Here is a 138,968-nt window from a genome sequence, read left to right on the forward strand (position 1 = left end):
GCTACGGCTCTCTATATTACAAAGCATTTGCAGAGGAACTAACTCCTTTTATGCTATCATACTTTAATTCTATTGGTTAATCAAGTTAAAGAGGCCCACATAACTGTGATCCATAAACAGGGTAAAGACCCACAGAATTGCGCAAGTTATAGACCCATTTCCCTAATTAACGTAGATATCAAAATTTTTGCGAAAATAATAGCCAACAGATTAAAAGAAGTCCTCCCCCAAATCATACATCCCGACCAGTCCGGGTTCGTCCCAAAAAGAGAGGGGAAAGATAACAAGTACAAAATTCTTTCACTAATTCAACATGCAAAAACAAAACAGATCCCATCAATGCTTCTCACAACAGATGCCGAAAAAGCGTTCGATAGAGTATCGTGGAAATTCCTTTATCATACACTAATAGGATTTGGCTTAGGTCAGCAGACCATAGATAGAATTTTTGCTCTTTATTGTAACCCCACGGCTAGGATTAGAATTAATGGAACGCTTTCCCCCCAGATCAAGATATACAATGGGACAAGACAAGGTTGCCCCCTTTCACCTATACTTTTTGTGCTGGTGATGGAAACCCTACTGTCACATATTAGAAATAATAAAGATATTTCCGGCCTGAAAATAGGAAACACCGATCACAAAATTGCCGCCTTTGCGGACGATCTTTTACTCCTTATCACTAGACCGGTAATATCCATCCCCAACCTAATGATTATCCTAACAAGATTTGGTAGACTTTCAAATTTCAAAATTAATACAAGTAAGTCCGAAGCCCTAAATATTAATTTATCTTCTCATACCAGGTCCATTATTGAACAAAACTTTCCATTCCATTGGGCGAAGGATAACATAAAATATCTTGGAATTAATTTGACTTCGGATCTCTCAACATTATATCACTCCAATTTCATCCCACTACTTATCAAACTGACCAAACAATTAAACTTGTGGAGGAAATTAGGACTTACTTGGTTCGGCAAAATTCATGCATTGAAAATGGTAATCATGCCTCAAATCCTCTATTACCTCCAAACTCTACCCATTACGATCCCGAGAACCTTTTTCCATAAAGTGAGAACTTTGTTTACTGAATTTATATGGGAAAATAAAACCCCTCGACTTAAGTATGAAACCCTTACTCTTAAAAAAGATAACGGAGGACTCGCCCTCCCTGATTCATACCTTTACTACGTTGCGGTACATCTGGTCAGAACTCTTCACTGGCAGCTGAAAGAAAAACAAAAAATATGGGTGGATATAGAACAGGCCTCTTGTGACATCCCACTTAGTAATTTTTTATGGTGTAAAAATGAGAAACTACCAGCAGTATTATCATCCCACCCTATGATTGCCGCAACACTGAGACTATGGTATAAACACAGATGTTCTTTTCATCTAATTTCTCCATTTCCTAGGCTCCAACCTCTTCAACTGAACCCAGACTTCCCTCCTAGCCTTGACGCCAAGGCATTTGGAAGATGGGGTACGATTAGAAACAGAGACACCAAGCTAATAGATTTTTTTAAAAATAACAAAATATGTACTTTGGCAAATATCCAAAGAACTTGGGGCAACCACCCCAGGGACCTTTGGTGCTATAACCAACTTCACCATTACCTAGAGGGTTTCCATAATATTCCCGATAAATCTTCCCTCACGCACTGGGAAAATATAATAGAATCAAAAAAATTTCCTGCCCGTCCATTATCCCTAACTTACCAAATTCTTTTAAGCAACAGGAAATTAAATCAGCCCAATTTTCTGGACGCTTGGGAATCTGAATGTGGGATTGTGTTGCCTTCACAGCTAAGAAAAAAGATCATGGAAAATATACATAAAGCCTCTAGAGCTTCCAGAACTAGGGAAATGCTTTATAAACTCATTACCAGATGGTACTACGTTCCCGAAAAACTACATAGATACTACCCTTCCACCTCTAAAACCTGTTGGAGATGTAATACAGAATGTGGTACATTTACACATGTATGGTTTACTTGCCCAATTATTATCCCTTTCTGGACTAGAATATGCAAAATCATTAGCGATATATCGGGCAAACAAATTTCCCATACAAACATTCCCTTATTGCTATTTAATATCGACAGCTCGGGAGGGTGGACAGTACTAGATAAGCTAACTAAACACTTCCTCCATGCAGCTCTCGCTTTGGTACCAAAGAGATGGAAATCTCCAATACCTCTGGTGGAACTGGAATGGTCTAACTTAGTAGAGGAGACCAGGAAATTAGAAGAAATTACAAGCCTTCTCCATAACAATATATCCTCCCATAATCTCATATGGAAACCTTGGCTCGATCATTTAAAGATTAGAGATTAATTGAAAAGGTCTTAACCCTTTTCACACTATTATACCAGGGTTATGAGATGTGCAATTGTGGGTGTATCCCATCATTAAATATGTTTGATAACTTCTGATTGTATTAGAAATGACTTGCTATGGACCATGTATAATTTCAAAATTTTTTGTATGACTTGTAGTTTTTGACCCCTCCTTTCCTTCCTTTCTGTAATCCTTTCCCATCCCCCAAAAAAAAACTTTCAATAAATAGAGATTTACAAAAAAAAAAGAATTTCCCTCCAGGATTATTGCCCATGCATTTCAAGAACTGGACGCAAACAGAAACTTTATGGGCTTTTCAATTGCTTAATGGTAGATCCATCAAACCATTGGAGGATATCTTGCCTCCGGAAAAGATTACACCGCTTGAGAGATTACGGCTACATCAAATACGACATTTTCTAGACACTAAACTGATATCTGACGCTACAGGATCCGAGGATACCTTGTTTGAACAATTGTTCACCAGAACCGACCATACCCCGCATGCAATTGCGATCATTTATAGATTGTTGCTCAGTCGCTCCTCTACACCAGCGAGTGCTTTCAAGCGAAAGTGGGAAAGAGAACTGCAATGCACCTTTACGGAATCGGAATGGAGGACTGTTGTCACAAACTCCTACAGATCTACTCTGTGTGCCAGGTTACAAGAGAACAATTATAAATTACTTTCGCAATGGTACAGGGTACCAAGTGTATTATCTAAAATATTCCCAAATGTTCCTGACATCTGCTGGAGATGTGGTCAATCAAGTGGAACTCTCAGCCACATTATGTGGCACTGCCCCAATTTACAACCGTATTGGACTCAAATAAAACAGTTCTTACCCAGATTCACGGATTTGGCAATACCGGACTCGGCGTCGTTTTTCTTATTGCATTGTAACGACATGTCCCCAGCACGATATCGCACAGCGCTCATTTCGACTTTAATTACAGTAGCCAAGTCCTTGATACCTTTGTTTTGGAAATCGAAAGTAATCCCTACACTTAAAGACTGGGCACTTAAAGTAAACGAAATTTGCCGGTTTGAGCACTACAAATCAGAGACGTGTAATCCGAAATGCCAAGAAAGCTTGACACAGAAATGGTTCTATTGGCTCCAGTTTACTGAATCGCAGGAATACCGGACTCTTACTTCTTGATACGGCCACTGTATGCTTATAGCTTCCTTGAGACCCCTGGCATCCAATTGATATGTCACTGATATAGGATCACGATACTCAGTTAATGTATAGTGCTTCCCACTCTATCCTTGCTGTGTTTACTTCTCCACCCACCGTTTTGCTACTATCTCCTGGATTGTAGATGTGCCCAACATAGTTTATTTTTGTGTTTTTTTTTTCTTTTTCTCTTTATTTAGTAATTTCTTATTCGCAAAGTACGCCGTGTTATGTAATCTGCTGATGTCTTTTGATAATTTTTGTCTTGAGATGCCCCATGTTCAAGCACTGTATCTTATCTTATTCTTGAATTTTGTGCTTGCAGGATTCTCATGCTATTGTACTTTTGATATTTTGCGAAACACGTAAATAAAGAATTTATAAAAAAGAAAGTATGCCCAGTATAAGTCTTGAGCACAGTGACATCTGCAGGCCAGTTGTATAAACACCACAGGGTCATAACAGAATAGTATATTAGAAGTGGTCAAGAGATTAGTATAATCCCATATAGGCCTCATGAATGTCTGATAGAGCTCTACACCTTGTGGTGTATAAAGATTAGAGTTTATAAGGTATTGCTGGCACAGAACTTCTAGTTCTTTGCATTATTTCATAGGAGGTGCTCATTTTACAGCTGCTATGTGCTATGCCTCTTCATAGTTGATGGATGGAATGACAATGAATAGTTGCTGAACTGTGCAACAGTAAGTTATTGCAGTGTAGTATCCAGGAGACTTGTCTGCTAGTGGGGAGCGTCTGGCTGCAGTTCCCGTCCTTACCGTGTGAGGGCGGAGCAGGAAGAGAAACACCAGTCCCTTTGTCCTTTGAGTTGCGAGAAGCCGCTTTTTATCTCCCAGGCCGCCAAAATGACACCGCGAATGCCTATGGCTACACCGTGTATATTTTATTGTCAGCGAGTAGAAATCGCACTGGTAAAATCATCCATGCATTGTAACGTTCTTGCGATTCTACACATCCCAGATCCACACTTCCCTTCCCCAAATGACCGTGTCCTGTAGCAGCAGCAGCAGCAGCAGCAGCAGCAGCAGCAGCAGCACAAAGAGCAGGTTTTTAGCCGCCGCCTGTATTGTAGCGATCACGTGTCAGTCCACTGTTTCTCTGGCTCCTGAGCTGCTACAAAACCGCCGCTAGAACATCAGCTATAGCATTTGATTGTAAGGAGGCTCGATTGGCCTCTCCTCCCTCATTATGAGCAAAGCAGCCTTATTTCCCCATCCACTCGGTACTATAGCAGCCACTGTGTAAGACATGCGGGCGGCACCGACTCTTGTACAAGCGGTTAATAAGAAAGATTTCGATATTACGGTATACAACTTCAAACAATAGATCTAAATAGACGGATGCAGCCTTTTGAAGGAATAGGTGGGTGGCCCTTAAAAGGGCCGTTATTTTGATGAGGGGAAAAATATAAAAAACCTTAGCGAGCCTTTAACCTCCGAATCCGTACAGAGTGCGTCCCTGGCGCTTCAGAGCATACACCACATCCATAGCGGTGACGGTCTTCCTCTTGGCGTGCTCGGTGTAGGTGACGGCGTCCCGGATAACGTTCTCCAGGAAAACTTTGAGCACCCCGCGAGTCTCCTCGTAGATGAGGCCGGAGATGCGCTTGACTCCCCCTCTGCGTGCCAGGCGGCGGATGGCGGGCTTGGTGATGCCCTGGATGTTATCCCGCAGCACCTTCCTGTGGCGCTTGGCGCCTCCTTTGCCCAGACCCTTTCCGCCCTTGCCTCTTCCAGACATGATTTCACTCACTAAAGTCCTTATCGAATGTGTGAGTCCAGGCGCTCAGACCCTAAATCATATACACACTGGGCTGACCTGATAGGGAACAGCAAGCACACCCCGCCCCTTTCCCATCGGCTTCTACGAGTTCGATGTGTTAACTCGTGATTGGATAAACGTCAACCTCCACTAGTCATTCCTAAAACGTGCTTTTCAGCGTCAAAACTTCCCATCATTGTAAAGTGCCCGCCAAATCTATCGTGGTAATTTGTAAATATGATACCACTCGACATTGTTACACTGGGACATTCGCTCTGTAAAGCGCACAAAGTGTGTTATGGGGGGGAAGGGGGAAGGGGGAAGGGGGGCACTAATATGGCGATTGAGTCTTTTACTATATAGTCCATTTAACTGGTGCCCAAGTGACAGTCACTATGTCACATTCGTCTGTGTGTAACTTGTCTTTGATCAGCTTCAGCCTATACGAGCACTTGGGCTTCCCCTGCCCAACATGTTCGTCCCCAAGTATTCTACTAGGTGTGGCTGGGGCTGGAACTCATCTGCTAACTGGCCATTTCTTTGTATTGTGAAGCGATTGAAAGATCTGAGCGTTCGCATTTGCAGCTCAGCGTTGCCACCGTGTGAAATCAGTAACACCTCCCAGCCCCCATACAGCGCCCGTTTCTATTCCGGAAAGTAAATAACGAGGAAACCCGGTAGATCTTCGGAATTTCAAGTCGACTTCAGGAAATGAGTATGCAGAGAAAGAAAAAAAAAAAAAAAAGGTTTTGTATGAGAAAAAGTACCTCGCTTAAAATCTGTAACTTTTAGCGGGCAGTTTGAAACGGCTAAGAACCAATCAGAGATGAAGAAGGAGGGGTGTGGTTAAAAAAAGAGCCAATGGTATTAAGGCGCTTCTAATAAAAGGGAGAAATCGGCCGTGGGTCTGGTATTGGAGTTAGTGAAAAGCTTTCTGTTGACATGGCTCGTACCAAGCAGACCGCCCGCAAATCCACCGGCGGGAAGGCTCCCCGCAAGCAGTTGGCCACCAAGGCAGCCCGCAAGAGTGCCCCGGCCACCGGCGGAGTCAAGAAACCCCATCGTTATCGCCCAGGGACCGTGGCTCTCCGGGAAATCCGCCGTTACCAGAAATCCACCGAGCTGCTCATCCGCAAACTGCCTTTCCAGCGTCTAGTCCGGGAGATCGCCCAGGACTTCAAGACCGATCTCCGCTTCCAGAGCTCAGCCGTCATGGCTCTGCAGGAGGCCAGCGAGGCTTATCTGGTGGGGCTCTTCGAGGACACCAACCTGTGCGCCATCCACGCCAAGAGAGTCACCATCATGCCCAAGGACATCCAGCTGGCCCGCAGGATCCGAGGAGAGAGGGCTTAGATCACTCCTCCCCGTCTCCATCGCTCACTCACACAAAAGGCTCTTTTCAGAGCCACCAACACTGTCTGACAATCAGCTGTGCTCCACTGTTATTAGGGCTTCACACATCTTCCCCCATGTACAAATATCAACACACAATTACCAGGCGGCAGCCAGTGAAATCCTTGTTCCCTTAATTTTGGAGGGGGGGGGGGGGTTTCCTATCACTTTATACCTAATCCTCGAAAAGAAACGAAGCTCTAGCAGCGCCGGGTGACCCGAAAGCCTTTCTTTTGTGCTGCTTCCATCGGGCACAAGTCACTTCGCGCAGCTTAGGCAAAACGTTGTAGTTGAATGGACTTGTAAGACAATGATGAGTGGCCTTCACTTCGCGGCGAGTTTTTTTTTTTTTTTTCCTGCGCATACACACACACACGCGTTCATTGCTCACACTGGGAAGATTGGAGTTTGAGTCCCTAGACCAACTCTCTTCTCTCAACACAAAAATCTCGTATTTAGGGGGGGGGGGGAAACTAATGCTCCGCAAAATAGCTGCCCTTCTCCCACCACATCATCATTTCCCTGGCAATCAAGTGAGGAAAAAAAGAAGTGTACAAGGGAAACGCTTATGTTTCACAATTTATTCTCACTATTTGGACACACACACGGGGCTATACAGCGCTGTTTAGATAAAGTGGGTGGCTCTGAAAAGAGCCTTTGGGTTAGTGGTCAGGGCAGTAGTATTTTTGGAGGGGAGAGCTCACTTGCTCTTGGCAGATTTGGCGCTCTCGGTTTTCTTGGGGAGCAGCACAGACTGGATGTTGGGCAGGACACCGCCCTGGGCGATGGTGACCCCTCCGAGCAGTTTGTTGAGCTCCTCGTCGTTGCGCACGGCGAGCTGCAGGTGCCTGGGGATGATCCGAGTCTTCTTGTTATCCCGGGCAGCGTTGCCGGCCAACTCCAGGATCTCGGCGGTCAAATACTCGAGCACCGCGGCAAGGTAGACTGGAGCTCCGGCTCCCACCCGCTCGGCATAATTGCCTTTTCTCAACAGCCGGTGAACACGGCCGACTGGGAACTGAAGGCCGGCACGAGATGAGCGAGTCTTGGCCTTGGCCCGGGTCTTTCCGCCTTGTTTGCCTCTTCCTGACATGCTTCAATTAACTTCGTTTGACAAAAAATGACTCAACGATACATTGTAGCGCGCACTTTGCTTTTTATAGTCAGCCGCGAGAGTCCTTCTCTCTGCCGATTGGTTAGGCTTCCTCGCAGCCAACGAAACACAAGCTTTACTTACCACCAATCTTCTGGAGAAAAGCTGCGCTTTGACGTCATGCCACAGAGCCAGCCAATGGGAATCAGTGTCACGGCGCAGCCTGCTTTACATGGGCAAGGGTATAAAAGCAGCTGCAGCCGGAGCAGCACTTCATCGTTTGCTTTATAGACTCATCCTGTCTAGTTGCTGAACATGCCTGAACCCGCCAAATCCGCTCCAGCCCCAAAGAAGGGCTCCAAGAAAGCCGTGACTAAAACCCAGAAGAAGGATGGCAAGAAGCGTAGGAAGAGCAGGAAAGAGAGCTACGCCATCTACGTGTACAAAGTGCTCAAGCAGGTGCACCCCGATACCGGCATCTCTTCCAAGGCCATGAGCATCATGAACTCCTTTGTTAACGATGTCTTCGAGCGCATCGCAGGGGAAGCCTCCCGCCTGGCTCACTACAACAAGCGCTCCACCATCACCTCCCGGGAGATCCAGACCGCCGTCCGCCTGCTTTTGCCTGGGGAGCTGGCCAAGCACGCCGTCTCCGAGGGCACCAAGGCCGTCACCAAGTACACCAGCGCCAAGTAATCTCTCTCTCCCCATTCCCTGCCCCACAAACCCAAAGGCTCTTTTCAGAGCCACCCACCTCCTCTGTACAAGGGCTGCACCTACTTCCACTTTCATCCAGAGTCGCTTAGTATTTACATTCAACTTTTATCTAGAAGATTTACAAACACCCTTCTGTGAAGAGGCTTTAGCGCCACGGCGTTATAGTTTAACGTCTGAAGCCTTCCTTACTCCGTGCAGTATTTGCCTAAAAACAGGATTTGGCTCTTTTCATATAGAACAAAAGACCACAACGCTTCTGAAGGTTTTCACTTGATGGCTTTAGCTCACCGTTGTTTCAGTCCACGCATTAGAACACAACAGATGAGGCACCGACAACTCCAAGCCTGCACTTGTGATCCTTACCAGCGCGGCCCATTCAGCTTCTTGGGGCAAAGAGAACACGCTGCTGATTCCACTGAGCCCGCCCAAAATGAAGAAGCTCCTTTATAAACCCGTACAGAATTGGCTAAATCCATTGGTAGCCTTTTAAACCATGACATGGCCACAGAGTAGTTCCAAGGAAACCATTTCAAAGCCGCCCCTGCTGCTGGCTGATGACGTTTTGGAAACTACGCTAGAAGTCAAGGGAGCCCTTCTTCAACCTGCTTGCTCCATTCCTCTGCCCTGTGTATGTTTTTCACGTACATATTTCTTTGTAACACACAAACACACCAACACACAAACATGAATTGGTTCCTCCTTTAGGTTAACCCTTATCACTGCCTATTTCTAGGCCCGGAGTTCTAGTTGGATCAGTTTTGCCATTAATCCGCTTTCTGGAGGGCTCCGGTGGATTTCCTTTGGCGTCAGATATGAAGTGGAGTATAAGCGGGTGGTCTCTACCTGCTCTCTAGTTGTGCTCCATGTAACACAATGGTTGTTCACCTTCCAAACACCTTTTCCAATTTAGTTGTTTTCACATTGCTCACCAGAAATAAAGACTTTCTTCAATTACCTTCTATTTTTTTTTATTGTTTTTCTAAAGTTGAAGTTTAAAAACTTGAATGTCCCTGGCCTTTCAGTCTGGCAGCTCAGTTATTCAGGCGCAGATTCTGAACTGTTACAACTCTGCAACATTTGGGTACAACAATTAGTTGATATAATTTTCAGCAACGTCTCCGGTGAATTAGCAACTATTGTATCAATTCTGACTGCTGCCTGTAATCAGGGAAACTCAGGGATTCTGTTCAGCGGGGACAAACATAAGAAATGTATCAATTTAGAAAGGAGTCTAAATTCGAGTCAGCGACCCCCTCCTTTCATAGCTACTTTAGAATGTAAAAAATGTAAACTTTACACTTCAATATTAGAAAAACATCACAAATAGAACTGGCTTGCAAAAAGTCTTCATTTCTAGTGAAGCATCTGAAAACAACTAAACTGGAAATGGTTTGGAAGGTGACCAACCCTTTTTAATGCTTTAGAGACGAGACTTAGGTTTATAGATATGTACGAAATACAAGAGATCATATAGGGGTACAGCCTTTTCAATAAATAGAAAAGGGCCGTTTTGATGAGAATACAGAAGCGAGGGTTTAACCTCTTCCTCGCTCTCATCCCTGTTCTTGACCTGAAAGGGAACTGCAAGGACTGACTCCACCACTTGCGTTTCAAAGGAATCACTTGGCGGCTTGCCATTGGCTGGCGTGTGATTTTGAACTGAACACGATTGCCCGCCAAAAGGATTGCGTTAACTGGCTACAGTACAGTAAAATACAGCTTTGTCCCCAGCATTCCGTCATGAAATTCGATCCTACTCAATCGCCTCCGCTGGGATAGACTTTGTGCAGGTTTCATGTATTTATCTATTTATCTGGTACATCCTTTGCAGCAAAATCGCTCCACTTCTCCTTTACTCCTTTCCCCACCGCCCCACTAATAGGCGGCAACCCAACGATCCTCTCAGCTGAGCTCGGTGTTCCTCTGGCCGTTTGTTACTTCTCTAAAGATTTCCAGTAATGAGCGGATAAAAGTAGCGCTTTGCCACCTTGTTCCACTGGGACATTTTCGCCGCGTTACTCGCAGCGCAGATACAACTCGCAACAAGGTTTCCCGCGCCCGCAATTCAGCGCTTCCCCCCCCCTCTCAAAGACGCCCAAAGCTTCCCGGCAACGTCCATTAACTCTCTCCGCCCCTCCTCCCTCCGAATAGAATGTTTAATGAACCCGAGTTGGTACTCGCGGCCCCCGGCCCCACTAAACGACTACATGTGGGAACTTGTACTCGTGTTAATGAGAAAATATTATGTAGGGAGACTTGTGGTAGAAGCAGGAGACGCGGGAAGTTGTAAGCTCTTTCAGGGGGATGTGGTGGCTCTTAAAAGAGCCTTTGGTTGAATTGGCCACTAGTGAGCGAGCGAGCGAGCTGCTCATTTCTTCTTGGGGGCGGCTTTCTTGGCTTTGGCCACTTTGGGTTTGGCTGCTTTGGCCTTTGCGGGGCTTTTGGCAGCAACTTTGGGCTTGACGGCGGTCTTTTTAGCGGGACTCTTGGTGGCCTTCTTGGGCTTGGCGGCTTTGGGCTTTTTAGCGGGACTCTTGGCGGCCTTTGCGGGTTTCTTGAGCTTCTTTGGGCTTTTTGCGGCTGCCGAGACCTTCTTGGGCTTCTTCGGGGACTTGGCTGGCTTCTTGGCTGCTGCCGCTGGCTTCTTGGCTTTGGCTGCTAGCGGCGCCTTCTTTTTGGCGGCGGCCTTGTCCTTGCTCTGCAGCTGCTTCTTGTTGAGCTTGAAGGAACCGGAGGCTCCGCTGCCTTTGACTTGGAGCAGGGTCTCCTTGGTGACCAGAGCCTTGAGAGCCAGCTTGAGGCGGCTGTTGTTCTTGTCCACATCGTAGCCTCCCGCAGCCAGAGTCTTCTTGAGCGCTGCCAGAGACACCCCGCTGCGTTCCTTGGAAGCGGACACGGCTGTGACGATCTGCTCGGACACACTGGGTCCAGACGAGGGCTTCTTGGATTTAGCGGCCCCCGCTGCTGCTGCTGCTTTCTTGGGCTGCTGCTTCTTTTTCTTGGCCGCGGGCTCAGCCGTGGGAGGAGCGGGCGCGGATTCGGCGGCTTCAGCCATGGCAGATTCTCTCTCTATCTTTTTCCGGAAAGGATAAAACACACCTCTCGCTCAACTCCACTTCTCCTTATATACAACCTTTTCTGTCTGTTGATTGGCTCAATTGCAATAAGCTATGGCCTTGTCATTGGACAAAACATAGGCACGCCCATCGGTTATCTTCTGGATTCGGCTTTTCGGGAGCTTTCCTTCTGTGCTTCCAGCGTCTCAAAAAGCAAAGGTAGTCCTAATATCTACTTTCCCAAATAGCCCAGCGATGATATAGTCAGCTGCCCGCTAAATGCCCGTGTCCCTGGCAGCCATTGTCTGCACGTTGATTGCACGGACTGTCCCAAAATAGCCCCTGGCAGCTCCGCTTCACTCTTGTCAGTCTGGGGCATCGTCACTGAAATCTTTCGTTTTACGCTCTCATTTTCGTCTGTTTCATCCAGCCCTTTTCCCGGACAGAGAAAAGGTTATGGGCTAAGACATCAGCGAGACAGTGAGGGGGTTTGGAAGCTACACAAGAAATCACTGGGCTTTGCACTGCTGTAAAAGTAGCACAGAAACCCAACGCTGCTATAATCCAGTGACTGCAGCCTTCATGCAAGTGGGAGCCAGCAATGTGCAGTGTATTTTGTCATGAGATCCACTATCAGCAGCAGCACCAATAGGTCCCTGTGCCACCCTAGTGCACTGCTATGAAGCAAAGTAACATTTGCATAAACAGAATCAAGGATGTTTGGCTGTGTAGACGTCATCACACCCTTGCAGCAATTACTGTGCTCTAACAGTCACTGGCTGTTCTACCTGGAAGTCATTATCCAACAGATGTGTTCTCATACAGATTGCTGCAAATAAACTGCTAGAAGAGTGTTCCTCTTAAGAACCAGATCTATGATCTGCCAACTCCATTTGTTCTGGGGCAGTGACCTCAAACCAGTGGCTCATGAGCAAAATGTTGCTCACCAACCCCTTTGATGTTGCCCCCAGTGCCTTCAAAGATGCTGCTTCTGTTTGAATCCCTGGCCTGGAGGAATGTTTTGGCAGGGCATCTCTTTTTTCTATGAAACCAAAATGAGCTTCCTGCAGGCTTATCGACCGACGAGCGTAGTAAGCGGTTGGGTGAGTATAAAGAGATGAGTTCAGAGATGTAGGGTGGGGCAGAGTTATGAAGTGCTTGGAATGTCCGGGTCATTCATTTGAATTGTATTCTGAAAGGTAGCGGAAGCCAGCGTAGGGACTGGCAGAGGAGGAGTGGTCGCAGAGGCTCGTGAGCCTCACGGCAGTGTTCGTTATGGACTGGAGAGGTGACAGTCTCTGGAGGGGGAGGCCAATTAAAAGAGAGTCACAGTAGTCTAAACGTGATATGACGAGAGAGTGCATAAGAATTTTGGCAGCATCTTGGGTGATCGATGATCATATTTTGGATATGCTCCGTAGGTGGAAGTGACATGATTTAATAAGTGACTGGATATGAGGAGTAAAGGACAGGGCAGAATCTAGGATAACCTCAAGGGACCGGGCCTGAGGTGATAGTGGAATTGTTAGCTGTGATGGGTACTTCCAGATGTTAATGATGTCAGTTGGAGCAAACAGAACCATTTTTCCATTTTAGAGAATTTTAATTTAAGGTGCCTTTAAAACACATCAACTCGATATCAAACGACATCACAATGCATAGTGCTCCTTCAGCAGAATCCTGCATTGCACTGATTTTTTTTTTTGGATTTAAAGGTACAGTAACACCAAAAACTGAAAGTGTCTTAAAGGAATGCCAATATAATGTACTGTTGTCCTGCACTGGTAAAACTGGTGCGTTTGCTTCAGAAACACAACTATAGTTCATATAAACAAACTTCTATGTAGCCATGGAGGCAGCCATTCAAGCACAGGGTACCCAATGGAAAACAGATCCGTTCTGAAGAATCCCGTTGTATACTACATAGCCCTTCTTTTACCTGCTGTGCATCCTGCGCCTTTTCGCCTTCTTCAGTTTTGAATGGCTGCCCCCTTGGCTACACAGCAGCTTGTTTATACCAACTTTTGTAGAGTTGCTGAAGCTACCATGTCAGTTTTAACAGTGCAGCACAACAGTACATTGTATTTTCATTACTTTAAAAGACATTCCATTTTCTGCTCCTACTGTTTCTTTCATTTTGAATACGGACATGGGGCTAGACATGTTGTTAGTTCCCTAGGTGCCCTCAGCCATGTGACTTGTGCTCTGATAAGATTCAGTCACTCTTTACTGCTGCACTGCAAGTTGGAGTGATATCAAACCCCATTAAGCCCTTCTGGACACACAACAAATACTGCCCTGTTATTCATTTACTGCACCCCCCCCCCGCCAGGTGGCTGCATCAGATGTTGTCCCCCTAAGCTGCTGGTTCCATGGTGTAATGGTTAGCACTCTGGACTTTGAATCCAGTGATCGGAGTTCAAATCTCGGTGGAACCTGCTGTTTTGTGATGTGCAGCACAAATGAAGTTTCAGAACCATGAGCCCAAAAGTCACTTTAGAAGAAACAGTTAGCACATTCCGCTGTTAACAGAGAATCCTGTGGTTCAAGCCCAAATGGAGTTCTTTGGGTGTATACATCCAGGCCTGTCACATCCAAGTCGTTGCGGCGCACTCCAAAGTCAAAGGATCGCTCATAGGTTGTTGGTTAAAAATTCATCCTTTATTGGTTACATCAGTTTAAAAAGAAGAAATGCTAACACATGGTCTATACATCCAGGCCTGGACTGGCAATCTGTGGGTTCTGGCAAATGCCAGAGGGGCTGCTATAAGGTCCCATAGAAAGTCAGTATTTAGTGGGCTGGTGGGGGCTGTTTGGGCCTCTGTGTACCTGAAATGCCAGGGCCTATTTTAATTCTCAGTCCGGACCTGTATACATCCATGACAGAATCAGATGTCTTGTTGCAGCTGAATCACATGACATGTACACCTATAGCACAGAGTCACACCCGAGCCCAGTTGCTCAATTTGGCTAGCTCCCACGGATTCATGCAAAGACATGACCCGCAGGCATGCTGTAGCAGTGGCCGAGTACTTAAGGCAATGGATTTAAAACCCACTGGGGTCTCCCTGAGCAGGTGAGAATCCTTGCTAACTACTGGTTTATTGCTACGAGAACCGGTGTTGAAGACATCTATTGGGGTTTTTATGGCCCACCAAGCAAAACACACAATACACATCTTTGGTGTATTCTGCTGGCAACCAAATAGCCCCAAAAGAGATGGGCCCTTTTGACAGTTATCAAACACCTTCAAAAGGAGAAGCAAGGAATCAGCTGTCTGAAATAAGGATGCCCCAAATATCTGCTTAGTAAAAGCTGACTGTGGGAATACAGGAGGGAGGTAGTTCATGGTACATTCCCTACTTGGATTAAGGTTTTTAGTGGGGTCCCTCAGGGCTCGGCATTGGATCCACTTTTGTTTAACTTGTTCATTAATGACTTAGGGCAGGGTATTGTAAGTAATGTACCTGTGTTTGCAGATGACACAAAACTATCCAGCCCAATTAATTCCATCCAGGATGTGGCACTTGCAACAGGTTCTTGACAAACTGGTAATCTGACAGCTAAGTGGCAAATGCAATTTAATGTTGATAAATGTAAAGTCATGCACCTGGGATGTAAAAATATCTAAGCCACTCATACCCTAAACGGGACTGCACTGGGCAAATCCATTATGGAAAAGGACCTTGGAGTCCTTGTAAATGATAAACTTGGCTGTAGCAAGCAATGCCAGTCAGCAGCATCAAGGGCAAATAAGGTCTTGAGTTGTATTAAATGGGGCATAGAGTCACGGGAGGAGGGGGTCATTGTTCCACTGTATGGAGCACTGGTAAGGCCCCCGTCTAGAATACGCCATTCAGTTTTGTTCTCCTGTGCTCCAACAGGACATTATTGTATTAGAGAGGGTAAAAAGAAGGGCAACTAAGCTGGTAAAAGTTATGGAAAATCTTAGCTATGAGGAAAGACTGGCCAAATTGGGGATGTTCACGCTGGAAAACAGGCGCTTAAAGGGCATGTAAAGGCAAAAAAATAAAATCCTATTTTTACTTTCTTTAATGAAAAAGAAACCTATCTTCAATATACTTTAATTAAAAAATGTGTACAATTTTTAAAAGAAACCTGACTGTGTGCAGTGAAATTCTCCCTTCATTTACTGCTGTGGATAGAAATTGTCAGACGGTCCCTAACTGCTGAGCAGGGAAACAATCATACTTATGAACAGCAGGGGGAGCCCCCGCCTTACTTCCCAGCCATGCAGAACTCAAGCAGCTTTGTTTATGATGATCCCTAAGCAGCCCAGACCACATTGAGCATGTGCACAGTCTTAGTCTTGCAAAGATGTTTAACAAAGTTAAAAGATGGTGACCCCCTGTAGCCAACTTTGAAAGCATAAATTATTTGTTTGATTGCTTGTGGTGCAGTAAGTTCATGTTTATATTTAGTATACAAAATATAGCATTATATATTAAATTATAGCCTTATTCTATTTTCGACTTTACATGCCCTTTAAGGGGAGATATGATAACTATGTATAAATATATAAGGGGATCATATAATAATCTCTCTAATGCTTTATTTACCAGTAGGTCTTTCCAGCTGACACGAGGTCACCCATTCCGATTAGAAGAAAAGAGGTTCCGCCTAAATATTCGGAAGGGGTTTTTTACAGTGAGAGCTGTGAAGATGTGGAATTCTCTCCCTGAATCAGGGGTACAGGCTGATACATTAGATAGGTATAAGAAGGGGTTGGATGGTGTTTAGCAAGTGAGGGAATACAGGGATATGGGAGATAGCTCATAGTACAAGATGATCCAGGGACTGGTCCCATTGCCATTTTGGAGTCAGGAAGGAATTTTTCCCCCTCTGAGGCAAATTGGAGAGGCTTCAGATGGGTTTTTTTTTGCCTTCCTCTGGATCAACTGGCAGATAGGTAGTTAATAAAAAAAAAAAAAAAAAAAAAAAAGATTGAACTCGATGCCACAATTTGATACTGTGATAATGTGTTTCTGAGAATAACCTATTGTGGATGTACTCACGTTTTCTATTTAAATGGCTGGACACATTTTGTATGATGATTGTACAGGATTCATTGTCTTGTTTTGGAATTTTTCTTTATTGTAAAATGCCTACTTCTTTAAATAAAGAATATACAAAAAAAAAAATATGCTGAAACAGGAAATCTATGTGCCGTTTATTGGGGTTTCCCCGCACAGATCATATTCCTGCCGACTATGGCTTTCCCTTTAGGTGTCAGCTTCTGCTACCAGAGACGGTAGTTTTCTGGAACACTTTTTTGCTGTGGCTCCACCTTTTCTTTTTAAGCTTTCTGGTGTCCTGTGTTACATGACAGTTTTTTCACCTTCAAAACACATTTCACAATTGTCACACATGTTTTCAGATCATTCTACAGAAACAAATGGGAAAATTGCTGATTTTTACCTTGATTTTCCTTTCCTGGTACCTCTCCCTATTGGCACTTTCCAACTACCCCTCGCCTACCCCCCTGGAGAAGAACCTCCTCTCACTGAGAACAGAAAGGTACAGTGCACAAGCCAACATAGGCACTGGCCAGGAAGAAAGGAATGCACCATTGACTAAATCTGATGGAAGTGGAAAACCTACAGACAACCCTGTCTTGCCAGGGAACATACTTCAGGGCAAGTCATTAACAAGTGCACTAACAACAACATAGGCCAGTTAACTGGGCCCTAGGCAGAGCTAAAGCAGCCACTGTATAAGATGGGCAGGTGGCCCTGGCTGTTGTGTTTATATAAAAATGGTGCTCAAAACTGTATATTTGGAGTTTATTTTTCATTTAACTACTAGTCATATGGTACTTGAAGTTGTTTGGCTAATATAACACAATTATGACCACTTCCATTTACACCTAAATATATGGTTCATAACGATATGGTTTATTGATCTTAATGTGGGATACAAAAAATTGAATCCGAGTCGATCTGTTTAAATCTGGCTCCATGACCTTTGTCCCTGCAGCTGGAGTTGGAAACAGTAAAGGGGATGTAAAGGCAAAAATAAAATCCAATACAAATCTCTACACAGTCGCCGACTGCTCTACAGGGAAACAAACAAAGCTGCTTGAGTTCTGCATGACTGGGAAGTAAGGCGGGGGCTCCCCCTGCTGTTCATAAGTATGATTGTTTCCCTGTCCAGCAGTTAAAACAGTGAAAGTAGAAAATGTCTAAAAACGGCTTGGCAGTAGATGGCATCAAGGACCAAACGGTTGGCATGTAAAGGGTTAACTGGCTTCTGTATAAGACCCTGGCTCTTCTAAGAAGAGTTGTAAAGAGGAGGGAAATGGTGTTCTTAAGAGAGAATAGAGTGGCTACAGTTTTTTCCAACGAAATAGGTGGGTGGCCCTTAAAAGGGCCGTTTTGAGGAGTAAAACCGAAGCGAGGCTTTAACCTCCGAATCCGTACAGAGTGCGTCCCTGGCGCTTCAGAGCATACACCACATCCATAGCGGTAACGGTCTTCCTCTTGGCGTGCTCGGTGTAGGTGACCGCGTCGCGGATAACGTTCTCCAGGAAAACTTTGAGCACCCCGCGAGTCTCCTCGTAGATGAGGCCGGAGATGCGCTTGACTCCCCCTCTGCGTGCCAGGCGGCGGATGGCGGGCTTGGTGATGCCCTGGATGTTATCCCGCAGCACCTTCCTGTGGCGCTTGGCGCCTCCTTTGCCCAGACCCTTTCCGCCCTTGCCTCTTCCAGACATGATTGTACGCTCAAAGATTTCTTTGAAGTATGCAGGGCCACGCTCTCGTCCTCCTTCATATACAGAATGGCACGACCTGATAGGGAACTGTAAACTCACCCCCCCCTCCCTTCTCTTCGCATTCTCCGGAAATCATGGGCTAACTGGTGATTGGTTAAACGTGAGCTGCCAGTAGCCATTCGTAAAATGCGGTTTGAGCGTCGAAATGGCTGTTCCTTTCAAAGTGCCCGCCAAATCTATCGTTCCAATTTCCATACCGATATTCAACGATTTCACTTTTTTGTTTTGCCTCTGGCATTCCGCCCTTCAATTCATTCTGCCGGCAGAGCGTTACAGCGGGCTATTTTAAACTCTTATGGGCAAAAGTGGGTATTCAAAGAGGACCTCTCTTTCTTTCTCTCCTTCACTCTCTCTCTGTGTCCTTCTTTCTTTCTCTATCTATCCTTTCTCTCTCTCCCCCACCTCTCACTCAGATGGGCTGTGCCCCCGAATCACAGGAAGGCATTTGGTGTATTAGCAGCCCACTGGCTCGCTGGGGCCTTATCACTTTCCTTGGTGCACAAAGTATATTCGTGTTGCTTTCCACGGCATCGTCAGATTTCTAATGACTCATGAATGGAGGGTTGTGGTAAGATAGCGCTAACTAGGAGTCGGCTTCACCTGCAGCTTTGGCCGGGATTACATTCCGCTGCAATTACTCCTCATGGAAAAGGGGAGACTGTGCAAAGCTGCGAAGACAAAGTAGTACACGAATATGGCCATTGAGTGGCTTATTGCACAGTTACATGTTCTAAGGGTGTCTCTGAATCCAAATCCATCTTTGGAATTCCAGCGCCAGTTGAAACATTTACCCGCCCGCACTTTGGCTTCCCCCTGCTCCACCTGTTAAAGCGCAAGTCTAGCAGCGGCTGTGGGTAGGGCTGTAACGAATGTTAGGGAAATGAGCTGTTCTCTATCACATAACCGCCAATTTCTTTGTACTGGAAAGCGATCGAAAGATGAGCCTGTTCCCATCTGCAGCAGCTCAGTGCCCCACCCCCACACGTGACATCAATACCGCACCCCCCACTCCAATGTTCGCTGGTATGCCTGAAAGAAACGGAATGGGCGAAACACAGTGGAACTTCTGTGGCTGCATTTCACGAAAAATGCAGGAAACAAAGAACCATGCAAAGAAAGAAAAACAAAAAACAAATGCAGTACCTCCATAGAAATGTGTCCCTTTTTTTTTTTTTGGGCGGGCATCAGAAATGAATAAAGAGGGCGTGTGTATATGAAAGAGCCAATGGCGTTGAGGCGCTTGGAATAAATAGGAGGAATCGGCCGCTGAAGCGCTATTCGCAGTAGTGAGAAGCAGCTTACTGTTACTGTTCTAATGGCTCGTACAAAGCAGACCGCCCGCAAATCCACCGGCGGGAAGGCTCCCCGCAAGCAGTTGGCCACCAAGGCAGCCCGCAAGAGCGCCCCGGCCACCGGCGGAGTCAAGAAACCCCATCGTTATCGCCCAGGGACCGTGGCTCTCCGGGAAATCCGCCGTTACCAGAAATCCACCGAGCTGCTCATCCGCAAACTGCCTTTCCAGCGGCTGGTCCGGGAGATCGCCCAGGACTTCAAGACCGATCTCCGCTTCCAGAGCTCAGCCGTCATGGCTCTGCAGGAGGCCAGCGAGGCTTATCTGGTGGGGCTCTTCGAGGACACCAACCTGTGCGCCATCCACGCCAAGAGGGTCACCATCATGCCCAAGGACATCCAGCTGGCCCGCAGGATCCGAGGAGAGAGGGCTTAGATCACTCCTCCCCGTCTCCATCGCTCGCTCACCCACACAAAGGCTCTTTTCAGAGCCACCAACACTGTCTGACAATCCGCTGTGCTGCTTTTTTTTCATCCCCCCCCCCCCCCCCCCAAATGGCTCCACTGTTATTAGGGCTTCATACATCTTCCCCATGTACAAATATCAACACACAATTACCAGGCGGCAGCGGGTGAAATCCTTGTTCCCTTAATCGAGATGGAGGGGGGTTCCTATCACTTTCTACCTAATCCTCGAAAAGAAGCGAAGCTCTAGCAGCGCCGGGTGACCCGACAGCCTGGCTTTTGTGCTGCTTCCATCGGGCACAAGCCACTTCGCGCAGCTCAGGCAAAACGTCCTAGTTGAATGGACTTGTACGACAATGATCATGAGTGGCCTTCACTTCGCAGCCCGAGAGTAATCACACACTTTTCAGACGGTTTTATTAATTTGTTTTTCTCCTGCGCATACACACACACACACACGCGTTCATTGCTCACACTGAGAAGATTGGAGTTTCGGAGTCCCTAGACCAACTCTTCCCTCATCACAAAAATCTCGTATTAGGGGGCAGTAATGCTCGGCAAAATAGCTGCCCGTCTCCCACCACATCATTTCCCTGGCAATCAAGTGAGGAAAAAGTGTACAAGGGAAACCCTCTTATGTGTCACAATTTATTCTCACTATTTAGACACACACACACACACACACACACACACACGGGGCTATACAGCGCTGTTTAGATGAAGTGGGTGGCTCTGAAAAGAGCCTTTGGGTGAGTGGTCAGGGCAGTAGTATTTTTGGAGGGGAGAGCTCACTTGCTCTTGGCAGATTTGGCGCTCTCGGTTTTCTTGGGGAGCAGCACAGACTGGATGTTGGGCAGGACACCGCCCTGGGCGATGGTGACCCCTCCGAGCAGTTTGTTGAGCTCCTCGTCGTTGCGCACGGCGAGCTGCAGGTGCCTGGGGATGATGCGAGTCTTCTTGTTATCCCGGGCAGCGTTGCCGGCCAACTCGAGGATCTCGGCGGTCAGATACTCGAGCACCGCGGCAAGGTAGACTGGAGCTCCGGCTCCCACCCGCTCGGCATAATTGCCTTTTCTCAAGAGCCGGTGAACACGGCCGACTGGGAACTGAAGGCCGGCCCGAGATGAGCGAGTCTTGGCCTTGGCCCGGGTCTTTCCGCCTTGTTTGCCTCTTCCTGACATGCTTCAATTAACTTCGTTTGACAAAAAATGACTCAACGATACATTGTAGCGCGCACTTTGCTTTTTATAGTCAGCCGCGAGAGTCCTTCTCTCTGCCGATTGGTTAGGCTTCCTCGCAGCCAACGAAACACAAGCTTTACTTACCACCAATCTTCTGGAGAAAAGCTGCGCTTTGACGTCATGCCACAGAGCCAGCCAATGGGAATCAGTGTCACGGCGCAGCCTGCTTTACATGGGCAAGGGTATAAAAGCAGCTGCAGCCGGAGCAGCACTTCATCGTTTGCTTTATAGACTCATCCTGTCTAGTTGCTGAACATGCCTGAACCCGCCAAATCCGCTCCAGCCCCAAAGAAGGGCTCCAAGAAAGCCGTGACTAAAACCCAGAAGAAGGATGGCAAGAAGCGTAGGAAGAGCAGGAAAGAGAGCTACGCCATCTACGTGTACAAAGTGCTCAAGCAGGTGCACCCCGATACCGGCATCTCTTCCAAGGCCATGAGCATCATGAACTCCTTTGTTAACGATGTCTTCGAGCGCATCGCAGGGGAAGCCTCCCGCCTGGCTCACTACAACAAGCGCTCCACCATCACCTCCCGGGAGATCCAGACCGCCGTCCGCCTGCTTTTGCCTGGGGAGCTGGCCAAGCACGCCGTGTCCGAGGGCACCAAGGCTGTCACCAAGTACACCAGCGCCAAGTAATCTCTCTCTCTCTCCATTCCCTGCCCCACAAACCCAAAGGCTCTTTTCAGAGCCACCCACTTTCTCTCTACAAGAGCCGCACGTGCTGCTGCTGCCGTCGTCCACTATCCATTGGTGCAACTTACAATCCCCTCCATATCCTTCACCTGTGTGTGTGTATACACACAAAAGCCTGGTTTGCTCCTGAAAAGATGTATCAAAACACTCGAGGTAGAGTAGGGAGTTGTACACTTCTAGTTTTTCACACGCTGCTTATATTGGACAGAGGCCGCCTAAAAATGAAGTTTATTCATAAAATAGGTACACAAAAAAGGGAAAAAGTCTCAAGTCAGCCATGAAATCCGTTAGGAAAGGCTGCCGTGTTAACAAATGGCCTCAGTTCGAAGGAAGGAAAGCCCTCCAAAGCTTTTTTCTTTTTTGCGAATAAAGTTTCTAGAGGGCTCCGCTCTCTAAAACTTAGATTGATGATTAGGGTAGATCGAGTCAGACTTAATATAAGTTTAATAGGAGAGACCGTCTGCTGCTGCTCCGTGTAAGGCAATACACGTGTTCCCTCTTGGAGCTTTGGGTGAAAGATTTAGGATTAGTAGAAGGGTGATGTAACCTATTGGAAGGAGTCAAGCGCTTTTGTGGAATAGGTGGGTGGCTCTTAAAAGGGCCGTTTTGATGAGGGGAAACAAAAAACCGAGGCGAGCCTTTAACCTCCGAATCCGTACAGAGTGCGTCCCTGGCGCTTCAGAGCATACACCACATCCATAGCGGTAACGGTCTTCCTCTTGGCGTGCTCGGTGTAGGTGACCGCGTCGCGGATAACGTTCTCCAGGAAAACTTTGAGCACCCCGCGAGTCTCCTCGTAGATGAGGCCGGAGATGCGCTTGACTCCCCCTCTGCGTGCCAGGCGGCGGATGGCGGGCTTGGTGATGCCCTGGATGTTATCCCGCAGCACCTTCCTGTGGCGCTTGGCGCCTCCTTTGCCCAGACCCTTTCCGCCCTTGCCTCTTCCAGACATGATTGTACGCTCAAAGATTGCTTTGAAGTATGCAGGGCCACGCTCTCGTCCTCCTTCATATACAGAATGACACGACCTGATAGGGAACTGCGAGGACTGACGACACCACCCCCCTTTCCCCTAGCGGCTGGCATGTGAATATGAACTCAACACGGCTGCTGTTAATGTCGAAGAGCCCGCCAAAAAATGTTTGCGTTCAACTGGTTACAGGCCAGTATCATATCGTTCTCTCTCCAGCATTCCGCCATGAAATTCTATGCTACCTAATCGCCTCCGCCGGTCCATTGACTCATCCAGGTTTTTTTTATTGATTTATGATCAACGTTTGTGGCAAAAGCAAACCGCTACGTCTACTCCTTTCTCGCCAACCGCTTGCAGCCCCTTCCCAGCGGCACCCCAATGAGCCTCTCAGCTGAGGTCTTTGTTATTCTGCCTCTTTCACCCGTTTGTTACTTCTCTAGAAAGATTTCACTGGCACTTTGCCACATTGTTACACTGGGGTATTTCCGCAACATTCCTCGCAGTACAGGATAGAAGTGGCAACAAGTGCACCAGCAGTGCGTGTAATTCATTGCAGGTTTGTCCTCAAAGACGCTTTTTCCCGACAACGAGAGCCGGTCAAGATTATTAACGGAGAAGAGACTCTCCCCGAACACAATAAGCTCCGCCCAGTGTCTGAGCTGGTTAAGAGCGACATGTGGCACCAGTAGACTACTACGACGACGACGACGACGACGACGAGCCGGATGGATACTCGTGTTAGTAAGAAAAAATAGTAGGTAGGCAGAAGCAGAGGAGAGTCGCTATAGGACAACAAGCTGCTCTTTTTAGGGGGATGTGGTGGCTCTTAAAAGAGCCTTTGGTTGAATGGGCCACTAGTGAGCGAGCGAGCGAGCTGCTCATTTCTTCTTGGGGGCGGCTTTCTTGGCTTTGGCCACTTTAGCCTTTGCGGGGCTTTTGGCAGCAGCAGTTTTGGGCTTGACGGCGGTCTTTTTTGCGGGGCTCTTGGTGGCCTTCTTGGGCTTGGCAGCTTTGTTTTTTTTCGGGCTCTTTGCTGCTAGCGCCGCTTTTGCGGGTTTCTTCACCTTCTTCGGGCTCTTGGCGGCTGCGGAGACTTTCTTGGGCTTTTTCGGAGACTTTGGCGCCTTCTTGGCTGCTGCCGCCGGTTTCTTGGTTTTGGCTGCTAGCGGCGCCTTCTTCTTGGCGGCCTTGTCCTTGCTCTGCAGCTGCTTCTTGTTGAGCTTGAGGGAACCGGAGGCTCCGCTGCCTTTGACTTGGAGCAGGGTCTCCTTCGTGACCAGAGCCTTGAGAGCCAGCTTGAGGCGGCTGTTTGTTTTTTTTTTTTGTTTTTTTTAAATTTGTATTACTTTTACAAGTTTTACATTTTACCATTAGACACTTTACAAATAATCAACCCGAGAAAATAAAGGGAAAAAAAAAAAAGAGAAAAAAGAAAACAATATTCAAAGAAGACACAATGTACAGCCATTGAGAGAGTGTAGATTGACTTATGCTAGTGTTGCTATTATAAGGACGGGTCCCCGTCCACTGGGGAAAAAAAAAAAAAAAATATTAAAAGTTACTACGTGACCACGTTGACATGTAGCTACTACCAATATTCCAAAGTGATACCCTTCCAGTGTTGAAAATAAATAACTAAATAATAAGAAACCCTGGTGCTTATGTAAGGAGGAATTTTCATATCATTGTAAGGGACTGATGTCCATGTAATATTAGAAAACCACTTCATGTGTTTTTTATATAGTGTAAGTGTCATTAGTAGTGTAGAAAACAACGCTATTGTCTTAGTGTGGGACATTGCCAGTGTTATTGTGAGAACCCCTTACCCATACTGATTAAGGGGGTTGGTGTGATTTTGTTTTGTTAACAATGAGTTATAGTGAATAAGTGTACATTATTTCCCCAGTGGGCTTCCACCTACCTTGCACTTTGCAGTACCACCATCTAACAATGTGAGGGTATTACTAGCTATGCTTCTTTATTATACTAATAATAATAATATAAATATGTATAAATATTTAAATAGAAGAAAATACAAGCATATATATACTGAAAAGAAAAGAAAAAAAATAATAAAAAATAAGATAAAAAAAAAAAAAAAGAGTTAGAAACGTTAAAAAGATAAAGTTAAGAAGAAAAAATAGATCTCCCATCTTTACACGCCAATCTTGGCCTCTATATATGCTCCTCCACATGTAGGTAGTATCTTTTCTTCCACTCCTCCCACAGATATTTGGAGTGTCCACACTCCTTCTTTACCCTACACTCACCAACCAACATTTGCTCGTACCCTAAATTTGAATTAATTAGTGAGATCAGTTCCTGTTTTTGTGGAACTTGAGCCGTCTTCCAATACTTTGGTATTAATAGTCTGACTGCTGTCAGAATATGAAATATAAAATGCTGTACTAATTTTGGGAAGGTATCCAGCCCATAGTTCAAAACTGCTAATGGTAGAGTCAATATTACCTGAATTTTGGTAGCCTGTTTCAAAATCGTCTCTGTGGTTTTCCATAATGCTGAAATTTTTGGGCAATGCCACCAGATGTGAGATAAGTTACCAATCTTTTTACAGTCTCTCCAACATTGGTCAGAGGTCCCTGGATAGTATTTATGTAGGAGACTCGGAGTTTTATACCATCTGTAAAAGATCTTCCTGGAATTTTCAATGTGATTTGTACATTTTGAATATCTATATGCCATATTGGCCATTTTTATTCACTGTTGAATGTCCAGTTCCATATTTAGCTCCTGTTCCCACTTCCGTAGTTGTGGAGGTTTTTCTATTGTAGATTCTTCCATCAATAGCTTATATATTAAAGTTATTCCTTTCTTGCTCCGTGGATTCTGGGTAACTAGTTTCTCGTATCTAGAAGTTTGAGCTTGTGAAAGATCTCTTGTTCTGCTCAAAAAGTGTTTTATTTGTAAATATTTATAGAAGTCATGCTTTGGAATATTAAATTCATTCCTCATCAAAAGGTTTCAAGAGTGAGTTTTCATACAGTTGACCTAGAGTTATCAATTGGTTTTTTCGCCAATTCAATAAGTTGAGATGGGGAATGGCCATTTCCAGCATCTCCAAGTTCGCACTTAATGCTGGAAATTCTATCAAGGAGGTCCTTCCATTAATTTTAGTCCATACATTTATTGCAGTATTTGTGGTGTGATTGGCTATAGAGCGGTGGGTTGTGAGAACCTGAGGATGCGCCCACCTTAGCCCTCTAAGTGTGGATGGTTTAATGAAATTTTGTTCCAGCTGAAGCCAATGCAGGTTTTCCTTAGGAAGGTTCCACGCTCTCATTTGATCCAGAATTGTAGCCTGATAGTATGTTTCTAAGTTGGGCACCCCGAAGCCACCTTTTCCCGTTGCTCTTTGCAAATACTTCTGCTGAATTCTTGGTTTATGATTCGCCCAAATATACTTTTGGATCATTTGTTGTGGTTTACAAAAGAAGGAACTTGGGACTGTTATTGGTAAAGATCGAAAGATATACAAAAATTTAGGTAAGATCATCATTTTAATGGTAGCCATTCTACCCAGCCTTGATGTATATAGCGGTGACCATTTTCTCAACAAATCCTGTGTGGTGGCAAGTAATTTGGGGTAGTTGGCTATATAGGTTTTAGAAACCGAGCTACTCAGTTCAACCCTCAAGTATGTAATTGTTTGTGTTTGCCATTGGAATCTGTACTCTGCCTTTAAACATTCTATAGCCTCTTGGGCCAGTCCCAATGGGAGGATCTGTGACTTCATCTCATTTAACTTATAGTATGATACTTCACTGAAACTTTTTATTATTTCTATTACCGCTGGTAGTGACCTCTCTGGTTTGGTTAATGTAAGAATGATGTCGTCTGCAAACAACGCTAATTTAAAGTCACTGTTGTTCACCCGGATACCCGAAACCTCATCCTCCTTCCGAATGGTTCTGGCAAGTGGTTCCAATGTTAGATTGAAAATAAGGGGGGACAGGGGGCATCCTTGTCTGGTACCATTCGAGATCTTAAAATTGTTGGAAAGGAAGCCCATATTGTTCACTTGTGCAGTGGTGTTAGAATAAAGAGATAATATAGCATGTTTGATAGGGCCGTTAAAACCAAAATGTTGTAAAGAGATAATATAGCATGTTTGATAGGGCCGTTAAAACCAAAATGTTGTAAAGTGAATTCCAAATTCTTCCAGTTTACCCTATTGAATGCCTTTTCGGCATCCAAACTGCACAATATTGTGGGATCCCTTCTTATATTAATGGTCTCTATTAGTGCTAAGATTTTCCTGGTGTTATCTGGCCCATGTCTACCTTTCATAAAACCTACTTGATCCATATGAAGCAGGGAGGGCAGGACTGCCGATAGTCTAGAGGCTATCACTTTAGCAAATAATTTCAGGTCTACGTTCAATAATGATATAGGTCTATAATTTGAACATTCTACCGGATCTTTCCCGGGTTTGGGAATCACTGATATCGTTGCTGCTAGCATTTCTGCCGGGAAAGCTTCTCCCTGTAGGATATGATTGAATAGGTCGACAAGATGAGGGAGTAAAATTTCCTGAAAACATTTATAGTACCCATTTGTAAGTCCATCCGGCCCCGGGGCTTTCCCAGCCGGGGCTGATTTTATAGCTGCCCTGACCTCCCCTGCTGTGATGTCTGCGTTAAGACGCTGCAGTTGAGAAGGTTGGAGTTGAGGAATGTTAGCTGCTTTCAGGAACTTCTGTATTTCCTCTTCAGTAGGTTGTGGAATGTTAATGTCCTGGTTTAAGTTATATAAAGAAGAATAATATTCTGCAAATCTATTTGCTATTTCCTTTGGATTGGTAATTGCCTGGCCCTTCTTTGAGGTTATTTGGGCTATAGAGTGGGCGATTTGTCTTTTTTTGAGAATACTAGCCAGGAGCTTTGTAGCTTTGTTACCTTTGGTATATCTATTGAAATTAAGACGCCGAAGTTGCCACTCAACTTTCTTATTTTCTATAAATTGTATTTGATGTCTCAATTCTTGTATCTGTTTAGTTCTTACTTGTGTAGGTTGGCCTTTATTCCTGGCCTCCAGCTCTTGTAGCTGTTGTGTGAGATCTTTCATAATAGTTTCGTTGTTTCTTTTGGTGGTGGCCGCTATTTTTATTAATTGACCTCTAATAACGGCTTTATGCGCACACCACAGAGTCGCTTGAGTAACAGTGGAAGTATCATTTATATGAAAATATTCCCTTAATGCTACTTTACACTGTTCCATGTTTACTTGATGGTTTAATAGGGATTCATTAAGACGCCAATACGATTGTGCTCTCAAATTGTTATTATGCTGGATATCTATGTCTATCGGGGCATGGTCTGCCCATGTACTAACCCCTATCCCAGATTTAATTATAGCTTGAAGGATGATTTTGTCCACTAAGAAATAACCTATTCGCGAATATTTAGCGCGTGCATGTGAAAAAAAAGTATAATCCCTTTCCATTGTGTGTTGTACTCTCCAGACATCGAAAAGAGCTCTCTGTGCCATATGTTTTTTCAAAATCTTTGCTTGATATAAACTGTCCCGGGGACTACTACCATACCGCGACAGGCTCGTATCGATATCATATTGCAAGGGGACATTGAAGTCACCTCCAATGATAAGATACCCCCTTCGTTCCTCATCTATTTTCCTAAATACCATATTGTAAAATTTCGCCTGTCGTTTGTTAGGACTATATATATTTGCAATGGTGTAGGTTAGATCTAATATTTTGATATTAATAATGAGGTACCTTCCCAAGGGGTCCATTAATTGGGATAATATTTGATGTGGGAGGCTCTTGTTTATCCAAATGGCAACCCCATTTTTTTTAACTGTGTTTGAGGCATATAATTGCGTGGGAAAGTAGTTGGCATTAAATTGTATCTGCTTTTGACTCGTAAAGTGGGTTTCTTGTAACAACAGTATATCAACCTTTTGCTTCCTACTCCAATTTGCCAACTTTGTACGTTTCTGTGGGCTATTAAGCCCGTTTACATTTTGTGAGACAATTCTAATTCCCATAATGATAACTCGGTAGATTTAAAAGTAAACTTACTCACTTTCAACGCGTTAACTCTAGATGTTGATACTTCCATCGACTTAGTAGGACCTGTTGGCATCCTTACCCAGTGGCTATCTGTTAATAGGAGGAATACCTCGTGCTGGTTGTAATTGGTTGATGGGAGAGAAAAAGAAGAAAAAAAGAAAGAGAAAAAACTAAAGAAGAATTTGAAAGAAAAAAAAAACATGCATATTTGTCAATACCATCATGTTTACATCCTATTTACAGCAATACTATACTAGTACTGATTGTTGGGGAAATTGCCCTAAGTTCCCTGAAATTGGAAACAGGCTTGAAGAAGTTCTAGGGGGGGTTGTAGGTAGATGTCTACTCTACCGGGTCAGATCCTGGCTCATGGGGGCATAGAAAAAATAGTCAAGTCATCTTGATATAATCTATGTAGAAAGTAATTTTTCTTTCCCTGTCTAGGATACCGGGCCACTTTTTTTTTTTCAATTTCCTGATTCTGCTTCCTCTATATCGATCCGGGCCTTGTGGTTTCTCCTGCTTTGTCTTGTCTGGGTCACCCATTCCGTCTGGACGTGTGCCTTCTTCTGGAGTTGTTCACTGGAGCGGCTTGCTACTGCCGGGGGGAGGCCCCATTGTTTCAAATAGCCCTCTGCCTGTTCCGCTGTGCTCAAAGTGACTAAATTATCATCTTTAGTAATCCTTAATTTCGCTGGGTATAGCCATCGATAAGGGAATGTTGTTGCGTCTCAGCACAGCTGTAGTGCTAATAAAATCTTTTCTTTTCCACTGGAGAAGTCCGAGAAGCATTGTAGCTTTGAATATTTCTCCAGCATGTCCTGTTTTAGTCTAAAGCTGTGTTGTAGCTTCTCTTTGACATGATAAAAATGAATTCTCATGATAGTGTCTCTGGGGGACCCTGGTGGTGCGTTTTGAGCTCGCGGTATTCTATGAATCCTGTCCAGCAAAAGCTGGTCCTGTGCAATGTCTGGCAGTAGTTCACCCATCATGGCCTTGGCATATTTATCTAGGTCCTGGGTAGGAACTGATTCCGGAATGCCCCTTAGCCTAAGGTTGTTACGCCTATTCCGGTCTTCTAGATCAGCCATCTTAGCTGTTAAAGCTTGTACTTCTTCTTCTAGGGCACAGTTTGCATCAATCAGTTCATTATGTGAGGTGACTAATTCTGCCATTTTCTGCTCTATATGATCAGTACGTTCCCCCACCTGTGTAAGTTCAGTACGTAGTGAAGAGAGAACTACTCTGAAATCCCCTTGTATCTCTGTCCGGAGTGCTGCCAGTAACTCCCTCAGCGAAGCCACGGTAAGTGGTGTTTCATCCACCACGTGCTCCACCCTTTCTGTCCGCTTTTGGGTCTGCCGTGTTTGGTTTACTGGGCTATTGCCAGTGGAATCGCCACCATCTTGAGACGGCGTTCGCGGACCTGGGAGAGCGGACGCCTTAGGGTAGTATGCGGTCATCTTGACCGGAGCAGGTTTCTTCCGCTGCTTTCCCATTTTTGGTTTAGTAATACAATCTAGTTTCTCGTTTCAATATATCTGTATTATATCACCATGCAAGGGTGGAGAGCCAACAATTAAGATTGTGGGGTGTTAGGGGTCACTTCTAGTTTCTTCCCTTTGTATCTTCCACTGATAGTGCAGCGCTATGTTTACAGGAGTAAAATTGTCCTGCTGCTGTGTCTTTAGGCTTACCCCTCTAGCCTTTTAGTCCCAGTATTTTTCCTTTATGGCGGGGGGTTTAATATGTATGGCTAGGGCTATGGGTCGTACACTATGCCACGGTATGAGTATCAATGTGACTATTAGGCTCTTCCCGAGAGTCCTTCCAGCCCTCCCAAATGCCGTGCCGCCCCTCCAAAACCCTGGCCCATCTCTTACTTTGTGCCCGCTAACTCTCTGCGCGTCCGTAGACCTCTCACGCTGCCGCTCCGACTCTCTAAAGCCCAGTAGTTTGGACGCTCTCTTCTTCCACCAGAGTTGTCGGAACCTTCTCGGCTAACCGACTGCAACTTCAGGCCCCTGACCTCTAGACAGCCGGCTCCTATGTCGGTCCCTCACCGGACACTGTAGACTGCTTTGCGCTGCTCGTCCCACTCTCCTCTGCGGCCGGGGCGCTCCGGAGCGCAATCACGTGACCGATCTCTATCTCCGCTTGTGGTGTCTCGTGGTGTCCCGTCCGACGCGGACTCACTCCTCCATGACTTGTTTCAGGGTAACGTGCCTATTACTTTTCCTCTCACTGGATTACATAGGTAGCCTACGTAGCCTACATAGTTATCTTAAGTATGAGCCCTCTATGCCCCCACTTGCTGCGAGCCTAGATTCGTGCCACCATCTTGCCCCGAGGCGGCTGTTGTTCTTGTCCACATCGTAGCCTCCCGCAGCCAGAGTCTTCTTGAGCGCTGCCAGAGACACCCCGCTGCGCTCTTTGGAAGCAGACACGGCCGCTCCTGCCTTCGATAGCTCAGCTGGCAGAGCGGAGGACTGTAGGCATGCCCAAGCAATCCTTAGGTCGCTGGTTCGATTCCGGCTCGAAGGATGAGTGTTTTTCCCAGGAGTTTGCGCCTGCCGTTCGGGAGCATACTTTGTTTGGTATTAACCCCTTTCCCCCCCCGCCCCCAATGCAAGCCACACCCGCTTATAACAATTTTGCTTATGACAATACAGGTCGCGGCAAAGACTCCGCGACCTGTCATGCAGACAAGCTCTGCATGGTTGTTGCCTAAAGGATCCCAACAACAGGGCCAAGGCGCTTTTGCCCTGTAACCTGCATTGGCAGGCATGGCTGCAAAGTGAGGACACCTACGGGTCACTGCGGCGACAACCCGTTTTCGAAAAAGGCTCTCAGCCCGTGCCAGAAGCACTCAGCTGTGCGTTGGCCGGGAATCGAACCCGGGTCAACTGCTTGGAAGGCAGCTATGCTCACCACTATACCACCAACGCCACACCGGCCTTGTGCGCCTGCCGCTCCTTGGCCACGGCATTGTCACCTCCGGATAAGAATTACAGTTTTGGTCTCCAACACTCAAACAGGACATTATTGTATTAGAGAGGGTACAGAGAAGGGCAACTAAGCTGGTAAAAGGTATTGAAAATCTTAGCTATGAGGAAAGACTGGCCAAATTGGGGATGTTCACGCTGGAGAAGAGGCGCTTAAGGGGTGATATGATAACTATGTATAAATATATAAGGGGGTCATATAATAATCTCTCTAATGCTTTATTTACCAGTAGGTCTTTCCAGCTGACACGAGGTCACCCATTCCGATTAGAAGAAAAGAGGTTCCGCCTAAATATTCAGAAGGGGTTTGTTACAGTGAGAGCTGTGAAGATGTGGAATTGTCTCCCTGAATCAGTGGTACAGGCTGATACATTAGATAGGTATAAGAAGGGGTTGGATGGTGTTTAGCAAGTGAGGGAATACAGGGATATGGGAGATAGCTCATAGTCCAAGTTGATCCAGGGACTGGTCCCATTTTGGAGTCAGGAAGGATTTTTTTCCTCCTCTGAGGCAAATTGGAGGGACTTCAGATGGGGTCTTTTGCCTTCCTCTGGATCAACTGGCAGTTAGGCAGGTTATTTATAGTCTTAAAGTTGAACTTGATGGGCGCGTGGTTTTTTTTTTTAACCTAACTTACTATGTTACTATGTTACTATGTATGACCAGATAAGCCTTGCAGACAGCAGTGTAACTAGATATTACTGGGCCCCACAGCAAATTATTTCTCAGGCCCCCAAATGTCTAGCGGTTGACTTGTTTTACCAATATTTATTGCTACTGTATATGAATTAGGGCCTCATGGGGCCCCTATTAGTGATGAGCGGATTTCTCCCATTTCGGTTCGCCGCAAAATTCGCAAATTCCCAGCAAAATGACGAAAAATGCGTGGAAAAATCATGCAATCGCAAAGTTTCACTAAAAAATATTGAACATCGTACATTTTCACGAGAAAAATGCGAAAATCAGAAATTGACGCCCGCATCCAAGCTGGTGTTAAAGTCAATGGGCATCCGAATAGTGTTGACGCGCAACGATTTTGACGCGAGTGACTTCTCAGATGCGTGCCAAAAAAAAAATTTGATGCTGGCGAAATTACGCCGGTGAATATGTGCATGAGATTCACAAATTTATTTGCCAGAGGCCAGCCGAATTTACACGGTCTGCTTCCTCTGTAGTTACAACCCTGCTTGCAGGCTATTAGACTATTTTATTTTGCTTCATTTAATGCTGTAGACGTGAGTGCTCTCAACCTAACATCATTTTATCTCCCTGCTGCAAACACCTCACTCATGCTGCGAGTCCCAGACTAACAGACAGAACCATTAATTGTACCAGGTGGACCTTGTGGCAATGGGGGTCAGTTGACAATGAGTTAACAAACTGATTCCTGCTCAAACCAGTCATATTAAAGTCCAACTGCCATACAGAGTGCAGCCGGCCTTTACTGACACAGGGGAAATTGCGACGCTACAATGTAACAAACTGTTTCATATTAATAGTCTCCTTGTGTTGATTGAATCCCCCTTTATTCTTACCCCTGCTGGGGGGGGGGGCATTTAGCTGTTCAACAGACAAAAATAATAAAATGTACCAAAAAACAAATACAGAAACAAACACAATATCCACATTAACGAGCGGCGCCCGTTTCCCATTCCAGCACCTCGTTCCATGTACATTTATTTGTACAAATTATGTTAATGACTCGTCTCGTCTCATTGTGATTCGCCGCTCGGCAGAAAGAAAAGACAGAGAAAGGGCATTTCGGAAAACATCCCCTGTGGGGGGAAAAGCAGAGAGAAAAAAATTGCGATTGGTCAATTAAGTGCTTACTCGGCTCTGTGTATACGGAGAGGCTGCAGGATGATAAGCAAATAGGCCTCGGCATAAACTATTGGACCTGGACACGAGGGACTGGATAATGAAGTCTTTCCCAGCTCTGAACATTTCATTTGTGTTTCCTTCTCATGCAACTTATTTGGATAAAACAATCCCAGAAGCACCAGGGAGAGCAGAACCTACAGCAGGATCAGACCACACAGATTTCCAGGATTTATCTATGAAGCCCAGACTCACAAGAAGGAAACTCTGTCACTGTTTCCTTACTATACACTCTAATCCAATGCCAAATGGGTTGCAGTTTTAGAGCAGACAGAATAATGAAAGCCAATTTCTGTGATGTGAGCTGAATAATGCACTGGTTTCAGAATAACCAGGCCCGGATTTGTGGAAAGGCCACCTAGGCCCAGGCCTAGGGTGGCAGGATTTTAGGGGGCGGCAAGCTGCCCAACCACACCCACATTGGTTCAAAAACACAGGTGATGCGCCAATCTCAATTGTTCCTGTCCAGATGATGAAAATATGCACAGACAAAGGGGAGGGGACAGGGGCGATGAACGGCAGTGGGCCTAGGGGCGCCCATTATGTAAATCCAGCCCTGAGAATAACCATCCAGCAGATATGTCAACTCACCTGTATTTTTCACCTTAATTTAATTCCCATCACTTGGTCACTCACAGTGACAGGTCCGCCACCCAATGTCATTTATTTGCACCCAAAACCTTACTTACCTGCTCCACTGAAACATGTAGAATGGTCACATTATGTCCTTTGATATCTGTCCAAAGCAGTGAAGCAGGAGGCTGGGCCCGGACATGAATGGCCAAGATGCACCCAAATCTGTGTTGGCATCTCTGGACCATGCTCAATATTATAAAATTAGTCCACATTAGTGGATGGCTAAATAGCATTGATCTAACCAATCAGTGGCCAGATGGGTATGCATTCCTCTTGCTTGGATGCAGACACCAACAGTTTTAGGTAAGTCAGTATTCACCTACATTCCTAGCTTTCTAGCCTATTCATTAGGCCATGCTATCCAGCACATTTCCAGCATCCCAATCAGCCTAGGTGTATGTAGTCAAGAGCATGGTGCAGGGCTAGGCGAAGTCACTGCTGCTCCCAAGGCAGAGCGCATTCATTACCCTGCACATGAATGCAGAGCACCCTCTCCGGCAGTGACCAGCAGCAGACAGGTGGAGGCAGAAGTACTGTACAGGTGAGCTAGCAGTGCAAACTCATCATCTTCGGGAGCTAAGAACTAAGAGCAGCCAGGGAGTAGAGGTATGTGCATGTGCCCCTTCATCTTTGTGCCATAGACAAGTCCCAGGGTTCTAGGTTTGATTCCAGCCAGTTTACATGTGCAGAACTTGTATATGTTCTCCCCATGTCAAGGACTACACTCCAAAAACACACAGGCAGCTTAATTGGTTCCTGATAAGAATTTGTGGCAAGGCCACGAAGGCCTGGACCTAAGGCACGGGGCGGCATGCTGCCCAGCTGCATTCTAAGGAGCCAGAATTAGTAAGTGTGAGTCTGTCTGGCTGCAAAAAAAGTCCCCAGTGCTCATAGGCTGCACCCCCTCGCCAGGCCAGATGACATTGAAGAAGCCTGTTTGCTAGTCACCATACAGTAAATAATCAGTTATCAGTAGTATTGGCAAAGTGGCTTCTAGGGTTAGTTCTGGCCCTTCAGAACAGCCCAAGGCCCAAAATGTGCTCTTAATCTGCCACCAGAAATATGAGATGACAGTTTAAAGCAAGTGCTGTAAATATTTATTTAATATGTACGCAGTGCCACCTAGTGTTGAAAATTGAAGTTTTCCCACTATATATTTATAGCAGCGCCCCCCTGTGACACACACTGTAAGGTGCAATGTGGCCACAGAAAGGAGGCTACAGGGAAACAGGGAAAGATGAAAAGATATATATTTTATTGAACACGTTTTCAATTTGTACACCTCAAATTCACCAACACAACGAAAAACAGATTTATATATAATAATCCTTTGGTGTGATATAGATCTCCAGTAAAACCAGCGAACAAATAAAGAGGCAGATAATGACCTGGCGATGTCACAGTGATGCAACATTACAATACATTAGCCTAGGGGTATAAAGTAGTCTTAGCTTTCCAGTTAGAGGGAAATATAAAAATGTAATTGCTTTAGCTAAAGGAGCCACCAGTGCTCTGCAATATCATAGTTAAATAGGTAATTGCAACCAGGCTTTATTGTGATATCAGTCATGTGCTGAGAAGAAAAGTTCCCCCCAGACCTGCAGAACTGCCCACCCAGGGGTACAATGTCAGTACCACAATCCCCATTAAAGGACTGTTTCACCTCTTTGTCAATGTATATTGCATCATTCTCATTATTATTTTAAACAGAATATTTACTTTAAGAAGAAATATGAATTTCTTTAATTGCTATTTTAATACAAATTCATCTAAAAAAGGGAAAGTATCACCACATATTGAGTTTTCTGAGCTACTGATTGCAGACATAGGGTGGGAGAGATGCGACTTCAAAATGATCGGGGGCAGAGTTGAAGAGGAATACCCATCTAGTCGACCCCCCATTTAGTTTGAGAAAGGTTTTTTCTGGGAGTGCAGAACAAACACGCCTTATTGTATTGCTCGGTAAACAACTGCATCTTTCTATGAGAAATATCATGAGGGTCCCTCCAGCCTGCACTGATGGGGGTCCCGCCCAGGGCTTTCAATGCAAGTGCAAATCATCATGCTCCCAATGCAAGGAGAACGGGGCAGGGGGATTAAAGGTGCCAAGGAAATATTAAAACAAAAAAGCCCACATTTGAAAGCAATTCTCAGTATTTGGGATACTTTCCCTTTAAGAAGTCAACAGGCGGTGGTTTGTTCAGTTGGTTCGCAGCTGATAATCTGGAAAGAAAAAGAAATACATTGTCAGGCTGCTGTCAGCTGTGTGTGTCATCACTGGCCATTTGATCCACATTTGGATGGGCACTGGCTTAGATTTCCCCAACATACGGGCACTACCCAGCACTTAAGTTTTAGTTCCCCTTTAAAGTTGTGTTAAGAGCTTTCTCCGCTTACCTCCACTCTGAGTGATATATCTGACCCATGGAAGGGCTTGGTATCCACTTTTCTCGATGATCTTCATGTATCGAACCTTCCAGAAAAAAAATAACCACATGCTGAAAGTTGCTTATTGGCATTCAAATGCGCATCTCACTTTCAATAAAGACCATTTGATGAAGTGTCCCTTTAAGTGATACACACCTCCCCACCTTTTTTATATGTTGCTTTTACTGTTTTTTGTTCTGCTGGTATTGAACTTCACCCCTTTGCCTTTTTAATGATTGACATTGTGGCACAAATGAAGATTCCCGGACACGAAGAACAGTGATCAAATCCTGTTTAGGTCTGATTGGGTCTGCTCGACCCCTCTGCAACCAGACGCAGTACTGCAAGGGGTTAACATTAGTGCAAACCTGAAACTGTGTAATGTTACTATGGGAGGCGGATGGAGTGTACTTGGATGGCAAATTCCCCCAGATTACAGACTACTCTATACCCACGTAGGCAGGTTGGGTACCCAATGGAATCAAGATTTACCTGATCAAAATCCCACTTCTCAGTGTATATTGTACATTGCCAGCTAAGAAGTATTTGCACCCTAGGCACGTATTACTTGCCCCAGCACCCTGCTTGCTCACCCGCTACCCCCTTCCTATTCACTGATTGGTCTGTGTGCCACAGCTTGTCCTTTTTCTTTCTGCTCAGTCTGCCCCATGCTGCTCACCCCTCAATGCTGCTCTAACATGTTCCTTCCATGTCCCCCTCTTATTGTGCCTTCCTTTAATTGCCCCCAAACAGATGCCTCATCTGCCTACCACTAGTTCTGGCCCTTGCATTCTGTGGGTACCTGACTTACAGACGCAGGACTCACTTACTGGGACTAGAGATGTCGCGAACTGTTCGCCGGCGAACTTGTTCGCGCGAACATCGGGTGTTCGCGCTCGCCGGAAGTTCGCGAACGTCGCGCGACGTTCGCCATTTTGGGTTCGCCATTGTTGGCGCTTTTTTTTGCCCTCTCACCCCAGACCAGCAGGTACATGGCAGCCAATCAGGAAGCTCTCCCCTGGACCACTCCCCTTCCCTATAAAAACCGAAGCCCTGCAGCGTTTTTTCACTCTGCCTGTGTGTGCTGAAGAGATAGTGTAGGGAGAGAGCTGCTGCCTGTTAGTGATTTCAGGGACAGTTGAAAGTTTGCTGGCTAGTAATCGTTTTGATACTGTTCCTTCCATGTCCCCCTCTTATTGTGCCTTCCTTTAATTGCCCCCAAACAGATGCCTCATCTGCCTACCACTAGTTCTGGCCCTTGCATTCTGTGGGTACCTGACTTACAGACGCAGGACTCACTTACTGGGACTAGAGATGTCGCGAATTGTTCGCGCGAACATCGGGTGTTCGCGCTCGCCGGAAGTTCGCGAACGTCGCGCGACGTTCGCCATTTTGGGTTCGCCATTGTTGGCGCTTTTTTTTGCCCTCTCACCCCAGACCAGCAGGTACATGGCATGGGTTCGCCATTGTTGGCGCTTTTTTTTGCCCTCTCACCCCAGACCAGCAGGTACATGGCAGCCAATCAGGAAGCTCTCCCCTGGACCACTCCCCTTCCCTATAAAAACCGAAGCCCTGCAGCGTTTTTTCACTCTGCCTGTGTGTGCTGAAGAGATAGTGTAGGGAGAGAGCTGCTGCCTGTTAGTGATTTCAGGGACAGTTGAAAGTTTGCTGGCTAGTAATCGTTTTGATACTGTTCCTTCCATGTCCCCCTCTTATTGTGCCTTCCTTTAATTGCCCCCAAACAGATGCCTCATCTGCCTACCACTAGTTCTGGCCCTTGCATTCTGTGGGTACCTGACTTACAGACGCAGGACTCACTTACTGGGACTAGAGATGTCGCGAACTGTTCGCCGGCGAACTTGTTCGCGCGAACATCGGGTGTTCGCGCTCGCCGGAAGTTCGCGAACGTCGCGCGACGTTCGCCATTTTGGGTTCGCCATTGTTGGCGCTTTTTTTTGCCCTCTCACCCCAGACCAGCAGGTACATGGCAGCCAATCAGGAAGCTCTCCCCTGGACCACTCCCCTTCCCTATAAAAACCGAAGCCCTGCAGCGTTTTTTCACTCTGCCTGTGTGTGCTGAAGAGATAGTGTAGGGAGAGAGCTGCTGCCTGTTAGTGATTTCAGGGACAGTTGAAAGTTTGCTGGCTAGTAATCGTTTTGATACTGCTCTGTTATTGGAGGGACAGAAGTCTGCAGGGGTTTGAGGGACATTTAAGCTTAGGTAGCTTTGCTGGCTAGTAATCTACCTTCTACTGCAGTGCTCTGTATGTAGCTGCAGTGGGCAGCTGTCCTGCTTCTGATCTCATCTGCTGACTGCTGCAATAACAGTAGTCCTTGTAAGGACTGCTTTTATTTATTTTTTTGTTGTTTTACTACTACTACTACTACTACTACTATAAGAGCCCAGTGCTATTAGTCTAGCAGTGTTGGGGAGTGGGACTGGTGTGCTAATCTGCTGCTCCTAGTAGTTCAGCAGCACCAACTTTAATTTTTTTTTTTAATATTCATTTTTTTTTTATTTTACTACCGCTGTAGTAGTGTATAAGTTGACCTTTTAGGCATTATTTGCCCTGTAGGCATTATTTGCACACTGTTTTCTTCAACCCGCCATCGAGCTGTGTGACCTTGTTCACATTCTGTCTAAATATCCATAATATTACCGTCTCCAGAAAAAACACCGGAGTCACTTTTTTCAAGCAGCCATAATATATTTTACGTAATCCGTATCCACCGCTGTAGTAGTGTATACGTTGGCCTTGTAGGCATTATTTGCACACTGTTTTCTTCAACCCGCCATCGAGCTGTGTGACCTTGTTCCCATTCTGTCTAAATATCCATAATATTACCGTCTCCAGAAAAAACACCGGAGTCACTTTTTTCAAGCAGCATTCATATATTTTACGTAATCCGTATCCACCGCTGTAGTAGTGTATACGTTGGCCTTGTAGGCATTATTTGCACAGTGTTTTCTTCAACCCGCCATCGAGCTGTGTGACCTTGTTCACATTTTGTCTAAATATTGATAATATTATCGTCTCTAGAAAAACCACTTGAGTTACTTTTTTTCAAGCAGCATTCATATATTTTACGTAATCCGTATCCACCGCTGTAGTAGTGTATACGTTGACCTTGTAGGCATTATTTGCACACTGTTTTCTTCAACCCGCCATCGAGCTGTGTGACCTTGTTCACATTTTGTCTAAATATTGATAATATTATCGTCTCTAGAAAAACCACTTGAGTTACTTTTTTTCAAGCAGCATTCATATATTTTACGTAATCCGTATCCACCGCTGTAGTAGTGTATACGTTGGCCTTGTAGGCATTATTTGCACAGTGTTTTCTTCAACCCGCCATCGAGCTGTGTGACCTTGTTCACATTTTGTCTAAATATTGATAATATTATCGTCTCTAGAAAAACCACTTGAGTTACTTTTTTTCAAGCAGCATTCATATATTTTACGTAATCCGTATCCACCGCTGTAGTAGTGTATACGTTGGCCTTGTAGGCATTATTTGCACAGTGTTTTCTTCAACCCGCCATCGAGCTGTGTGACCTTGTTCACATTTTGTCTAAATATTGATAATATTATCGTCTCTAGAAAAACCACTTGAGTTACTTTTTTTCAAGCAGCATTCATATATTTTACGTAATCCGTATCCACCGCTGTAGTAGTGTATACGTTGGCCTTGTAGGCATTATTTGCACACTGTTTTCTTCAACCCGCCATCGAGCTGTGTGACCTTGTTCACATTCTGTCTAAATATCCATAATATTACCGTCTCCAGAAAAAACACCGGAGTCACTTTTTTCAAGCAGCATTCATATATTTTACGTAATCCGTATCCACCGCTGTAGTAGTGTATACGTTGGCCTTGTAGGCATTATTTGCACAGTGTTTTCTTCAACCGCCATCGAGCTGTGTGACCTTGTTCACATTTTGTCTAAATATTGATAATATTATCGTCTCTAGAAAAACCACTTGAGTTACTTTTTTTCAAGCAGCATTCATATATTTTACGTAATCCGTATCCACCGCTGTAGTAGTGTATACGTTGGCCTTGTAGGCATTATTTGCACACTGTTTTCTTCAACCCGCCATCGAGCTGTGTGACCTTGTTCACATTTTGTCTAAATATTGATAATATTATCGTCTCTAGAAAAACCACTTGAGTTACTTTTTTTCAAGCAGCATTCATATATTTTACGTAATCCGTATCCACCGCTGTAGTAGTGTATACGTTGACTTTGTAGGCATTATTTGCACAGTGTTTTCTTCAACCCGCCATCTAGCTGTGTGTATTATCGTTTCCAGAAAAACCAACTGAGTTTTTGTTGTTGTTGTTGTTTTTTTAAAAATAATGCCAGGCAAAGGCAGGCCGCCACGCAGAGGCCGTGCTAGGGGCCGTGCTGCTATGCAATCCTGTGGCCCTAGCAAATTGCCCAGTTTTAAAAAGCCAATGACCCTGAACTCCCAAAATGCTGAAGAGGTAGTTGACTGGCTTACACAGCACACCCCATCCTCTACCGTTTCTAACTTTACCACAACATCCTCCTCATCCTCCACTGCTATGGCCACCCCACGTAACACTTCCTCCACCACCGGTGCCCCTTCTTCACTGGGGTCAGAGGAGTTATTTTCCAATGAGTTTCTTGAACTGAGTAATGCGCAACCATTATTGCCAGAAGAAGATGAAGGAGATGAGGACCTTACACCAGATTTAATTCTGGCAGAGAACACGATAGAGATGGACATAATGAGTGATGAGGAGGAGGTCCCCGCTGCTGCTTCCTTCTGTGATGTGTCAGAAGAAATTGATGCATCTGAGGAGAATGATGATGAGGAGATTGATGTTTTGTGGGTGCCTAGTAGAAGAGAGCAAGAGGAGGGTAGTTCAGATGGAGAGACGGAGAGTCAGAGAGGCAGTAGGAGAATAAGACTTAGAAGAAGCAGGGAGGACAGCCCGCAGGGATCAGCAGGGCAACAACATGTATCGGCACCTGTGTTCAGCCGGCCAACGCACCCGCCATTGCCGCCAATACCGCCAACTCCGCCAACTTCTACTGTTACCGCCAGATCGCACACTTCCAAAAAGTCAGCAGTGTGGGATTTTTTTAATGTGTGTGCCTCTGACAAAAGCATTGTAATTTGCAATGAGTGCAGTCAGAAACTGAGCCTTGGTAAGCCCAACAGCCACATAGGTACAACTTCTATGCGAAGGCACATGAGCGGCAAGCACAAAGCACTTTGGGAGCAACACCTCAAAGGCAACAGGCAAACTAAAAGCCACACTCCTTCTGGTCCAGCATCTTACTGCTCTACCTCTGCTCTCCTTGACCCGTCTGAACCACCCTCCACTCCGCCTTCCACCTTGACCACCTGTTCCCATTCCCAGTCATCTGCCACCAGCCAAGTTTCTGTGAAGGCCATGTTTGAGCGTAAGAAGCCAATGTCTGACTGTCACCCCCTTGCCCGGCGTCTGACAGCTGGCTTGTCTGCACTCTTAGCCCGCCAGCTTTTACCATACCAGCTGGTGGACTCTGAGGCCTTCCGCAAATTTGTAGCAATTGGGACACCGCAGTGGAAGGTACCCAGCCGCAATTTTTTTTTCTAAAAAGGGAATACCACACCTGTACCAACATGTGCAGAGCCAAGTTACCGCATCTCTGTCACTTAGTGTTGGGCCAAAGGTCCATATGACTACTGACGCATGGTCCTCCAAGCATGGTCAGGGCAGGTATGTCACCTACACTGCCCACTGGGTGAACTTGGTAATGGCTGGGAAGCAGGGAATGGGTAGCTCAACAACAACAGTGGAGTTGGTGTCACCGCCACGGATTGCACGCGGTTCTGCCACCACCTCTACTCCTCCATCGCTCTCTACCTCGTCTTCTTCTTCTTCTTACTCTGCTGCTGGGTCCTCCTTCTCCTCCTCCACACCTGTGCACCCCCAGCTCCCCCTAGGCTATTCGACGTGCCAGGTACGCCGTTGTCACGCTGTCTTGGGGATGACGTGCCTGGAAAGCAAAAACCATACCGGATCTGTACTCCTGTCATCTCTGCAGTCACAGGCCGATCGGTGGCTGACCCCACACCAACTGCAGATCGGAAAAGTGGTGTGTGACAATGGAAGCAATCTGTTGGCAGCGTTGAGACTAGGCAATTTAACACATGTGCCCTGCATGGCACATGTGTTAAATTTAATAGTCCAACGTTTTGTCTCCAAGTACCCAGGATTCCAGGACGTTCTCACCCAGTCCAGAAAGGTGTCGGCCCATTTCAGACGTTCCTACACAGCCATGGCACGCCTTGCTGACATTCAGCAGCGCTACAACATGCCAGTCAGGCGTTTGATTTCTGACAGCCAGACTCGCTGGAATTCAACGCTCCTTATGTTGGAACGTCTGCTGCAACAACAAAGGGCCGTCAACGAGTACCTTTTTGAACTGGGTGGTAGGACTGGATCTGCACAGCTGGGGATTTTTTCCCCCGTTACTGGGTGCTTATGCGCGATGCCTGCAGGCTCATGCGACCTTTTGAAGAGGTGACAAATATGGTCAGTCGCACCGAAGGCACCATCAGCGACCTAATACCCTTCGCTTTCTTCCTGGAGCGTGCCGTGCGACGAGTGACAGATGAGGCTGTAGACCAGCGTGACGAGGAGCTGGAAGCGCACGATTTCTGGTCGGAATCACCAGAACGAACCCAGGCACCTGCTGCAACGCAGGGAGAGGTGCCAGAAGTGGAGTCAGAGGAGGAAGGTGGCTTTGTGGAGGAGGAGGAGGAGGAGGACCAACAGGAGCAGGCTTCCCAGGGGGCTAGTGGTGACCTTTTGGGGACCCCTGGTCTTGTACGTGGCTGGGGGGAGGAGACCGTGGATGATGCAGTCCTTGATAATGAGGAAGCGGAGATGGATAGCTCTGCATCCAACCTTGTGAGAATGGGGTCTTTCATGCTGTCATGCCTGTTGAAGGACCCCCGTATCAAGAGGCTTAAGGAGAAGGACCTGTACTGGGTCGCAACGCTACTAGACCCTCGGTACAAGCATAAAGTGTCAGAAATGTTACCAACATACCACAAGTCCGAAAAGATGCGGCATTTACAAACCAGCCTGCAAAACATGTTGTACAATGCTTTTAAGGGTGATGTCACTTCAGGAACTCATCAACATTCCAGGGGCAGAGGTGCCAGTAATCCTGCCACGAGCACACCTGCAAGGACAAAGCCCTTTGGCCAGTCTGTAACGTCAGACATGCAAATGTTTTTCTGTCCAAGGCAGCGCCACAACCCTTCTGGATCCACCCTCAAAGAACGCCTCGACCGGCAGGTAGCGGACTACCTGGCATTAACTGCAGATATCGACACTCTGAGGAGCGATGAACCCCTGGACTACTGGGTGCGCAGGCTTGATCTGTGGCCAGAGCTGTCACAATTTGCCATGAACCTCTTGTCTTGCCCAGCCTCAAGTGTGCTCTCAGAAAGGACCTTCAGTGCAGCAGGAGGGATTGTAACTGAGAAGAGAACTCGCCTAGGTCACAAAAGTGTCGATTACCTGACCTTTATTAAAATGAATGAGGGGTGGATCTCGGAGGGTTACTGCACGCCGGAAGACTTGTTCTGACTTCTATGCAGCTGTCCTTCTCTTCAAGCCTCATGACTCCACACACAGCTGTCCTTTAGCGTCCTCCTCCTCCCTCCGCCACCGTTACAAACTAGGGTGCAAACCCTACTGGTTTAATTTTTTCTGGCCTCTGTGCTTCAGTGGCTGCAACCAAAAAAACTGGGCAAACAATGTCTACAAGGTCAACGTATGGCAAAAAATGACTATTTTCAGCATTTATATGGCATATTTTTTCTGGCAACTGTGCTTCAGTGGCTGCATCCAAAAAAATGCATATTTTCTGCATTTATATGGCATAATTTTTCTGGCCTCTGTGCTTCAGTGGCTGCAACCAAAAAAATGCATATTTTCTGCATTTATATGGCATAATTTTTCTGGCCTCTGTGCTTCAGTGGCTGCAACCAAAAAAATTTATATTTTCAGCATTTATATGGCATAATTTTTCTGGCAACTGTGCTTCAGTGGCTGCGACCAAAAAAATGACTATTTTCAGCATTTATATGGCATATTTTTTCTGGCCTCTGTGCTTCAGTGGCTGCGGCCAAAAAAACTGGGCAAACAATGCCTACAAGGTCAACGACGTTGACCTTGTAGGCATTGTTTGCCCAGTTTTTTTGGCCGCAGCCACTGAAGCACAGAGGCCAGAAAAAATATGCCATATAAATGCTGAAAATAGTCATTTTTTGCCATACGTTGACTCAACGTATATGGCAAAAAATGACTATTTTCAGCATTTATATGGCATATTTTTTCTGGCAACTGTGCTTCAGTGGCTGCGACCAAAAAAATGCATATTTTCTGCATTTATATGGCATAATTTTTCTGGCCTCTGTGCTTCAGTGGCTGCAACCAAAAAAATTTATATTTTCTGCATTTATATGGCATAATTTTTTCTGTCAACTGTGCTTCAGTGGCTGCGACCAAAAAAATGCATGTTTTCTGCATTTATATGGCATAATTTTTCTGGCCTCTGTGCTTCAGTGGCTGCAACCAAAAAAGTTTATATTTTCAGCATTTATATGGCATAATTTTTCTGTCAACTGTGCTTCAGTGGCTGCGACCAAATAAATGCATATTTTCTGCATTTATATGGCATAATTTTTCTGGCCTCTGTGCTTCAGTGGCTGCAACCAAAAAAATTTATATTTTCAGCATTTATATGGCATAATTTTTCTGGCAACTGTGCTTCAGTGGCTGCGTCCAAAAAAACTGGGCAAACAATGTCTACAAGGTCAACGTATGGCGAAAAATGACTATTTTCAGCATTTATATGGCATATTTTTTCTGGCAACTGTGCTTCAGTGGCTGCGTCCAAAAAAACTGGGCAAACAATGCCTACAAGGTCAACGTATGGCAGTTGTTTAAAGAGAACAGTAGATTACTAGCCAGCAAAGCTACCTAAGCTAAAATGTCCCTCAAATCCCTGCAGACTTCTGTCCCTCCAATACAGAGCAGTATCAAGCAGATTACTAGCCAGCAAACTTACTATCATCTGTCCCTGAAATCACTAACAGCTCTCCCCCTACACTATCTCTTCCAAGCACACACAGGCAGATTTTTCAGATACATTTTTGCCCTTGATCCCCCTCTGGCATGCCACTGTCCAGGTCGTTGCACCCTTTAAACAACTTTAAAATCATTTTTCTGGCCAGAAATGTCTTTTCTAGATGTTAAAGTTCGCCTTCCCATTGAAGTCTATGGGGTTCGCGAACCGTTCGCGAACCGCTCGCGTTTTTGCGCAAGTTCGCGAATATGTTCGCGAACTTTTTTTCCGACGTTCGCTACATCCCTAACTGGGACAGCACATTACCAAGGTAATCATAGGCAAAAGGAGACTTGTGTGTGCGAGGAGGCTAATCTGAGACATGTTCCTATAGAGATTCTTTGAAAGGAATCTAGGAACATGTATGATGCTCCAGAACACACGTCAGGATAAATACAGTGCCAGTTCAATGTATAATACCCCAGAACACACAGCAGATAAATACAGTGCCAATTCCATGTATAATACCCCAGAACACACAGCAGATAAATACAGGGCCAATTCCATGTATAATACCCCAGAACACATTGCACGATAAATACAGTGCCAATTCCATGTATAATACCCCAGAATACTTGGCAGGATAAATACAGTACCATTTCTATGTATAATACCCCAGAACACGTCAGTATATATGAAGTACCATTTCTATGTATAATACCCCAGAACACGTCAGTATATATGAAGTACCATTTCTATGTATAATACCCCAGAACACGTCAGTATATATGAAGTACCATTTCTATGTATAATACCCCAGAACCAGAGGTGTAACTACCAGCTCACGCGCCACTGACTCCGGCGGCAGAAAATGGAGTACTGAGGGGGGCGGGGGCACGGCTGCACATCCCGCACCAGCGCCCGCCCCCCTCTAGTTACGTTACTGCCCAGAACAGCAGGGTAAATGCAATAGCAGCATCACTTGCCTCCATGCTTTACGGTCAGTAAGTCATTGGTCTTAGTTTTGGGTGCCTTAGCTTCCCCAATGAAAATCTGTAAACTTAAGTCCCCACTCACCTGGATTCCTGAAACTGTGAAGTAGGGTATTTCAAACTTGACGCTTATTGGGGGTTTTCCTTCTACCTCTTCTCTCTCCACACTGGGCAGGCCGAAGTGCGCACGCATAAGATACTCCTTCCCCCCCTACACACACAAAGGATAATGGAATTGAATGTCAGATGAAATCAGATCATGTCTGAACATAAGTCTGGGGGGACAATCCCTTTATTGTTCTGTATCTTATATTGCTCTGGGTTATTGTTACTTATCTAGTAATGACCCTGTTTCACCCACATACTTCATATAAGGATTTCCAAGCTCAAAACTGGTTGGTATAATACCCCTGTAATGAATACTAATATTGTACAGATTGTATTAGTTCCTTATTGTATTAGTTCCTTAAAGCTGGACATACCCCAAAAAATACACTTGTTTTGCAGGGTCAGAAATTACGTTCATTAATTGCCCAATTAGGCCATCAACACAGTGGGCCAAATAGGTCTTATCCAATTTTTTGGGCCCAATGCCAACAGTCAGATTATAATAAAGACCTAAGCAGACCCAACTGGAGGAGACCACATCAGAGCAGACCAGATATTTGTAGCTGGAGTTGATACCTGTCCCAGTGATATTTATCTTGTAAAACTCACCGGAAATGATTTGATTGTCCAGACCACCACGTTTTTTTCAGGGACGTATTTCGCACTCCCCACGCTGGTTTTAAACTTAGGAGAATCCGCATCACTTGGTACTGGCACATAAATCTCCACATTATTTGCCACTGACTGTTTCTTAAATTGCCCCTTGGCCTGAAAAATGTAGGAGATTTTAATTAGCATTTCTGTCCATGTCACCCTGCAGTGGGAGGTACCCATAGTTCCCTCCTGTCTGTGTCACTGTATCACCCTGCAGTGGGAGGGACAGACTCATGTCCCATAGTTCCCTCCTGTCTGTCACTGTATCACCCTGCAGTGGGAGGGACAGACTCATGTCCCATAGTTCCCTCCTGTCTGTCACTGTATCACCCTGCAGTGGGAGGAACAGACTCATGTCCCATAGTTCCCTCCTGTCTGTGTCACTGTATCACCCTGCAGTGGGAGGGACAGACTCATGTCCCATAGTTCCCTCCTGTCTGTGTCACTGTATCACCCTGCAGTGGGAGGGACAGACTCATGTCCCATAGTTCCCTCCTGTCTGTGTCACTGTATCACCCTGCAGTGGGAGGGACAGACTCATGTCCCATAGTTCCCTCCTGTCTGTGTCACTGTATCACCCTGCAGTGGGAGGGACAGACTCATGTCCCATAGTTCCCTCCTGTCTGTGTCACTGTATCACCCTGCAGTGGGAGGGACAGACTCATGTCCCATAGTTCCCTCCTGTCTGTGTCACTGTATCACCCTGCAGTGGGAGGGACAGACTCATGTCCCATAGTTCCCTCCTGTCTGTGTCACTGTATCACCCTGCAGTGGGAGGGACAGACTCATGTCCCATAGTTCCCTCCTGTCTGTGTCACTGTATCACCCTGCAGTGGGAGGGACAGACTCATGTCCCATAGTTCCCTCCTGTCTGTGTCACTGTATCACCCTGCAGTGGGAGGGACAGACTCCATGTCCCATAGTGTCACCCTGTAGTTGGAGGGGCATCTCCATATATTGTTTGCTTCCTCATATTTATTCTTACCTTCACCATAATCTCCAGCCGGCTATGACTGAATTTCTCAATCACAGATTCTATCCAGATTAGTGGTTTAACCTAAAATACAAAAATAATTTTTGTAACATAGTGGTATAATGATAAGCTATTCTGCACAAATCACAGAATGAAAATACAGAATTAAGAATGGAAGAATGCAATACCTGTGTGTTCAGCCTGTAAGACATGAGCTCAAAATCCCCATCCGGAGGGATAAAAGAAATAGTGCGGTCATTCTCAAAGCGGGACAGGCGGACGCACTGGTGAAACTTTACATCTTCAAGCTCCACTGTTTTATTCTTGTTACCTGTGTTTAAAGGAAAGACAAATCCATGTGACTGGGCGGGCGGGGCTTTGTTTAGACAACGACTTAAATATGGCTGAACACAGCAGAGCAGCTAGTAAAGACACTGCAATTAAAATCAGGACTTAAGCTTCAATTCATCCTCAAAATATGTCTGAAGAAAGACCTGTAATTATGAATTCTGCAATTTATAGTACTTATATAGCCAATAATAGTTTCACCTTTAATGTAGAGAAGAACTAACTATTTACTTGAAATACTTCTCTACCAGTTCATGGCCCCCACAGCCCTTTGTGCCTCCAAAGGGGCCCCAATTAGCTAGCATTAGAGTTAATGGTAGAGGGGGTAGAAGATAAGGTTGGAAGGGGACAGTTTTGAGAGTATTTTGGAATAATTTCAAATTGATATGAAGTCAGTGAAGGGATTTGGCAGGTAGAAGAGCTGTGGAGGACAAGCCTTATATAATCCACCAGTAGAGTTATCTTAGTCCCCCCAAAACTCACGTCCACTTAATTCAAAGAGGACTCTGTCATTAAGCCCCAGCCGTAACTCTGGCATCCCGGTGAGAAAGACCTTCAGCTTCACACTGCCCACAATCTCACTCCGTAGAACGCTGCCGTTGCTATTCACCTGGATCACAAAGACGGACATAGTGAGTGTGGGTTGAGCCAGAGCTCAGAGAACAAATTGCATCACAGAAGTAATGGTCATACACTTACTAGAATATTGACAGACTCAATCACATCTATGAAGACTTCATTCTTTTTATGTTTGATCCCTTCAGACCTCCAGGACACTGCGTTGGTCACAGTGGTGGGGACACGAGATTTGCCCGTATCCAGTTTGTTTCCTTGCTGTGTGATATACCTATGAATAACATAAAAAGATGGTGGTCATGCCTGATCAGCTATAAACTGGCAACAATATTTAAAGGTGGGCAACAGAGATTTACAGGTCTAGTAACCTATAGTAATCAGTGAGCTGACCAGTCAATGCTGCCTGCAGATTGGAGTATGCCTATGTGTTAGTGGACCATGATGGAATGGTAGGGCAAGATAGTGAGAGCAGAGCAAGATTCTTCCTCCAACTGGTGCTCCACAGGGTCCTACTATGAGCAATAATCAGGGCAGACACCTCTATCTCCATCCACAGTAGGGCAAGATAGTTAAATCAGAGCAATGTGGCCTCTTCTCCTCCAACTGGTGCTCCACAGGGCCCTACTAAGAGCAATAATCAGGGCAGTCACCCTTTTTTACATCAACAGTAGGGTGAGATAGTGAAAGCAGAGCAAGGTGGTCTCTTCTACTCCAACTGGTGCTCCACAGGGCCCTACTAAGAGCAATAATCAGGGCAGTCACCCCTTTTTTACATCAACAGTAGGGTGAGATAGTGAAAGCAGAGCAAGGTGGCCTCTTCTTCTCCAACTGGTGCTCCACAGGGTCCTACTATGAGCAATAATCAGGGCAGTCACCCCTATTTACATGGTGCACTCCCCTAATAGAACTTACTCCTGTAGAATCTTGCTCTCTGTTGTCTGTGGAAACCCAAAGTCCATGATTTCATCCAGCAGCTCGTACACAATGACAAAGTTATCCCGGATACTCTCTTCCTCCAGCTCTTTAAAGTATTCTGAGAACACCTGCAGCAGGAAGAAATTAAATGTTTTCCCCAATTTTAAGCACTGCTAGAATTAATGGGCCCAACAGCAAAATTATTTTAGCCGCTGCCCCCCCCCCCCCAGCATACAGGAGGAAAGACTAGGTGTCCTACAGCAACTTGAACCCTTGAAATTTTCAATTAGTCTATATTGTTACTTACCTCTACCACCTTATATAGAAAGGAATACACAAGAGAGGCATTGGCATTCTTATTGGTCAGTGCAACCACTGATACAGCAAATAGTTAAGGTTGGAAACTGAAAATAGACAATATCATTACTAAGATAAAACCCCCCTCTTTTGTGATAGGGGCACAACTGTGATTGGTTGAGCTCAGTATAGTGTTAAGCTGGCCATAGATGTTGATATTTTTAAAAGATCAGATCCTGATCGTGAGACCACGATCTTCTCAGAACGATCGTACAAATTTACCATCAACTAAAAAGACCAATTTGCCTGCTTGGCCCTGCAAACATAGATAGATTGTACTGGGCCGATCAATTTCCTGACAGATGTCGGCTGAAAAATCGTAAGATGTACGATCGTTCGAATACCACTAAATGCACGATAATTTCGAAGGATCGGTCGGGCTTCCCTAAAATCGGTCGTTTGGCAAGAAGAATCGCTGCGTCTATGGGGAGCTTTAGTATGCAGCAGTTTATTCAGCTTTTGATTGGCTGTTGAGGATGTGTGAACTAAATCACAAGGAAGTAGCTACCAGGCAGAGGAGATGGTGGAAAGAGTTTGAGATGGGACAGACAGGGTGTAATTTTCTTTGGTCGTTGGTGAGATCAATCAACATCCCATCAAATGGCAATTTTACATGTTTTAAGCCTCCCAATTTACCAAATATAAGGCCAGTGGTAAGATTACTAGAGTTCCTGACAAGTTCCATCAACTGCCTCAAACTAACGTCAAGTTCCAGCAACCAAGAGCAAACAGTTATCAGTTGCAATTTAATTACCTGCATCTGATTGGTTGCTGCTGTGAGTCATACCTGGGCCATGTTTCTACACTCAGGGACACCTCACCTGGACTAAACCCAACAAGGAACACTGCAAGGTCCACTCATGGTCCATGGTAGAACTAGAGGTAATTGGACCCCACAGCTAAATCATTTTATAGCACTCTAAACTTTGGCAATAAGAAAGTTTTTATATATTGAAACTGCTTATCAGTCAGTGCTCCACTGGGACCCCTATACCCCCTGGGCCCCTCAACAGTTGCAGGGTCTGCTTTCTCTATAGTTAAAGCTCATGGTGCTGCTTATAAATCCAATCCAGCCAATCACATAAAAACCCTCCAGAAAACCCATGCGTGCAGGATACAATAGAGATTGCTGTGTTTGATCCACATGAAGTGCACTTTTCCGTGGGTCAGCAATGGAGTCAGGTTGCCCTCCTCTTCCTTCTGCACCAGCAAGGGCATGAAATGGTCGATCTCCAGCATGTTGATATCACCCTTGTAATTCCTGCTGATAAGGGGCTTTAAAGGGGGATGAGGGTTAGTCGTCACTTCTCTGACATCACATGGCTGACCCTTTTTTACGTTGTGTCATCACTGAAGCATCCCACCCCTTCAGTAATGGGATCATCTGTGACATACCTGATAGTACTAAGTATTGTTTTTTAATACCCCGGCAATGATGGCGCCCCTACAGTTGTACCACCTGTGCCATAATGATGGCTGCCTTGATCACAAAAGTTCAGTGCATTGTTATCACATTACAAAATAAAAAAAAACAGCAGCCTCCAGATATAGGTGACCCACAATGCAGTTTGTCTTTCAGGGGATGCTGGGAGTTGTAGTACAATCGCATGTCTGCACTGTGCTGCTTTACTGCCCTGCAGTGAATCACCCTTCCTATAGCCCAGCCCTGCACTCAGGCCTTCTCCTCCATGTATATGTATTTAATAGGAGCACCAGGGAACCGGCTACTTACCTTTCCCTTTAGATCAAGGATAAAGACGGCCGAGGCTGACATACTGTCTGCTGGGATTTTTCCTTTCTCCCTCCACTTGCAGCCAATGGGTTAATAATTATCCTGCTGGAACTGAAAAGGTTCTAATGCTTCTTCTGTTGAAATACTCCTGTCCCTGTGAGTGCTGGTCCTGGACACCTGTTGCACCGCTCTCAGTGAGCATAGGGGTTCTTATTCTTTTTAGAGGTTATATTCTCTTTTCTCTATCGAAATGCTCCCGACTCCTCTTCCTCCTTCCTGTCTCCACCAACCCCCTACGTCAGCAGCTCAGGTAGAGCAGGTTCCAGGTGTACTGCTGTCTTAAAGGCAAAGTACTCTCAGTTCCACTCCCTCTGCAGTTTGCCAGCAGCTCTCTCTCAAAAAGCCAATATTGTGGTGTAAACATTGCCTTTAATGGGCAGCGTGGGGTATAGAGTTACAGGCAGGAGAGGAGGGGACACAGTCATTGTGTGTGTGTGGCTTCTTTTTTCCCAACCAGTATAACTTGCCCTGCCATTCACACACAAGTGTAAATGCAGCGAATTTACCCCCAACGTTGGTGGGTGCAGGAAACCAAAGCAAATCTACATAGAATTGAAGTTATCGTCAATTTATTAGAATTAAGGATGCAACCAATTCTCATTTGCAGATGTTATCCAGAATGCTCAGGTCCTGGGGTTTTCTGGATAAGGGATCTTTCTGTAATCTGGATCTTCATACCTTAAGTCTACTAGAAAACCATATAAACATTAAATGAGACATATAGGATAAATGGAAAAAAACTAATTTTGTTGGCAATTATAAGTAATATATGGTGTTGCTTTTATTTGGTGATAAAAATTAATAACTTTAAAAATAGCCCCTTTATTGGAGCTCCCTATAGATGTTCTCTGGTCCCTGTCTGTGTTTCAAATGAGGGGTGGGTGTGTCCTAACAGTCCCTGCCAGAAGCACAGTAGGAGGGGGACAGCCAATCACAACCCTGCAGTCACACAAGCACAGGCTTCAGTTCCCTATCAGGTCCTGCTAGCTGCTGATTGGTTCCTGTCCTACAATGCAGTGAGCTGAGTGCCGCTGGCTCTCCTGTACAGCCTGGGAATTCAGGGAGCAGGAAGTGGAAGAGAAGGGAGGAATTATTAGGGTTTTTGCAGAAATATTCAATAAATCAGACTGAAACACTACTTTTTTAAGCACAATTCTTCTATATCTAAATGAGTATAATGCACTGGTACATTCTCATTTTTTACACAAAATGTCTCCTTTAAATAAACCCAATAGGCCGGTTCTGCTTCCAATAAGGATTAATTATATTTTAGTTGGGATCAAGTACAAGCTACTGTTTTATTATTACAGAGAAAAAGGAAATCATTTTTAAAACTTGGATTATTTGGATAAAATGGAGTCTATGGGAGACAGCCTTTCCGTAATTTGGATCTTTCTGCATAAGGGGTTTCCGAATAATGGATCCCATACCTGTACCAAGAATTGGTGTCCCCCCAAACAGTGGCAGATTAATGAGATGTGGGGTCCCTAGGCTACATCCACAGGCCCCCCATCTAGGCTACCACTGGATCTAGATGCGTGCAGATCCAGGCAAGCATGTACCTGAACTCTTCTATGCCTGGATCGGGTTTATATTGGACCTAGCAGTGCAAATAAAAATAAATATTAAAAGAAAATAGAAGTAACAGAAAAAAGCTAGATGGGCCCCTAATCACACTGGGCAGCCTAGGGCAGCTTGTGCATTAAACCGCCCCTCTCCCCAAAGGCTGTTTTATGTTATCAACAAATAACTAGGATGGGCCTGACTTGGTAAAAATCTCCCTGATATACAGTATATGCGGAGGAAGGTTAGAAAATCCCCATGGATGGGGACCACATTGGCCCATTGTCTTCTGATGAGTCTGTATAGTCTCCATTGTGTTCCCATTGTTGTCTCAAGACAAAGCACTATAACTAACTGTCAATATATATAAAGTGAATAAAGTACCATCTATAAATATAACAAAAAATTTATTTCATACTTACCGTAATTTTTGTTTCCTGGTTACTATGGGCAGCACTCACACCTCTGGGTTATTCCCCGCCCTCGCTCTCAATAGGACAGAAACAATTAAGTTAATTAAACCATGATTATATCTACACCCCCTTACCCTCAATCAGTGTCTTGTAAGTCCGAGCTCTTAACTTTTGGGAGGGTTTGGTGTGAGTGCTGCCCATAGTAACCAGGAAACAAAAATTACGGTAAGTATGAAATACATTTTTTGTTTTCCCTGGTCACTATGGCAGCACTCACACCTCTGGGTTTGTACCCTAGCAATAAGACAGGGTGGGAAATAAAGACAAACTACACAACCTCTAGAACGGCAGTATTTATTTTGCAGTCTTTACTGCTTCTAATACTCTCTTGCCAACTAAAGCCTCACTTGAGGAAAACAAATTAACATGATAATGTCTCAAAAAAGTCTTTGCTGAAGACCAAGATGCAGATTTGCAAATTTGCTCCAATGTTGCTTCTGCCTGCAACGCCCAAGAAGCACTCAGCGCTCTAGTGGAGTGTGCCTTTATCCCTTTTGGAATCTGACACCCCGTCGATTGGTAAGTAGGGATGTAGCGAACTGTTCGCCCGCGAACTAGTTCGCGCGAACTTCGACCGTTCGCGTCCGCCGAATGTTCGCGAACGTTTGGGAACGTTCGCATTTTGAGTTCGCGTTCGATCGTTCGACCATTCGACCATTCGAATTCCTTCGACCGCTAAAAATCGAACGATTTCCATTCGTTCGAACAATTGTAAGCATTCGATCGAATGAAAAGCATTCGATCGAATGGCTTCGATCGTTCGATTCGAATGAAAATCCTTCGATCGAACGATTAAAATCCTTCGATCGTTCGAATCGAACGATTTTAGCGGGTGTTCGAAGTTCGCGAACTGTTCGCGAACGTTCGCATTTTTTGCCGGTGTTCGCGAACGGCGTTCGCGAACACCAAATCGGCAGTTCACTACATCCCTATTGGTAAGCCATGTGAATGCATCTTACTATCCATCTGCTCAGTGTAACCACCGAAGCTGCCTGTCCCTTTCTGTTACCTTCAGGGACCACAAATAGTCTCTTAGTTTTTCTCCATCTCTTTGACCACTTCAGATACTCTGATATGCACCTTACCAGATCCAGAGTGTTCCATACTCTTTCCTGTTCCGAGGTAGGCTCTGGAAAAAATGCAGGTAATATTGATTCCTGATTTATATGAAAAGCAGATACTATCTTAGGTAAATATTCTGGCACCGGCCTCAAAATCACTTGATGTGGCTGAATGACTGTAAACGGAGGTTCAGTTGAAAATGCCTGCAAATCACTTACTCGTTTTGAGGACGTTATTGCTGTAAGAAAAAGAGTCTTTACCGTAAGTTTGATGTCCGATATCTCCTGTATGGGTTCAAAAGGCTTTCTCGTAAGAGCCTGCAATACTGACGGTAAATCCCATGTAGCAGAAAAAACCCTCTTTGGAGGCCTTAAATGCATAACTCCTGACATAAATTTTATTATGTTCTCCTCCTTAGCCCATTGCCTTCCTGTTAGTGCTGATATAGCAGAAACCTGTAACTTTAGTGTTCTGAGACTTAGTCCCTTCTCAAACCCTAATTGAAGAAATTCTAAGACTTGAGCAATCGTAACTTGTTCCACATTCACTTCTCTTGAGGAAAGCCAAAGTGAAAATACTTGCCAAACTCTGTTATAAGTTCTGTTTGTTGACAATTTTCTAGCTGACATAATAGTCTCCATTACTGAGTCTGGAAATCCTTCCCTACTCAATCTACTCCTTTCAATCTCCAAGCCCTCAGGCATAATCTTTGTGGACATGGATGTTTGACCGGTCCCTGCACCAATAAGTCTTCTCTCTGAGGAAGTTGAAGAGGTTCCTTTACCATCAGTGACCTAATTAATGGGTACCATGGCCTTCTTGGCCAGTCCAGAATGATGGCTATCACATCCGCCTTGTCCGTTCTGATTTTCCTCAATATTCGAGGATTTAGAGGTATGGGAGGAAAAATGTATAGGAGACCCCTGCTCCAGGACTGATGGAAAGCATCCACTGCTACTGCTTGAGGATACCGGTACCTCGAGAAGAATCTGTCTACCTTCTGATTGGCTGGGCTGGCCATTAAATCTACCTTTGGCCTTCCCCATCTCCTCACGATCTGAGTAAATATCTCCGGATGTAGTCCCCACTCGTGTTTGTCTACTACTGAACGGCTGAGGAAATCCGCTATCACGTTCATCTTCCCTGGCAGATGTAGAGCTGAAATCTCCTTCAAATTCTCCTCCGCCCAATACATGATGGGGTACAGCTCTGTCATGAGGCTGTGGCTCCGAGTACCTCCTTGTCTCCTTATATAAGCAACTGCTGCCACGTTGTCCATCTTTATCATCAATGATGTTCCTCTTACTAAGCATTCGCACTTCTGAATTGCCTTCCACACAGCCCTCAACTCCAATATGTTTGCTGGCAGTATCTGTTCCTCCTCTGACCATCGACCTTGGAAATACACATTGTCTATGTGTGCTCCCCACCCAAAAGGGCTGGAATCTGTGGTCAGAACTTTCCAAGTGATTTCTGTCAACACTTGCCCTCTTGCCAAATTTTCTCTTCTTAACCACCACTTCATCTCCTTCATTACCTGAGCGTGAATCCATATTCTCTGATTCCAATCTTGTAATCTTGGATCCCATTGGCGTAAAAACATCTTCTGTAGGGGCCTTACATGCCACCTCGCCCATTTCAGCATCGGAAATGTTGAGATTAAAAGACCCAATGCACTGCTTATCTCTCTGGCTGAACACGACTTTCTCTTTATTAGATCTCTTAGTGTACGCTCTATCTTCTCCTTCTTTTCTTCTGGCAGGACTACAACCCCCTGCCTTGTACGAAACCTGGCACCGAGATACACTAGATCCTGCGTGGGAACTAGTTGACTTTTCTCCATATTGAAAACCCAACCATGATCCTGCAGAAAATGAATAACATAGTCTCTTTGATGCAGTAGACTGTCGGGATCTTGTGATTTCATTAGAATATCGTCTAGATAATGAAATATGTGTATTCCTTTCCTTCTGATTTCCGCTATAAGAGACTGAAGGATTTTCGAAAAGACTCGAGGCGACGTTGCCAGTCCAAATGGGAGGCACACAAATTGGTAATGCCTGTCTTGATCTATCGCAAATCTTAGGAACCTGTGATGAGAAGCAGCTATAGGAATATGGAAATAGGCATCTTTCAAATCTAAAGATAGGAGCCAATCCCCTTCTCGGATCTCCTTTATGATCGAAAAAATTGACTCCATCTTGAATCTCTTCACCTTCAAGAATCCATTTATTGGTCTTAGATCCAACACTGGTCGAAAATCTCTTGTCTTCTTGCGTAGCATGAATAGTGCTGAATAAATCCCTTGTCCTTGAAACTGCCGAGGAACTGGCTGGATAGCTCCGTCTTGCAACAACTGCTGCACATACTTGCTTAATATTTCCCTCTGTTCTCTCATCTTGGGAATCTTTGACATTATAAATTGATTGTGAATCGGAGTAGTACTGAACTCCAGGTAGTATCCCTGACTGATGGTCTGTAATACCCATTGAGCTGTTATAGACCTTGCCAAAACTTCTGCAAAATGTATCAATCTTCTGGGTATCCTTGAAGTTTGGACTGCCAAACCTTCAAAATTTTCTAGATGTCTTTGGTTCCATCCCTCTACCTCTCTGATTTTTAAAGAGGGAGTATTGTCCTCCTCTCCAATAAGACGATTGTCCCCCTCCTCTTGATGGTTTCGTCTGCCTCTGTTCCATCTTAGTGTCCTTGTCTCGAAAGGAAGATCTCCCAAATCCAAAGCTTGATGATCTAAAAGGCTTCTTTTCTTGTGGCAAAAAGACACTCTTTCCGCCAGTAACCTTTTTAATTATTTCATCTAGTTTTGCCCCAAATAACATCTCACCTTCAAAGGGCAAATTGCATAGATTCATCTTTGAAGCTTTGTCTGCACTCCAAGCTCTTAACCACAAAGCTCTTCTTGCCGCCACCGACAAGGCCATTGCTCTAGAGGAGGATCTGACCAGGTCCACTGAAGCCTCAGATATGAAATCAGTTAGATTTCATAGCCTCAGATATGAAATCAGCTAGAGCTTCAATAATATCTCTTCTATCCACTCCTTCCTTTAAAGCTGTCTCCAAATTCTGTATCCACATCTGCATTGCTCTTGACACCGACGTCAAAGCTATAGCTGGTCTACAAGTAGCTCCTAAAGCCAGATATGTCTTCTTTAAAGATGCTTCCATCTTTCTATCCATGGGATTTAGAAAAGATATCACATCTTCTACAGGTAATAGGGTCTTTCTAGATAACCTTGAAACTGCCGCATCCACCTTAGGTGGTTTATCCCAGATTAATTCTTCCTCTGCCGAGAAAGGATAAAGCTTCTGGAGCTTTGGTGGAATAGGAAACTTTGTATCGGTCTTACTCCACTCCTTAACCACAATCTCCTTTATTACCTGATGCAAGGGAAAAGTTGATTTCTCTCTCTTCAAGAATTTAAAAGGGTTTGAGGATGATACTTGTTGCTCCGGCTTTTCTGGAAGCTCCAACTGTTCTCTCACTGCCCTTATTAATGGTTCCACTAACGTGAACTGAAAAGATGAACTCTCTATTTCCTCTATAACATCTTCCTCCTCAGAATCCACAGGTGATTGACATCCACTATGGGAATAACTTGTAGACGGCCCATGTGATGAATAAATCATCTCTTCTCTGACTTTTCTAGTAGCTAAGTTTACTCCTTCCGTTACAGCCTCTCTGATCCACTTCATCACTTCTGCTGTATCTGCAGCAGCGTCGTCTGCCAATCTTCTGGTGCATCTGTCACATAACTTTGAATGCTTAAGGGCTTGATTATCACATGCCACACATATCCTGTGCTTCTCTTTAGAGACCGCTTTCCTTGGGATTGGCACACTGAAAATAATATGTAATTTTAAAGTTAGAAAATATGCACTCTTTTAGAACAGACAAACAAACTTACCTAATAGTGGCTCACCTCCTATTATCATTGGCAGCATTTTCTGGGCTACTAGGCACATCATGTAGAGATGTCATCTCTAAGAACAAAGATATTCATTTACTACACAGTAACGCCAAATAAACACTGCCCAAACAAAGAACAGCATTACCTGAAAAAAATTCGCTCTTTCACAGAGCTGCAGTCTGAACCGAAGCTTTAAAGTTAGAATCCTTCTACCTGAATTAGCGTTTTCGCCAAACACACTCCGCCAGTGACGTCACCGGCTGCTTCTTTTTAGCTGTGGAACGCAATTCCACCAATGCGCCTAACTTCCTGCTTCGCGCACATGCGCACATGCATCCTCAGTGGAACGCAAACTCCTCCAATGCGATCACTTCCTGTTCCGCACCACATGCGAACATGCGTCTCAAGTGGAACGCAGGACGTTTAACCTGCGCCACGCTCTAATTACAGAAGAAATCCTCTTTCACTACAGTGCCGCCCAAAAGACCTGGTCTTAAGACACAGGTATAAGAACCCCATAATGAACCCCGGGCTGCCTAATAATGGGGTATTGGCTAGCCGGTCTCCTCTGGGAGGAAACACTTTGCGTAGCCCAACCAGGAAGAGAGGCAAACTTCCCAGGATATGGTCCCAAATCTGGGTCCTCGTGAGCCACAAAAGAAAAATATACAACCCTCAAAAAGGGCTTCTCCAAAAAAGCGAGGACAGAAAAAAGACACTGATTGAGGGTAAGGGGGTGTAGATATAATCATGGTTTAATTAACTTAATTGTTTCTGTCCTATTGAGAGCGAGGGCGGGGAATAACCCAGAGGTGTGAGTGCTGCCATAGTGACCAGGGAAAAGGATATTATAAGTTAAAGAGGAGTTTCATGACAATATACAGTAAAAGCACGAGGCTGAAGGCCAAAGTCATGGGACTCGGAAACTCTTGTTTCTCACAGCCGCCTAGTAATTAATTTCGTATTAACATTCCACGCTAAAGTGAGCATATTTCCAGTTTTATGAACTGCACAGAGTTGCTATGGACTGATACCCTGACAACAGCATGATTGAGGCACACATGTAACGTGAGACACGCCCCTCCTCCGGCAATCCCCGACACCAACGTTTGCAGGTGCATGCACTATGGGATGTTCAGTCCACAAGCTTAATAATGGAGACGCATTGCAATTGACTTTACTGTAACTCATCGATACACAGACTTACAGACACAAAGCCCACAAACTCTACACTGAGTAACTGTAAGTTGACTCTACGAACTTAGTGTATTCATTGGTGGTTCTAGTTAATAATAATATAATGTTGATAGAATCTTAATTGAAGGTGCCTATCTGCAGCAATACACAATTGTGCTGGGCTCTTATGGACTTATTATATTGAAACATTTGTATCCACCCGGTGCCAGAGGGGAACCAGCACTATTTGCTACAATCTTATTTATCGAGTTAAATGAATATTTCCTTGACTATTTGCTTTGCTCAGTGTTAATGACACAGGTTGAGTTTCCTGACAGTACAGAGCATTTAGTTGGTTATATTCATTTCTTTCCCTTTTTATATTACATTGGTAATTGATTATGTCACTATTCATTAAACTATTTAAGATGTATTTCTCAGTTCTCTCATTATTGTTTTTTTATCGTTTTTTGTTGTTTTTTCCATTGTATTTTTTGTTGTTTTTTTCTCTGTTGCAACTTTATTAACACTCTAACCTACATCAACACTCTATGACATCATGACCCTCATTTTCCTGCCATTTTGTGTTTAAATGTTGGTTTTTGATTGTGATATGCACTTTGAGAAAGTCTAGAGGGCTAGCCCAAATGTTAGCAGTTTTTTTGCTGAATAAACACCATTTTTTCACCTTGGATAAGACCTGTGAGTGCATGCCTTATTTGGGACAGATATATATATCTTGCGCCAGACTTGCCTTCACCACCTCAGACCAGGCAAAGTGCAATAGAGTAGATAGGAGTTCCTCAAAAAATAGTTGAAAAAAAATAGTTCAGGGTGACATTTTTTTCAGGCACATAAACTATACACTAGGCTCATGTGTAGGGCAATATAACAAATTAATTTTATTAAGGTTTCCCGGGCTTGTGTAATGTATTTGCTGCAATATATACGTCCATTGAACTTTAACTTCCCGCCGAATGCAAATTAGGCAACGCTAGCGCAACTTCGCTTCACTTGCCGTAGTAACACTAGCGCAACTTCGCCAGCGTTCAGCACCCTGGACGCAAATTCGGATTTTAGTGAATTAGCTTTGTCCTTGCGAATCTACGCCTGGCGAAGTGTTGTGCTGTGAGCGAAGGTGCCGCTGGCGAATTTTCAGGGGTTAGTGAATTTGCCCCTATAAGTTATCTCAAAGGTGAACAATCCCTTTAAAGGGAGGCTGGTTCGGAAGGCAGTTACTATTAATGTTCTTTACACCTTTTATCCATCTGGATTCCATAGTTTGGCACAGTAATACCGGTATATGGCACAATGGGTACTCCCCCTCTGTGCGGCTACAGGTACATTCCATGAATACAGTGCTCCCTCTGTTCACCAGTGCTGTATTCATTAATGTAGTTAGGTCCATGCACTTCATTTTGCAGCACTTGCACCTGTAGCAGCACAAAGGGGACAGACAATAAAGATGCACCAGTTGCAGAGGGCACTAAGCGGCACAATAGTGTATCATTAAAACAGCACTACAAGCTCGCGAACGTGATTGATCTGTACAGGTATGGGATCCATTATCTGGAAACCTCTTATCCAGAAACCTCCGAATTACTAAAAGGCCGTCTCCTATAAACGCCACTTTATCCAAATTTTTTAAAAAGATTTCTTTTTTCTCTGTAATAATAAAACAGTCGCTTGTACTTGATCCCAACTAAGATCTAATTAATCCTTATTGGAGGCAAAACCAGCCTATTGGGTTTATTTAAGTGATTTTCTAGTATGAGGATCCAAACATCCCTTATCTGGAAAACCCCGCGTCCAGAGGATTCTGAATAACAGATTCCATGTCTGTACTCCGTTTATATAGAAGAATAGAAGTAAAACCAGCCTATTCGGTTTATTTAATATTTAAATGATTTTCAAGTAGACTTAAGGTATGAAGATCCAAAGATCCATTAGCTAGAAACCCCCAGGTCCAGAGGATTCTGGATAACAGACCCCATACCTGTACTCCGTTTATATAGAATACAAAGAATAAAGAAAACACACACAAAAAAAAATACAAACCATTCTTTTATTTATTCATGACACTTTTGCAGGTCCCACACATTCCTGTGCATACAATGAGCACACTTGTGTTTACATTAGACAAGCCCAGAAACAGGCCAGATTGTATTAAGTGTAAATATACATCAAAAAGCAACAAAAAAGTTTTCTCCATGCATTTATACAATAGAAATTCCTGTAAAACTCAAAAGAACTTTAAAAAGAGGGGAGTCCAGTTAAAGGGCACACTAAGCATTTATAAAGTCCTTTGCCCCCTCTCTACAGTACAAGTGCCTGTCTTTGGCTGTCAGCTGTTTCTCAACTACAATCCCACAATCCTCCCTTTATAACTGGGTCAAAACTTACTGCTTAAAAATCCACAATGCACATGAAGGTGCCCTCCATTGCAATAAACAGGAATCACGTAATAAAATCACTCCCATTCACTGAAATTGGGGAGGGGATAACAGTATAACAACATTGTAACTCAGCCTTGGGCAGACAAAATATCCGCTCTACAAACTGGAGCTCAGACCCGTAAAGGCAGAAGATATTTGGACGCATAGAAGAGGATTATTGCACTTCTGGAGCAGTGGTATACTTACTTGTGGGTGAGTAGGTGAGTATGCAACACTTAGAGGATAAGTAAACCTTTAAAATAAGTGAATGTAAAATTGATGAGGGGGCTATTCTAAGCACTTTTGTAGTTTACATTCATTAATTATTTTGTTTTTATTCCAAGATCTAAAGGGAAACATGTGCTGTTAATATGAATGAATATTGTTACAACAGCACCACCTGCTGGTCAGTTTCTCACCAGTCTGACCACCAAGTAGTCAAGGAAGTTGTCAGGAGAAAGAAAGAGGCTGCTCTGATGTTCTTCTGCTTAGGAAAGATGTGAGAAAGATTTATAATTCTTTTCCTAAGCAGAAGAACATCAGAGCAGCCTCTTTCTCTCTCCTGACAACTTCCTTGACTACTTGGTGGTCAGACTGGTGGGAAACTGACCAGCAGGTGGCGCTGTTGTAACAAAATTCATTCATATTAACAACACATGAATCCCTTAATATCTGGAAATTAAAAGAAAATAAATAATGAATATAAATTACAAAAGTGCTTAGAATAACCCCCTCATCAATTTTACATTCACTTATTTTAAAGGTTTACTTATCCTTTAAAGGGATCCTGTCATCGGAAAACATGTTTTTTTCAAAACAGATCAGTTAATAGTGCTACTCCAGCAGAATTCTGCACTGAAATCCATTTCTCAAAAGAGCAAACAGATTTTTTTATATTCAATTTTGAAATCTGACATGGGGCTAGACATATTGTCAATTTCCCAGCTGCCCCTGGTCATGTGATTTGTGCCTGCACTTTAGGAGAGAAATGCTTTCTGGCAGGCAGCTGTTTTTCCTTCTCAATGTAACTGAATGTGTCTCAGTGAGACGTGGGTTTTTACTATTGAGTGTTCTTCTTAGATCTACCAGGCAGCTGTTATCTTGTGTTAGGGAGCTGTTATCTGGTTACATTCCCATTGTTCTTTTGTTCGGCTGCTGGGGGAAAAGGGAGGGGGTGATATCACTCCAACTTGCAGTACAGCAGTAGTAAAGAGTGATTGAAGTTTATAAGAGCACAAGTCACATGACTTGGGGCAGCTGGGAAATTGAAAATATGTCTAGCCCCATGTCAGATTTCAAAATTGAATATAAAAAAATCTGTTTGCTCTTTTGAGAAATGGATTTCAGTCCAGAATTCTGCTGGAGCAGCACTATTAACTGATTAATTTTTAAAAAAAAATTTTTCCCATGACAGTATCCCTTTAAACAGGTGTACGTGTCATATACATATATGGCAGTTGTTTTCACGTACAGGAATAAATTGCTGCTCCAAAAGCAGAGTGGAGCCTATGCACATTACATATACACTGTACATAGCTACATACACCCGTGTTCTTTAGAGGGAGTACACGCAGCAAGAATACGCATGTATCACTAGTGAGATCCAGTCCTGTTTTACCGGCAACTATTTATCGGGCTTGGTCTGGTTGGTTTTGTTCAGCAGTTTCTGCAGGTTGGCCGACATGAAGAACGGTCTCTCTGTTGAGCCGTCGTTCCGCTCCAAGTCTTCCACTGGACCACGGAGGAAAGGGAAGAGAAGGCAGGAATGAAGTGAGGGAATATGGGGGAAATTGGGGATATGGCTGATTTAGGGTGAGTGCAGGTCATGCAGTAACTAGTAAAAGGCACTGGGTGTTGGCAGGATACATACATGATGAACTGTGACGGTACATGAGAGAAGAGGATTTGTACTACTAGTTCGGCGTGTTATGTTACATATTCCCAGCACACTACTAGGGTACAGTCTGAGCTATATTCTGGCACTCCTGTAGTCCTGTTTAGAGTCCTGCAGTGGGTCGGGTATCCTGCGGGTAGGATTGCCACCTGGCCGGTATTTTACAGGCCTTAAATGATGGTTGATCCCAATGTTATTAAAAGGGAAAAAAGATAAATATATAGGAAGGCCGGTATTTTTTTCCAGAAAAGGTGGCAACCCTAGCTGCGGGATCTGGGTAGGATTTTCTGGTGCAGGTATAGATGCAGGTCTGCGGGTCGTGGGTCTCATCTAAATTTCTTATCTCATATTGTTATATTGTCTATATTTTACTCCTTTTAAATTTTAACAAAACTTTTTCCTGTCCTGCCCACTTTTAAAGTCACTTACAGTTTTGCAGCAGCAGCAGCACTTCCTGATTAATGGTGGTCAGCGGGCTGCGGATATGGCAGTTGTGGGAAGCAGATCAAAGTGAATATGCGGGTTTGGGTCTCATAAATTGGTTCCGCGCAGAACTCTAGCCCTATTGCCCCCTATTCCTGACACACACACCATTCTCTAGATTCTAGAATAAGAGGTATAGATATAGAGGTTTTGGTTGATGAGGACGCCTGCAGCTTTAACCCATGTAGATTTAGCGGGGGGTCTCTAAACCCCACCCACTGCGCCTCCATTAGCTCTGGCTCTCGCTGGATTTTAAGGCGTCCGCGTCCTTTTTCAGCAGGATTTGGCTGAGCTCTGCGGACATGTAATACGGTCGCTCCAAGGAACCATCGTTCCTCTCCAAATCTTCACCTTGTTTATTAACAGTCCCCAGGGAAGACATGGGAGTGGGAAGCAGGCGGGCAAAATGTAGAGAGACAGTGCAGGGGATAGATAGTATAAGCGTGTCACAGAGTAAAGTGTAAGCACACGCATACAGGATCATGTACATGCACACACACATGCCAAGTGAGGCAAAATGGAACACAGAACAAAAGCACATGCATACACACACAAAGGGGCCAAAGTGCAAGGCATGACAAACAGAGCAAGGTATGGCACATACATATAGCAACGTGAAGCAAGAAAACGCATGAATACGTGTACAAATAGAGTATATTTCACAAGGAAGCGCAACACAAACAGCAAGGCCCACAGAGCAAACAGATACAAAGCAGAACATACAGAATAAAGAGGTGCCAAGAGCAGAGAGAAAGCACAGGGAACAGAGGGGATTAAAAAGAAATGGGAGAAAAGAGAAGAAGAATATTAGTTCAGTAGAGGCCACACCATATTAACCAGACAAGAAACAGAAAGATTAGAATGAAGTCAGATTGCTGAGGCTCTGTGGGTCAGTGGCCTAATGTAGGGTCACTGCTGGGGTCACTTACAGAAACACAGGAATAGAGTGTCCACACACATCCCATAGACGCTGAAGAACCCGTGGGCAATCAGGTAGGAGCCTAAAATCACTGTCTGCAGAGAGAAAACCATAAAGGGTTAAACAATACCAGAATCGTGTATTTGGGGCACAAGCAAGGGATGGGGATCATTTCTGGAATGGGTTGTATACGAGGTTAAGGACCACTGGGTTGGTCACATGTTGCAGTGCAATAAAACAAAAGGCACGCGCTTACATTGTGCTGAAGAACAACACAACCACTTCACTTTCTATGTCCTACTGATTACTGCAGTTCATTTATATCTGAACCTAAATGCAGAACATATATACACATACATATACATATATACTTATATATATATCTATATATATATATATATATATATATATATATATATATATATATATTGTACTATTTATTGATACATTTACCATTCTGCCACTAGGTGGAGCATGCAACTGTCCACACTTTAAAAGAAAAAATTAAAGTGTTTTAATTGAATGACAATATAATGTACTGTTGCCCTGCACCTGTAAAACAGACTATTCAGATACTGTGTAGCCATGGGGGCAGCCATTCAAGCACAGGATACACAGTAGATAACAGATAAGTACTACTATAGTTTATATAAACAAGCTGCTGCGTAGCCATGGGGGCAGCCATTCAAGCACAGGATACACAGTAGATAACAGATAAGTACTACTATAGTTTATATAAACAAGCTGCTGTGTAGCCATGGGGGCAGCCATTCAAGCACAGGATACACAGTAGATAACAGATAAGTACTACTATAGTTTCTACAAACAAGCTGCTGTGTAGCCATGGGGGCAGCCATTCAAGCACAGGATACACAGTAGATAACAGATAAGTACTACTATAGGTTATATAAACAAGCTGCTGTGTAGCCATGGGGGCAGCCATTCAAGCACAGGATACACAGTAGATAACAGATAAGTACTACTATAGGTTATATAAACAAGCTGCTGTGTAGCCATGGGGGCAGCCATTCATGCACAGGATACACAGTAGATAATAGATAAGTACTACTATAGTTTATATAAACAAGCTGCTGCATAGCCATGGGGACAGCCATTCAAGCACAGGATACACAGTAGATAACAGATAAGTACTACTATAGTTTATGTAAACAAGCTGCTGTGTAGCCATGGGGTTAGCCATTCGAGCACAGTATACACAGTAGATAACAGATAAGTACTACTATAGTTTATATAAACAAGCTGCTGTGTAGCCATGGGGACAGTCATTCAAGCACAGGATACACAGTAGATAACATAGGTACTACTATAGTTTATATAAACAAGCTGCTGTGTAGCCATGGGGACAGCCATTCAAGCACAGGATACACAGTAGATAACAGATAAGTACTACTATAGTTTATATAAACAAACTGCTGTGTAGCCATGGGGGCAGTCATTCAAGCACAGTATACACAGTAGATAACAGATAAGTACTACTATAGTTTATATACACAAGCTGCTGTGTAGCCATGGGGGCAGCCATTCAAAGCTAAAATAGGAGAAAAGGCACAGGATACACAGCAGATAACAGATAAGCTCTGTAGTATACAATGGGATTCTTCAGAACTTGTTTATATAAACTATAGTAGTAATTATCTTTTATCTACTGTGTATCCTGTGCTATAGTAGAGTTTCTGAAGCAAATACACCAGTTGTACCAGTGCAGGGCAACAGTACATTATATTGTCATTCCATTAAAACGCTTTCATTTTTTTAGCGTTACTGTTCCTTTAAGAGAATGGAATTGGTATCCCTCTTGGCTTTCCAATCACCCCCTTCTCAACAAACCTGGATTTGATTGCCTACTTAGAACAAAGGCACACAGTATATTGTGATCTTTAGTAACGTTATAATGAGAGCAGTGTGTTTATAACTTTTATGCTCTGAACATTTGCCCTGAGGGTTAAACGGAGGATCAGTCCGAGATGCCTGGAGGTTAGTGGTGAAATATACGTCTGTATAAGGCCATTAGGATATATTCATTGGGTATTGCCCTATCCACACTATATGCTGTATCTGGCCAACAAGATTCTCAGAACATGCACACACTCACCAGGATGGGGACCCAGTAATAATTCAGAGTTGGAGTCGTGTCCTGCACAATCTGAATCCGACGAGTGAAGAAAAAGAAAGCAAGGATCCCTGTGGGAAGAAAGTGCCATTATATAATAGGCTGGCTAGTCCTAGTAAGTGACCTAATGCCATGTTTAGATCAATAAATGTCTAACCAGTGGCCCTCCAGTTGCTCCCACTAAGGCCAGTCATATGTTTAATGGGTTAAAGGAGAACTAAAGCCTAACTAAAGAAGTAGATTAGAAATGTTGTACATTATGGTTTGTGCTTCTGTACCAGCCCAAGGCAACCACAGCCCTTTAGCAGTAAAGATCTGTGTCCCCAAAGATGCCCCAGTAGCTACCCATCTTCTTTTCTGCTGATTCACTGCACATGCTCTGTGCTGCTGTCACTTACTGAGCTTAGGGACCCACTCACAATATGCAGTACACATAGAATAGAAATGTCACTATATTAATATATTAATTAATATAAAAATTAATATATTAATAATCAGCCCTGTAGCATCAGCTTATGTTACAGGGGAAGCTCATTTTCTGCTGGATAATTAGTGACGAGCCCTAAGCTTAGCTTCTCAACAGCCAATCAGAGCCCACTGAGCATGTGAGTGTCACAGACACTTTCCAAGATGTGGTGTTTATACAACTGGCCTGCAGGTGTCACTGTGCTTAAGACTTATACTGTGCATACTTTCTATACAGCTTGTGGTGTTAGAGTTGCTTCCTGTAATGCCTGCATGAGTCTGCTAATAAAGCACTGCTATACTCTACTCATCCTTGGCTACCAAAACATAACAAATTAGGGATGAGATGGCTCTTCTACCTCTGCAGCAGCCTGCAGCTTTTCTTCCAAACCCTGGTGAGCCTACCATACCTTTTACTGCTTGGATCCGTATGTTTGAAAACTACATTATTGCTGCTGACCAAGGGGAGATTTCTGCTGCTAGAAAGCTTTACTTATTCACTGCCTGGGAGCAGAGGGACAGCGTATATTCTATACATTACCTTTACTTGATGAGACTTATGTCCAAATGCTTTCCTACTATACGGGGAATATGTGGTGTTTATACAAATGGCCTTTAGATGTCACTGTGCTCAAGACTTATACTGTGCCTACTTTCTATACAGCTTGTGGTGTTAGAGTTGCTTCCTGTTGTGTAATGCCTGTATGAGTCTGCTAATAAAGCACAGTTATACTCTACTCATCCTTGGCTACCAAAACATAACACAAGATGGTGACCCCCTGTGACAAGTTTGAAGTCCTGGATCATTGCTGCTATTGACAAGCTGAAACTTTAGCCTCGTGCAATAAGTTCACTATATAAAATAGGACATTTTTAGCCCTATTCATTTTTAGGGTTTAGTTCTCCTTTAAAGGGTCAGTCTCACTGGGGAGCAATGTGGCCTATGCATAGAGATGTGTTTAATGGGTTAAATGGTCAGTCTCACTGGGGATAAATGAGCCCCAATGACAGAAGTATTTCCATTACTGTACGATGTCCCGGTGCCACGTGATACTCACCCACGCATCCTACCACCAACAGTTTCCCAAGGAAAAGCAGGAAGTCTGTGACTTTATCAAGTACGGCCACACTGCGGGGAGAGGAACACAGAAGGGAAAGATTGACTCAAGTATCACATAAAGGTGATGCCACGAGAGAACTGGTAAATGAATCTTATATAATGGTTAATATTACAACAAATGTAGGCTATCAAGTCAATCATAATATTAATAGATAACTAGGGAACATCACCTATAACGTAAGTTAGGAAAATACTTTACTAAGTAATATTATCAAACTAGATTGTACATGGAAATATGCTGACACGAAGCAAAGATAAGATCTACATTGAGTGGAAAACAGAGGGAGGACACGGGGGACTGGGGAGGTTTGATAAAGGGCTGGTGTAAAGCCTGTGAACTTGCCTTGTATTGTGGCACAAAAAAAAAAAAAAACCACTTTTTTTTTCACTGAAGGTCCTCATACACAGTCTGATATACGTTGTGAAATATTTAAAGGGTAACTTTAGCAAAAATGATAATCTTGTATAATTATCATTATACTGAATAAGTAACTTTCTATATACAATCAATTAAATATTCTGCATTGTTTCTGAAATAATCAAGTTTATATTCACTATCCCTCTCTCAGCGTCTGTTTCTCTACATTCTCTCTTCATGCAGCAGTTGGGTGTCAGACATTCATTGACAGATCCAATATATCTTATAGGGGGCTCCTTTTGCCTAGAAGATGTATTAGAGCTCACTCAAACTCAACAGACATCATGTCTCTCTATATGCAGAATTTTTGCAAAAGGCAGTTATGTTGTTCAGTTTTGTTTGAACTGGAATCAGTTATTTGAGTGAGCTCTAATACAACTGCTAGGCAAAAGGAGCCCCCCTATAAGATATATTGGATGTAACTGTCAATGAATATCTGACACTCGACTGCTGCATGAAGACAGAATGAAGAGAAACAGATGCGGAGAGAGGAATAGGGAATATAAACTTGATTATTACAGAAACAATGCAATACTTTTTAATTGATTATATTTAGAAAACTTCTTATTAGGGATGCACTAAATCCAGGATTCGGTTCAGGATTCGGCCTTTTTCAGCAGGATCCTTCTGCCCAGCCGAACTGAATTCAAATCATAATTTGCATATGCAAATTAGGAGTGGGGAGAGAAATCGTGTGACTTTTTGTCACAAAACAAAGTAAAAAATGTTTTCCCCTTCCCACCCCTAATTTGCATATGCAAATTAGGGTTCGGATTCAGTTCAGCCAAATCTTTCATGAAGGATTCGGGGGTTTGCCCGATTCCAAATTAGTGGATTCGGTGCATCCCTACTTCTTATTTCAGTATGCTGAAGCTTATATTAAGCTTTCATTTTCACAATAGATCCCCTTTAAATTGGCAGTTTATTGGGCAGTGTAAAGGGCTCTCCAACGTGCCTCCCCTGATCGATATCTGGCTGAAAGTCAGGCAGGTTTTAAAATCTCGTCAGATCGAGGGCCGCATCGGATCACTGATAAGGGGCCTTGATCCGACCGCCGGTATTCTCATCATTGTGATCGGATCAGCCCATAGCGTTCACCTCAAGGATTAAGGATCTCTAAATGTATGACCCGCTGGACTGGAATCTTTATATTGGAGTTTATTTCTGGCAGTGGGAAATAGCCGTGCATCTGGCACTGCAACAAGTGATAAAGCTTTGCTGTGCAGCACTTTCTGTGTGTATATGGTCTTACCGGACAATGTTCCTCATGAGCAGGAAGAATGCGTTCCGTGCCGACGTGCAGAAGTTGGTGCCATATATGGCTATCTGTCAGAGAGACGCCATGTTAGAGCCATGAACATCTCTAAATTCGCAGTTAGTTAGCCTTCCCATAATTCCCTGCCCATCTCACCATGATGTATGCGTTGCGATTGAGGAACTTGATGAACTTCTCCAGGCACCAGAAGCAGCACTTCAAGCAACAGAGGAGGAAGCGGGCACATTTATTATCGGCTCCTGGGGGAAGAAAACACGAGTTGTACATCAGCGTCATGCACTTCATTACTCACTCCTGCCTTGCCAGGGTTTTTAGGACCAACATATTCAATAAGAACCAAGAAATTCCTTAAAGGGGAACTATTGTGAAATTGAAAATGTAGCATTAGCCTCATCCTACTAAGATAAGAACCTTTCTAAATACAATCAATGCTGCTTCGTTTCTGAAATAATCAAGTTTATCTTCACTATCCCTCTCTCAGCATCTGTTTCTCTTCATTCTGTCTTCATGCAGCAGTTTGATGTCAGATATTTATTGACGGTTAGATCCAATATATCTTATAGGGGGGCTCCTTTTGCCTAGAAGATGTATTAGAGCTCACTTTATTAAACTCACCAGACATCATGTCTCTCTACATGCAGAATTTGTGCAAAAGGCAGTTATTTTGTTACATTTTGTTTGTACTGGAATCAGTTATTTGAGTGAGCTCTAATACATCTGCTAGGAAAGGAAGCCTCCCTATAAGATATATTGGATCTAACTGTCAATGAATATCTGACACCCAACTGCTGCATGAAGACCGAATGAGAAGAAACAGATGTTTGAGAGAGGAATAGTGAACATAAACTTGATTATTTCAGAAACAGTACAGATTTTTTAATTGATTGCATTTAGAAAGTTTCTTATTTCAGTATGAGGAAGCTTATATTAAATTTTCATTTTCGAGATAGTTCCCCTTTAAAGACTAATTTACATAAGCAGCACAGCAGACAGATTATAAACAAAATAGGGAGGAACTGTATGAGGCAGCCTGGCTTAGGGAGGGCAAACAAAATCACTGAAGCTTGTGGTGTTTAAACAAATGGCCTGTAGATGTCACTGTGCTCAAGACTAATATTGTACAAGGCAGAGATGCATGGAACCAGTGTGAGAAAACCAACACAGTTTTTGAGGGGTTCAGCTGAAATACCACCCCACGGCCAACTGTTTTGCCCTTCAGCATCAGGGCCAAAACGAAGTTTCCAAAATGGTCCTTCTGCTTTTATCACTTTGTGGTGGGAGATTGAATTTCTATCAGGTTTTCTTTTGTGTCTGGCATGTTACCTTTCAGTTTGTGGTCCAAATATTCCAGTAAGATCCTTATCATTTGTACAATAGCCAAAATCAGAGATCCAAAAGCCAGAGAGCCAGTGTGATACCTGCAAAGCAACGAGTTCTCTTTAGGAAGTTTTATCTTTAGAACACAGTAGGGACAGTAGGACTTGGAGACGTACCATACACTCTGCAAAGACCTATCCCAGTTACCTAGCTAGTCTGAGTAGTATCCTACACCATGTAGGAACTTATCCCAGTTACTAAATCAGTAAGTCTCTGGGTAGTGTCTTATTACTGGTATGTAAAAGGACCTATCTTAAAGGATAAGTAAACCTTTAAAATAAGTGAATGTTAGCACTTTGTAAGCACTTTTGTAATTTACATGTATTATTTATTTTGTATTTATTCCAAGATATTAAGGGATACATGTGCTGTTAATATGAATGAATTTTGTTACAACAGCACCACCTGCTGGCCAGTTTCCCACCAGTCTGACCACCAAGTAAGTAATCAAGGAAGTTGTCAGGAGAAAGAGAGAGGCTGCTCTGATGTTCTTCTGCTTAGGAAAAAAATAGAAACCTCCCTCACATCTTTTCTAAGCAGAAGAACATCAGAGCAGCCTCTTTCTTTCTCCTGACAACGTCCTTGACTACTTGGTGGTCAGACTGGTGGGAAACTGACCAGCAGGTGGCGCTGTTGTAACAAAATTCATTCATATTAACAGCACATGTATTCCTTAATATCTTGGAATTAAAAGAATATAAATAATGAATGTAAATTACAAAATTGCTTAGAACAGCCCCCCTCATCAATTTTAGGTTCACTTATTTTAAAGGTTTACTTATCCTTTACAAAAGGTACTTTTACATAACGTTAATAAGACACTACTCAGAGACCTACTGATTTAGTGACTGGGGATAAGTTCCTACATGGTGTGAATGTAAATGACAAAAGTGCTTAGAATAGCCCCTTGTCAATTTTATATTCACTTATTTTAAAAGTTTACTTAAATTAACAACCTCTTTAATCACCAGACTAGTAAGTCTCTGGGCTGTATAGTATGTAGGAACCTATCCCAGTCACCAGGGTCTCACCTCAGCGCCCGCCCCAGTGAGGAGAAGATGGGGAAGGCTGGCATATCATCAGGTTTTTTGAAGGCCCAGTAATAGGAAGCAAATGCCCCTGCTAATGTCACCTGGCCTAGTGCAATGACAAAGTTGGCCAGCCAGAGGAACATGAAGGCATTGTAGATCTGGAAGATGATGAGGTACTTGTGGTAATAAGTTTCACCACCATAAAATGCAAACTGGCAGGTGGCGTCAGGGCACAGGCGCGTCACATTGGTTGTGTTAAAGGTCTGTTAAAAAGGAAAAAAAAAACAACAACAAAAAAACATTAAGCTCTTTCAATTTTAAAGGAACAGTTAAGTGTAAAAAATAAAAACTACGTAAATAGATAGGCTGCGCAAAAAAAAAAAAATGTTCTTAATATGGTTAGTTATCCAAAAATGTAATGTATAAAGGCTGGAGTGACTGGATGTGTAACATAATAGCCAGAACACTACTTCCTGCTTTTCAGCTCTCTAACTCTGAGTTAGTCAGCGACTATAAAAAGGGCCACATGGGACATAACTGTTCAGTGAGTTTGTAATTGCATTCAGCATTCAGCTCAGATTCAAAAGCAACAGTTATGACCCATATGCCCCACTCAAGTCTCTGATTGATTACTGCCTGGTAACCAGGGTAACCAATCAGTAGAAACCAAGAGAGCTGAAAAGCAGGAAGTAGTGTTCTGGCTATTATGTTACACATCCAGCCTTAATACATTACATATTTGGCTAACTAACTATATTAGATACATTTTTAATTTGCACAGCCTATCTATTTAGCCAGTTTTTATTTTTGTACTGAACAATTCCTTTAAATAAAACTGTAACCTTGATTTTTTTCATTTGCAGCACAAATCCACCTCTTTGGTGCTATATAAATACATATAGCAAATGATTCAGTGTTTGCCTGGTGCAACAAACTAATCCAGGCTGAAGTTGTCACCCTGTGAGCTGCATTCCAATTAATGAGTCAACGCTGCATCATGATTCAGTCGCTTGCACCACTGAAGCCAATAATAAAAAAATTAAAGGGGAACTATCGTAAAAATTTAAATTTAATATAAGCTTCAGCATACTGAAATGTGAAACTTTCTAAATACAGTCAATTAAATATTCTGCATTGCTTCTGAAATAATCAAGTTCATCTTCACTATCCCTCTCTCAGCATCTGTTTCCCATCATTCTCTCTTCATGCAGCAGTTGGGTGTCAGATATTCATTGACAGTTAGGTCCAACATATCTTATAGGGGGGTTCCTTTTGTCTAGAAGATGTATTACAGCTCACTCTATTAAACTCAACAGACATCATGTCTCTCTACATGCAGGATTTGTACAAAGGGCAGATATTTTGTTTGTACTGGAATCAGTTATTTGAGTGAGCTCTAATTCATCTGCTAGGAAAGGAAGCCCCCCTATAAGATATATTAGATCTAACTGTCAATGAATATCTGACACCCAACTGCTGAATGAAGAAAAACAGATGCGGAGAGAGGGACAGTGACGATAAACTTGATGATTTCAGAAACAATGCAGAATATTTAATTGATTGTATTTAGAAGTAGTTGCTTACTTCAGTATGAGGAAGCTTAGATTAAATGGTCATTTTTTGCGATAGTTCCCCTTTAAATATTCTAGGAAAGTGCCCAGGGTTCCAGGCACACAGGCTGCACAAGCCATACACATAAGGTATGTACCACAAACCACACTTACCTCTGGATTGCAGGTGTTGCCAGAGAAATCACATTGGGTCTCATTAAACACTTTATACACGGCCTCATTAGAGGTGGACAGAAATCTGACACAAGACAGTTAAGGATTTATGATTATAAAGCAGAAAATAGCAGTGCCAAAATATGGAGCAATCTTGCCTTTTTGCTTTCATTATTACTGAAACAATATAAAGAGTGACTTAATCTTCTGTCCAGAACAGCAGTGAGACGATTTGAGCAGCTTAAAGCATCACATACTAATAATGTAAATTATTTTAAAGGGGTTGTTCATCTTTGAGTTAACTTTTAGTATGATGAAGAGAATTATATTCAGAGACAATTTACAATTGGTTTTAATATTTTATTATTTGGTTTTTTTTTTTGTGTTATTTAGCTGTTTATTCAGGAGCTCTCCAGTTTGCAATTTCAGCAATCTGGTTGCTAGGGTCCAAATGACCCTAGCAACTATGTAGTCATATAAATACGAGACTGGAAAATGAATAGGTGAGAGCCTGAATAGAAAGAGGAGTAATGCTAACAGAGCATTTGTTTTCAGAAGAGGTCAGTGAACCCCATTTGAAAGCTGGAGTCAGAAGAAGACGACAAAAAAATAATTAATAAAGACCAATTAAAAAGTTGCTTAGAATTGGCCATTCTATAAAATATTAAAAGTTAACTGAAAGGCAAACCACCCCTTTGAGTGCTCTGATGAGCAAATTTACATTAAAGGATAAGTAAACCTTTAAAATAAGTGAATGTAAATCACTTTCTAAGCACTTCGTAATTTACATTTATTATTTATTTTCCTTTGATTCAAAGATATTAAGGGATACATGTGCTGTTAATATGAATGACAACTTCCTTGACTACTTGCTGGTCAGACTGGTGGGAAACTGACCAGCAGGTGGCGTTGTTGTAACAAAACTAATTCATATTATCAGTACATGTATCCCTTAATAAATAATAAATGTAAATTACAAAAGTGCTTAGAATAGCACCCACATTCACTTATTTTAAAGGTTTAATTATCCTTTAAAGGAGAAGGAAAGCTACGGAGGCATTTTATTGCCAATAGATTAGCTGCAATAGTGCAAGCTAGAATGCTATATTTATTCTGTAGAATGTTTTACCATACCTGAGTAAAAAGCTCTAGAAACTCTCTGTTTGTTTAGAATAGGAGCTGCAGTATTAATGTGGTGTGACATCACTTCCTGCCTGAGTCTCTCCCTGCTCTGGGCTCAGATTACAGTAGAAAAGGGAGGGGGTGGGGAAGAGGAGCAAACTGAGCATGCTCTTGCCCAGGGCAATGAGGTTTAAGCTGAAGGCAGGAAGTCTGATACAAAAGCCCATGTGTACACAATAGAAGGAAAGAAATGCAGTGTTTCTTTTGACAGGGGACTCAGAGCAACATTACTTGGGGGGTTTACTGGTATATTTAGATGGACCTTTCTGATAAGGCTTACTTATTTTTAACCTTTCCTTCTCCTTTAAGCTTCTTTGGGTGGGTAGAGTTCCTTTTTAACTGTGTTAGTTATAAAACTGCTGGGCCATAATGGCATATATTTGAGCCAACACGATTTTTCTCCACTTGGATTCTGAGAGCTGCACAGGTGTAGGAGGTGGTCTCAATACAACATGCAGGAAGATTGCTGTGATTTAATAGAAGAGAGTGAGGGTGGGGGATTATATGGGTGACGTCCAGTGGAAGGATACACAGCTGTAATAGCCCAGTAGGCGATGCACAGACACACCAGCAGGAATGTGAAGAGAGGGAACACCAAGGATGACATGACATATCCGACGGCCCTGGGGAGAGAGATGGATTAGGTTTAGAAAAAGATTGGAGAACTGACGGGGAGACAAGAAATAGGCTCCTTAAATCAGTCCAAACAGCAATGCCCTCATCTTCTGCCATTATATATATATATATATATATATATAAAAATTCAGCTATACCCCCAGACACATGTTCCTATATAAGAGTGCTGTCTGAAACAATATCCAACACCCCTGCTTAATCAGTCATTTCTCTCTGTAACTGGGAGGGGAAGCAATTTCTGCTGCAACCCCTCACTTCCTGCGCACCTTCCCCACGGAAACAGCAACTCAGAGGAAACTGTAGTAAAATGTACGGGGCCTGTGTATGAATATACTACGTTTTTTCTTACATATGGCGCTTAACATTGAAACACAAAACTCTTTACCAGGGATGGTTATGGTCACCCAAGTCACAACATCAATGCCTTTGTTTTTCACTGAACACAAGTCTAGTCTCCTCCTGCTCCCTGGAATTGCTACACCTCTGTATAAAGGGAAAATGTCATTACCTGCTGGCCTCCCTGATTAGTGCAATGGCGATCATTATCCTCTTCCGCAGGAATATGAGCAGCAGGATCACAATAACCTCCAGAATGCACAGGATGATCACTGAGGGAAAGGGAAGTGAGAACTGGGCTCAGAACAAACACATGACCCAACAAGGTGGCTGTAGGACATTAATGTATGCATCCTTAAAGGGATACCGTCATGGGAATTTTTTTTTTTCCAAAACACAGTTTACAGTGCCGCTCCAGCAGAATTCTGCACTGAAATCTATTTCTCAAAAAAACAAAAAGATGTTTTTATATTTCATTTTGAAATCTGACACGGGGCTAGACATATTGTCAGTTTCCCAGCTGCCCCCAGTCATGTGACTTGTGCTCTAATAAACTTCAGTCACTCTTTACTACTGTCCTGCAAGTTGGTGTGATATCAGACCTCTCCCCTTCACCCCCTCCCCAGCAGTCTAACAACAGAACAATGGGAAGGTAACCAGATAGAAGCTCCCTAACACAAGATAACAGCTGCCTGGTAGATCTAAGAACTACACTCAATCGTAAAATCCAGGTCCCACTGAGACACATTCAGTTACATTGAGTAGGAGAAACAACAGCCTGCCGGAAAGCAGTTCCATCCTAAAGTGCTGGCTCTTTCTGAAAGCACATGACCAGGCAAAATGACCTGAGATGCACCTACACACCAATATTACAACTAAATATTACACTTGTTGGTTCAGGAATTTTATATTGTAGAGTGAATTATATGCAGTGTAAATAGTGTCATTTAGAAATAAAAATGACACCATAAAAATCTTGACAGAATCCCTTTAACACGTTTTCCTGCTGCAAACAACTCAAGTGAGGCTGCTTATTGAATGGGCTTTCTACATTGCATTCATACTGTAACCACTCTGTTGGCCCAGCCAATCACAGACACAAACTTAACTTTTTTTCTTTTTTTTTTTAAACTGCTTCAGCCAGTGGTTCATGCTGTCATTCTGAGACTCACAGCATGTGCAAGATGTTTGCAGCAGGGAAAAGTGATGTTTCGGTTAAAGAAGTCCTGCCTTAGATTGATACTTACTGAATGCCAGCCATGTCTGCCTGAGATGTAAATAAACACGGATATCAGTCTGGAACCCAATATCTTTCAGAGTCACATCCGAGCCAGCCTCACCCTTCAGCCGAGCATATTCCATGTAGCAATGAAAGATTCCTGGGGGTTGAAGAAAAAGTGGAAGAAGCCATAAGTACCTATCAGCAGGGGGCACTAGAAGAAGAAAACTCAAAGGCAGACTCACCGTAACCCATTACTGCAATGACTAAAACAATCATCACCCAAACCATGATGCCGGCAAGGAACCGGAGCAGAACCACAAAGATCAAACTGACCACCATGGCAATAATCAGGCCTCTGGGTAGAGAGAGAAGAAAATACTCCCATTAAATCCAACTTCAGGCCTTCCCAATACATTCCGATACCATGGTGTTGCTCTTACATGATTATCCAGTACCAAGATACCGTGTAGTCCTCAAATATCTTCATGGCAACTTGCCGGGCCTCTAGAACCACATTGGCTTTTCTGTAGGAAGAAAGAACATGGAGTTACAGCAGTCCTACATTCTCTTCCGGGGCCCACAAATTGGTTTTCTACACTCACTTTGCTCCTTCCACGAGATCAGTCACATTACGCTGCTTATCGCCCCTCCCGTCGTCAAACGTTGTTGAGTTCCCGACCATGACGACCCCCTTTTGTGTTTTAATGGCTGGGAAACATCTTCTGGTGACTGATTTAGAAAGTGAAAACATGAGGTTTCATAAGTAAGTGCACCCAGACTGCATCATTAAATGCACAGTCCCCACCATGATGGAACTGTAAGGCCTGCGCCTCCCAACACCACTGGATCCTTTGAAAACCATGATCTGAATTAGACTTGTGGTAAGCCACCACAGTTAAGACCTGACCTGTTTTTAGAATCAGAGCTGACAGGATGGGGTGGAGCATAAACTGTGGGCAGGACTAAAACGCTAATGGCAGCTCACAGTGGGAACATTTTGGCACATACAAGCGGCAGCTTATCACTGGGAAGAGGAATGTTAAAAAGGGGTGGTTCACCTTTAAGTTAACTTTTAGTATGTTATAGAATGGCTAAAGCTAAGCAATGTTTCAATAGGACTTCATTATTTATAGTTCATAGTTTTTTAATTATTTGCCTTCTTCCTCTGACTCTTCCCAGCTTTAAAATTGAGGTCAATGACCTCATGGAAGGCTACAAATGTTTTGTTATTGGTACTTTTTATTACTCCTCTTTCTATTCAGGCATCTCCTATTCATATTCCAGTCTCTTATTCAAATCAATGCATGGTTGTTAGGGGAATTTGGACTATTTGAATTCTAGCAACCAGACTGCTAAAACTGCAAACTGGAGAGCTGCTGAATAAAAAGCTAAATAACTCAAAAACCATAAATAATAAAAAATAAAAACCAATTGCAAATGATCTCAGAATATCACACTTTATATCTTATTAAAACCTGATTTATACATGAACAACCCCTTTTATCTTACAAGGATCATTAACACCAACAAATGAAACTGTTTTAAAGGAATGGCAGTATAATGTAGTGTTGCCCCGCACTGGTAAAACTGGTGTGTTTGCTTCAGAAACTCTACTATAGTTTTTATAAACAAGCTGCTGTGTAGCCATGGGGGCAGCCATTCAAGCACAGGATACACAGTAGATAACAGATAAGTACTACTATAGTTTATATAAACAAGCTGCTGTGTAGCCATGGGGGCAGCCATTCAAGCACAGGATACACAGTAGATAACAGATAAGTACTACTATAGTTTATATAAACAAGCTGCTGCGTAGCCATGGGGGCAGCCATTCAAGCACAGGATACACAGTAGATAACAGATAAGTACTACTATAGTTTATATAAACAAGCTGCTGTGTAGCCATGGGGGCAGCCATTCAAGCACAGGATACACAGTAGATAACAGATAAGTACTACTATAGTTTATATAAACAAGCTGCTGTGTAACCATGGGGGCAGCCATTCAAGCACAGGATACACAGTAGATAACAGATAAGTACTACTATAGTTTATATAAACAAGCTGATGTGTACCCATGGGGGCAGCCATTCAAGGCTCAGGTTACGTAAAGGATAACAGATGCAAGAATCCCAATGTATTCTATAACAGAGTGTTATCTATTTAGTAGCCTGTGCCTTTCCTCCTACACAGCAGCTTGTTTATATAAACTATAGTAGTACTTATCTGTTATCTACTGTGTATCCTATTGCTTGAATGGCTGCCCCCATGGCTACACAGCAGCTTGTTTATATAAACTATAGTAGTACTTATCTGTTATCTACTGTGTATCCTGTGCTTGAATGACTGCCCCCATGGCTACACAGCAGCTTGTTTATATAAACTATAGTAATACTTATCTGTTATCTACTGTGTATCCTGTGCTTGAATGGCTGCCCCCATGGCTACACAGCAGCTTGTTTATATAAACTATAGTAGTCTTTGTAAAGCAAACATCACTTTTACCAGTGCAGAGCAACAGTACATTATATTTGAATAATTTTAAAAAAAATATTGGGGAGAAATTAAAGTTGGGGAATGCACCCCTGCAGACATCCCATCGATCTCAGCCAAACTAAATGCAGATGCACACCTGGTCCCTCTTTCAACGTTCACGGTGCATGGAACATAGGAGGACGGCACCTCCAACAACTGGTACGTAAATAGAATTAATCCAGCACACGAAATTTGCTCAAGGGTTATTACCCGTGTTTAATGTCAAGCCAAACAGGTTACCATCGATCTCCCCACTTACACGGTTTGCTTGGGGTTATCATAGCCGGGCAATCTCTGTCTCTCAGCACCTCCACTGGGCTCTGCAATGTACAACAAAAGACACATTCATTTAAATTCGGATCTTTTGAATTGAAGGGATTACAGATACATCTGGGTTATTATATCTCAAAGAAGTCCTGTAATGTTAATAAATGCAACAGTGCTGGTGTACTTCCCTAGAGGTACAGCAGCCTCATGACCTATTATTTAGCTTTATTTGCCAGCACTGGTGCAGGTTATCCCTCCTAAACATGACGTTCATTAAAGGGCAAGCCAGTTACAAGTAGGATAAAGCACCATTATAGGGCTCCCACTGCAGCTTTCATTCTTATATCCCACAAGGAGTTAACCAGTACAGCACTGAGGCCAATATGCCAACTCACTGACTATATTTTTCCACTATCTGATTGCCTGGAGATTTGGGCTAGAAATTTTCCATTTGCTTTTTTTTTGGCAATGGAGGGGGGAAATTAAAGCTTTTGCCATCAAGTACAAAACAACAATACCCCCAAAGCCAGAGACAACAGACCATGCAACAACCTGATTAACCCTCTAGTTACACATTAAATGACCTGCAGCAACAACGCAGCAGAAATGCACAGCAGACAACCGTGTCATACTGGGCCAGTGGGGTGCAGGGAAAAAACCTGGTGGGCCCCACCAGTCCAGACCCGGTTCTTGGGCGGAAGCAGCTTCCGACCTCCCTCCCTGGCCCCCGGTGCGGCTGAAAGTAAAAAAAGGCAGGCTCAGGGGGCCAGAAGGGGGGGGAGTTGAGGCTAGGGGAGGGGGGCCAGAGGGCACTTAGTGTATGGGGTGGGGGGCCCGGTGGGTGGTGGTGGGCCCCCAGGCACCCCAGTCCGACACTGGCAGACAACCCATCAGCAGTTCATACTAATGGTGGGAGTGTAATCCATTCCTAATTCTATCCAGCAAAAATGGACAATTGGTGCATGGCAGGCAAAAGAATTCTCAAAAATCCTTGTTCTAAGATGGAAAAGTTCTTAAAGGAGAAGGAAAGGCTTCGTGCAGTTGGGGGTGGCAAATGTTAGACACCCCCAAGTGAATGTATTGACTTACCTGAAACCCCGGGCCGGTGCTCCTATCAGCAGAAAACTGCACCAGGGTTATACCATTGAGCACCACGGAGCGATCCTCTTGTGGCTTCTTCTTTCTTCTCGCGGCTGCGCATGCGCATTACAGTGAAAAGCCGAACTTTAACTAAAAAGTCGGCTATTTCGTTCTACTGCGCATGCCCCTGCCCGGGGAAATTTTAAGAAAGAAGAATCTGGAAGAGGATCGCTCCGTGGTGCTCACTGGTATAACCCCGGGCCGGTGCAGTTTTCTGCCGGTAGGAGCACCAGCCTGGGGTTTCAGGTAAGTTAATACAATCACTTGGGGTTGCCTAACATTGAGCATGTGCACAGTCTTGGTCTTGCAAAGATGTTTAACAAAGTCACAAGATGGTGACCCCTTGTTTTCCACTTTGAAAGCATAAATCATTTGTTTGATTAGGCTTCTGGTGCAGTAAGTTCATGTTTATGTTTAGTATACAAAATACAGCATTTCTAGCCTTATTCTATTTTAGACTTAACTTCCCCTTTAAATGAACAGCAAAAGAACAGTTCATCTAAAGAAGCAGCTAGGGCAAGGATCCCCAACCTTTTTTACCCGTGAGTCACATGCAGATGTAAAAAAGAGCAACATTGAAGGGGTTGGAGAGCAATATGCTCAAAATCCACTGGTTGGAGACTACTGTGTTATGGGACCACAAAGAGCTGCACCCTAAGGAGCGACCCATACGGCATGCACACAATGCAAAATAAATAAATACTTTTTTTTTTTTTTAAATGTTGCTTTGTGCCAGTTTTTGCCCAGCATACTGGAAACAAGTCCTTATAAAAGTTTTGCCCTCTCCCCCTGGAATCTACAGCACCCATAGGTGCAACTCTCTTTTGCTCCAGGAATGCACAACTGCTGGGCCAGACATGGGTGTCCACTGGACCGCCCCACCTTACTGGTCATTCACTGCGAGGAAACAAGGCAGCCTTGTGGCTAACGCTTTCATTAAGTATAGGGCTCCCTTGTGCCGCTCACCACTGAGCTCTCAACTGAAATGTCAATGGGCCTTATATCTAGTCCCCTGCTATTTCTATGAGTCTGCTGTGTACTCTACTCCTCTAAACTCTAAACCTTAGTGTTGGTCGGTTTCTGGGCAATGCAAATGGTTACTGAACTACAAAACCCACCATCTCTCCCACAGGAATAAAGTCACCAGCTCCCCCCCATGAAAAAGTAGAACAGGGAAACAACATGGACACAATAAATAATTAGACAGTATGATACCTTAGTGAAATTGTGGAATCCATCTCTGCAGAATTGTTTGTAATAATCAAAGTTTTGCTGGGTCGCTGCCACTGAGAGGTAAGTCAGGAACCTGTCCGGACACTTTTCCACACATATCTAATGAAACAGCAATGAACAGGTATTAGTGTCATGTACTGTGTTATAACTCCCTCCTGTCTGTGTCACTGTATCACCCTGCAGTGGGAGGGACAGACTCATGTCCCATAGTTCCCTCCTGTCTGTGTCACTGTATCACCCTGCAGTGGGAGGGACAGACTCATGTCCCATAGTTCCCTCCTGTCTGTGTCACTGTATCACCCTGCAGTGGGAGGGACAGACTCATGTCCCATAGTTCCCTCCTGTCTGTGTCACTGTATCACCCTGCAGTGGGAGGGACAGACTCATGTCCCATAGTTCCCTCCTGTCTGTGTCACTGTATCACCCTGCAGTGGGAGGGACAGACTCATGTCCCATAGTTCCCTCCTGTCTGTGTCACTGTATCACCCTGTAGTGGGAGGGACAGACTCATGTCCCATAGTTCCCTCCTGTCTGTGTCACTGTATCACCCTGCAGTGGGAGGGACAGACTCCATGTCCCATAGTTCCCTCCTGTCTGTGTCACTGTATCACCCTGCAGTGGGAGGGACAGACTCCATGTTCCCAATAGTTCCCTCCTGTCTGTGTCACTGTATCACCCTGCAGTGGGAGGGACAGACTCCATGTCCCATAGTTCCCTCCTGTTCTGTGTCACTGTATCACCCTGCAGTGGGAGGGACAGACTCATGTCCCATAGTTCCCTCCTGTCTGTGTCACTGTATCACCCTGCAGTGGGAGGACAGACTCATGTCCCATAGTTCCCTCCTGTCTGTGTCACTGTATCACCCTGCAGTGGAGGGACAGACTCCATGTCCATAGTTCCCTCCTGTTGTCCTGTATCACCCTGCAGTGGGGAGGGACAGACTCATGTCCCATAGTTCCCTCCTGTCTGTGTCACTGTATCACCCTGCAGTGGGAGGGACAGGACTCATGTCCCATAGTTCCCTCCTGTCTGTGTCACTGTATCACCCTGCAGTGGAGGGACAGACTCATGTCCCATAGTTCCCTCCTGTCTGTGTCACTGTATCACCCTGCAGTGGGAGGGACAGACTCATGTCCCATAGTTCCCTCCTGTCTGTGTCACTGTATCACCCTGCAGTGGGAGGGACAGACTCATGTCCCATAGTTCCCTCCTGTCTGTGTCACTGTATCACCCTGCAGTGGGAGGGACAGACTCATGTCCCATAGTTCCCTCCTGTCTGTGTCACTGTATCACCCTGCAGTGGGAGGGACAGACTCACGTCCCATAGTTCCCTCCTGTCTGTGTCACAGTATCACCCTGCAGTGGGAGGGACAGACTCACATCCCATAGTTCCCTCCTGTCTGTGTCACTGTATCACCCTGCAGTGGGAGGGACAGACTCATGTCCCATAGATCCCTCCTGTCTGTGTCACTGTATCACCCTGCAGTGGGAGGGACAGACTCATGTCCCATAGTTCCCTCCTGTCTGTGTCACTGTATCACCCTGCAGTGGGAGGGACAGACTCACGTCCCATAGTTCCCTCCTGTCTGTGTCACTGTATCACCCTGCAGTGGGAGGGACAGACTCATGTCCCATAGATCCCTCCTGTCTGTGTCACAGTATCACCCTGCAGTGGGAGGGACAGACTCACGTCCCATAGTTCCCTCCTGTCTGTGTCACTGTATCACCCTGCAATGGGAGGGACAGGCTCATGTCCCATAGATTCCTCCTGTCTGTGTCACTGTATCACCCTGCAGTGGGAGGGACAGACTCATGTCCCATAGTTCCCTCCTGTCTTTGTCACTGTACCACCCTGCAGTGGGAGGGACAGACTCATGTCCCATAGATCCCTCCTGTCTGTGTCACTGTATCACCCTGCAGTGGGAGGGACAGACTCATGTCCTATAGTTCCCTCCTGTCTGTGTCACTGTATCACCCTGCAGTGGGAGGGACAGACTCCGTGTCCCATAGTTCCCTCCTGTCTGTGTCACTGTATCACCCTGCAGTGGGAGGGACAGACTCATGTCCCATAGTTCCCTCCTGTCTGTGTCACTGTATCACCCTGCAGTGGGAGGGACAGACTCATGTCCCATAGTTCCCTCCTGTCTGTGTCACTGTATCACCCTGCAGTGGGAGGGACAGACTCATGTCCCATAGTTCCCTCCTGTCTGTGTCACCCTGCAGTGGGAGGGACAGACTCATGTCCCATAGTTCCCTCCTGTCTGTGTCACTGTATCACCCTGCAGTGGGAGGGACAGACTCATGTCCCATAGTTCCCTCCTGTCTGTGTCACTGTATCACCCTGCAGTGGGAGGGACAGACTCATGTCCCATAGTTCCCTCCTGTCTGTGTCACTGTATCACCCTGCAGTGGGAGGGACAGACTCATGTCCCATAGTTCCCTCCTGTCTGTGTCACTGTATCACCCTGCAGTGGGAGGGACAGACTCATGCCCCATAGTTTCCTCCTGTCTGTGTCACTGTATCACCCTGCAGTGGGAGGGACAGACTCATGTCCCATAGTTCCCTCCTGTCTATGTCACTGTATCACCCTGCAGTGGGAGGGACAGACTCATGACTCATAGTTCCCTCCTGTCTGTGTCACTGTATCACCCTGCAGTGGGAGGGACAGACTCATGTCCCATAGTTCCCTCCTGTCTGTGTCACTGTATCACCCTGTAGTGGGAGGGACAGACTCATGTCCCATAGTTCCCTCCTGTCTGTGTCACTGTATCACCCTGCAGTGGGAGGGACAGACTCCATGTCTCATAGTTCCCTCCTGTCTGTCACTGTATCACCCTGCAGTGGGAGGGACAGACTCATGTCCCATAGTTCCCTCCTGTCTGTGTCACTGTATCACCCTGCAGTGGGAGGGACAGACTCATGTCCCATAGTTCCCTCCTGTCTGTGTCACTGTATCACCCTGCAGTGGGAGGGACAGACTCATGTCCCATAGTTCCCTCCTGTCTGTGTCACTGTATCACCCTGCAGTGGGAGGGACAGACTCATGTCCCATAGTTCCCTCCTGTCTGTGTCACTGTATCACCCTGCAGTGGGAGGGACAGACTCATGTCCCATAGTTCCCTCCTGTCTGTGTCACTGTATCACCCTGCAGTGGCAGGGACAGACTCATGTCCCATAGTTCCCTCCTGTCTGTATCACCACACACCTGACTAGCAGTTGATTCTTGTTATAACAGGTTTCTTGGCCTGTAACTTCCATCACTCCGTGGGGACATATTCGGGTACCTGTAGAGGCAGGTAGGCCTGGTGTGAAACTTACCTGGGTAGTTGGGCACTGGAACTGAAGCAGGACAAGGGGGCTGGCACATTTCATGATGTTAAAATAAAACAGAAAAGGTTTTTTCCTGCAGAGACATAACAATATTCGATTCAGGAAAATGAAGGAGAGAACTAAATTCACAGCTGTTTGTAGAGTCACAATCACTTACTCGTTGGGGGTCCCAACTTGGCCACAGAACTGGCCCTTGCTGTCAGTTGGGTAAATAACCTTGCGGGGGTCTCCATATGTCCAGGCTGTAGGGGGCACAAGATACAAGAATATAATGGTGAGTAACAGCAATAAAACTACTGCACTTTCGCTCCTACACCCAAAGCTGCGGGGTGGTGTTTAACTCCTGCGATGCCAGAGGTGTACGGGATAAAGACAGAGGCAAGTTAATGTAGGAAAAGAATCTAGGATACAGGATATGGATTGGAGGATTCTGCAGGCATATTAAAGGTGATGTAGAGAGGGATATTCTGAGACAATTTGCAAATCATGTTCATTTATTATTATTTGAAAGAGACATTCTTTGTAAAAAATAAGAATTTACCAGTGCATTATACTCAAAAAGTAGTGTTTCAGGATGATTTATTGAATATTTCTGCAAAAACCCTAATAATCCCTCCCTTCTCTTCCACTTCCTGCTCCCTGAATTCCCAGGCTGTGCAGGGCAACCAGGTATAAATTACCCTAACATCTATGCATTGAATTTAATAAGAGACTGGAATGTGAATAGGAAAGGAACTTACCAAAAAGATGAGAAATAAAACTAGCAGTAACAATAAATTGGTAGCATAGCAGAGCATTTGCTTTTTAGATTGGGTGAGCCATTTGAAAGTTGGAATCTTTTCAGAAGAAAGGGACTAACAATGATAAAACTATAAAAAAAAATAATGAAGACCAATTGAAGAGTTGCTTAGAATTAGCCATTCTATAACACGAGAAAAGTCAACTTAAAGTGATTCTGACATGATTTTTTGATGGAGTTTTTATTTCTAAATTACATGGTTTACACTGCAAATAATTCACTCTATTTCATTCCTGAACCGCGAGTGTATTTTTTTAGTTGTAATATAGGTGTGTAGGGGCATCCCAGGTCATTTTGCCTGGTCATGTTATTTCAGAAAGAGCCAGCACTTTTGGATGGAACTGCTTTCTGGCAGGCTGTTGTTTCTCCTACTCAATGTAACTGAATGTCTATCAGTGGGACCTGGATTTTACTATTGAGTGTTGTTCTTAGATCTACCAGACAGCTGTTATCTTGTGTTAGGGAGCTGTTATCTCGTTACCTTCCCATTGTTCTGTTGTTTGGCTGCTGGGGGGAAAGGGAGGGGGTGATATCACTCCAACTTGCAGTACAGTAGTAAAGAAAGACTGAAGTTTATCAGAGCTCAAGTCACATGACTAGGGGCAGCTGGGAAACTCTCAATATGTCAAGCCCCATGTGAGATTTCAAAATTAAATATAAGAAAATCTGCTTGTTCTTTTGAGAAATGTATTTCAGTGCAGAATTCTGCTGGAGCAGCACTATTAGCTGATGTGTTTTGAAACAAAAAAAATAATTCCCATGCCAATATCCCTTTAAAGACGAACCATCCCTTTAAGCGACAGCAGACAGAAGGCAGGACTAATTGTTACAGTTAATTATCAGGAAAAAAGTGTTCATTATATGGGAGGGAACTATTAAAACCGTTGACAAAGATTACAGAATCCAAATGGAGCGTTTTCAGGAGGAGACTTACCTACAATGCCAACAGCCACATACGCGATGATGCCCAGTACTATGAGAATGCAGCACAGGATATCCGTACAGCCCCTACAGATAGAAGCCACATACAGTTTATTATTACTTATCCCACCCATATATTTCACACAAGGAACAGCTGCAAACACCCCATAGCCATAAACATGCATCAGTTATCAGGTTTCCTCCATCATATGGATCTCCTGCCATTCATTGTATTGGTTGGATAACAGAGCAACAGTAAGGCAAGATGGCAGCAAGAGTTTGCTGACCTCACCCGATTTCGCTACCCGTGTAGAATTTCTGACCACATATCTGTTGGGAAGGCAGTCCTGAGTCACATGGTTCCGTAAGATGCCAAACTGAGAGCTTCTATCGCCCGTGTATGGCCAGCTTACATGCAACTGTCAGCTAAAAAACACAAGCTCTGAATACAGCACTTGGTTTTGGTTGAACCTGAATCATAGTATGATTTAGATGCCGCCAGGTGACTTGATGGACAACTGATGGATCAAACCACATCTGAGCCCTGGAAGAGTTTTCAAGAGATTTCAGAGTCACTGGGTCCCACATACACACCTTAAAGGGGTTGTTCGCCTTTAAATTAACTCTTGGTATGATGTAGAGAGTGATATTCTGAGATAATTTGCAATTGTTTTTTTATTATTTGTGGTTTTTGAGTTATTTAGCTTTTTATTCAACAGCTCTCCAGTTTGCAGTTTCCGCCATCTGGTTGCTAGGACCCAAATGACCCTAGCAACCATGCATTGATTTGAATAAGAGACTGGAATATGAATAGGAGAGGCCTGAATAGAAAGATGAGCAATAACAATATATTTGTAGCTTTATGGAGCATCTGTTTGTTTAGATGGGGTCGCTGACTCCCATTTGAAAGCTGGAAAGAGTCAGACGGAGAAGGCAAATAATTGAAACACTATAATGCAGAAATAATAAAGACCTCTGGAAAAGTTGCTTAGAATTAGAAAGTCTATAACATTCTAAAAGTAAACACGAAGGTGAAACACCCCTTTAAAGCAGAACCTCTAAGCAGAGTGGAGCCCAGGTATTATGGGCACAGAACTTGTTACAACTGATTTCTTCTACAGTGGCCACCCTTCCCCTGGAATGGACACAGCTCCTGTTGACCCAAAGTAGAGGGTGGGGCAGGGGAAAGAGCTGTCGAATGAGAATGTCCCCTGGATCTGTGCCATATTATAATTATTCCCTGGCTTCCTTCCCATGCTTCCATGCTCCAGTGACCTGTGCCACTATTCCTATTCTTTAGACCAGGGCTTTCCAACTGGAACCAGACGTGGGCCTTCAGCTGGAACACAATCTCCATTCACATCTCAAATAAATCAAGTGACTGTAGCAGAAAGGAATTAAGTAAATTACCTGTTCTGGATTGGGCCCTTGAAATTTGGATCATATTTCTTTGGCTCCCCTGAAAAAAAAAAAAAAAGTTAAAATGGAACAGTCCACCAACCTACTTTCAACCTACCAAACATCCTTAAGACAATGTAACGGTTTGAGGATTATTTTTCATACTGTGGGGAAATATGGTTTATTGGACTGTACCCAGGGCCGCCATCAGGGGGGCACAGGGCTACTCCTGTACCCGGCCTGGGCCTGAAGGGGGACCAAGCTGTGCTGCACTTTTCGGAATAGCCAGGCTCCCCTTGACCGCGCCGAAGCTGTGCCGCCTCGCCTCTCCTGATGTCCCGTACTCAGGGCAGCCATCATGGGGGGACAGGGGGGAGAGTTGTATGGGGCGCGAGGGTAAGGGGGGCCCCGGCCACGCCACACTTACTTGATTAGCCGGGCCCCCCTGCTTTCTGAGAGCTGCTGACTTCGGGAAGGCATGGACGTTTAAGGGGCCCTGACCACCAATTTTCTTATAATGTGGGGGGGGGCCTGGCCACCAATTTTTTTTTTTCATGTTGGGTCCTAGCCACCAATATATTTTTATGGGGGGCCCTGACCACCAATATCTTTTTATTTTTTATCAACATGTGGGAACCCTAGCCACCAATATTTTTCTTTTTTTTTTTACTGTGTGGTGGGGAGGGCGGGGCTTGCGGTGGGCGCAGCCCAGGGGGCCCAGGAAATGTTGTCATATGGGGCCCTGTGATTTCTCATGGCGGTCCTGCCCGTACTGGCAAATAGCCGAAAAGCCAAAGCCGCGAAAAGACCCAAAGTCACAAAAACACCCGAAGTTGATGTCCTGTAGCGGCGGAATGACCCGAAGTCACAAACACATATTATCACATTAATAGCATTTTCAACCACACCTATTTGCAACAGTGCAATGACTTGATAAGCTTAGTCTCCTGGCTGCCGTCCAAGTGAGCTTCCCCAAACCCGCAGCTAAGGGGGTATCTGCTTCATTGGACAAATAACAGAACCAATGAGTCTAACAACGGAGTACTAATATTATGTTATATTCATAGCTTCTCAGTTTATATAGAGATCTGATCCCCATTGTAAGCAGCAGTCCTGCCCTGCTTTATGGCTGAGATTCTAGCTATCTGTATAACAGTCTACAGAGCATTCTGTCCCAGTGGCTGCACAGATCCTATCTGATCCCCATTGTAAGCAGCAGTCCTGTCCTGCTTTATGGCAGCTGAGATTCTAGCTATCTGTATAACAAGGCATTCTGTCCCAGTGGCTGCACAGATCCTATCTGATCCCCATTGTAAGCAGCAGTCCTGCCCTGCTTTATGGCAGCTGAGATTCTAGCTATCTGTATAACAGAGCATTCTGTCCCAGTGGCTGCACAGATCCAATCTGATCCCCATTGTAAGCAGCAGTCCTGTCCTGCTTTATGACAGCTGAGATTCTAGCTATCTGTATAACAGAGCATTCTGTCCCAGTGGCTGCACAGATCCTATCTGATCCCCATTGTAAGCAGCAGTTCTGCCCTGCTTTATGGCAGCTGAGATTCTAGCTATCTGTATAACAGAGCATTCTGTCCCAGTGGCTGCACAGATCCTATCTGATCCCCATTGTAAGCAGCAGTCCTGTCCTGCTTTATGTCTGAGATTATAGCTATCTGTATAACAAGGCATTCTGTCCCAGTGGCTGCACAGGTCCTATCTTATCCCCATTGTAAGCAGCAGTCCTGCTTTATGGCTGAGATTCTAGCTATCTGTATAACAGAGCATTCTGTCCCAGTGGCTGCACAGATCCTATCTGATCCCCACTGTAAGCAGCAGTCCTGCCCTGCTTTATGGCAGCTGAGATTCTAGCTATCTGTATAACAGAGCATTCTGTCCCATTGGCTGCACAGATCCTATCTGATCCCCACTGTAAGCAGCAGTCCTGCCCTGCTTTATGGCAGCTGAGATTCTAGCTATCAGTATAACAGAGCATTCTGTCCCAGTGGCTGCACAGATCCTATCTGATCCCCCCTGTAAGTAGCAGTCCTGTCCTGCTTTATGGCTGAGATTCTAGCTATCTGTATAACAGAGAATTCTGTCCCTGTGGCTGCACAGATCCTATCTGATCCCCGTTGTAAGCAGCAGTCCTGTCCTGCTTTATGGCTGAGATTCTAGCTATCTGTATAACAGAGCATTCTGTCCCAGTGGCTGCACAGATCCTATCTGATCCCCATTGTAAGCAGCAGTCCTGCCCTGCTTTATGGCTGAGATTCTAGCTATCTGTATAACAGAGCATTCTGTCCCAGTGGCTGCACAGATCCTATCTGATCCCCATTGTAAGCAGCAGTCCTGTCCTGCTTTATGGCAGCTGATATTCTAGCTATCTGTATAACAGAGCATTCTTTCCCATTTGTCTGGGACCCATTATCACATGATGGGAGACTCCCTTTACTGTATCACCGTGTGGCCCTGGCATTTAATACTGGTGGCATACAGACATCCACTTTCCCTCTAAACTGACTGACATTTCTAATTTCCAGTGCCGGCACTAAGGAAATCCTTTTGTGTTGAAGTTGGAAAGCCCATAAGTACTTCCTATCATTACAGATGGGATGTGGACTGAAAGTGACACTCTGAGTAGAGCTGAGTAAGCAACACAATATACATTAAATGTTAACTAATTTTAATAAAATTTCAAAGCAATGACAATCACTTGCATTATGCTAATAACCTATTTCCCAACAAAGCTTCCCGCCAGAGCTCACACTCCACTACTGTAGCCTTAGTCTTCTAGTCTCAAGCTAGAAATTCAGTGGCAAAAGACATTTTCAGCAGTGAAGGCTCTTAATAACTCAGACCAGAACTGACCTGACCTTGCTTTTAACTATTTGGCCTATTTCATGGTCATTCTTTATGGGAACAAAGAGGCTTAATAAAGGAAGAATAGAGTAAAGTATGTAGAAAAAAGAGACTAAAGAGGTTGCGTGAGGAGAGGAGGTATAAAAGTTTGGAAAGGGGGCCCTCAGCCTAAGGTTTTCTGGTGGGCCTCTGGTATCCCATTCTGACACTGGGGGTGTATAGTTAAGACAAATGGAGTGTACACTTGTTTGTCACACTGACTAGAGGTATTTAGTAGGGATCCGCTGCTGACAGGAAACCTTAATGCAAACCAACTGCCAGCGAGTTATTATGGGACAGGAGTGTACCATGTGTGTGAGTAGAGGGGAAATAGCGGTGCCACGCACAGCAGTTTAGAGAGGAAGTGAGACGTACAATAGACAGTCTGCTCTGTTACAGACAAGCATCCTTCAGATACAGAAGAACCCCTGTTTTAACCTGAGCATTTATGGTTAACTCCACTAGTCTGAGAGGTCGCTAAATATGCCCGCCACCGTGTAGGGCCTAATTGAAACTATCCAACCGTGTGGCCCCTGGGCCAATGATCGGATCATAAAAGGGCTTCAATAACTTGTCAATGTGGTCCTTGTCAGAAGGGATTTCCACACCTGCCTGATCCATTGATATCCGTCATCCCAAGCCTTCTGAGGGCACTACAAATTTACCCTGTATCTCCTTTTGACTACAATGAAAAAACAGCCTGAGATCTTGGGCAATTTGAGGAGGAAACACCCCATGTGACCTTACTACGTATAGCTCTAACCTAAGGAGATCTAAAAATGGCGGGAACTGCTGTGGGTCATTTACTATGGTGGTCAGTGAGGAAACTGTCAGTGGAGACCCACCTGTCAGCTGCTCATCACCCGTGTCACTTCTCATTCAGTATCATTCTCAGCAGTGACGCCCCGTGTTCTATGGGCCTAAGGCCAATGTCAGACGTGTTTAACATGTAAACAATGGCAGCCCATGAAGAGATTCTGTTCCAGAACCTTATCTGTCAATACAAGTCCCGGCTGATATCGGTGCCACAGGGATGTTTGCTTTTATATCCACAGATAAGAACGTCTGGGAACCAGTGTGCATAGGAAAGGGTTAACCAGTCGCAGGGCTGATATACAGACACAGGCTTTCATTTTGTGGTAGGGGGGTGGTCACATCCAGCTGGTATTTATATACTATTCACACACTGCAAGCAGATTCCTTGGCTGCACACGCCCTCCACACCCTGTGGTGTATATGGGATCAGATGGGAGCCTCCAGCCAACCTACCCACTGTGCAATGTCACACTTACTCTCATCTTACTGCCAGCTCATGCCTACTCAATCCACTATCTGGGACATTATTTTCTATACTACACGTAGCTGCTACTAGTAGCTCTATTTGTCTTCACCCAAAGGGCCAGGAGGGCACTCGGCGCAATTTGTTTTCCGAAGTCGCCCGAAGTTTCCTTGTGAGGCAACTTCGGGTGACTTTGGAAAACTAAGTGCTCTGAGTGCCAAGGCAGGGGAGGCAGATTAGGGAGATTAGTTGCCCCGAAGAAGAGGAGATTTGTCACCGGGCAACTAATCTCCCTGAATCTTGGCTGTGCCTGTATGCCCTGACCCTTACAGACTATTATCCCACTGCTATTATAGTCACCATCTCTCCCTACTATACCTGCTATCCCACAGTCACACTCCCTTCCCAGAGACTATTATCCACTGTTACTATAGGCACCATCTCTCCCTACTATACCTGCTATTCCACAGTCACACTCCCTTCCCAGAGACTATTATCCACCGTTACTATAGACACCATCTCTCCCTACTATACCTGCTATCCCACAGTCACACTCCCTTCCCAGAGACTGTTATCCACTGTTACTATAGGCACCATCTCTCCCTACTATACCTGCTATCCCACAGTCACACTCCCTTCCCAGAGACTATTATCCACTGTTACTATAGGCACCATCTCTCCCTACTATACCTGCTATCCCACAGTCACACTCCCTTCCCAGAGACTATTATCCCACTGTTACTATAGACACCATCTCTCCTTACTATACCTGCTATCCCACAGTCACACTCCCTTCCCAGAGACTATTATTCACTGTTACTATAGGCACCATCTCTCCCTACTATACCTGCTATCCCACAGTCACACTCCCTTCCCAGAGACTATTATCCACTGTTACTATAGGCACCATCTCTCCCTACTATACCTGCTATCCCACAGTCACACTCCCTTCCAGAGACTATTATCCCACTGTTACTATAGACACCATCTCTCCTTACTATACCTGCTATCCCACAGTCACACTCCCTTCCCAGAGACTATTATCCACTGTTACTATAGGCACCATCTCTCCCTACTATACCTGCTATCCCACAGTCACACTCCCTTCCCAGAGACTATTATCCACTGTTACTATAGGCACCATCTCTCCCTACTATACCTGCTATCCCACAGTCACACTCCCTTCCCAGAGACTATTATCCACTGTTACTATAGGCACCATCTCTCCCTACTATACCTGCTATCCCACAGTCACACTCCCTTCCCAGAGACTATTATCCTACTGTTACTATAGGCACCATCTCTCCCTACTATACCTGCTATCCCACAATCACACTCCCTTCCAGAGACTATTATCCACTGTTACTATAGGCACCATCTCTCCCTACTATACCTGCTATCCCACAGTCACACTCCCTTCCCAGAGACTATTATCCACTGTTACTATAGGCACCATCTCTCCCTACTATACCTGCTATCCCACAGTCACACTCCCTTCCCAGAGACTATTATCCCACTGTTACTATAGGCACCATCTCTCCCTACTATACCTGCTATCCCACAGTCACACTCCCTTCCCAGAGACTATTATCCACTGTTACTATAGACACCATGTCTCCCTACTATACCTGCTATCCCACAGTCACACTCCCTTCCCAGAGACTATTATCCACTGTTACTATAGGCACCATCTCTCCCTACTATACCTGCTATCCCACAGTCACACTCCCTTCCCAGAGACTATTATCCCACTGTTACTATATATAGTTGTTGTTCTGCCTGTACAGCCAAGAGGAATATTTGTGGTTGTGTTACTGAGTTACTCATGTCCCCCATGAATACAGATGCTTTTGGATAATAAACTGTGCACAGCTGTGCTAAAACAGAGTCAGTACAACAAATCCCTTAAAGAGGAAGGCTTCCCATTTGGATAACTCGAGACTTTATTAATTTCTCGGTGGTCATAACTTTCTTTGGGACAATGAATGGAATCCCAAATTGCTCCTTACCAACGCAGGGTAAAAAGAGACATGAACACCTCGCCCAATTACAAAAGTCCACCTGACTTCTTCACCCTCTGCATTCCTCTTAATGCCATGCAGTGTTACATAGTGTTGGGCTGCAACGTTTGCTACACTACTCTTTGTCTAAGTTGGATGGTATTGATTGGTTAGAAGGAATTTGCCAACTGGCCCAGGACCACATTTTCCAGTGTATCTGCCCATTCAACTTGGAATAAAAGTGATGGAGCCAAACCTGATGGCTGCAACACAGTGGGCCAGTTCTGCAGTTTAGGGGGCACTATGGGGGGGATAAAATGGGTTGGAAATGGAGGCGATGCAGTTGGGGGGGCATGTTTACTGGGGCTACAAATAAATATTATGTGTGGGTTAAGTTCCCTTTAAACCCATAGGTCAGGCTTGCCCAGGCATATTTCTGTGCTGGTTACTGCACAAGCCTCTGATGTTAGAAGAAGTGTGGAGAACTGATTGTAGGAAATCTGACCCAGACAGGTACATAGAGGCAGCAATTTCCCCCCCAGAGCTCCTTTTAATTCCCTGCAATCATTAGCAACAAATAACAATAAAGCGACATGCAGCGCTTACCATGTTTCCCATAATAATTCTCCTGGTCCCCCATGCTGTGTGCGGCTTCTAAGACTGCTCTCCTCCCTTCTCCCCACTCCCTCTGTTATTTTCTTCTCATAACCCCTTCTTGCCCCTCCCTCTCCTTCATCCTGCCCCTCCCCTTATTCTGCTCTTCTCACCCTCCCCCCCCCCCGGGTCAGCTGGTCCCAGACACCCAATTGCACATTTCCAAACTGGTCTAACAAGAGTCAGGTTTATAAAGGCTAAGGGGGAGGGAGAGCCACATGGATGGAACAGGGAGTAGAAGGGAGAGGTGCGTATGATTTTGGGCAGGGATATCCAAGTTGCCCTCCTCCCCCCAAAAGTTGATGAGCTATGGCTGCAGAGGATGCTGGGAATTGTAGTCAGGGGCATCTTTATCTGAGGCAGAGTCCAGGGTACTTTAGTCACTGTATCAAATATGTTATTTCTCTGTCATTTAATACTGTCTAGGGTTGCCACCTTTTCTGGAAAAAAATACCGGCCTTCCTATATATTTATCGTTTTTCCCTATTAATAACATTGGGATCAGCCATCATTTTTACTGGCCAGGCAGGTGAAATATTGTTTTTTGCGGCAACCCTAATACTGTTCAAGCTATGGAAGGGTGGCAGCAATATGATATCACTGAGGGACACAGCTTGGATTTCTCAGGTGTAATAGAAGAAGGAGAAGGGGCTGATTTCATAACACAGGGAACAAGCAAGTGAACAAGGGGAAACCTGGGTCCTTATTATCAGTGGGATTCTGGGATTTGTAGTCCAACAACAACATTGCTGCTATGGGATACTGCGCCTTATGAACAGCACCTGGGGTACAATAGCAGCAGCTTTTTCTACTCTCGGGGGGTGTGATTCAATATTAATAGACATTAGTAATTCATGGCAGCCAATAAGAACAAGTCTTTCATTTAGTCTTACTGCAGTGGACTGATCAGATCTCACTGCTGATTGGCCGCTAGAGGCTATAACTGCAGATTCCACTTCTACAAACCACCTCATAATCCAGTCACACCTCATGTCTAGACTTTGCAGGCCACTTCTGCCCAGACCTTTGCCCCATTTTCAGACGTCCATATCCAGAAATTCAGTCTGTGCTTATCTGCATTTCTATAAAGGTGCTGCCATACTGCTCAGCACAGCCCAATGTTTAGACCTGTAAAGGGGGTTTTCATTGCAGCTCCTGTTGAATATCCAATAGATTGTGCTTCCACATTCAGACAAGCAGGGACCCCTGATCAGGCGACCCAGTGTTACGTTTTCACATCCTAAATATAATCCAGTAACAATTCCACACTTCTAAAGGAGAACTCTACCCACAGATTGCATTTTCATACCTCCCAACTGTCCTGTTTTTCATGCTACAGTCCCAAATTTGAGAGCTCAACCCGCAGTTCCGGATTGTTACTGAAATGTCCCGACTCTCTCTTTGATCTCCTGCCAGAAAAAGATAAAAAAAATTCTAAACCTTAATTGGCTTTTGGCAGAGAGCCCAGAATACGTGGCAGCTGCACTTAGATACATGTGGTACAATTTAAGATAATCAAAGAAACAATTGTAACAATTTAAGATAAGCAGGTCTATTGGGGAAACTGTGACTTGCAGCTGAAAGGGTAATTCCCCTCCATTAGCAAAACTGTAATAACACATAAAAACCACAGAAATGTGTTCAAACTTTCATAACCTGCAGAATTTTGTAACATGAACATGGTAATTAGGGGGTGTGGCCACAAACATGGGCATGGTCAATAAATCTTTTTGTCACTCTTTCTATTTCCAGAATGTTGGGAGGTTTGCATTTTGCATGGATGAATTGCTACTGAGAGCAGGGTTTTCTTATCCCTTTCTGTTGCATTGTTGGCACCGGGTGCCACAGCCCTAGGGAGATTTGTTTACAGGCATTTGGGTGGGGCGCATTACTTGTGGACCAGGCTGGAATGTGTTTATGTAGCTCTTAACATAGATAAAGGGCAAGTCTTCTACCGCAGGGAAAACAATGCCTGTGCCAGTTAATGCCAGATTATACTGCCCGTCAGGTGCCACACAAAGCCTTCCTGCAAAGACAGAAACGGAATTCCTCCTCTTGAGCAAAGAAATATTACAACCTGGGAAATTGTCTGTCTCGCTAACCTGAAAACTTGCACCCTGTATTTGAGGGTGTCCATGCCTTGGGTCTGTGGCTCAAACACCCAATACAGATTAGATGCCAGTTAAAGGATAAGTAAACCTTTAAAATAAGTGAATGTAAAATTGATGAGGGGGCTATTCTAAGCACTTTTGTTATTTACATTCATTGTTTGGCACCCCCAAGTGGAGACACTTGGGGGTGCCAAACGTTAGGCACCCGCAAGTGATTGTAGCGATTTACCAAAAACCCAGGGCCGGTGCTCCTATCGGGAGAAATCTGCACTGGCCCCGGGTTATAGGAGCGAACACCATGGAGAGATCTACTTCCGTCTTCGCGCAGTCGGCTTTTTCGTCGGCTTTTTCGTTCAAATGCGCATGCGTCAGTCCGGGGAAATGCGCAGCTGCGCGAAGACGGAAGTAAATATCTCCGTGGTGCTCGCGCCTATAACCCGGGGCCGGTGCAGATTTCTCCTGATAGGAGCACCGGCCCTGGGTTTTTGGTAAGTCGCTACAATCACTTGGGGGTGCCTAATGTTTGGCACCCCCAAGTGTCTCCAGCCTTTCCTTCTCCTTTAAGGGATACATGTGCTGTTAATATGAATATATTTTTTTACAACAGCGCCACCTGCTGGTCAGTTTCCCACCAGTCTGACCACCAAGTAGTCAAGGAAGTTGTCAGGAGAAAGAAAGAGGCTGCTCTGATGTTCTTCTGCTTAGGGAAATAACTTAATATCCCTTAACATCTTGGAATTAATAGAAAATAAATAATGAATGTAAATAACAAAAGTGCTTAGAATAACCCCCTCATCAATTTTACATCCACTTATTTTAAAGGTTTAGTTATCCTTTAATCTGCACAAGAAGCCTTGATCTACAAATGCCACAATGGGCGCCCTTGTGTTGCTCAGCAATAAATCCTTGCAGGGCCCCAGATAGAATAGGTAGGTATAATGTTGCCTGTCGATACATCCGCAGAGGATCAGATATGCCCTTGGAACACATAAAACTGCCGCAGTCAACTGTCACGGCTGTCGGCTGTTCTAAACTACAATTCCCATCATGCACTGTCATGCCATGCCAGGCTTACGATGATGGGAGTTGCAGTTCAGAGCACTTAGGTAACTATGTATTTGTCTTGTACGTATATCCTATAATCAGATCCCACCCTGCGTCCTTTCATAAAGGAACCAGACACCTTGTACTTGCATTTTGAATTAAACACTGTTGGTTACCAACAACTAACACTAGGATTGTCCAGCAACTGGTATTCCTGACCAACCCAGTGCTAGAAACAATAATCTGCTTGGCCAGCTTGTTACTAGGCACCCCAACACTTGTCACTGCACGCCGCACACAGGGGGAGGGAGCCCCAAAAATATATGCTGTACACTGGCCTTGTGTATTTAATGAGATGGGGTTCAGACACTATGGGGAAGTGGTGATTTTTAGTTTGTCAGTTGGAAATCCTGGGGAAATCCAGTATTCAGTTCGGGATTAGGCCTTTTTCAGCAGGATACGGATTCGAATGAATCCTTCTGCCCGGCCGAACCAGGGTCGGACTGGGCCGGCTGGAGACCGGGAAGAAACCCGTTGGGCCCCTGGCTTTTGTGGGCCCCGCAGACCCAGATCCGCACCCACATTAACTTCTTAATCCGAAAAAACATTGTGCACATTCGCGTATGCACGCAGATGTGGTGTTCCGCCGCATGCGCCCAGACGATGTGTGCCGGCACATGCGCACATATTGCATGCGCACATATTTGTCATGCCAGTGTAGCACAGGGTGGACAGAGGGAGGCCCCGGGATAGCAGCCCCGGAGGGCCCCGGGCCCCCCAGTCCGACACTTGGCCGAACTGAATCCAAATCCTAATCTGAATATGCAAATTAGGGGTGGGGAGGGAAATTGTGTGACTTTTTGTCACAAATCAAGGAAGTTAACATTTTTTCCCCTTCCCACCTCTAATCTGCATATGCAAATTAGGGTTCGGACTCGGTTCGGTATTCGGACGAATTTTTCACAAAGGATTCGGGGGTTCGGCCGAATCCAAAATAGTGGATTCGTAGTAACAGCCAACAAATTCGCAGAGCATTTACCCGCCAATTTTTCAACGTGTACGTTGAAATAGTGTACGTTTTGAAATAGTGTCTTTAAAAGTGGGCATGGTTTTTTCGGCGCCACTTTTTCCGACATTTTTATGAGATGCTCGTAAACTCGTTTGTTTTGCCGACACATTAAAAATGAAAATGACGGTCAAATTGTCTTTTGAAAACGCTCGGTAAAATGTTGTCTGTCCGACAAAAAGATATACGACACTTTAGAAAATTGTTGGACTTACGAGACATTCAGAGACAGTAACATCTGCCTTTGTGAATTTGCCGTTCGTATGTCATTTTACAAATTTGTCGACCGCCACTTCTTGGTTACTTATTTTACTGCCACTTTTGTGAATTCCTCACAAGGACTTGTGAACGATTGTGGCAGAATAGTGCCCATTAGATTGACTGGCATCTGACGGGAAGGCCGTCTCCCATAGACTCCATTTTAACCAATTAGTTTTAATTTTTAAAAATAATTTCTTTTTTCTGTGTAATAATAAAACAGTAGCTTGTTCTTGATCCCAACTAAGATATAATTAATCCTTACTGGAAGCAAAACTTTGGGTTTATTTAATGTTTACATGATTTTTTTAAGTAGACTTAAGGTATGGAGATCCAAATTACTGAAAGACATCTTATCCAGAAAACCCCAGGTCCTGTGCATTCTGGGTAACAGGCTCCATACCTGTATCTGCATCTTTTTACCAAAGGAGTGTCTGCCACCTGCTTGCTACTATGCTTCATTCTATATAGTGTAGCTGCCACCTGCTGGCAGTCGGCTACAATTCTAATACTGATTCTAATTCTAATACTGATTATCTGTACAGGTGATTAGTGGACAGATTGGCACGACAGGGTATATATATAAAGCACAAAAGAACCGCACACACAGGACTTTATAGTGAAAAACAAAAATTGTTGGCTTTATTACGACGTTTCGGTTCCTAAACTGAGCCGTCATCAGGTATATATATATATATATATATATATATATATATACATATTCAGTAGACCATTCCATAATTTCCATCTCAAAGGAGAACTACCCTAAAGCACATTGCAGGGAGGAGTGCAATGCCTGGAAGCTTAGGGGGGCTTTATGTTGGGGAGGGTTAATTCAACTAAATTCAACTAAAATATAATTCAAACATTAAATAAACCCAATAGGCTAGTTCTGCCTCCAATAAGGATTAATTATATCTTAGTTGGGATCAAGTACAAGTTACTGTTTTATTATTACAGAGAAAGGGGAAATAATTTTTTTTAAAAATTTGGGATTCTTTGGATAAAATGGAGTCTATGGTAGATGGACTTTCCGTAATTCAGAGATTTCTGGATAACGGATCATACACACACAGGGTCGGACTGGAGTAATGCAGGCCTACCTGGACTGCCACATGAAGGCCCCTCTAGGCAGTCACCTGGTGCCCTCTCCCGGCCTCCCTCTGTGCGCCTCAGAAAACGCTGGTTCAGACGCACCTGCATGACTGCTAGTGCGGCGTTGGTGTGGTGCGTGCCTGAGCGAACACAGTTGCCCCGTGTGCCTCTGTGGATGCGCAGCAGCGTAAGTGTTACAAGGGGGAGCCCGATTGGGGGAGTACGGCTGGGCCAGTGGGGGCCCATGAGGCCAGGGGCCCACCGGGTTTTTTCCCTGTGTCCCGTCGGCCCAGTCTGACACTACACACATATATAAGAATTAATTATATCTTATTTTGGATCTAACAATTTCAAACAGTCAGCTATAGGATATAATTGTTACTGTTGGCAACTGCAATTATGCACCTATGTTCATGAGTCAGCTCTACAGAGTAAGGTCTGTTTCTTTTCAGTACAGGTATCGGACCTGTTATCCAGAATGTTCAGGACCAGGGGCTTTCTGGAAAATGGATCTTTCTGTAATTTGGATCTTCATACAAGTGTACTAGAAAATCATGTAAACATTAAATAAACCCAATAGGCTGGTTTTGTTTCCAATAAGGATTAATTATATCTTAGTTGGGATCAAGTACAAGATACTGTTTTATTATTACACAGAAAAGGGGATTCAAAAATTGGAGTTTGAAATTGGCAACTGCACTTTAGCACTTATTATTATTATTATGTATTTTTAGAGCGACCACATATTGCATAGCGCTGTAAGATAAATGTGCTTATACAAAGAAATCACATGAATTACATACATATAACATACAGAGTTACATACATAGTGACCGGTACAAAAGAGGAGGAAGGCCCTGTGCAAAGGAGCTTATGTTTAGAAATCAACCCGCTACATAGACTGGTTTATTATACAGGTAATAGCTGTAGTTCCCCCCCATGCTCTTCTAGTGAATACTGCGCAGAATTCAGTGATGTGGCCACAAGTTTCGGAGCACAGTGACCGATAACAAATATCGAATGCATTTGCAAAGTGCAATAAACGGCAAATTTGACTGGGTGTTTTTTTGTCTGATTTTGTGCACTATGCAGATTGCAGGCTTATAAATGACTCCTTGTGTTTCTGGAAGTCTAAAGAAAGGTCTGTAATTACTTGTGCATGGCACACAACACTGTGTATTACAGGGTTATGGAACTGGTACGACCGAAAACAAGGATCACAGATGCCAAGTTGTGTCTGTGCCAGAACAAATAGCGCAAGCAAACTAAACCCCCTCAGAAGTGAGGTCTAATTTTGCCTTTATGTTAAACTTTCCCACCTCTTTTATAAATATTAATAATCTCCAGAATAGGCCTTGGGCAATTTAGACATAACTGGCCCTCTAAGACCACGGGGTAATGATTCATCTGCACAGAGGTGAGTGAGTATTGTTGCAGCAGCCTATGGGAGTGAAAACTTCACTTAAGGTGAGTAGATATAATTTGCCGACAGATTAATTTGGAAGCTTATTGGGCAGTGTATGGATACCTCCAACGGGCTTCCACGACTGATGTCTGGCAGATCTGGCAGGTTTGAAAGAGAATTCAACCCGTAACTAAAAAAAAAACCACCCCCGCACACCACGTAAACCCTCCTCCCCCAGCCTAGGTGCCCCCCGGGGAAATGCCCCTAACTTTTTACTTACCCTTTGGTGCAGATTCAGGCATCGCAGTTCACAGCAGCCATCTTCCGGGTCTTCGTGTTTTCTTCCGGCACTTTGGCAATTTCTATTTCATCGCATGCGCAGTTGTTGCAAACTGGTAAATTGCTCCAACTGCGCATGCGCTGCTTCGCCGGTCTCAGTCTCATCTTACTGAAGACCTGGGAGATGGCTGCCGTGAACTCCAATCCCTGAATCTGCCCCGAGGGGTAAGTAAAAAGTTAAGGTGGCCATAGACGTAACAATTACGATCGTTCTTGGAAAAGATCTTTCGTTTCAATACACACGTGTAGAGCTGAATCGTCAGATATAAAGGTAGATATACAGGAAGAAACAATAGAATTCTACCTGTATCTGACGATTCAGCACTAACAATGGCCGATATTTGGGTCCCTTCAAAGGCACCCGATCAAAATTTTCCGTCCAGCCCGATCGAGGAGCCGACCGATATCCAAGTCTTCTGACGATATCGGTTGGCTCTTTTTCCACCATACACGCAACGAATATCGGACGAAAATTTGTTTCGTACGATATTATCTGTGTGTCTATGGCCAGGCCCGGATTTGGGGAGAGGCCGTCTAGGCCCGGGCCTAGGGCGGCAAAATGTTAGGGGCGGCATGCAGGTGCCCCTACCATCTTCTCTATAACTTATGGTAAAATGGTCCATCCCAAATTCCAAAGAAGAGCAACCGTTCACCCACATTGCTGCTTGTGTAATGTGAATGGAATGTTACTGATAAGGGCCGCCGTTACCATGTGTCTAAGCCACCCCAACCCGGGCTCCAGTCCTGGCTGCTGTGCGCGGTGTGCCTGTGCTCTACTCAGCTCTGTCTTCATTCCGAAAGAGAGCGCGCGCAGTCTGTGCTGATCGGTGGTGGTGCAGATCTCCTCTTTGCCTGTGCATGGTGACGTCACCACGCGACTGCGCATGTGCGCGTCACTCAATGCGGGCACGGTGCCAGCCTGATTCTTACTAGAGGGAGCTGCCTGAGTGCAGAGCACGAGAGACGTCACGTGGACTGGCGTGCACAGACAGTGCAACAGCACAGGACAGGAGCTGCATGTGAATTTGGCAGGCTGCAAAATCATCAGCTACAGGTGACTGTGGGCAGCTGTAGAACTGACCTGTACTTTTTAATTCTTGCAATGCTTATAGTTAAGGTAGGTTAAAAAGTTAATTAACTATATAAATAATAGTGCTGTGTTAGACCAGTCCCTGGATAAACCTGTACTATGAGCTATCTTCCATAACCCTGTATTCCCTCACTTGCTAAACACCATCCAACCCCTTCTTATACCTATCTAATGTATCAGCCTGTACCACTGATTCTGGGAGACAATTCCACATCTTCAGCTCTCACTGTAAAAAATATAGTAACGTAGTAAGTTAGGTTGAAAAAAGACACACGTCCATCAAGTTCAACCTTTTAAGTCTATATATAAACTGACTAACTGCCAGTTGATCCAGAGGAAGGCAAAAACCCCCATCTGAAGCCTCTCCAATTTGCCTCAGAGGGGGAAAATTCCCTCCTGACTCCAGTGGGACCAGTCCCTGGATCAACTTGTACTATGAGCTATCTCCCATATCCCTGTATTCCCTCACTTGCTAAACACCATCCAACCCCTTCTTGTACCTATCTAATGTATCAGCCTGTACCACTGATTCAGGGAGACAATTCCACATCTTCAGCTCTCACTGTAACAAACCCCTTCCGAATACTTAGTAGGAATCTCTTTTCTTCTAATCAGCTGCTGAAAACCATTGTTGGAGACTCACTGGCAACAAACTGCAGTGCTGAAAGATCCCTTTCTTGCTTAAAAAGAGTGAAAAACTACCTGAGATCTTCTCTTAATGAAGAAAGGCTAAACAGCTTTGCTCTACTTGCAATTGAAGCTGAGATTGTCAGACAGTTTTGTTATGACAGCATGATTGATAGGTTTGCAAAGATAAAAGTTCGTTCTGAAAGGCTTTGTTAATCCTAAAGTTTTCAGATTTTGTCAGATCTACAGATAATTGTGTGTTATTTGTTACTGTATTTACTGATATACATATTGGTTATATTTAAAATAGTTATTTAGGGTTTAATATACAATTATTTCCATTTTATTGTCTGCGTTATTTTATTTTGCATAAATGTCCTGATTGGATAAAGATTCACTTCCAGAAATTCGGGGGGGGCGGGGCGGTGGAACAGTAGCTGGGCCTAGGGGGGCAAGAAGGGTAAATCCGGCCCTGTCTATGGCCACCTTAAGGACCATTTCCCCAGGGGGCAGCTAGGCTGGGGGGGGGGAGGAGGCAGGGGGTCTGCATAGGGTAGGGGGGTAGGGTTTTTTTAGTTACGGGTTGAAATCTCCTTAAAAAATCCTGTAGGATCGAGGATCACATTGGTACGTTGATGTCTTCCTCAATCCCGCCTCCAGTATTCTGTTTGTTGTGATCCGATCGTTGGGCCCATAATCTGATCAGCCCGATATCGCTCACCTCAGTAGCACCCTCCCCAACATTTATATTCAAATTGGGACATTTTAGATCAAGGCCACATCTACTCCAGCCACTCTAGGTCACGTCTATCCCCCACCTCTTCGGGAATCCATGAGTCCAAAATTTTTTTTGGGATACACAAATTTTGAATGGTAAGTGCAACTCTGCCCTAGGAAGACTGGGATGGCAGAGCAGGGTCACTTTGGTTAGCAAGGGTGCACTGGTTTGAGAGGGGCCCTATGTTATCTAAGTGGGTTTAGTTCTCCCTAAACGGCTATAACTTAGCACAACAAATTAGGAAAACTGCGCAGGCAGTTTTGACCCGGACAGCTCTCCCGAAAACCGCAATATCCGGGTCAATACAAATACAAGAGTCCTCTGCACTCAACCCATTATCAATATATTTAAGACAGAGACATTTTGTGCATACTGCTACTGAAAAATGCCTTACCCTTTAAACAAAACAGGGATTGTTTGTCCATATATTGCAATATATTTAAGCTGAACAACTACGTCAAAGTCATCCCATATCTGGCCAGTCCTATGCTTAATTTTCATCTGATTCATTAAGAATTCTATTGCTTCATTATACATTTTACAAAGGGACTAAGTTTCTATGTCTATATGTATTTTGTGGTCACAGCCTCATTGCACCCCCGCCTAATGGTTTTTGGAAATAGTGGTGAGCACAACTTTCCCTTGTTTGTTATAGTTATACAGGAGCAGTGACCAGCTCCATGTTGTAGCTCCCACCCTCTCCAACTATAGTCAGGTGATCCCACTGGTGTCTAATAAAAGGGCAGCCAAGTTTTGGAGTTTTATTTTGAAAGCAGCTAGTAAGTTGCAGGTAAAACTAGTCCCTTTGTAAAATGTATAATGAATTAATAGAATTCTTAATGAATCAGATGAAAATTGAGCATAGGACTGGCCAGATATGGGATGACTTTGACGTAGTTGGCCAGCTTAAATATATTGCAATATATGGACAAACAATCCCTGTTTTGTTTAAAGGGTAAGACATATTTCAGTAGCAGTAGCACAAAATGTCTCTGTCTTAAATATATTGATAATGGGTTGAGTGCAGAGGACTCTTGTATTTGTCTATATGTATTTTGTGGTCACAGCCTCATTGCACCCCCGCCTACTGGTTTTAAAAATTAATGGTGAGCACAACTTTCCCTATATATATATATATATATATTATATAGTCTTCACTATCTCAGTCTCTCAGTTTCCATTATTGCAGGGCAAGAAAGTTTCTCTATCTTCCCCCTCATTTCTCAGAACGACCCACATTTAATATCTGAATGTGTTTCCTACTTATAAAGGTCAAGTCTCTCTCTCTCGCAATTCTCAGGGAACCTAGGTTTCCCAAAAAAAAATGGCGCCATCAACATAGTGCATAAGCAAATGGCAATGAGCAAGGGCCACAGCTCAGAAGAAATATTATAGTATATAATGGTCTTCATTTGATTATGACTTCATTAATAATGTTAATTCGATTTTAGGCTGGTTTTTAGATGTGGCTCCAATAACAGCAGTTTCCCATCACATGAGTCTTTATATAATATAAACAGTAGTTGCGGTTGGTGCTGAGCTGAAGGCAGAGACACAGATGACGGGTGCTGGGGGGGGGGTCTGTATTTAAGAGCCTGTATTTATCATGGTACAATCTAGTTCTAGTCTTAGTGCACAGCACTGCAATGGGGACCATGTTCCTGAGGAGTGAGAGACTACAGGACTGTGTTTTGGTCATTAAAAAATTGGTTTATAGAAAAGAACCTGCCAATGATCCTCTAACGGTGCCGTTATGATTTTAGTGCGATCCAACGAATCCATCAAATTATTGTAAGGTTAGTGGTTTATCTAGCGATTTTTTCAGTTGGGTTAGAAAATATTCATCGGTCACACTGAAATGTATCCATTGTCCAATAGTTTGCAGGGCCAAGCAGGCAGCTAGCCTCAGGTTTCTTGGCTTCAACTAGACGATATCACTTGAAATGGTCTTTTTAGTCGATGAACAAATTATACATTTAAACAATAGTTTCAGGATAAGCTTGGTCCTACCATAAGGAAAAGATCTTGTAAAACTCTTAACATCTATGGCCACCTTAAAGTCATACCTCCCAACATTTTGAAAAAAGAAAGAAGGACAAAAAGTTTTGACCATGCCCGTTTTATGGCTACACCCCATAATTACCATGTAAATTTTTCAAAATTTGGCAGTTTATGGAAAGTTTGAACACATTTCAGGGGGTTTTAGGGTCAGGTTTTATGTTGTTACAGTTGACATGAAGGTGAATTGCCCTTTAAGCTGTGAGTCTCAGTTCCCCCAAGAGATCTGCTTATCTTAAACTGTTACAATTGTATCTTTGGTTATCTTAAATTGTTACAAATGTACAAGTGTGCCTACCACAAATTCTGGGCTCTCTGCCAAAAGCCAATTAAGTTTTAGAAACTTTGTATCTTTTTGGCTGTTCAGTGCAGGAGATTAAAGAGAAACATTTCAGTAACAATTTCAGTAACAATCCGGGACTGTGGGTTGAGCTTTCAAAATTGGGACTGTCCTGAGGAAAAATGGGACTGCTTGGATCCTGCCAGTGAACTTGAATGCCAGGCAGCAATGAGTCAGCTGAAACCCAAATACACCAGTAAGGACCACAAGTCCTGCATCAGGTCGGGTACCAGTGGAATACCCACAATATGATTGGGACTCGGACAGATTATTCTTCATTTGTCCGGTGTGCGTGCACCCTGCGGGTACCAGATCCTCTGTAGTGGGGGGGGGGGGCTACAAGTGGCCAATGCAGAGGAAACAGTGAAAAAGCCAAGCATCCCAATTGTTAAAATTTTTTGTTGTGACGTCACTTCCTGCCAATGTGACGTCACTTCCGGTTGGCGAGACGAACACTGCAGGGAGCGGGTCAGGTGGGTAAGCGGGTCAGAGTCAGTTTTGGGGATAGCGGGTATGGGTTGGGTGCGGGTTTTAAAAAAACAAACCGTGCAAGTCTCTACCACAAGCATGGGATCCGTTATCCGGAAACCCGTTATCCATAAATATATATCACAAAATTGTTTCTAAAATCCTAATGTCTCAATTGTACCCTAACCTTTATTTGGTTAACTCTAATTTGTAGGGCCCTCTAATCCTATTGTTCTCTGTAACCCTTGTTTGTTATCCACCATTTATTCCCTGTTTGTTATAACTAAGGTAAAGCACTGCGTATCTTGTCGGCGCTATATAAATAAATGATGATGATCCAGAAAGTTCAGAATTACGGAATGGCCGTCTCCCATAGACTCCATTATAATGAAAGAGTCTGAATTTTTTAAAATGATTTCCTTTTTCTGTGTAATAATTAAAACAGCAACTTGTACTTGATCCCAACTGAGATATAATTAATCCTTATTGGAAGCAAAACCATTCTATTGGGTTTATTTAAGGTCTACATGATTTTCTAGTAGACTTAAGGTATGAAGATCCAAATTATGGAAAGATCGCTTATCCGGAAATAGGGATGTAGCGAACGTCGGAAAAAAAGTTCGCGAACATATTCGCGAACTTGCGCAAAAATGCGAGCGGTTCGCGAACGGTTCGCGAACCCCATAGACTTCAATGGGAAGGCGAACTTTAACATCTAGAAAAGACATTTCTGGCCAGAAAAATGATTTTAAAGTTGTTTAAAGGGTGCAACGACCTGGACAGTGGCATGCCAGAGGGGGATCAAGGGCAAAAATGTATCTGAAAAATCTGCCTGTGTGTGCTTGGAAGAGATAGTGTAGGGGGAGAGCTGTTAGTGATTTCAGGGACAGATGATAGTAAGTTTGCTGGCTAGTAATCTGCTTGATACTGCTCTGTATTGGAGGGACAGAAGTCTGCAGGGATTTGAGGGACATTTTAGCTTAGGTAGCTTTGCTGGCTAGTAATCTACTGTTCTCTTTAAACAACTGCCATACGTTGACCTTGTAGGCATTGTTTGCCCAGTTTTTTTGGACGCAGCCACTGAAGCACAGTTGCCAGAAAAAATATGCCATATAAATGCTGAAAATAGTCATTTTTCGCCATACGTTGACCTTGTAGACATTGTTTGCCCAGTTTTTTTGGACGCAGCCACTGAAGCACAGTTGCCAGAAAAAATATGCCATATAAATGCTGAAAATAGTAATTTTTCGCCATACGTTGACCTTGTAGACATTGTTTGCCCAGTTTTTTTGGTTGCAGCCACTGAAGCACAGTTGCCAGAAAAAATATGCCACATAAATGCTGAAAATAGTCATTTTTTGCCATATACGTTGAGTCAACGTATGGCAAAAAATGACTATTTTCAGCATTTATATGGCATATTTTTTCTGGCCTCTGTGCTTCAGTGGCTGTGGCCAAAAAAACTGGGCAAACAATGCCTACAAGGTCAACGTCGTTGACCTTGTAGGCATTGTTTGCCCAGTTTTTTTGGCCACAGCCACTGAAGCACAGAGGCCAGAAAAAATATGCCATATAAATGCTGAAAATAGTCATTTTTTTGGTCGCAGCCACTGAAGCACAGTTGCCAGAAAAATTATGCCATATAAATGCTGAAAATATAAATTTTTTTGGTTGCAGCCACTGAAGCACAGAGGCCAGAAAAATTATGCCATATAAATGCAGAAAATATGCATTTTTTTGGTCGCAGCCACTGAAGCACAGTTGACAGAAAAATTATGCCATATAAATGCTGAAAATATAAATTTTTTGGTTGCAGCCACTGAAGCACAGAGGCCAGAAAAATGATGCCATATAAATGCAGAAAATATGCATTTTTTTGGTCGCAGCCACTGAAGCACAGTTGCCAGAAAAAATATGCCATATAAATGCTGAAAATAGTAATTTTTTTGGTTGCAGCCACTGAAGCACAGAGGCCAGAAAAATTATGTCATATAAATGCAGAAAATAGGCATTTTTTTGGTCGCAGCCACTGAAGCACAGAGGCCAGAAAAAATTAAACCAGTAGGGTTTGCACCCTAGTTTGTAACGGTGGCGGAGGGAGGAGGAGGACGCTAAAGGACAGCTGTGTGTGGAGTCATGAGGCTTGAAGAGAAGGACAGCTGCATAGAAGTCAGAACAAGTCTTCCGGCGTGCAGTAACCCTCCGAGATCCACCCCTCATTCATTTTAATAAAGGTCAGGTAATCGACACTTTTGTGACCTAGGCGAGTTCTCTTCTCAGTTACAATCCCTCCTGCTGCACTGAAGGTCCTTTCTGAGAGCACACTTGAGGCTGGGCAAGACAAGAGGTTCATGGCAAATTGTGACAGCTCTGGCCACAGATCAAGCCTGCGCACCCAGTAGTCCAGGGGTTCATCGCTCCTCAGAGTGTCGATATCTGCAGTTAATGCCAGGTAGTCCGCTACCTGCCGGTCGAGGCGTTCTTTGAGGGTGGATCCAGAAGGGTTGTGGCGCTGCCTTGGACAGAAAAACATTTGCATGTCTGACGTTACAGACTGGCCAAAGGGCTTTGTCCTTGCAGGTGTGCTCGTGGCAGGATTACTGGCACCTCTGCCCCTGGAATGTTGATGAGTTCCTGAAGTGACATCACCCTTAAAAGCATTGTACAACATGTTTTGCAGGCTGGTTTGTAAATGCCGCATCTTTTCGGACTTGTGGTATGTTGGTAACATTTCTGACACTTTATGCTTGTACCGAGGGTCTAGTAGCGTTGCGACCCAGTACAGGTCCTTCTCCTTAAGCCTCTTGATACGGGGGTCCTTCAACAGGCATGACAGCATGAAAGACCCCATTCTCACAAGGTTGGATGCAGAGCTATCCATCTCCGCTTCCTCATTATCAAGGACTGCATCATCCACGGTCTCCTCCCCCCAGCCACGTACAAGACCAGGGGTCCCCAAAAGGTCACCACTAGCCCCCTGGGAAGCCTGCTCCTGTTGGTCCTCCTCCTCCTCCTCCACAAAGCCACCTTCCTCCTCTGACTCCACTTCTGGCACCTCTCCCTGCGTTGCAGCAGGTGCCTGGGTTCGTTCTGGTGATTCCGACCAGAAATCGCGCGCTTCCAGCTCCTCGTCACGCTGGTCTACAGCCTCATCTGTCACTCGTCGCACGGCACGCTCCAGGAAGAAAGCGAAGGGTATTAGGTCGCTGATGGTGCCTTCGGTGCGACTGACCATATTTGTCACCTCTTCAAAAGGTCGCATGAGCCTGCAGGCATCGCGCATAAGCACCCAGTAACGGGGGAAAAAAATCCCCAGCTGTGCAGATCCAGTCCTACCACCCAGTTCAAAAAGGTACTCGTTGACGGCCCTTTGTTGTTGCAGCAGACGTTCCAACATAAGGAGCGTTGAATTCCAGCGAGTCTGGCTGTCAGAAATCAAACGCCTGACTGGCATGTTGTAGCGCTGCTGAATGTCAGCAAGGCGTGCCATGGCTGTGTAGGAACGTCTGAAATGGGCCGACACCTTTCTGGACTGGGTGAGAACGTCCTGGAATCCTGGGTACTTGGAGACAAAACGTTGGACTATTAAATTTAACACATGTGCCATGCAGGGCACATGTGTTAAATTGCCTAGTCTCAACGCTGCCAACAGATTGCTTCCATTGTCACACACCACTTTTCCGATCTGCAGTTGGTGTGGGGTCAGCCACCGATCGGCCTGTGACTGCAGAGATGACAGGAGTACAGATCCGGTATGGTTTTTGCTTTCCAGGCACGTCATCCCCAAGACAGCGTGACAACGGCGTACCTGGCACGTCGAATAGCCTAGGGGGAGCTGGGGGTGCACAGGTGTGGAGGAGGAGAAGGAGGACCCAGCAGCAGAGTAAGAAGAAGAAGAAGACGAGGTAGAGAGCGATGGAGGAGTAGAGGTGGTGGCAGAACCGCGTGCAATCCGTGGCGGTGACACCAACTCCACTGTTGTTGTTGAGCTACCCATTCCCTGCTTCCCAGCCATTACCAAGTTCACCCAGTGGGCAGTGTAGGTGACATACCTGCCCTGACCATGCTTGGAGGACCATGCGTCAGTAGTCATATGGACCTTTGGCCCAACACTAAGTGACAGAGATGCGGTAACTTGGCTCTGCACATGTTGGTACAGGTGTGGTATTCCCTTTTTAGAAAAAAAATTGCGGCTGGGTACCTTCCACTGCGGTGTCCCAATTGCTACAAATTTGCGGAAGGCCTCAGAGTCCACCAGCTGGTATGGTAAAAGCTGGCGGGCTAAGAGTGCAGACAAGCCAGCTGTCAGACGCCGGGCAAGGGGGTGACAGTCAGACATTGGCTTCTTACGCTCAAACATGGCCTTCACAGAAACTTGGCTGGTGGCAGATGACTGGGAATGGGAACAGGTGGTCAAGGTGGAAGGCGGAGTGGAGGGTGGTTCAGACGGGTCAAGGAGAGCAGAGGTAGAGCAGTAAGATGCTGGACCAGAAGGAGTGTGGCTTTTAGTTTGCCTGTTGCCTTTGAGGTGTTGCTCCCAAAGTGCTTTGTGCTTGCCGCTCATGTGCCTTCGCATAGAAGTTGTACCTATGTGGCTGTTGGGCTTACCAAGGCTCAGTTTCTGACTGCACTCATTGCAAATTACAATGCTTTTGTCAGAGGCACACACATTAAAAAAATCCCACACTGCTGACTTTTTGGAAGTGTGCGATCTGGCGGTAACAGTAGAAGTTGGCGGAGTTTGCGGTATTGGCGGCAATGGCGGGTGCGTTGGCCGGCTGAACACAGGTGCCGATACATGTTGTTGCCCTACTGATCCCTGCGGGCTGTCCTCCCTGCTTCTTCTAAGTCTTATTCTCCTACTGCCTCTCTGACTCTCCGTCTCTCCATCTGAACTACCCTCCTCTTGCTCTCTTCTACTAGGCACCCACAAAACATCAATCTCCTCATCATCATTCTCCTCAGATGCATCAATTTCTTCTGACACATCACAGAAGGAAGCAGCAGCGGGGACCTCCTCCTCATCACTCATTATGTCCATCTCTATCGTGTTCTCTGCCAGAATTAAATCTGGTGTAAGGTCCTCATCTCCTTCATCTTCTTCTGGCAATAATGGTTGCGCATTACTCAGTTCAAGAAACTCATTGGAAAATAACTCCTCTGACCCCAGTGAAGAAGGGGCACCGGTGGTGGAGGAAGTGTTACGTGGGGTGGCCATAGCAGTGGAGGATGAGGAGGATGTTGTGGTAAAGTTAGAAACGGTAGAGGATGGGGTGTGCTGTGTAAGCCAGTCAACTACCTCTTCAGCATTTTGGGAGTTCAGGGTCATTGGCTTTTTAAAACTGGGCAATTTGCTAGGGCCACAGGATTGCATAGCAGCACGGCCCCTAGCACGGCCTCTGCGTGGCGGCCTGCCTTTGCCTGGCATTATTTTTAAAAAAACAACAACAACAACAAAAACTCAGTTGGTTTTTCTGGAAACGATAATACACACAGCTAGATGGCGGGTTGAAGAAAACACTGTGCAAATAATGCCTACAAAGTCAACGTATACACTACTACAGCGGTGGATACGGATTACGTAAAATATATGAATGCTGCTTGAAAAAAAGTAACTCAAGTGGTTTTTCTAGAGACGATAATATTATCAATATTTAGACAAAATGTGAACAAGGTCACACAGCTCGATGGCGGGTTGAAGAAAACACTGTGCAAATAATGCCTACAAGGTCAACGTATACACTACTACAGCGGTGGATACGGATTACGTAAAATATATGAATGCTGCTTGAAAAAAAGTAACTCAAGTGGTTTTTCTAGAGACGATAATATTATCAATATTTAGACAAAATGTGAACAAGGTCACACAGCTCGATGGCGGGTTGAAGAAAACAGTGTGCAAATAATGCCTACAAGGTCAACGTATACACTACTACAGCGGTGGATACGGATTACGTAAAATATATGAATGCTGCTTGAAAAAAAGTAACTCAAGTGGTTTTTCTAGAGACGATAATATTATCAATATTTAGACAAAATGTGAACAAGCTCACACAGCTCGATGGTGGGTTGAAGAAAACAGTGTGCAAATAATGCCTACAAGGTCAACGTATACACTACTACAGCGGTGGATACGGATTACGTAAAATATATGAATGCTGCTTGAAAAAAAGTAACTCAAGTGGTTTTTCTAGAGACGATAATATTATCAATATTTAGACAAAATGTGAACAAGGTCACACAGCTCGATGGCGGGTTGAAGAAAACAGTGTGCAAATAATGCCTACAAGGCCAACGTATACACTACTACAGCGGTGGATACGGATTACGTAAAATATATTATGGCTGCTTGAAAAAAGTGACTCCGGTGTTTTTTCTGGAGACGGTAATATTATGGATATTTAGACAGAATGGGAACAAGGTCACACAGCTCGATGGCGGGTTGAAGAAAACAGTGTGCAAATAATGCCTACAAGGCCAACGTATACACTACTACAGCGGTGGATACGGATTACGTAAAATATATTATGGCTGCTTGAAAAAAGTGACTCCGGTGTTTTTTCTGGAGACGGTAATATTATGGATATTTAGACAGAATGGGAACAAGGTCACACAGCTCGATGGCGGGTTGAAGAAAACAGTGTGCAAATAATGCCTACAAGGCCAACGTATACACTACTACAGCGGTGGATACGGATTACGTAAAATATATTATGGCTGCTTGAAAAAAGTGACTCCGGTGTTTTTTCTGGAGACGGTAATATTATGGATATTTAGACAGAATGGGAACAAGGTCACACAGCTCGATGGCGGGTTGAAGAAAACAGTGTGCAAATAATGCCTACAAGGCCAACGTATACACTACTACAGCGGTGGATACGGATTACGTAAAATATATTATGGCTGCTTGAAAAAAGTGACTCCGGTGTTTTTTCTGGAGACGGTAATATTATGGATATTTAGACAGAATGGGAACAAGGTCACACAGCTCGATGGCGGGTTGAAGAAAACAGTGTGCAAATAATGCCTACAAGGCCAACGTATACACTACTACAGCGGTGGATACGGATTACGTAAAATATATTATGGCTGCTTGAAAAAAGTGACTCCGGTGTTTTTTCTGGAGACGGTAATATTATGGATATTTAGACAGAATGTGAACAAGGTCACACAGCTAGATGGCGGGTTGAAGAAAACACTGTGCAAATAATGCCTACAGGGCAAATAATGCCTAAAAGGTCAACTTATACACTACTACAGCGGTAGTAAAATAAAAAAAGTAAAATAAAAAAAAAATGAATATTAAAAAAAAAAAATTAAAGTTGGTGCTGCTGAACTACTAGGAGCAGCAGATTAGCACACCAGTCCCACTCCCCAACACTGCTAGACTAATAGCACTGGGCTCTTATAGTAGTAGTAGTAGTAGTAGTAAAACAACAAAAAATAAATAAAAGCAGTCCTTACAAGGACTACTGTTATTGCAGCAGTCAGCAGATGAGATCAGAAGCAGGACAGCTGCCCACTGCAGCTACATACAGAGCACTGCAGTAGAAGGTAGATTACTAGCCAGCAAAGCTACCTAAGCTAAAATGTCCCTCAAACCCCTGCAGACTTCTGTCCCTCCAATAACAGAGCAGTATCAAAACGATTACTAGCCAGCAAACTTTCAACTGTCCCTGAAATCACTAACAGGCAGCAGCTCTCTCCCTACACTATCTCTTCAGCACACACAGGCAGAGTGAAAAAACGCTGCAGGGCTTCGGTTTTTATAGGGAAGGGGAGTGGTCCAGGGGAGAGCTTCCTGATTGGCTGCCATGTACCTGCTGGTCTGGGGTGAGAGGGCAAAAAAAAGCGCCAACAATGGCGAACCCAAAATGGCGAACGTCGCGCGACGTTCGCGAACTTCCGGCAAGCGCGAACACCCGATGTTCGCGCGAACAAGTTCGCCGGCGAACAGTTCGCGACATCTCTATCCGGAAAACCACAAGTCTCGAGCATTCTGGATAAGAGGTCCCATACCTGTTCCATTCTACTCAATGGAGGAGGAATTCCAAGCATTTTGCATTTTGTGTACCCTACATACAAACTGATATTGCAGCATATAGATCAATGTATCATTAGCTTAATGACCGCTATGACTGACAGAAGAAAAGACGCTGATCCGTCAATCATATGACTGTTACTGGCCACACCCACACAGAAACTGTCACACAAATGATGTACATGAGCCACCAAAATGTTTTAACCTGCCCAATCCTAGAAGGGGGAGCGATATCCATGGCACAATAATATCCGGGATGACCATTTACCCAATGATCATTTTACCAACTCAAGCACAAAACTTCCTAGAACTTTTACCCAAATCATTCCTCTACATATTGTTGTTCAGCTCAGTTAGTGCCCCCTGAATACCCGCCTCTCCATCCCAGACACTGATAGGGGGAATTTCCACAGGACGCACAGTCTGGGTCTGGCAAGAACATTGTGCATCGGGGGAGTGGGTTTGACTCAGGCACAGTCTTGCTGGCACAGTCATCATGCAAATCTCTTTACTTGCTGTTCTTCCCTCCCTCACGCGCTTTGTGCCAGTTTCTGCTCTCAACAAGCACTCGGGTACAGGATGTGTAGGGCCAGCACACGGAACCCATGCCCCCCCCTGATGCAGGGAGTTGTTATGAGTCAGGCAGGAGAATTACAGGGTAAGTGCAGGGATTAGGCCAAGAGGTCATACTTAATAACAGAAAGAGCATTTAACGCTGGGTGTTAGAGCTGCTGGAAGGAATCAATCGGAGAGAGAGTGCAACATCAGCCACATGATATGACAAAGAGTAACCAACCAACTGTTTTAAAGGGGAACTAAAGGCTTAACAAAACCAAAATATAGAGAAAGAGCTATTTTTGAGTTACAGAGGTTTTAAAGTCTGTTTTCATCAGCAATAAAACCAAGATTGCTGTTTTTTTGATGGGTGGCTAATCACTCCCAATAGCTTCCTGTGCCCTTGCCCTTATGTGAATTCTAACAATCATCTTGCCAGGGTTAGAATGTATAGCGAAGGTTACATGGGAGCAGTTATAGTGAGGGGATATAGGGATGGTTATATGGAGCAGTAGGAGGAGTTATAGGGATGGTTATATGGAGCAGTAGGAGGAGTTATAGGGATGGTTATATGGAGCAGTAGGAGGAGTTATAGGGATGGTTATATGGAGCAGTAGGAGGAGTTATAGGGATGGTTATATGGAGCAATAGGAGGAGTTATAGGGAGGGTTATATGGAGCAATAGGAGGAGTTATAGGGAGGAGTTATAGGAGCAATAGGAGGAGTTATAGGGATGGTTATATGGAGCAGTAGGAGGAGTTATAGGGATGGTTATATGGAGCAATAGGAGGAGTTATAGGGAGGGTTATATGGAGCAATAGGAGGAGTTATAGGGAGGGTTATATGGACCAATAGGAGGAGTTATAGGGAGGGTTATATGGAGCAATAGGAGGAGTTATAGTGAGTGTTATATGGAACAATAGGAGGAGTTATATGGAGGGGTTATATGGAACAATAGGAGGATTTATAGGGAGGGTTATATGGAGCAATAGGAGGAGTTATAGGGAGGGTTATATGGAGCAATAGGAGGAGTTATAGGGAGGGGTTATATGGAGCAATAGGAGGAGTTATAGGGAGGGTTATATGGAACAATAGGAGGAGTTATAGGGAGGGTTATATGGAGCAATAGGAGGAGTTATAGGGAGGGTTATATGGAGCAATAGGAGGAGTTATAGGGAGGGGTTATATGAAGCAATAGGAGGAGTTATAGGGAGGGTTATATGGAGCAATAGGAGGAGTTATAGGGAGGGTTATATGGAGCAATAGGAGGAGGTATAGGGAGGGTTATATGGAACAATAGGAGGAGTTATAGGGAGGGTTATATGGAACAATAGGAGGAGTTATAGGGAGGGTTATATGGAGCAATAGGAGTTATAGGGAGGGGTTATATGGAGCAATAGGAGGAGTTATAGGGAGGGGTTATATGGAGCAATAGGAGGAGTTATAGGGAGGGGTTATATGGAACAATAGGAGGAGTTATAGGGAACAATAGGAGTGGTTATATGAAAGGGTTATATGGAGGAATACGTGGAGTTATAGGGAGGGTTATTTTTTCTTTGAAATACATGGGGACACAGAGGGAAGGGCTAAACCTTATTCAACACACTGTGTCATGTTTAAGCAAATCACAGGTATCATTAAAAAGACCATGGCTACTTATCATCTCCAGGACAATATAAAACATGGAGTAAGTGGTTAATGTTAGTGGGTGTAGTTGAACTGTACAACACAAACACACTTGTTGGGACAGAGGGAGGTGCAGTTAGAGGGGGGGATATCAGGACCAGTCTAAGCTGTAACTGAGCAATAAGAGAAGGAGGTGCTGAGCTCACACATGACACATGCACAGTTATAAGCCTGAGCCCACTCTTCTTATGTCCCTTTATTTAACAGACCCACCCAGGCTGGCCCCATAGTCTCACCATAGGCTGAATCTGGAGGGCTCTTCCCATCCTCCTCCTCCATGTCCCTCTCTGACAAATTCCTTTGCTAATTCAGATGTGACAGTCTCCTCCCAGGAACCAGTGATGCAGCTGAAATCCCGGCTCACATGGGTTAAATCAGGATTGATGCTCCAGATGCCCCTTGTCTGCTGCTGCTGCCCTAAACTGTTACGGCTCTTCTCCTCATCAGCCTCAGCTCTTCCACATGCCCCGCCCCCTTCCTCCCCAGATAGCTTCTTTGTAACCACGCCCATTCCTGCTCTGTCTCCGCTACATTCTGCGGCTCCTCAGTGTAACTGTCTGGGGTGGGCGTGGCTTGCTTGGGCAGTGTCCTGTATGAATGATGTCTGTCTGCTACTTGATATCCTATGAGGTGGGGTCGGATTTAAAGTGATACAGACCTCCGTTTAGCTGCCTGTGAACTGGACTGTTGTTACAGGTGGGATTGGGGCGGGGCTGCCATGTGAAGTGTGACCCTTATTATTGTAGTGTGATGGGGAGTTATATATATATCATGGAGAATTCTCTTACTCACAAGCATCTTACTCATCCTTAGGCCATAGGTAATAATGTGTAACCTCACAGGGAGGGGCACCTGAGTCTCTTTGTCTCACACACTACATTTCCCATAATTCCCTCCTGTCTGTGTCACTGTATCACCCTGCAGTGGGAGGGACAGACTCATGTCCCATAGTTCCCTCCTGTCTGTGTCACTGTATCACCCTGCAGTGGGAGGGACAGACTCATGTCCCATAGTTCCCTCCTGTCTGTGTCACTGTATCACCCTGCAGTGGGAGGGACAGACTCATGTCCCATAGTTCCCTCCTGTCTGTGTCACTGTATCACCCTGCAGTGGGAGGGACAGACTCATGTCCCATAGTTCCCTCCTGTCTGTGTCACTGTATCACCCTGCAGTGGGAGGGACAGACTCGTCCCATAGTTCCCTGCTGTCTGTGTCACTGTATCACCCTGCAGTGGGAGGGACAGACTCATGTCCCATAGTTCCCTCCTGTCTGTGTCACTGTATCACCCTGCAGTGGGAGGGACAGACTCATGTCCCATAGTTCCCTCCTGTCTGTGTCACTGTATCACCCTGCAGTGGGAGGGACAGACTCATGTCCCATAGTTCCCTCCTGTCGGTGTCACTGTATCACCCTGCAGTGGGAGGGACAGACTCATGTCCCATAGTTCCCTCCTGTCTGTGTCACTGTATCACCCTGCAGTGGGAGGGACAGACTCCATGTCCCATAGTTCCCTCCTGTCTGTGTCACTGTATCACCCTGCAGTGGGAGGGACAGACTCATGTCCCATAGTTCCCTCCTGTCTGTGTCACTGTATCACCCTGCAGTGGGAGGGAATGACTCATGTCCCATAGTTCCCTCCTGTCTGTGTCACTGTATCACCCTGCAGTGGGAGGGACAGACTCAGGCCTGGACTGGGAATCTGTGGGTTCTGGCAAATGCCAGAGGGGCTGCTATTAGGTGCCATAGAAAGTCAGTATTTAGTGGGCTGGTAGGGCCTTTTTGGACCTCTTTGTGGGCTGATTGGGCCTCTGTGTACCTGAAATTCCAGGGCCTATTTTAATTCTCAGACCGGACCTGGACAGACTCATGTCCCATAGATCCCTCCTGTCTGTGTCACTGTATCACCCTGCAGTGGGAGGGACAGACTCATGTCCCATAGTTCCCTCCTGTCTGTGTCACTGTATCACCCTGCAGTGGGAGGGACAGACTCATGTCCCATAGTTCCCTCCTGTCTGTGTCACTGTATCACCCTGCAGTGGGAGGGACAGACTCCATGTCCCATAGTTCCCTCCTGTCTGTGTCACTGTATCACCCTGCAGTGGGAGGGACAGACTCATGTCCCATAGTTCCCTCCTGTCTGTGTCACTGTATCACCCTGCAGTGGGAGGGACAGACTCATGTCCCATAGTTCCCTCCTGTCTGTGTCACTGTATCACCCTGCAGTGGGAGGGACAGACTCATGTCCCATAGTTCCCTCCTGTCTGTGTCACTGTATCACCCTGCAGTGGGAGGGACAGACTCATGTCCCATAGTTCCCTCCTGTCTGTGTCACTGTATCACCCTGCAGTGGGAGGGACATACTCATGTCCCATAGTTCCCTCCTGTCTGTGTCACTGTATCACCCTGCAGTGGGAGAGACAGACTCATGTCCCATAGTTCCCTCCTGTCTGTGTCACTGTATCACCCTGCAGTGGGAGGGACAGACTCATGTCCCATAGTTCCCTCCTGTCTGTGTCACTGTATCACCCTGCAGTGGGAGGGACAGACTCATGTCCCATAGTTCCCTCCTGTCTGTGTCACTGTATCACCCTGCAGTGGGAGGGACAGACTCATGTCCCATAGTTCCCTCCTGTCTGTGTCACTGTATCACCCTGCAGTGGGAGGGACAGACTCATGTCCCATAGTTCCCTCCTGTCTGTGTCACTGTATCACCCTGCAGTGGGAGGGACAGACTCATGTCCCATAGTTCCCTCCTGTCTGTGTCACTGTATCACCCTGCAGTGGGAGGGACAGACTACATGTCCCATAGTTCCCTCTTGTCTGTGTCACTGTATCACCCTGCAGTGGGAGGGACAGACTCATGTCCCATAGTCCCCTCCTGTCTGTGTCACTGTATCACCCTGCAGTGGGAGGGACAGGCTCCATATAACATGATTTTGCAGCGAGTCTGAACAGGGTGTGAGATTGGTTGATGTAGGGTGGGGGTGAGGCAGAGGATGTGGGTTCTGAGGCATTTGCATTTGCATTTGCACATGGCAGGTATTTGGCACCAGTATACACCATATCATTTACAGAATTCATGCATAATAGGTAGAAGATGCCATAAGGGAAGTTCTACCTTCCACCATTCAGGGATCCTGGAAACTGTAGTTAATTGGCTGTAGGTCAGACAGTTCTACACTGTGCATATGAGTGACCAATCCTAGAACAGCTAAGAAATAACTGGCCAATGAAGTACAGGAAAGCAGTCCAAAGTACAGATATGGTATCTGGTACACAAGGGAAGATTTTAAGACTACATTTAGAAAGGGAAATTACCTTTTATTTTTAGCTAAATAAAGTTTTTTTTTTGTAACCAGAACTGTTTCTCTCACAGAAGCTGCAGCAATGGCAGAGACATTGGATACTTTCAAGAAAGGGTTGGGTGCCTTTTTAGCAAGAAGAAAGACTTCTGCTATTAAAGGGGTTGTTCACCTTTAAATTAACTCTTAGTATGATGTAGTCTGTGATATCCTGAGATTATTTGCAATTGTTTTTCATGTTTTATTATTTGTGTTTTTTGATTTATTTAGCTTATTTAGTTATTAGTTATTCAGCAGCTCTCCAGTTTGCCATTTCAGCCATCTGATTTGAATTAGAGACTGGAATATGAATAGGAGAGGCCTGAATAGAAAGATGAGCAATAACAATGTATTTGTAGCTTTAAAGAGCATCTGTTTTTTTTTAGATGGGGTCACTGACCCTCATTTGAAAGCTGGAAAGAGTCAGAGGAAGAAGGCAAATAATTTCAACATTATAATGAAGAAATACTAAAGACCTATGGAAAAGTTGCTTAGAATTATGCATTAAATAATCTATAACATACTAAAAGTTAATGTGGAGGTCAACAACCCCTTTAATGCAATACAGTGACTGGGTTTGGTTTGGCTAAACACTAAGGATTTGGTAAAAAAAAATCTGGTAAAAATTGTTAGAAATCAGCCAAATCCTAAAGCAGCTGGCTGTGTGTCTTGTTTCAATGCTGTCTACTATATTGTAACTATGTATGTAGCCAATAGACAATGTATTCATTGCACTGGGGGATCCCAGATACCTCCAGTCTGCCCACAACTTTCCATATAATCTGAATTTAAATGCAGAACACATTAGAGGAGGGGTTTGTATAATCTCTGCGCTGACAGACCCATCATGCTCTATGGTATGTGGGGTGGGCAGCTTCGGATTGGGGGTCTGGGGTCCAATGGGTTGCCACAAACCCTACCCCCTGTGTTTCTCGAAGTCCCAATGGGGGGCTGGGCTTGCCACTTTGTTTCCATAAAGAATTAGGGAATGAACAAGAAATTCAAATACTTAGAAGCAGGAGGGCCCACTGACACCTGGGCCTCCTGGGAGTTTTCCTGGTATCCAGGTGGGCCAGTCCAACACTGTATGGTGCTCAGATGCAGATGTTTTTTTGCCAGTGCAATTACACACATGTTGCACCAAAATAATTACTAATCAGGTACATTTCCTTGAGTCGGGCACAGGTTGCAACTAGGGTTGCCGCATAGCCGGTAAAATACCTGCCAAGGCCGGGGCCGGTATTACAAATTTACCGGCAATGCAGTTGCCGGTAATTTGTAATACCCTTTAAAAAAAGCCCTCGGCCTGCCCCCAATTCGAACTTACCTTTTTTGCAGTGTTCTTGACATCGGGACGATGTTTCTCCGCCCCTTTCGCGGCACACGGCGTAGCCACGCCCACTTTTGCATCATGACCCACCCCCTTTTGTGCCCGCCCCCCACCGGCCGGTAATTTTTTTCAGTAAAGGTGGCAACCCTAGTTGCAACTAGCATTTACAGTGGGGATGGTGCCAGACTGGTGGTAGGGTTGCCACCTTTTCCAGAAAAAAATACCGGCCTTCCTATATATTTATCTTTTTTCCCTATTAATAACATTGGGATCACTGACCTTCCTATATACAGTATTTATCTTTATTCCCTATTAATAACATTGGGATCAACCATCATTTTTACCAACCAGGCCTGTAAAATACCAGCCAGGTGGCAACCCTAACTGATTCAGACCTCTCTATCGACTGAAGCGATAAATTAGTATTAAGAGTGTCTTCTCTTTCGATTAACCCTAACTGATGGTAATACCAGAGCTCCTGTATTTACTTGAGCACTTTCATTTCTAGATACTTTTTGGGTTCCTTTGTTGTAGCCCACATCCTCCTCTTCTCTTGGGACAAAGCACCCCATAGGGGTGGGGTTAGAGTGCAGTGGAAATAGAGGAGGAATGGGGGATATAAACTATTTGGTCTAGGGCTGCTGACTGTAGGACCTGTGCCATGATACTGATAGAACAAGCCTTTACTTCCCCTTTAAACGTATAACCACACAGTCTGTGCAGCAGGTCTGAACTGGGAGTCAATAATAGTCCAGATAATAGAGAGGCCCAATCAGCTCCCCACCAGCCCTCTAAATAGTGACTTTCTATGGCATCTTATCGCAGCCCTTCTGGCATTTGCCAGAACCCACAGATTGCCAGTCCGGGTCTGCTGTGCAGCCATAATGGCAATTAGTGATGTGTTGGCTGATCTGATACCCGCCGGTCGGGCGTGCTGGTCTGACCTTGCTGCCCCATTTGCAAGTTGCCAACTTCTGGTTTTATAGGCAAGTGCCAGTCCGCCCTGCCCTTTTTGTGATGTCATAGGCAGAGCGGGTCTATAAAAGGAAGTCGTGTGGACGTGGATTGTGGGTCCAGGCCAGGTTTTTCTTGACCCACAGATAACTAATGGCAATATAGTGTGACTATACAGCAGCTGGAGGTAGAAAGAGATCATTTATAATTAAATAGGAGTATTACCCATAATGAAACCCTTGTTACTAGGAAATAGCAGCTGGGGACTTGTAGCTGAACAACCTCTCTCACAACCCCCCACATATATACTTCTTTGTTGTGGCCCAATCAGCGGGAGGTAATGGGGTGTGCCAATAGTTTCCAGTGGGGAGCAGGCATGGCCCACTGGGGTTTCCTCCCCTGTCCTGAAGTCCCAGTCTGAGCCTGGCTCCATTACAATGGTGACACCTCCCCCCAAAATGGAAAATTGCATTGGGGAACCATTTGGTTGAACCAGATTGACAAAGTCAAGAATCTTCTCAATGGTTGGTCTACTCTTCTGGAGATAAGGTTTGAACCGTAACAGTAATGAGTAACTGCTGATGCAATGGGTTATTGGGATCGGACCACCAGCACTGAACACTGGGGGGTACAGTCCTCCTTTGTTGCCTGTTAGGCCAGAAGCGTTGCTAAGGGGGACGGGCCCTGGTGCGTGACGCGCAGCCGGGCCCCGCCCCCCTCCATATGGCCGCATTTGGCCAGCTTTGTCAGTGGCGTGTGAGCTGCCGGGGGGCCCTGAGAGGGTGCGGGCCCTGGCCCGCTCGCACCCCCTGCTCCCCCGGTAGTTCCGCCACTGGTTAGGCCTGTCATATACTGTAATTCCCTGCATTCTTGCACATTCCTAGAACCACTTCTTGTAGACATCTGTAGGACTCTTGAGCCCACACTCCCATTATTAAAGGCATATGTATTTTATTTGCCTGTGCCAAACATTGACTCATACACTACAGACTGCCAAGGATGTGTGACCTTTATATGTCAGTTTTAGGGTGACCCCAGAAGTATTCAGAGGATTTAAATGTATCCTCAAAAGGTTAGCTCTTTAGATCCCTCCACAATATACAAGCTACAGGTACACCTCTTATGAGAATCCATTAACCCATTCTGGATAATAGGTACCATACATCTAGGAGGTTTCTACAAGGTTAATCAAGAAGGTCCCCTGATGTCTTGGATGTACAGGGTGCTAATGTGTAAATTCTCAGATCACACAGTGATACGATCGGACAGGAGGTCCACCCTGTAACTCATGCGTTAACCTAGGGTAAGGTTTGAAAGTGATGGGACCTGCAGTCGGGTGGGTTGGGGCCAACTTCCTCACACAGTTTGTGGGTCATGGGCAAGTTCGGCTTGAGCTCTTCCTTCCACTGTTCTCGCCCGGGACATTCCTGTGCCAGCTTAGGAGCAGGTGGGTTAGAGTCAAGTGCCGGTTGACCTTTTGTTGCCTAGAATGTTCCGAGGGGATAATTCTGTAGCTCCAATCACTAAAAATGACCCTATGGGTAGAACTCCACTGGCGATTTTGCGCGAACTGACACGCTGCGCAAAAACAGAGGCATCAAGTCGGATGCGACGAAAATAAGGTAAGAGATTGAAAAGTTGGATGAAGTCACATCATTCGTCTGATGCGACACGACTGTCGAATGCAGACGCTGCATCTGCATTCGCCAGTCGTGTCACGTCGGAGGAATGCTGTGACTTCATCCGACATTTCCATCTCTTACATTATTTCCGTTGCATCCAACTTGATGCCTGCTTTTTGCGAAGCACGTTGGATTGTGTCGAAATCACCCGTGGAGTTCTACCCTTAAACTACCTCCTCTTAGAATTTAGGCAGTAGGTACTGGACTACCAGTGGCAATAGAACCATGTGAGAGAAGAAAACAAGGCAACTAGCATCAGGTGAGAGAAGAAACCAAGAATCAGTAGCACCATATGCGCGAAGAAACCAAGAGCTATTGGCACCATATGAGAGAACAAACCAAGGGCCACTAGAACCATGTGAGAGAAGAAACCAAGGACACTGGCACTCACTGGCACCAAGGGAGAGAAGAAACCAAGAGCTATTGGCACCATGTGAGAGAAGAAACCAAGAATCACTAGCACCATATGCAAGAAGAAACCAAGGGCCACTAGAACCATGTGAGAGAAGAAACCAAGGGCACTAGCACCAGGTGAGAGAAGAAACCAAGAATCAGTACAACCATATGCGAGAAGAAACCAAGGGCCACTAGAACCATGTAAGAGAAGAAACCAAGGGCACTAGCACCAGGTGAGAGAAGAAACCAAGAATCAGTACCACCATATGCGAGAAGAAACCAAGGGCCACTAGAACCATGTAAGAGAAGAAACCAAGGGCACTGGCACCAGGTGAGAGAAGAAACCAAGAGCTACTGGCACCATGTGAGAGAAGAAACCAAGGGTCACTGGGACCAGGTGAGGAAAGAAACCAAGGGCATTGGCACTAGGTGAGAGAAGAAACGAAGAGCTATTGGCACCATGTGAGAGAAGAAACCAAGGGTCACTGGCACCAGGTGAGAGAAGAAACCAAGAACTATCGGCACCATGTGAGAGATGAAACCAAGGGTCACTTGCACCAAGTGAGAGAAGAAACTATGGGCCACTGGCATCAGGTGAGAGAAGTGTCAGGGAGCCGGGAGCCCCCTCTGGGGAGTAGTCCGGATCTAGGAGGAAGCCCCTCACGAGGAATCAGGGTCGTGGTATCCAGGGGTAAGGCAAGAGAATAATCAAAGTCCAGGCACAGGTCAAAAGACAGGCAGAATACAAACAAAGTCCAAGGCCAGGCAGGGGGTCAATGGCAGGCAGAGAATCAGCGAAGTCCAGGTCCAGGCAAGGGGTCACAACAAGGAATCAGGCAGATAAGCAGAGGAAACAGCAAGGGAACCCAGGAATACTCAGGGAACAGAATCCTATTTTCGGGCGCCATCTTGGCGCCTCAGGCGTCCTTTTATATTCGAATTTGGCGCCCTTGCGCCAGCGTCAGCGCGCCCGCGACCGTCGCGCCGCGCTGACGTCACGGCGCCGGCGTCGGAACCCACGTGGGTTGCCTGGGCGCCGCCATTTTGGATTCTTCGCCGCCGGGAGCGGACGCGACTCCTCGCGCTCCCGGCGGTCTTGACAGTACCCCCCCCCTCACGGGGGGCCTCAGGACCACCGGGACTTGGTTTCTGGGGAAACTTGGAGTGGAAGTCTCTTACCAAACGAGGAGCATGCACATCACGGTGTCCCTCCCAAGAGCATTCTTCGGGGCCAAAGCCCTTCCAATGGATGAGGTACTGAAGGGACCCTCTGGAGATTCTGGAATCAAGGATTCTCTCCACCTCGAATTCTTGTTGACCCTCCACAGAGACAGCAGGAGGAGGAGATTGGACATCAGAGAAACGGTTAGAGATGGTGGGCTTCACCAGGGAGACGTGGAACACGTTGGGGATTCTCATCTCTGGTGGGAGTTGAAGTCTGATGGCTACGGGGTTAATTATCTCCAAGATGGGGAACGGACCCAGGAACTTCGGACCCAACTTGGGAGATGGCACCTTCAAGCGAATATTCCTGGAAGAGAGCCAGACACTATCACCCACCTTGTAGGGAGGAGAGGGCCTTCTACGGCGATCCGCGAAAGTCTTGTGGACTAGAGCACTCTTCTCCAGATTAGACTTGGTTGCAGCCCAAATAGCAAGCATATGGGCTGCCAGATCATCTGCAGCCGGGACGTCCGACAACACGAAGTCCTGAGGAAAGGCTTGAGGGTGCTGTCCATACACCACCATAAACGGAGACCTTCCTGTGGAGGAATGACATGCATTATTATGAGCAAACTCCGCCCACGGGAGGAGGTCAGACCAATCGTCCTGGCAAAGAGACACGTGGTTCCTCAGGAACTGTTCTAAGGCTTGGTTCACACGTTCAGCTGCCCCATTCGTCTGCGGGTGGTAGGCAGACGAAAATTGAAGTGTTATTCCCAAATCTTTACATAGGGAACGCCAGAACTTGGCGGTAAACTGGGTGCCTCTGTCGGAGACGATCTCCACCGGGAAACCATGCAGGCGGAAGATGTACTTAATAAAGAGTTGGGATAATTCCACAGCAGAGGGTAACTTCTTCAAAGGAATGAAATGGGCCATTTTGCTGAAGCGGTCAATAACAACCCAGATCACAGTATTCCCACCGGAGGGAGGAAGTTCGACAATAAAGTCCATAGAGAGGTGCGTCCATGGACGAGAGGGAACCGGCAAAGGCTGTAACAACCCGCTGGGGCGGGAATGGCTAGGCTTAGAAGTGGCGCAGACATTACAAGCAGCCACAAAGTCCTTTACATCCTTGCGGATATCAGGCCACCAGACTAGGCGCCTCAAGAGTTCAAGGGTCTTGGCCGGACCAGGATGTCCAGCTTGCCTGGAGCAGTGGGTTTGTTGTAGGATGGCCAGGCGAAGTTCTGGAGGGACGAAGGCCATGCCAATCGGAGTATCTTGAGGAGCCAAGGACTGCCCAGCCAGAATCTGGTCGGCAAATTGGGGATACAGAGAAGCAATGATCTTGACTGGTGGAATGATTGGTTCTTGCCTCTCAGGGTCACGGTCCACCGGAGTGAAGCTACGAGACAAGGCGTCGGCCTTCAGATTCTTGGAACCTGGGCGATAGGTCAAAACAAAGTTAAATCGGGAAAAGAAAAGGGCCCACCTGGCTTGCCTGGGATTTAGCCTCTTGAGGGACTGTATAAACTCCAGATTCTTGTGATCTGTGAAAATCTGGACAGGAATTTCAGAGCCCTCCAGGAGGTGACGCCATTCTTCAAGGGCAAGCTTGACTGCCAAGAGTTCCCGATTCCCGACATCATAGTTCTGCTCTGCGGATGAGAACTTCTTGGAGAAAAACGCACAGGGGTGCAATTTCCCATCAGTGGAGTGTCTCTGAGACAGGATAGCTCCGGCTCCGACTTCAGAAGCATCAACTTCGATGCAGAAGGGTAGTGCAGGATTGGGATGTCGGAGAACAGGAGCGGAAGTGAAGGCCTCTTTCAAGGACTGAAAAGCTTCTATGGCAGATGGAGGCCACAGGCCGGGTTTACCCCCTTTCCGGATGAGGGCCAGAATAGGTGCAATGCGGGAAGAGAACCCCCGGATGAACTGTCGATAATAATTAGCAAATCCGATGAATCTCTGGATTGCCTTGGTACTCAAAGGGAGAGGCCACTCCTGGATGGCCGACACTTTCACGGGGTCCATCTCAAATCCCTCTGGAGAGATAATGTATCCTAGGAAGGGGATCTTGGATACCTCGAAGACACACTTCTCCAACTTGGCGAAGAGAGAGTTCTTCCTCAGACGAGAGAGTACCTCCTTCACCTGGGAGCGATGACTTTCAAGGTCCTTGGAAAAGATCAGGATGTCGTCCAAGTATACGACTACGAACCTTCCTAGGAGATCTCGGAACACATCATTAACAAACTCCTGGAAGACGGCAGGGGCATTGCATAGGCCGAAGGGCATAACGAGATATTCATAGTGCCCATCCCGAGTGTTGAATGCCGTCTTCCATTCGTCACCCTCCCGGATGCGAATGAGGTTGTAGGCCCCCCGGAGATCCAACTTGGAGAAAATCTTTGCCCCTTTCAGCTGGTCAAAGAGCTCAGCAATCAGGGGCAGGGGGTACCTGTTCTTCACGGTGATCTTATTCAGACCCCGATAGTCTATACAAGGCCGAAGGCCTCCGTCCTTCTTCTCCACAAAGAAGAACCCAGCCCCTGCAGGAGAGGTAGAAGGGCGGATAAACCCCCGCTGGAGATTTTCTTGGATGTACTCCTTCATAGCGGTAGTCTCTGCAGGAGAGAGAGGGTAGGTGCGCCCTCTGGGGGGCATAGCTCCTGGCAGGAGTTCAACCGGACAGTCGTAGGAGCGATGTGGGGGAAGGAACTCTGCAGACTTTTTACAAAACACATCGGAAAATCCCTTGTAAGTGGAGGGCAAAGTCTTTAATTCCGCAGAGGAGACATTCACCTTCTCGAGGGGTTTTGGCGGAAGGCAATGTTGCAGGCAAAATAAACTCCAACGAGAGATCTGCCCAGTGGACCAGTCTATGGTGGGGTTATGCAGACGTAACCACGGAAGACCCAATATTACTGGAGTAGAAGGACAGGGGATGATGAAGAATGAAAGTTTTTCTTGATGCAGCGCCCCAACTTGTACAGATAGTTCCACCGTGAACTTTGTGACGAATTCAAACTCCAGGGGTTTGTCATCTATGGCGGTAATTCGCAGGGGTGAAGACAATGGAAGCAGGGGAATCTTCATGCGTTCGGCAAAAAAGGCATCCATGAAATTGCCATCCGCTCCGGAGTCGAGGAAGGCCCTTTCGAAGATAGACTTACTTGCCAGGTGAATCTGCAAAGGAAGGAGAAGTCTGCGTGAATTTTCTTGATACTTCTCCTGAGGTCCTCGAGTGATGCCCCCTACATGAGAAACCTGAGACATACCTCGGGGTACAAAACTCTTGGCTTTGGCAGGACAGGCGTTGGCAAAATGGGAATGCCCACCACAGTATAAACAGAGACCTGCCATACGTCTTCGGAGTCTTTCCTGCTCGGAGAGGCGAGTCTTTCCTACTTGCATAGGTTCCTCCAAGGGAGACGTCGACACATGAGTCACAGGAACAGCGGGTGTTTGCAGAATCGGCCTTTGAAAGCGAGGGGCCAACATGGGAGAAAATCGTCTGCTGCGCTCTCTCTCCACCTGGTGCTCTCTGAGACGAGTGTCCACCTTAATGGATAGAGCGATCAGCCCTTCCAGGGTGTCAGGAGTCTCTCTGGAGACGAGATCATCTTTGATGCGGATGGATAGGCCTTGGTAGTATACAGCCTTGTAAGCGTCATCACACCAGGAAGTCTCCGCCATCAGTGTTCGGAAGTCTATAGCATACTCATTGACACTGCGGCTTCCCTGCCGGAGCTGCAAGAGACGGGCAGGGGCGTTCGTAACCCGACCTGGAGCATCAAAGACTATACGAAAAGCTTGGAGAAAGTCTTTAACATCAAAAGTCAGCGGGGAATTCTTCTCCCAAAGAGACGTTGCCCACTCCAGTGGCTTGCCTTCCAATCGAGACATCACATACCCCACCTTGGAACGCTCACTTGGAAACTGTGTGGGTTGGAACTCAAATTGAATTTGGCATTGCGTGGCAAATCCCCTGCAGGCTTGTGGGTCCCCACTGAAACGAGGGGGAGGTGGAATGCGAGGCTCACCTGTCGGGTAGCTTGTGTTCGTAGGGGCTGCCGCCATGGGGGGATCTCCAGTAGGTGGAGCAGTGGAGGGCGCAGAAGGCACTTGAGCTAGCAGGACATCGAGTGCTTGCCCAATGCGAACCTGCTGGTTTTCGTAGTCCTCCATGCGGGATGCCAGTCCGCGGAGCGCTCGTCCGACATGAGGTGTGGCTTCCTCAGAAGGATCCATGGCCCGAAAATAATGTCAGGGAGCCGGGAGCCCCCTCTGGGGAGTAGTCCGGATCTAGGAGGAAGCCCCTCACGAGGAATCAGGGTCGTGGTATCCAGGGGTAAGGCAAGAGAATAATCAAAGTCCAGGCACAGGTCAAAAGACAGGCAGAATACAAACAAAGTCCAAGGCCAGGCAGGGGGTCAATGGCAGACAGAGAATCAGCGTAGTCCAGGTCCAGGCAAGGGGTCACAACAAGGAATCAGGCAGATAAGCAGAGGAAACAGCAAGGGAACCCAGGAATACTCAGGGAACAGAATCCTATTTTCGGGCGCCATCTTGGCGCCTCAGGCGTCCTTTTATATTCGAATTTGGCGCCCTTGCGCCAGCGTCAGCGCGCCCGCGACCGTCACGCCGCGCTGACGTCACGGCGCCGGCGTCGGAACCCACGTGGGTTGCCTGGGCGCCACCATTTTGGATTCTTCGCCGCCGGGAGCGGACGCGACTCCTCGCGCTCCCGGCGGTCTTGACAAGAAGAAACCAAGGGTACTGGCAGGCACTAGATGAAAGAAGAAACCAAGGGCCAATGGCACCAGGTGAGAGAAGAAACCAAGAGCTATTAGCGCAATGTAAGAGGAGAAATCAAGAGCTACTGGCACTAGGTGAAAGAAGAAAACAAGAGCTATTGGCGCCATGTAACGGAAAACAACCAATAATCACTGGCAACCTCTGAGTGAAGAAATCAGAAGCCAATGGCAGGTGAAATAAGAGACCAGGTACAAGCCATAGAGACAATCTATAACTGGTGCTATGTAGTTTTCCTCTCCAGTTATGTTTCTCACTATTCTTCAATATTCTTCTCTCAGCATCAGCAATTGTCAGATGAATGATGCAGTATTTCTAATAAGGGGTCTCCTTTTGCCTAGAAGATGTATTAGAGCTCACTATATTAAACTCACCAGACATCATGTCTCTCTACATGTAGGACTTGTGCAAAAGGCAGTTATTTTGTTACATTTTGTTTGTACTGGAATCAGTTATTTGAGTGAGCTCTAATACATCTACTAGGAAAGGAGCCCCCCTATAAGATATATTGGATCTAACTGTCAATGAATATCTGACAACAAACTGCTGCATGAAGACAGAATGAAGAGAATCAGATGCTGAGAGAGTAATAGTGAAGATAAACTTGATTATTTCAGAAACTATGCAGAATATTTAATTGCTTGTATTTAGAAAGTTCCTTACTTCAGCATGGGGAAGTTTATATTAAATTTTCATTTTTGCGATACTTCCCTGGCACTCATGAAGATGTACCCTAACAGCACCATCTAGAGACAATATGTGGATACTGCATTGAGATTTCTATGCTTTTTAATTATCAGCCCTGTCGGGTCTCGCTTTTGAAACAATGCAGCAGAAGCGGACTCATTAAAAGACCTGTGAAGGCTAACTTTTGCTACAGTGTTTCAAGAGAACCAGCAGTGCAGAAGGGGCACCCAGATACATATTTTAAATGAATATATATCATAAAGTTGCTTAGAAGTACATTGTCTTACATTAGGCAAAAAAATGTTCTTTTTGGGTTTAAATCAGGAAAATGCTACATTATAGCTAAATTCCACCAGTACATGGAAAATATTCCTGGAATTCAGCAGGTACCGGTTGCATAAAGGTTTTATATAGGGACGGGAGGAAAAGACTGACTGTTTAATGCAAGCTTTTAATCTGTCAGCAGTTCAGTATCCTTGTCTATACGGAATAATATTGGTGCACAATAATGTAAATTAAACAGTAGGGATATGAGAATTAGTCAGAAGTCAACAAGAACTGATAACTTCCTGGGTCCCAATCTGTACTGGGACCTTAAAGGGGTGGTTCAACTTTAAGTTAACTTTTAGTATGTTATAGAATGGCCAATCCTAAACAACTTTAATTATTCTTCATTTTTTATATATATATATTATTTTAATTATTTGCCTTCTTTTTCTTATTCTATTCAGGCCCTTTCCTATTCATATTCCAGTCGATTTCAAATCAGTGTGTGGTTGCTAGGGTAATTTAGAGCCTAGCGACTAGACTGCTAGAATTTCAAACTGGAGAGCTGCTGAATAAAAAGCTAAATAACTAAAAAACTACAAATAAAAAATGAAAACCAATTGCAAATTGTCTCCGGATATCACTCTCTACATCATACTAAAAGTTAATTTAATGGCGAACAACCCCTTTAAGGCACACAAAGTGGGTTATTTATCAAAATGCAAATGTTTCTGATTTTTTAAATAAAAAAGTCTGACCAAACTAGAATCCACGATTTGACCTTATGGATTATTAAAAAAGTTTGATTTAATTGGTTCGGGTAAAAACTTGATACAATTTAGCAAAAACCCGAATTGTACAATTTTGATGGGAGTTTTTTCACGAATCACTCCATTTTCAGGGCTTTTTTTCCCCAAAAAAACTCAGGTTTCCGGGTTAATTCCAGTGCAGACCACAGGAACTTCAAAATAGGATAGAGACCTCTGCCGCTGACTTACAGTATACACAACCTCGTCAGGTCTTTGATGGCAGATTTTCAAATTCAGACTTTTTGCTACATCGGGCTTTAATAAATCTTGAAAAATTTGAGTTACAAAAAACCCCCCACGAAAAAAACTAGTTTTGCCCCAAAAAGCCATACTGGAGTTTAGTAAATAACCCCCTTAGATTTTCCCAGCCACCAAATACCCCCTGTGCCTGGTGGAATATTATTATTAAATTTTTCACCAGGTTTCACAACAACAACAAAAAAACTACCATAGACTAGGGATGCACTGAATCCAGGATTTGGTTCATGCCATTTTCAGCAGGATTCGGATTCAGCTGAATCCTTCTGCCCAGCCGACCCGAATACTAATTTGCATATGCAAATTTTGGGCGGAAATTGCGTGACTTTTTGCCACAAAACAAGCAAAAAATTGCATATGTAAATTAGGATTCAGTTCAGAATTTATCCAAATCTTGCGCAAAGGATTTGGGGGTTCTGCCAAAATAATAGTGGATTCGGTGCATCCCTAAAAAATACATTGCATAAAAACACCCATTGTCTTCAATACATTTTCCGATTTTCTGGCAAAGTGAAACAGGACAAGTTCATTAATTGTGGAGCATGTATACTAGGAACCTTCTAATTCCCTTTTGCAGGTGTTGAGTTTTCCCTCTGCCCCGTTATTTTGCAAATAAAGTGTTTTTCATCTGAATAAACCGCACCCTGTTGCCCCACTGCTTCTCACAACATTGTCTGTAATGCGCACAGCAGGGGTGTAACTACAGAGGAGGCAGACCCTGCAGGTGCAGGGGTCCCAGGAGGTATAGGGACCCCATGAAGCCCTAATTAATGAGCAATATCAAATATATACTGAACTGCTAGAACAAGATACAAAGTCTCTAACTTAATTGGCTTTTGGCAGAGAGTCCAGAACAGCCACCAGGTGCAGCTAAGTGCAGAAGAACACGCTGCGATTGGGGAAGATTAGAAGCCTGGTGACAAATCTCCTCTTCTTTGGGGTGAATAATCTCCCCAAACTGCCTCCCTCCAGCTGGAATGTAAATCGCTGGCGCGATGGCACTCGGAGCGCTTTGTTGTCCGAAGTTGCCTCATGCGGAAACTTCGGCCGACTTCGGAAAATGATGGCTCAGATTGCCATCCCACCGTGATTTTCATTCTAGCCGCCGGGAAGGCAGGGGAAGACTAATCTCCTCGAAGAAGAGATTTGTAGCCAGGCGACTAATCTCCCCGAATCTGACCGTGTGTCTCTGCCCTAAGATACTTTTGTAACAATTTTGAGATAAGCAAATAAGTAATTGTAACAGATAAGGAGGTCATTTTCCAAAGTCGCCCGAAATTTCCTCGTGAGGCAAGTTTGTGCGACTATGGAAAACAAAACGCACCGATTGCCATCCCGCCGGCGATTTACATTCTAGACAGCGGTAGGCAGTTCGGGAAGATTAGTCGGACTGAAGAAGGGAAGATTTGCCTCGGGCCACTAATCTCCCCGAATCTGAGCGTGTCTCTGCCCTAAAGGGCAATTCACCTTCATTAACAAAACGGTAATAACTAAAAAAAACATCAGAAATATGTTCAAACTTTAATAACCAGCCACATTTTGTAGGATAAACATGGTAATCATGGGGTGTGGCCACAAAAATGGGTGTGGTCAAAAAATTGCAGCAATACGCGCCCCAACTCTTTTTAATCCCTCTTTTTGTTTCCAAAATGTTGGGAGGTATGTGCATGCAGTTTGTAGCTGCAATGTTTCTATAAGTTACATTATATTCTGTGCCTCAGACGGAGGGCCGCCATCAGGGGGGAGAGTTGTAGGGGGCCCAGAGGGTAAGGGGGTCCCGGCCATGCCACACTTACTTGATAAGCCGGGTCCCCATCTTTCTGAGAGCTGCTGACTTCGGGAAGGCATGGACGTTTAAGGGGCCCTGGCCACCAATTTTCTCTTTATGGGGGGGGCCTGGTCACCATTTTTTCTTTTCTCATGTGGGGTCCTAGCCACTAATATTTTTTAATGGGGGGCCCTGGCCACAAATGTTTTTTATGGGGAGCCCTGACCACCAATATCTTTTTATTTTTTATTAACATGTGGGAACCCTAGCCACCAATATTTTTTTGTTTTTTTACTGTGTGGTGGGGGGCAGACCTGCTGGGGTGGGGAGGGCGGACCTGTAGGTGGGGCTTGCGGTGGGTGCAGCCCAGGAAATTTTGTCGTATG

The 138,968-nt window shown here is 44.8% G+C and overlaps 11 protein-coding genes and 3 non-coding genes across 17 annotated transcripts; 4 read left to right on the top strand and 10 right to left on the bottom strand.

Moving 5' to 3' along the window:
- Positions 1 to 4,910: 4,910 nt before the first annotated feature.
- LOC121402262 (histone H4) lies at positions 4,911 to 5,333 on the bottom strand. Its single transcript, XM_041588866.1, has one exon. The coding sequence runs from the start codon at positions 5,283 to 5,285 to the stop codon at positions 4,974 to 4,976; it is 312 nt and encodes a 103-aa protein (XP_041444800.1). The 5' UTR covers positions 5,286 to 5,333; the 3' UTR covers positions 4,911 to 4,973.
- Positions 5,334 to 7,335: 2,002 nt separating this feature from the next.
- LOC121402257 (histone H2A type 1) lies at positions 7,336 to 7,832 on the bottom strand. The gene has a single exon (XM_041588861.1). It carries the CDS (start codon positions 7,789 to 7,791, stop codon positions 7,399 to 7,401), a length of 393 nt encoding a protein of 130 aa, XP_041444795.1. The 5' UTR covers positions 7,792 to 7,832; the 3' UTR covers positions 7,336 to 7,398.
- A 242-nt stretch (positions 7,833 to 8,074) lies between these two features.
- Positions 8,075 to 9,462, top strand: LOC121402260 (histone H2B 1.1). Its single transcript, XM_041588864.1, has one exon. The coding sequence runs from the start codon at positions 8,107 to 8,109 to the stop codon at positions 8,485 to 8,487; it is 381 nt and encodes a 126-aa protein (XP_041444798.1). The 5' UTR covers positions 8,075 to 8,106; the 3' UTR covers positions 8,488 to 9,462.
- A 1,353-nt stretch (positions 9,463 to 10,815) lies between these two features.
- Positions 10,816 to 12,885, bottom strand: LOC121402255 (histone H1A-like). Its single transcript, XM_041588859.1, has one exon. It carries the CDS (start codon positions 11,561 to 11,563, stop codon positions 10,877 to 10,879), a length of 687 nt encoding a protein of 228 aa, XP_041444793.1. The 5' UTR covers positions 11,564 to 12,885; the 3' UTR covers positions 10,816 to 10,876.
- A 1,045-nt stretch (positions 12,886 to 13,930) lies between these two features.
- trnaq-uug lies at positions 13,931 to 14,002 on the top strand. Its single transcript has one exon. It is a non-coding gene; the product is annotated as a tRNA-Gln (tRNA).
- A 3,983-nt stretch (positions 14,003 to 17,985) lies between these two features.
- Positions 17,986 to 18,338, bottom strand: LOC121402264 (histone H4). Its single transcript, XM_041588868.1, has one exon. The coding sequence runs from the start codon at positions 18,295 to 18,297 to the stop codon at positions 17,986 to 17,988; it is 312 nt and encodes a 103-aa protein (XP_041444802.1). The 5' UTR covers positions 18,298 to 18,338.
- A 2,177-nt stretch (positions 18,339 to 20,515) lies between these two features.
- h2ax.lS (H2A.X variant histone-like S homeolog) lies at positions 20,516 to 21,300 on the bottom strand. Its single transcript, NM_001096215.1, is given in 1 exon segment — positions 20,516 to 21,300. A coding segment is annotated over 1 exon segment (393 nt). The 5' UTR covers positions 21,294 to 21,300; the 3' UTR covers positions 20,516 to 20,900.
- A 171-nt stretch (positions 21,301 to 21,471) lies between these two features.
- On the top strand, positions 21,472 to 22,046 carry LOC121402261 (histone H2B 1.1). Its single transcript, XM_041588865.1, has one exon. It carries the CDS (start codon positions 21,609 to 21,611, stop codon positions 21,987 to 21,989), a length of 381 nt encoding a protein of 126 aa, XP_041444799.1. The 5' UTR covers positions 21,472 to 21,608; the 3' UTR covers positions 21,990 to 22,046.
- Positions 22,047 to 22,631: 585 nt separating this feature from the next.
- On the bottom strand, positions 22,632 to 23,042 carry LOC121402263 (histone H4). Its single transcript, XM_041588867.1, has one exon. It carries the CDS (start codon positions 22,996 to 22,998, stop codon positions 22,687 to 22,689), a length of 312 nt encoding a protein of 103 aa, XP_041444801.1. The 5' UTR covers positions 22,999 to 23,042; the 3' UTR covers positions 22,632 to 22,686.
- A 796-nt stretch (positions 23,043 to 23,838) lies between these two features.
- Positions 23,839 to 28,683, bottom strand: LOC108705992 (histone H1B-like). Its single transcript, XM_041587775.1, has 3 exons — positions 28,583 to 28,683; positions 26,841 to 26,948; positions 23,839 to 24,324 (listed from the first exon to the last, which is right to left on the bottom strand). The coding sequence occupies exons 1-3, from the start codon at positions 28,681 to 28,683 to the stop codon at positions 23,898 to 23,900; spliced, it is 636 nt and encodes a 211-aa protein (XP_041443709.1). The 3' UTR covers positions 23,839 to 23,897.
- A 2,846-nt stretch (positions 28,684 to 31,529) lies between these two features.
- On the top strand, positions 31,530 to 31,615 carry trnay-gua. Its single transcript is given in 2 exon segments — positions 31,530 to 31,566; positions 31,580 to 31,615. It is a non-coding gene; the product is annotated as a tRNA-Tyr (tRNA).
- A 332-nt stretch (positions 31,616 to 31,947) lies between these two features.
- trnag-ucc lies at positions 31,948 to 32,019 on the bottom strand. Its single transcript has one exon. It is a non-coding gene; the product is annotated as a tRNA-Gly (tRNA).
- Positions 32,020 to 35,824: 3,805 nt separating this feature from the next.
- Positions 35,825 to 53,068, bottom strand: ap1m2.S (adaptor related protein complex 1 subunit mu 2 S homeolog). Its single transcript, NM_001091465.1, is given in 12 exon segments — positions 35,825 to 36,813; positions 36,988 to 37,063; positions 47,201 to 47,326; positions 47,833 to 47,991; positions 48,863 to 48,934; positions 49,039 to 49,181; positions 49,682 to 49,808; positions 49,898 to 50,045; positions 50,687 to 50,817; positions 50,997 to 51,064; positions 52,165 to 52,321; positions 52,779 to 53,068. Coding segments are annotated over 12 exon segments (1,272 nt in total). The 5' UTR covers positions 52,821 to 53,068; the 3' UTR covers positions 35,825 to 36,790.
- An 11,758-nt stretch (positions 53,069 to 64,826) lies between these two features.
- Positions 64,827 to 121,551, bottom strand: slc44a2.S (solute carrier family 44 (choline transporter), member 2 S homeolog). Of its 4 annotated transcripts, none has more exons than XM_018239604.2 (22): positions 121,338 to 121,551; positions 91,326 to 91,374; positions 89,929 to 90,002; positions 88,353 to 88,437; positions 88,184 to 88,268; positions 84,847 to 84,963; positions 82,484 to 82,544; positions 80,293 to 80,419; positions 80,131 to 80,214; positions 79,933 to 80,045; positions 79,716 to 79,847; positions 78,641 to 78,740; positions 78,027 to 78,119; positions 76,315 to 76,399; positions 74,591 to 74,853; positions 73,506 to 73,600; positions 72,318 to 72,421; positions 72,159 to 72,232; positions 70,427 to 70,497; positions 68,886 to 68,974; positions 66,783 to 66,867; positions 64,827 to 66,204 (listed from the first exon to the last, which is right to left on the bottom strand). In XM_018239604.2, the coding sequence occupies exons 1-22, from the start codon at positions 121,378 to 121,380 to the stop codon at positions 66,083 to 66,085; spliced, it is 2,151 nt and encodes a 716-aa protein (XP_018095093.1). In that variant the 5' UTR covers positions 121,381 to 121,551; the 3' UTR covers positions 64,827 to 66,082. The 4 variants fall into 4 exon arrangements, with proteins under 4 accessions (XP_018095093.1, XP_018095094.1, XP_018095095.1 ...); XM_018239605.2 differs by lacking the exon at positions 121,338 to 121,551 and adding an exon at positions 98,093 to 98,233; XM_018239606.2 differs by having other exon boundaries at positions 64,829 to 65,207; positions 121,338 to 121,550.
- Positions 121,552 to 138,968: the final 17,417 nt, after the last annotated feature.

The sequence above is a fragment of the Xenopus laevis genome, chromosome 3S (assembly GCF_017654675.1).
Source record: "Xenopus laevis strain J_2021 chromosome 3S, Xenopus_laevis_v10.1, whole genome shotgun sequence".
Lineage (NCBI taxonomy): Eukaryota > Metazoa > Chordata > Amphibia > Anura > Pipidae > Xenopus > Xenopus laevis.

Excerpts from the sequence above, each read along its gene's own strand:
- LOC121402263 (XM_041588867.1), bottom strand. The coding sequence starts at position 22,998 with ATGTCTGGAAGAGGCAAGGGCGGAAAGGGTCTGGGCAAAGGAGGCGCC.
- LOC121402262 (XM_041588866.1), bottom strand. The coding sequence starts at position 5,285 with ATGTCTGGAAGAGGCAAGGGCGGAAAGGGTCTGGGCAAAGGAGGCGCC.
- LOC121402255 (XM_041588859.1), bottom strand. The coding sequence starts at position 11,563 with ATGGCTGAAGCCGCCGAATCCGCGCCCGCTCCTCCCACGGCTGAGCCC.
- LOC121402260 (XM_041588864.1), top strand. The coding sequence starts at position 8,107 with ATGCCTGAACCCGCCAAATCCGCTCCAGCCCCAAAGAAGGGCTCCAAG.
- LOC121402261 (XM_041588865.1), top strand. The coding sequence starts at position 21,609 with ATGCCTGAACCCGCCAAATCCGCTCCAGCCCCAAAGAAGGGCTCCAAG.
- LOC121402257 (XM_041588861.1), bottom strand. The coding sequence starts at position 7,791 with ATGTCAGGAAGAGGCAAACAAGGCGGAAAGACCCGGGCCAAGGCCAAG.
- slc44a2.S (XM_018239604.2), bottom strand. The coding sequence starts at position 121,380 with ATGGAGGAGGAGGATGGGAAGAGCCCTCCAGATTCAGCCTATG. Across the intron at positions 91,375-121,337 it reads CCCTCCAGATTCAGCCTATG|GGGAGCCAAAGAAATATGAT; the intron begins GTGAGACTATGG and ends TTTTTTTTTCAG. Across the intron at positions 80,420-82,483 it reads GATAACCCCAAGCAAACCGT|TCACCAGAAGATGTTTCCCA; the intron begins GTAAGTGGGGAG and ends TTTCTAAATCAG.
- LOC121402264 (XM_041588868.1), bottom strand. The coding sequence starts at position 18,297 with ATGTCTGGAAGAGGCAAGGGCGGAAAGGGTCTGGGCAAAGGAGGCGCC.
- LOC108705992 (XM_041587775.1), bottom strand. The coding sequence starts at position 28,683 with ATGGTATTTAGGAAAATAGATGAGGAACGAAGGGGGTATCTTATCATT. Across the intron at positions 26,949-28,582 it reads ATCGATACGAGCCTGTCGCG|AACCATTCGGAAGGAGGATG; the intron begins GTATGGTAGTAG and ends ACCACTTGCCAG. Across the intron at positions 24,325-26,840 it reads ACATTAACCAAACCAGAGAG|CCGCCTCAAGCTGGCTCTCA; the intron begins GTCACTACCAGC and ends AAAAACAAACAG.